The sequence below is a fragment of the Trichosurus vulpecula genome, chromosome 5, assembly GCF_011100635.1.
Source record: "Trichosurus vulpecula isolate mTriVul1 chromosome 5, mTriVul1.pri, whole genome shotgun sequence".
Lineage (NCBI taxonomy): Eukaryota > Metazoa > Chordata > Mammalia > Diprotodontia > Phalangeridae > Trichosurus > Trichosurus vulpecula.
In genome coordinates, this window is record NC_050577.1 from 251020584 (window position 1) to 251131958 (window position 111375).

At 39.3% G+C, this 111375-nt stretch overlaps 2 protein-coding genes across 4 annotated transcripts; both read right to left on the reverse strand.

The window, feature by feature from the left end:
* Positions 1-2114: 2114 nt before the first annotated feature.
* Positions 2115-15702, reverse strand: SLC35E3 (solute carrier family 35 member E3). The gene is made up of 5 exons (XM_036761615.1): positions 15051-15702; positions 14299-14409; positions 11375-11533; positions 8607-8689; positions 2115-5236 (listed from the first exon to the last, which is right to left on the reverse strand). The coding sequence occupies exons 1-5, from the start codon at positions 15450-15452 to the stop codon at positions 5050-5052; spliced, it is 942 nt and encodes a 313-aa protein (XP_036617510.1). The 5' UTR covers positions 15453-15702; the 3' UTR covers positions 2115-5049.
* A 13770-nt stretch (positions 15703-29472) lies between these two features.
* On the reverse strand, positions 29473-85720 carry NUP107 (nucleoporin 107). Of its 3 annotated transcripts, none has more exons than XM_036761128.1 (28): positions 85587-85720; positions 82735-82826; positions 79967-80053; positions 78952-79067; positions 67931-68075; positions 64633-64736; positions 60430-60557; positions 59231-59279; positions 57490-57561; positions 56908-56996; positions 48067-48145; positions 47537-47650; positions 47093-47183; positions 46882-46958; positions 44826-44885; positions 44060-44205; positions 43897-43945; positions 42583-42652; positions 42053-42171; positions 39686-39724; positions 39292-39442; positions 38824-38936; positions 36959-37061; positions 36022-36182; positions 35006-35131; positions 34461-34574; positions 30897-31064; positions 29473-30318 (listed from the first exon to the last, which is right to left on the reverse strand). In XM_036761128.1, the coding sequence occupies exons 1-28, from the start codon at positions 85595-85597 to the stop codon at positions 30211-30213; spliced, it is 2781 nt and encodes a 926-aa protein (XP_036617023.1). In that variant the 5' UTR covers positions 85598-85720; the 3' UTR covers positions 29473-30210. The 3 variants fall into 3 exon arrangements, with proteins under 3 accessions (XP_036617023.1, XP_036617022.1, XP_036617021.1); XM_036761127.1 differs by having other exon boundaries at positions 29855-30318; positions 30897-31070; XM_036761126.1 differs by having other exon boundaries at positions 29855-30318; positions 30897-31109.
* Positions 85721-111375: the final 25655 nt, after the last annotated feature.

Here is a 111375-nt window from a genome sequence, read left to right on the forward strand (position 1 = left end):
TAGATTCACTACTTTGGCTTGAGGAGTAAAGTTGCAGGAACATTTTTACAGTAATAATTACAGATAACCTTACCTAAATTGTTAACAGTGGCTAATAATGGCATTTATTACATGCTTACTAGACTGTCAACACTGCACTGGGGATACAGATGCAAGTAAGCCAGAGGGTTCCTGCCCTCAAGGAGTTTACATTCTAATGGGTACACAGAAAGGGGAGCTGGAAAAAGGGAGGGAGCACGAGACAGCCTGGCTTAGAGCTGGTGGCCAGGAAGTGACGCGGGGGCCTGGTTTTGGGCAAGAAAAAGCAAAAGATTGCCTATTAGAGCCCAGGATGTTTCCGGGGGTGGAGTAATAAGAATATCACATTTATATAGGGTTTTAAGTTTTGTAAAGATCTTTTCATACATCGTCTAATACAGAGCTGTCCAAAATGTGGCTCACAGTGTGATTTATGCGGCCCACCTACAAGCACAGAAATTTACATAAACACTTTAGTAATAGAAGCTGAGTTACCAAAGAGCTCTCACTAAAATGGCAAATAAAAATATACTGTCTCTTGTTTCAATAAAAACCTAAGGTTGGACAGCCCTGATCTAATAGGATCCTCCCAACCCGTGTGGTAGAGACTGTTATCTCCCACTTTACAGAGGAAGAAAATGAAGCTGGGCGATTGTGACTTGCCTAGAATTATCCAAATAAACTCTACGGTAAGGATTCAAATTGATGTCTTCCTGACTTCAAGTTAAGTACTGTATCAAGGACCAACCTGCCTCTACCTTGATGTTTTTTTTTGTTTGTTTGTTTTTGGAGAGAGGAAGCAAGGCAGTTGGGGTTAAGTGACTTGCCCAAGGTCACACAGCTAGTACGTGTTGAATTCAGTAAGAGGAGTCTTCCTGACTCCAGGCCCAACACTCTAACCACTTGACCGCCTATAACCAGGAGGAACGGCAGTCTTGATCACACCAATTTTAAAACTCAGGCCCTCTCACGGTTTCACCTAATTTCCAGCAATCAGACTACAATTAAAAAGAAAATCGCAAAACAAAGTCTTTTTCTTGAAAAGGGGAGTTCTCTTTTTATTCAAAGTTAAAATAACATTGCTGTTGTTCAAAATAATGCCATTAATAAAAATTGCCGTAACTTTGGGAAGAGACACAATGAGTCCAACAACAGCAACGCTGGATTGCCCGCCATGACACATACAGGAGGAAAGCTGTGCTTCCTTTAAAAAGTGACACAAGTTTGCTGACGTTAAGGTACCAAACTTTGGCAACTCAACAAAAATTTTCATGACTAGGAATACACTTTTTGGACAGATGAACATATTCTGTTTCCCTGAAATACTATTTAAATAGGAAGACAAGAATTGCATTCGACTAGACATATTTGGAACCTAGGCACACTATCATGCGATAGACACATGCATTTCCTTTTAGCCTTACAGAGGCTGTGAGAAGCTTGACACGTCTTGAGGATTATTTAATTTTTACAAATTAAATGCCTTAAGCTTTTCTTATCAAATAGAAAGACAGCTCTAGTCACTTACTGTAAGTAACCAAAAGTCCAATTTGTTTTCTTCAAAAAATTAGTTCACATTTGTATAAATCTCACCTGATCCTCACAACAACCCTGTAAGAAAGATGCAATCACCCCCATTTTCTAGGTGAGGGAGCTGAGGTTCAGAAAAGTTAAGTGATTTGCTTGGCGCCACACCCAGGGGGTTTCCGAAGCAAGATTTAAATGCAGATTTTCTTGTCTCTTAAGTTTAGAGCTCTATCCACTGTGTCTTCAAGCTTACGGCCTTTCTGACTTATCTTTAATCTTGGATTTCAAGTGCATTTTTCCATTTTCTTGCCATTTAGATTATCTTCTGTGCAGAAAACATTCTCATCTTCTGCTTCTTATAGATTACATTGTATGCTTCTAACATTATTTGTATATTTATAGATAGTATGTACCCCCCCCGCCCGCTCCTGCTGTTCCTTTGGCATCAGTCATATCTCCTAACCCTAAAAACGTCCCCCACTTTTATTTATGATAAAGAGTTTGTGCACGGCACAAATCAGTGCATACAGTGTAGAATTTACAGTTCATCATCATTGCTCTGAAAACACTTACCACCAGCTTATCTTTATTTTAACATAGCATATGTTAAAAATCAAATTTATGCAGAACATAGATCTATATAAATTGCTTTAGAATTCTTAATACAATTAAACAGTTCTACAAATTCGGGAGGACCAAAGAATGTTTCAAAAATACAAATACAAAAATAAACACCATAACAGATTTGCAGCTGAAATGCCATCAAAATAGATTTGAAGAAAGATCACACAGTTCAAATTGGTCCAACACAGACCATAACTTCAGTTACCCCTTGGTTCTACAAAGCTGCTGCAGCTCAAAATGTACAAATAATTTAAAAAAAAATTTCATCAGTGCAGAGAAGTCCTGGTATGCAATTTCATTCTTCAGAAGTAGAATCAGAATCCAAGCACTGCCTTGGGTACCAAGCAGTTGTGTGACCTGCCCAGGGTCCCCAGCTGGTATGCATCAGGATGTTTTAACAATCCGGCTGGCAGCTTCTGTGGGGGCGTAAGATTCCCCCCACAGCCAGCACCCAGGAGGCTGTTGGCATGCCGGGAAAGCACAGGTTCTTTTTATCTGCTTAAACAAGGAAAGCACGGTGAAGGGGTTGACCAGCTTACTTTAATCCAGCATTCAGTTAGCATACAGACAACATTCGTTTGGTTCAGGGGAAAAAACGCCAGCATTCAGTTAGTTCAGGTGGGCATACAGGCAAGCATCAAGAGACAGACCAAATACAGATTCATTCGCTTACTTCAGGGGAAAAAGCCAGCACCCTGAGGTTCAGAACGTTCATTTAGTTTGGGGGAAACGAACCAGCACCCCAAACTTCAAAACAAAATACAAACAAATTTCAAATATCAACAGACAGACCCAATACAATTCATAGTTACCAACATCTGGGCCCAGCCCGAGAGCAAAGGCTGGCCCAGAGTCACGCTTGCCACTGCTCCCGCGCCAACCGGAAAAGGAAGAGAAAGCTTCAAGCCGTCTTCTCCCCTCTTACAGAGTTTTTGACATCATCAAGCGCCGCCTGAATGACCAGGGACCATTGGTTCTTGAGTTGGCCCCTTCCCCTAGGTTAACACCCAATAGAGCATGGCTCTGGAGTCAACACCTCCCCTCAGCCAGCCCCATGACTCATCACACAGGAAGTTCTCTGCTCATAGGCATGGGTTTCTGGGCTTCCTGCCCCGGAAGAGGTCACACAGGAAGTTCTCTGCTCCCAGGCATGGCCCAGCAAGGGTCAATGAGATAAACTGAGTCACTCAAAGAAAACAAAGGCCACTCTGGCCACACAGGAGCAAGTTATCCAACCAGGTATTTTCTGTTTCCAAGGCAAGGCCCTCGATCCACAATGCCACACAGCCTCTCGCAATAACGATGCTTAACATGTAGAACCTGTATCAAATTGCTTGGCATCTTAGAGAGGGGAAGGGGAGGGAGAGAATTTGGAACTTGAAATTTAAAAAAATGAGTATTAAAAATTGTTTTTACATGTAACTGGAAAAAAACTAAAAAAAAGCAAACAAATAACAGTGCATAGGGAAATAATTCTTACAGAAGAAAACAACTATCCAGTTCCTTTTATCATGAGAGACTGTTATTATCATTAACCTACCTTATAAAAGGTGTTCTAAAAGTCTTAGTACTGTTTTAAGCTTCAATAGCTTAAAACACTCCACATAAGCTCCAACTTCAAGCAGTATAGATAATTAGCTATCCCAAGTACGTGGCACAGTATTTTCTCCCTTATTATATAACAATTGTTCTTTCAACTAGTCATTTTTCTTTCAGAAGACACAATTCTGTGTTTAAGCTTAAAAAAAAATCAATCACAAATTGTCAGTAGAAAAGAATTATAACACAAATTATTCTCCAGGTCAAATTACTCCCTTTCCAATCTTTCTTCCTCATTTTTCCCTGGATATTCCAGTTTCTGCCTCAACCCGCTGCTTTGGATTCTTTCTGTTACCTTTGTTAGGCTGGGCATAGTTCACACTGATCTTTGATGCCAAAGGGAGATGGGGGCATTCTTAGAGCCTAGGCAATCTCTATCTATTGCTTCAAGAGCTACAGCTCTGAAATGCTTGGTATTTTGCTTGCCAAGGAGGATGGGAAAACACTACAAATTCTGCCTGACAGCATTATAGTCATCATTATTATAGTTATTTCCATTACACATTTGGCCCATTTCCATTTAGAGCCCGGGTGGCACTTTTCTGTGAGTCTAAAAAGTATGTTTGTTTCACTGGACCAAGTGTATGATTAAGAAGGTCCAGAGCGAGACTCAATATAAGAAAGCTTCAATTTCTTAACAACTTACTTCCCTCTGCATTAATTTTTCCCCCCCAAAAATAATCTGGAACTTAAGTTCGTCTTAGTCTTCTTATCGATTTCACTCTGATTTCTCCAAATGAAATAATCCTGAAGTTTAACCAAATCCAGCAGAATTTCAAATTCTAATATTTTTCCCAGAGTGATACTATATATGCCACTTGATGAGAAATTACCAGTGATAATACATATGCTATATTAAATGAAAATGTACATTCTGGAAAATAGTCCTGTGCCATCAATATTTCTTAGTGCATGAATACAAACCCCCCCACCCCAAAAAAAAACCGTAATTGTGATATGGTACTGGCAAAAATCCCTTTAGCATTACTATAACAACTTTAATTTTAATGTACTTATTTGGATGAAGCCATCCTCTTTTATGGTTAAAAAGATGACTTCTAAAATTCCATGTGGGTCACCTGTGTTTTGAGAAAACAATCATTTAAAAATTCAAAATCAGTTTTAACATGTAAAAATATGCTTTATTTTTATATCCTGGTAGTAGAATTTATTGTGGTGGATTTTGAAATTAATTTTTTGCTTATTATAAAAAAATCAGTGCACATTTGGCAACACTTTTCAACTGCCTGAGGCAATTATATTATCTCTATGAAAACTCCCTTAAGGACGCTGTACCAATTTGCTCCTGGTGCCTTCCTGCTCACTAAGTTTAAAATGAGTATAGGTTAGAATGCCAAATAATGTGCATAAAATGCCAAGTCCCTGATTAATTGACAGTGGATCCTTAAATAAAACATATCCTCCAAATAAGGTAATACAGAATTTGAAGTGTCCAAACATGTTATACCTGTAGTTTTGGTTAAGGATGACATGAGAATTTCTGACATGCTTAAATGAATCCATTTATACAAAAAAAAAAAAAGGACTCAAATTGATTATACCAATTACTGAAATTTGCACAACCCATCATTTTTAAATGTTTATGGAGCCATAGGGACTCCTGAGTAAAATTGTCACAATCTACTTTAGGTTAAAGGTGAATTCTCATTGGTGATTTAACAAGTCATTTATTCATCCAATAAGCATTATTAATTAAGCACCCATCAGTCAGGCACTGGAGAAACAAAGACAAAAGCAGTGCCTTCCAGGTGTCTTGGGGCAAAAAACACATCCTCAGAGAAGTAACTACAAAGTATACAAGATGGAGACAATTTGGGGGTGGGGCAGGGGACAAGACAGGGTGTGTACTAGCAAGTGAAGAAATTGGGGCGGCCTTTTTATCAGAGGTGGATTTGATCTGAGCTTTAAAGAAAATTGGTGATTCTAATAAGTGGAAGTGAAGGAATGAATTCCAGACACAGGGAATAGATAGTTTCTGCAAAGGCATAGAGATTCAAGATGGAATATCTTGAACAGAGAATAGCAAGTAAAGCAGATTGGCTAGAACAAGGGGTTGCTAACTAGGGTCTGGGGACGTATCCCAGGGGCTCTGTGAACTTGGATGGGAAAAAATTATATATTTATTTCAATATAATTAGTTTCCTTTGTAACCCTACATATTTTATTTAAAAACACTCTAAAAAAGGGTCCATAGGCTTAACTATACTGCCAAAGGAGTCCCATGACATAAAAAGTTTAGGAATTTCTGGGCTATCAAAGAAATAGGAAAAGGACGTATACATATAAGAATATTTCTAGCAACTCTTTTTGTGGTGCCAAGGAACTAGAAACTAAGGGGGTGCCCACCAATTGGGGTATGGCTCTTATGGTATCTGAACATAATGGAATACTATTGTGCTGTAAGAAATCATGAAGGTGATAGTTTCAGGGAATCCTGGGAAGAGTTGTGTGAACTGATGCAGAGTGGAGTGAGTAAAACCAGGAGAACAATTTATTCAATAACATCATAAAGACAAATGACTTCGAAAGAATTGAGAATTCTGATCAATGCAAATGATTCCAGAGGACCCATGATAAAACATGCTACCCACCTCTTGACCAAGAAATGATGACCCAAGATGAGATTTTTTCTGGACATGGCTAATCTAGGAATTAGTTTTGCTTGAATATACATATTGGTTATAAGGATTTTTTTCTTTTCCTCTCCCAATGTGTGAGGAGTTAGAATGGTCAGAATATAAAAGTTCTGCTATTTGACGAAATATAAAATGGAAAAAACAAACAAACCACCTCTGGGACAGAACATGTGAAGGAGAGTAATGTGTGCTAACCCTTGGAAAGCAGGCTGGGGCCAGACTTTGAAGAGCTTCCAAAGCCAAACGGAGGAGTATGGAGTATTTTATCCTTATGGCAAGAGGGAACCAACAGAGTTTCCTGAGCAAAGAAGTGACATGGTTAGACTTGTGCTTCAGGAATATGAATTTGGCAACTGTGTGTGGGATGGATTGGAGAGGAGGGGACTGGAAGCAGCAAGATAAAGTAGGAGACTACCGCACCAGGCCACATAGGAGGTGATGAAGGCTCTGAACGAGGTCAGTGGCCATGAGAGGAGAGACAAGGGCATGGGTGTGAGCAGTACTTTGGAAATAGAATCATCTGACAACTGACCGGACATGAAGGATGAGTAAGACTGAGGAGATGAGGACGACTCGCAGGTGACCAACGTGGATAACTGGACAAACTGTGCCGCCCTTGACCGAAGAGGGGTAGATACGAGGGAAGAGATAAGCTGTGTCTGGGAATACGCTGACCTCGCCTCCTCCTAAAGTGGATGTGACCCAGGCAGGCACGGTTATTGCTCCCTTTTTCTGCCAGATACTAACAAGAACGGCGCAGAGTCTGTCAGGACTAGAACAATCATCATTCCCATTTATGGGCCGTAACGTGATGCTCTGCCTACTTCTTCCACGCACGTTTAAGCAATTAAGCAGGGGCGCTGGACTTATTCAGACTCTCCTTGTTGTTGACCACCAACAGATAAGCCATTGATGAGGTGCTGTAAAGCTCATTAACTGATTACTCTTCTTAATTTTAAAACCAGGCCATAGACCGGAAAGAGCGCTGGGCCTGGAGTCAGGAAGACTTAGTAGCCGGCCGTGTGACCCTGGGCCAGTCACTAAAGCTCTCGGTCTATTTCTTTAACCGCTAAATGGAAGTAATTGTAGCAACCACTTCCCAGGCTTGTGAGACTCAGATGACATAACACATGCGGAGAGCGCTGAAAACTCCGAAGGGCAATGTAACTGTTGGCTAGTGTTATCATTACTGATTCTTCAACAAATTCAACAAACACTTATTAATGCCCTCCCTCCATGCAAAAGACTAAGCTAAATGCTAGGACATCAAAGGTGTAAGGTCCCAGCCTTGTTTTAACACTTCAGGGTTCACTCTTATTTAATCTGCATGAAAATATATGTGCATGAGTATATATGCATATGTATGTGAGCCTCTATAGATATCTACGTATATGTATATATGTCTAGCTTAATTGTAGCCTTTTTTTTTTGCAGGGGGGAAGGCAGGGCAATTGGGGTTAAGTGACTTGCCCAAGGTCACACAGCTAGCAAGTGTGTCACGTGTCTGAGGCCGGATTTGAACTCAGGTCCTCCTGACTCCAGGGCCGGTACTCTACTCACTGTTCCACCTAGCTGCCCCCAATTGTAGCCTTCTTTAGGGTGGAGGTGGGGAGAGGAAGGATTAAAAAAATAAAGTAAAAAGTGCACAGCAGAGAACAAAAGAAAATCAACAAGAAAGCAAAGAAAAAATGGGCAGCTGTGAAAACAAAGTGCAATATTTATTACATAGGTTTTCTTGAAATGGAAATTTACTGTTTTATATGGAATCCTCTCTTATGGTCTGTGTACACAGCAATGGCTCCTCATCTTTAAAATGGGGATCATAACAGCCCCAACCTCATAAGGTTGTTGTGAGGATCAAATGCCTTAAAGGACTATAACAGATGCTGGTTATTATGATAATAATACCTCATCATGTATTTTATACTTATAATTACAATAATATTTATTATTATTATGAATCAGGAATCCCACCAACAACTTGGTATGTGCCCTTATACCACTTAACCTCTCAATGCTTCGGTTTCTCCATCTGTAAAGAGAGGGTAGTATTCCTACTCTTCCTAGTTCACCACATTCTAATGAGGAGCAAGTAAGATAATAAATATGAAACATGCTTTAAAAATACTACCATGCCATACAAACTTTAAAAATTATTACTATCATCACTGAAAAGGATACGTGACTGGCGAAGTATTTCCAATGATCCAGTATATGGATAAATTTACCATAAAGGCGATTACACCAGATAGCAGCACCATAAGCTAGAAAAACAAAGAGAACGTCATTGATAAGGTACAGTCATAGTGCTATTGCAAACATGTTTCACTCATCTTCTTGATTACTTTCAAATACAGCCCCAACACAAAACAGAAATTGAGTTCAGTTGGGACAGAGTTGAGTGATCACTAAGGGATAAAAAGGAAGAATGAACAAAGTCTATTATAATGTACTCCAATACTCTCCAAGATCCGTGATTTCTCTCATGGATTCTCTAATAGCCAAAATCACATCCCCAATACACCCTAGGAAATATTTTAAAAAGATGCTGTGGCCAACTTTCTGGTGATGATCTCCACAATCCTACCCCGCTGTCTGCCCTTGACTTAGCTAGGCAATCCTTGGACAACATACTCATAGCCTATTTACTGAGCCTACGTCAAAGCCTTTCCAGGTTGGAAGGACCTGGAAGAACTTCAGCTCCACTGGTACAGCATCTGAGAATCCATGGTCCCCCTCCATGCCTTTATGAAGCAATAAAGTGGAATTTTTTGTGGAAAATATCCTTATATATGGAAATCCAACTCTACTTACAAAGTTCAAATCAAAATGCTGAAATTAAATGAAAATTCTTATCAAAGGATCTAATTTTTCTCTTTAAATCAACAAATATTCATTGAGTACCAACTAAACCATTCAAGATAATATGGGGAGCAAAAATAATTATGACATAGTTCCTGCCCTCAAGAAAGTTACAATCTAGCTGGAAAGACATATAACTTAAAAACCCATAATGAGATTTAAATAAGTTAAAGAAAATGACAAAGGAGTTGTCACACAGTAGCACACAATATTAACAGTAAATGCTCGAGGAGTTCAGAGTGGGGAGAGCTCACTTCAGGCTCAGATAGGTAGGGAAAGCTTTTTGAAAAAGGTGGGCTTTGACCTGGCTTTTGAAGACTGGATAAAATTTAGATCAGCAAAGAGAAGAGAAAGGGCATTCCAGGCAGGGAAATCTGGGGGAGCAAAAGCACAAAGATGAGAAAGTACAAAGGGTATTTGGAAGATAATGAAAAATGGGCAGAGGTGGAAGCTCCCTAGAAGGAAACAGAGGAGAAACAGTTAGAAAGGTAAATTAACCAGGCTCCCCGCACTAAAAAAAAAAAAAATTCAGTCCAATTTCTTATCATACAAATTTGGTGTAATTATTTCAGGTTTTGAGACTAGTCAGTAAACAGCATTTATTACATACTGTGATAGTACAGACATTGTGTTTAAGTAGTAGGGGCACAAAAAAAGGACTATTTTATTAATTATTTAATTTTATTAATTATAGTGCTATTATCATCCCATTTTACAGAAAGCTGAGGCAGAGTGTGGTAAAGTGATGTGCTGAGGGTGAGCCAGCTATTAAGGGTCTGAGATGGGACTTAAACTCAAAAATAGTCCCTTTCCTCAAGGCATTTACATTCTAATGAGAGAAACAACATGGAAATGACTCAGTACATACAAGCTGCATACAGAGTAGATGGAGGGTAACCTTTGAAGGGCAGACTCTTTAGCTAGGGAGATGACAGGACTAGAATGAAAATACTAGCTATGGTTTATACCATTGAGAAATTAAGTTCCAAGGGACATAGCCCCACATGCAGATCATTTCTGTTTCGTGTAGGTTTACTCAGTTAATCTGATCATCATCTTCAAAGTCACACTGGGTTAATGAGAAAATGTTGGGTGAGTACGATATGCTTCCTACCCATGCTCTTGAGAATCAAAATCAAAGGTGTATCCTGTCTGGCCGAAACCTCAAGCCCTCAGCTTCATTCATTAGACTTGACTTAGGACAAAATAAAAAGCTAAACTACCACAACTCCTCTGACATTAAAAAGAAACAGAGCTTCAGCTGCTTCCTCCTTCTACCCAGCAGTCCCCTTTTCTCATTGGTGAACTCCTCCCGGAACCTCCATTTTGAGGAAGGGCCTATACCAGCCATCCCTTATACCCTGGATTTTCCCTTCCCACAACAAGCCCCCCGCTTTTCTGCTCCCTTTCATGTACTGTGTTCCCCTTCCTCAAGGGTAAGGATGATCTTTCTTTTTATCTGTGTTTCTATTCCCAGTACTGAGCATGGTACCTGGGTACCATGTATTTAACAAATTTAATTTAGTATTTAATAAAGACTTGTTGACTTTAACAGTCTCTCATTTTTATTATACCCTAAACAGTAACCTACTCTCAGTCCCAACCACTCCATTTCGTTGGTGACATCTCATTCATGTAGCATCACTGGGGAAATCATGAAATTACTAGATCACTAAAGTTTACCCCATATAAGCTTTTTTTTTCCCTTAAGCATTTTTTGATAGAAAGCTTTCTGAAATATGCTATAATCATCATTGGACTAGCACTGTTGTACCATTAGAACCATGCGCTAAACACGATCAAACAGACTCTGCATGAGGCCCTGAGGACTTCTCCCATGGAGACTGGGTACGCAACCCTCCGTGATAACCATTCTGTTTACTCGGAGATTGCATCTATATACTTTTACTTGCAGGCTACTTCAGGGAGCTAAGACTATCATAAATGGTCAATAAAAGTAGGGCTAAACTGCATTTCCTAATTAAAGATGCATTGTCAGTAAGGAAACAGACACGCTTTAAAATGTTCATAATTTGTTATTTTAGTTGTGAATATGAATATTACTCAAAAATAAACAAACAACCTACCAGGGCAGAAAACGACCAGGGTCCAAGGATTCCTCCTTTCCCAAATATGGGTTCAAAGAAGGGTACAACCATTAGTAACATGGCAGAGGACATCGGGGCTTGGTAGTATAGCAACTGCATGGAGTTCACCTGCAGCTCATGCTGTTTGGCTCCTACCCACTAAAAACAAGCAGATAAAATTAAATTTAACACGAAAATAAGACATCTCTCATTACTCGACATTGCAAAATGTGCTACCAAGATGGAAGCTGGCTACCATTTTACTTATATATATCATTATACCTTGTGACCTTATAAAACGACCAAGAAACATAAAATAAATGAAAGCACATTAAGCCTTTTGGAGGAAGGAACATGACTTATCTAATTTTTAGTTGGTAACGGTTAAAGAATACTTTTTTTTTTTTAAATATGCTTCTGGTTCAAATGTTGGTTTAGCTCCCTCATTTACTGAAAGAAAAAGTTGGGACAATGTTGGGACCAATGATCACTAGAGTTCATGGAAAGAGACACTGAGAAGATGGTAGGGCCATGACTCCCTTCATACCTCTCTAAGGATGGCATAGGACGGATGTGTGACAAAGAATTCGTTTCTCTTAGGTCTCCCAGTAGAGGCAATGATGGATTTCTCAATGCCTTGATTAGCTGCAGGAAATCAATATACAACAGAAACAATTTCCTTTTCTAGTGACTGCTACTGCCCCTGTCATTTCAATATGTAACTTCCTAAGACATCAGATGACGATAAATCAGACATTCGAGGTTACATGGCCAGTATCTAAGGCAGGATTTAAACTAAGGTCTTCCTGGCTCCAAGTCCAGAGCCCTATCCACTGAGCCACCCTGCTGCCTCATACATAAAGCTTATTATACTAGGCAGGTCCAGCCCAAGCTTGTGCATCACTGATACTGACTCTAGAGAAGCCAGTCACCTTCATGCCACAATGAGGCATCAGAGGAGAACCTGAGTGGAGGAAAAAAAAGTCTGCTATAATTATTTAAATAAATGATTCCCAAAGGCCATCAAGCTCTAATGTCTAATGATTCTACAATAAGATCTGACAAATGCTGGGAGTCTCCCAATTATTTTTTTTAAGAGGTGTATCCCCATTATAGGAATTGCTTATCTATAGAAATACACAATATAGAAATAAAAAGGTGGGAAACAAATCTGAAATAGGATCTCAAAAGATCTTAATTCCCCAACTGTTTGCCAATTACCACACAGAGATATGTCATAATCAACCTCCTGCTCCTTCCCCCAAGTCTGTAGCTCCACACTGATACCCGTATCTTCCATTCTACTCTCCTTTAATTGTTATCAACAGGACAAGTGGGAACACATCTCAGAAATCACAGTGGGATTCAAGAGGACTGCATGATCTGATCCACAGTAAACTCTGCAGGATCACAACTATTCTGTAAGAAAATGTCTTCACTGTGAGGCATTAACTTTTCCCCACTAAACTGCCCAAGGATTAGCCCTGTCTCAATGCCATCTCAAAGCTCCTAACCAGTGTTTTGGCTCCTGGGTCCCTGATAAGCAGGCTTCCCTACACAGACTACCTTTTATTGAATTTAAATGCGACCCATGGCAACTGAGTTACGTGAGCAAAATGATCGTTATCATTATGAGAATGACTTGTTAGAGAATTCTTGGAAGCCTGGACTGCATTTTCTATTGGAGTACAATGTACAATATGTACAATAATAAATTTCAATGTTTTTAGCAGACATTAGGAAACGTAATTTTTTTTAAAAAGATGAGGATTAAATTCCTAATTTATTTCACTTTACTAAAAGAACACAATTTCTTAGCACCACTCAATATCTCCAAAATATTACTGTTTTTAAATGATAAAACTAAGCACCTCGGGCCATTCTCTTTAGTAACTGATACTAGGATATAACCAATGTTATGTGTAAAGCACATGGGAGGCAATTAGCGGAAGTATGTACATTGATTGATACAACGAAATCTGCTCGTCCCCTATTTTTAAAATGCACTGGACTTTTGATTATATAGTATTAACAATGCCTCAGAAACTACAATCACCAAAAAGTGCATTATTTCGGGTTGATATAAATGAAGGCTTAACCATACAAAATGATAGGCTGAGGGCTGAACAGATGATTTCACTGCTGGTCTATAACTTCTCTGCCATGGAATTTTAGAGCTGTTTAGAGCACTGAGAAGTTAAGTGACTCACCCAAAGTCACAGCAAAAACTGTCAGAGAAGGGACTTGAACCCAAGTTATTTCACTACAAGGATGGCTCACTATCCACTACCACTGTGTTTCCTGCCTCTCACAAAACTGATAATGCTTTCATTTTAAATTTGTAGGTCTTTGTCAGAAGTAAGGCTTGAAACATTAATTTAAATGTTACAGATTTTGAATCTGATCCCTTAGGCTGGCACACTACTCAGAAATTCCACTGCCAGTTTTCAGTACAGAGAGACGTCTATTTCACAGGACACTCCCCTGCCCGAAATGTATCAAGTGATAATATTTACTGTGTGCTTACTACTCGGTATGCCATGCAGATAAAACAGTTAACGTTTTACTTACAGAGTTTTTATTACCACATGTTACCTAGATTATTTAGAAGGTGTAGTCGGTATATAGGTTGTAACAGCAACATGATTTGGCAATGTGGTTACTAATTTTAAGTTTCTTTACACTTCATGATACGTACAAAAGCATGCTTCTTCATAATAATGTTAGAGTTGAACCAGCATTTTTCTAGATATGGAACCTTTCCAGCCATGTTCCTCTGCCTCTTTTCTGTTTTTCACTTTGCGCCCAACAAAATTTAAAATCTGAATTTCTTTCCAATGGTCTAATCTGTATCCTATTCTTGACACTTATAGCTTCAAAAATTAGTCTGTGAAAGGACATAAAAGGAAAAAAAAAATACCAACCACTTGATAAAGGGACGTAACTACCACCCCGAGAGAAGCAAACACCATTCCAAGGAAATTAAACTTCACGTCGTAGTAAGAATTTAAGATGACACCTAAAGTTATGGGTATCTGCAAAGAAAAAGATGTAAGTATTAATTAGATAAAATCCAAGAGATTCAAGTTTAGTTTTTTTAACAGTCTTATGAGATTTTAAAAGCATGTATATTAATGCTCATACACAGAAAATTTAGTATCTCTTTAAATAATTGTTTTTTTAAATGGCCATATTGATCATCCCACTTCTTCAGATTAAAATATGCTACTCACATTTTTTTTAACATAAATTAGAAAGACAGGGTATTAGTGAAAACACTTTTTTAACAATGGTCAAAAGGAGGGTGGCCACACAGACAATTTTGCAAATTCTCAAAAGTCCAAGATGAATAAATATTTCACTCAGTCTCCTTGGATTCCAAGGTCCAGGGACCCTAATGGTCTGTCACCATGCAAAGAGGATGCTATGAGGTCCTGCACATCATAATTACACGCACTGATTCTTGTGAAGGGGGTGTTTCTTTGTTATCTGGGAAGCCCCAAACAGGCTCTTTCCCCAACTACCACTCAGTCTGGGGTCCTGGCACAGTGACGCAAGGTCACAACGTCAATTTCTCAGTTGCCAAGGAAGTCAATCTCAGGGGGTGGGATAATAAAGGCAGTGCGGCTGGAAGGGAGTCGCTCCAGCCACCAAAGCCCGAGCTGGAGCTACTCACCAGAGTGAGTTGGATTTTGACGGAGAAGGTTTTCTTGTAGAACAGGGTCTGGATGACTATGATCACGGGGGTGGTCATGGCCTTGGCCAACTGATAGGTGCCTATCGTGTTGTTTTGGAGAGAGAGGTTGGTGAAAACCACAAAGCCACAGAAGCTGAGGGCCAGGAACAGCACCTTGGAGGGCTGCAGACTTTTAGGGGCAAAAATGTTCAGTTTCTGACAGATGTACAAGCCCAGCCCGGTCACCACGAAGTGCACCAGGGTCAGGCTCATGTTGGGGAAGCCGTAGTGCACATAGATCCATTTGTTAAGGAAAACAATGCAGATGGAGGCCAGCAGGTTGAGCAGGAGTCCGGCGGCTATGCGCCCATTCTCCTGGACTGTGTGGACTAGAGATGCCATGATTCCCCGGCTTAGTTAGAAGAGACCGGCCCAAGGGCAGCGGCTGCACTCCGACCACCTCCCTCCCGCTTTCCTCCTGCTGCTGCCGCCGCTGCTCCTCCTCCTTCTCCTCGCAGCCGCTTTCCTCACCAGCCGGCACCCTGGCGTGCTACCGGGGAGAAGCCAGCGCCGTTCGCGGCTCCGGCAAAGCCCCGCAGCGCGCTTGTGCAGCCGCGGACGCCCATTCGGCGGATCCCAGGACGCCTCCCGTTCCGCCTCGGGCCCGCCCTCTGCCACGTTCCTGCTCCCGCCGCCACGTGACGCGGGCGCCGTCGCTTCCGCTCCTTGGGCCCGGACGGCCGGCGCCGCTGCGTGGCCGCCGCGCCCCGGGAGGGAGCGCGCCCCGGCGGGTCCTCTCCGCGGAGCCGAGGCTCTCTGCGGTCATTGGCCGCGGACGTTCTTTTCTTCCCTCCCAGTTAATAGTATTTTATTTTTTTATCTCCACTTTGTTTATCTATTTATCTGTTTAATTAATATTAATTAATTTGATATTTACACGCCAAGATGATTTCCAATATTCATTTTTTCATAAGATTTTGAGTTCCAAATTCTCCTTCCGTCCCCTCCCCCCTCCCCAGACGGCGCGCAGTCTGACCCAGGTTATACATGTACAGTCATGTTAAGCGTGTCACCGCATTAGTTGTGCTGTGAGAGAAGTATCAGAACCAAAGGGGAAAACCACGAGAAGGGGGGTGGGGGGGAAGGGAAAATAGCGTGCTTCGATCTGCGTGGAGACTCCACAGGGCGCAGCATTCTCCATCACGATCCTTTTGAATGGTCTTTGAACCTTGTATTGTACACTCTTAGCCAAGTGCTTTGATAACTGCGTTTCAGGATAATTGGGTTCCCTTGTAATAATTAACCTGTGCATTTTATTTATGAATTAAAAACTGTTCTTCAGAGAAGGTGTCCCGTAGTCTCTACCAGACTGACGCAGAGGACTGTTGATGAGGTTAAAGAAAAATGATGATGTTAAGGAAACGATAGGTTTTTAGGGGTGCAGGAGACCCCAATACCACCAGCATGCTGGGTCCTGCCAAATGAATTCGACTGAAGCCTTCTCAGCCAAGGAAAAAGACAAAGTTTATTAAGGATTCGCCATATTGGGTTGTATTAAAAAATCTCACCGTTTGTGACATTTGTTTTCACAAGTGGGCCAGATTCAATCTGGGCGCCTTCGTGGAGGAAAGATTGTGGAAGGTATTGAGGGGTGGTATTGAGTAGTCTGGGATGCCTAGAGGAGGAGTTTAGAGTGGACTTGGGTGAGGTCAGACTCCACGGTGGGAAACAGCTTGAAGGCTACCTGGAGATGAAAGACAAGGAAGGCTAGGGTAACGGAGCTAGGGTATAGATATTTGGATCAGGATCAAGGGTGGGAAGCAGCTGGACCGTAGAGGGCTAGGCTAGGTAGAGATTTGGGCCTAGATAATGAAAGGCTTATGGCCTTAGGGGAAGGCCAGATCTAGTGGGAAGATTCAAGGAGAGTTCAAGGGGGTTCCCAGAGACTGCATCCTCATCACTATGACACAAAATGCAACAAGAACTTAGACCTGTTTCAGCTTTCAAAGGCCAATCCGTTAACCAAACAAGCAGTTATTAAGCCCTTACTGTGCGACAGACACTGTGCCAGGTGCTGGGATACAAACACAAAACCAAAGCTGTTCCTGCCCTCCAGGTGGCGAGGGCCAACGTGCACATATATAAATGCATACAAAACGGATACAAGTTAACCCGGGCAGGAAGAAAGGCACTAGCAATGGGGGATGGGGAAGGGCTTCAAGTAGAAGTTGGTTCTCGACCATCTTGAATGAAATCAGGGATTCCAAGAGACCAAAGTAAGGAGTGCATTGTAGGCATGGGAGTTAGCCCATGAAAATCTGGGAGATGCAATGTCATGTGAAGAATGGCAGGAAAGCTAGTTTGTATAATGAGACAAAAAAGGCAGGATGGAGCCAGGTGGTAAAAAGCAGCAAATACCAACTAGAGGGGTTCATGTTTGATCCCAGAGGTAATAGGGAGTTCACTGACTAGGGAGATCCTATAGTCCGATGAGCACTTTAAGAATACCACTGGCAGTTGTATAGACTGAAGTGGATTGGCCACAGTATATGATCTGTGTTCAGATTTCATCATCCGTCTCCATCTCCTGAAGTGCAGTCTGGGTTCAGGGTCAGACTCAGTGAGCAGAGACACAGGGCTGGACAAAGGGTATGCCCAGCAGAGGGTCCCTGCCCTCAAGGAGCAGGTCTGAGAGCCGGGTAGAACAATGTGGCCAATGAGGACTACGTCCAGTGAGAGCCCCACATGGGTTTAGAGCTGGCAGAGACCTTGGAGACTGGCTAGGCCAACTCCCGTTCTTACAGATGACACTGAAGCCCAAAGAGGGGAAGGGATTTCTTGGAGGCATTATGTAACAGTCAGAATTTGACTCATTTCCTCTGCCTCTGAATACAACACATTTTCCACTACCTCACCCTGCTTCTCAGTGGGTGTGCTTTCTTGCCAGGGGACAGGAAAAATGGGGCTAAAGGAGCTAGAAGGAATGTCATTTTCCAGATGAAGAAACTGAGGCCAAGAGGGTCCACTGGTTTGCCCAACATCACCCAGCTAGTCATCTCAGCCTACCTCCCCCACGATCTCCTCACAGAGGCAGTCCTGGGCTCGTTAAACCATCCTGCCTCATACAGACGTGACGCATGAACATGCATTCTCAGTCTTGTGTATACGATTTTTCATCATGTAGCCCTGCAATGACCTGACCTTAATTCTGTGTTTTGTATGCCTGTCCAGAATGTTGTACAGTGGATTCAGTGTTAGTTTAATGGAATGGAATTTCTACCTTTTCCATTCAGTTGGGGAGGGATGTTAGACTAAGTAACCTCTAACTCATTCTTTTTAATATTTGCTGATTGACTAATTAATCTTCTCCCATTAATCTGCTGTGTGAGCCATTTGCTTCTAGCCAATAAGGCCTTCTTCCTCTTCCTCTTAAATTGCCAGGCTTATTTTCTTTATTTATTTTTAGTTTTCAACAATTACTTCCATAAGATTTTTCAGTTTTAAATTTTCTTCCCCTCCCTCCCCTCCCCCATCCCCAAGACAGCATACAATCTGATATAGGCTCTACGTATACATTCATATGAAACAGATTTTTTACCTTAGTCATATTGTAAAGAATATTTGGAACACATGGGAACAACCATGTGAAAGAAGAAACAAGACAACAACAAAAAAGAGAGCAAACAGCATGCTTCCATCTGCATTCAGACTCTAAAGTTCTTTCTCTGGATGTGAATAGCAGTTTCCATCATGAGTCTTTTGTACTTGTCTTAGATCCTTGCATTGCAGAATAGAACTAAGTCTATCAAAGTTGGTCATCCTAGTTCACTTATACTATCAGCAAATGCCAGGCTTATCACTGCCTCCAAAACTGCTCCCGGATTTAGAATTTCCTTCCCTATTTCATCTACCTATCCAAATCTTCTCTTCCAAGGTCCAGCAAAAGTTGCATCTTCTCCAGGAGTCTGTCTCCAACTGCCTTATCCAGGAGTATGCTGATAAAGATTTCATCTTTCTGGAAAGAAAAGAACATATGTGCAACACATGTAAAACTTTAATCTGCATTAGCATTTTCTCTGTCACTTTCTTAAGCCTTGGCAATTAATAAAACAATAAATTTAGCCCTCATCTGTAGCATTTGCCGTTTCTGAGGTGTAAATACGCTGAAAATTTTGCAACTGGTATCAGCTCACATTTGATCTCCTGTCTTCTGAACTCCTATAGCCTTTCCAGCCTATGTTACTCACTTGGCACTCAATCACATGACTGCTTTGTACTGGTATTTGGCAGTTTCATGTCTATATTTCCTGTCACCCCCATATAAAGAATATTTCATAGGTTATTAGAGCTACAAGGAACCCCCAAGGATCATCTATCTAGCCCAACCCCATCATTTTATTTTTTCTTTTAAACAGTATTTTATTTTTTTCCAATTACATGTCAAGACAATTTTTAACATTCATTTTTATATAAAATTTTGAGTTTCAAATTTTCTTCCTTCCTCCCCTGCCCCCTCCCTAAGTTGATATGCAATTTGATATAGGTTATATATGTGCAATCAAGTAAAATATATTTCCATATTAGTCATGTTGTGAAAGAAGAAACAGAACAAAAGGGGAAAAAAAACCATGAAACAAGCCTAAAGAATGTGAAAAATAGTATGCTTTCATCTGCATTCAGACTCCATCAGTTCTTTCTCTGGATGTGGATGGCATTTTGCATCATGAGTCTTTTGGACTTGTCTTAGATCACTGTATTGCTGAGAAGAACTAAGTCAGTCATAGTTGATCATCATACAATGCTGCTGTTACTGTGTACAATGCTCTGGTTCTGCTCATTTCACTTTGTATCAGTGCATGTAATCTTTTCCAGATTTTTCTGAAATCCACCTGCTCTTCATTTCTTACAGCACAATAGTATTCCATTACTTCATATACCACAGCTTGTTCAGCCATTCCCTGATTGATGGGCATTCCCTCAGTTTCCAATTCTTTGCCACCACAAAATTAGCTGCTATAAATATTTTTGTATACAACGGTCCTTTTCCCTTTTTATGATCTCTTTGGGATGTAGACCTAGTAGTCAACCCCATCATAGTAAAGGTTAGAAAATTCTAAGTACCTGAAGGTCAAAGACTTGCATATCATAGAACTCATACAAAAAAAGGAATCCCTGCTAATAACTAGCATCCCTACTCTAAGACCTCTGAGGAAGAGGAACCCACCACTGCAAGGCAGCCCATGCTACTTTTGAATAGTTCTGGTTCTTTGGAAGTCTACCTGACCTCAAGCCTAAATCTGTCATTTTGAAATGTCCATTCATTGTTCCTGTTTTTATCCTCTGAGGCCAAACAGAACAAATCTAATTTCTCCTCCAAATGCCAACTCTTCAAATATTTGAACAATCATACTCCCCTAAATCATCTTTTTCCTAAGGGCTAAATAGTCCCTTTAGAATAAGCATTTTTTTAAAAAGAAGAGTCTTAAAACATTTTTATTGATAAGACATATATTGTTCTTATTTGACCTTAATTTCCAAATATATTTCATTCCTACCCAGAGAATTGTTGTTTGTCCTTCATTCTTGAAGAGGACCAATAACATCATGAGAATGATGACGTAACTTTCAAGTGAATTGGATTTAAGTGAGGCAGAGCTGTGCAAAGTCATCAGCCTCACTATTTCCACCAGAGTCATTGGTGTCCAGTGGCAAGGCATAAATTGAGATGATTGGCAATGGCCCCACTCAGACAGCAAGAGTTGTAAGAAAGAGTAAAATAAAAATTCAGCAAAACTAACCAACAATGTCTGACAATGTCATCCATCATTCCCCACCACTGCAAAGAAGGGAGGTGGCATATCTTTCATATTGAATCTCTCAGTATACAACACAGTATTACAGATGTGGACTTTGAACCTTCTGACTAATTCTTCCTTTGACGCTTCATCATGGCATGGAGGTAATTGAGTTCTGAAAGATGTGTCTAGTTGCTCCAAACAGGAAGTAAGACAACAGACTCTACGGTCTGTCATTCAAAGACTGGCCTAGATAAATTTAGAGAATCATTGCCAAAGTACCCCTCAAAGGCAGTCTTAACAAGTGGTGGATGGATCAGGGTCTGAATGGTTGGAATACTGACATCAGTGAAATCACAAACCCTTGAAATAATGAAGTATTGTTGAATGAATCAATGAATGAGAAAACAGTACAAGAAGTATATAAAACTCTGACTTAAAATAGGCTGTGTTGTACTCCAAGTTTCTAAAATATGTCTTAGAAGAAAGATGTATAGGACCTAGAAATCACTCCTCAATGTGTTGGGTGGAATTTAGGATTCTTTTTCTCATTGAAACAAATATAAAATTTGGTTGTCCACAAAACCCTGTTTAGCAGTTAACATAAATGAAATTGAAATCCTAGTCCTGAGCCTCAAGCCCTCCTAAACCCTGAATCTCTTTGAGTCTTAAATCTTACTGAGCTCTGGAGAGAGGCAAGACGACTTTTAGCTGTACAGAGGCTGTCGAGGGGTGGAAATGAAAGGAGGTAGGAATTACGGGTCATGGATCTAGAGCTAGAAGGGATCTTAAGATTCGTCCAGTCCAACCCCATTTTCCTGATGAAGAAACTGAGGCTCAGAGACATGAAATGACTTGCCCTAAATCCCACAATTGTGGCAAGAAGCCTCCAGGGCCTGGGAAAGGGGAGTTAGACAGAGACTGTGGATTTGGCGATTCTGGTGATGATCTAGAGGGAGCTGGACAAGGCTGGTAGCAGTGGCAACAACAGGTTGGAATAGCCTGAAGGAAGGGCTCTGGCAACGGGGAAGAAAAGTATCCTTCTGTAGATCCATATCATCTGTGAATATGAGCCATTCCATACCCATCATCCCCCACCCAATAATGTTGTTGTTCAGTCATTTCAGTCATGACCCTCTTGGCCAAGATACTAGAGTGGTTTGTCATTGCCTTCTCCAGCTCATTTTACAGATGAGGAAACTGAGGCAAACAGGATGAAATGACTTGCCCAGAAGCCAGATTTGAACTCAGGAGGATGAGTCCTCCTGACTCTGGGCCTGGCACACTATCCACTGTGCCCTCAGCTGCCCCTCAACTTAATAATAGCTACCATTATCAGGGACTGTGCTAAGAACCTTACAATTGTTATCTCGTTTGATCATTACAACGCCCCTGGGAAGTAGGTATTATTATCCTTACTTTACAAATGAGGAAACTAAGGCAGAAGTTAAATGACTTGCCCAGGGTCACATAGTTAGTAAATGTTTGAGGCCACATATGAACTCAGGTCTTCCTGATTCCAGACCCTTGTGTTTTGTCCACCATAATACCTACCTGTACCTTTTCTCCAAAAGTGTCAGTCATCATATTTTGGGGTTTGCCTACGTAAAACCAAGTGGCAAAATGTATGGTGTAGACAGTAAATGTTATAAGTAGTCATGGGAGAGAAAGGCTTCCTTGTGGCAGGGTAGAGCACAGCAGAGCTTCTTAGAGAAGGTAGAATTCAAGATTGGGCCTTTCAAGATGAATGAGATTGGACAGACATTCCACCAGAGAAAAGAACATGCATACTCTGTCAGATTCTAAGTTCCATGAAAGCAGGAGCCCAGTTATCTTTGAATCCCCTCCAGGGCCTAGCAATAAAAATAACTGCTATCTACCAAGTGCCACAAAGTTTGCAAAGTATTTTATAGACATTATCCAATTTGATTCTCCCAGTAGCCCTGTGAGTCTGCACACAAACTCGGTGTGCAGCTGTGTACTGTGAGGTAACACAGGTATTTACCCACACCGTACAGAAGAAGAAATTGAGACTCACAAGTTACATGACTTGCCCATGGTAACACAGCTCCTAAGTGACAAAGTTGGTATTTTAACCAAGGACCTTTGACTCGAAATCTAGCACCCCTCACTATACCAGCCCTTTTGGTAATTATCTATTAATAGTAGCTGGGTGGTGTGGACCTGGAGTTAGGGAGACCTGAGTTCAAATGCAGCCACGGTCACTCACTATCTGTGTGACTCTGGACAAGTTGCTTAATCTCTATTTGCCTCAGTTTCCTCATGGGGTTAATAATAGGACCTACCTCCTAGGGTTGTCAGGAGGATCAAATGTGATAACTGTAAAGCGCTTAGTACAGTGTCTGGCCTATGGTAAGCACTATATAAGTGTTAGCAATGAATACTGTTAGATCAAGCCCAAGTTCATCCTAGCAGTCACAGCCTTCTTCAATTCAAATAAACTCAACACAAGGAGCATTCATTATGCTTCTCTTTGGCACTGATGGGTCTATTTACCTTCTCCAGTTGTAATCTCACATTACCCTCCAAAACACATTCTCCTGCTCCATCTAACTACCCCCAGCACTGCCCCTTGACTACATCACACTCACAATTCTCCCCGAACTGGTTTGTCCCCTTTCCAGTCTTTCCCTGTTGTGATATTGGTTTCCCCTTTCCCCGAACTCCTTTGTCATTATTTAACTAAGTAGAAAATGCAGAGACTCACACCTGGACCCATAAACAGACATCTCTCCTCTCTCTGCTAAGGTCTGACTCCCCCAGGGGCTTATAGGATCCCCCAAATTATTGCAAGGAAAAAGGGCTTGGCGTTGCTAGAAGAGTAGATTCCCTTCCCAGAACCTGGAGTCAACCCAACAGCCACTGTTAGTGAAGGGCGGGGGCCCACTTTCCCAGGACCCTGACCAAATGACACATTCTTGGTTCTGGAACTCACTTGATCCAAGAATTCTTCATCGCTTCTCTATGGCCACTTCTCTGCTGTCAACTCTCAGCTTGGCTCAGGTCACATGACTTCCCTGTAGCCCATTTGGGCGGAGGGGACCCTATGAATTCCTCAATTATTCTGGCTAACACTTACTTCTATCCCCTTCCTGATTCATGGTAGCACTTGGCACATTTCAGCCTTTGCATATGTTGTATTCTAATAACTCATGCTTATCTGGTGTTTTTATTGTTCTTTGTTTCCTGTGTGCTTTTTGTATCTCCAAGGTTATATAGAAAGAATTTCAAATTTCTATGCTGATCATTTCCTGCCCCCTTAGAAGTCAGTACCCCAAGCAAAGCTCTGGCAATCCTGCCCTAGTTATGAATGTGCTAGAACTCAACCTAGGACTCTGACTTCTGTTCTAGTACTCTCCATTATACCACATTCTAAAATATGGGGCTGCTAGGTGGAGCAGTGGATAGTGTGCAAGGTCTGAAGTCAGGAAGGCCTGAGTTCAAATCCAGCCTCAGACACTTACTAGCTGTGTGACTCTGGGCAAGTCACTTAACCCTGTTTGCCTCAGTTTCCTCATCTGTAAAATGAGCTGGAGGAAACAGCAAACTATTCCAGTAACTCTTCCAAGAAAACCCCAAATGGCGCCATGAAGAGCTGGACACACCTCAACAACAATACGAGTCCATTTCTCAGTTGTCAGCTGCTGTAGGGCAGGAATGAGGTCACACTTTTTTGGACACTTCACTGTGGTGGCTTACAAACGACACATCACTAAACATGTGCTGATAATTTACTCCACAGAGTAAAGCCATCTCATTCTTCCTTATTCTTCAGCTCAACAAACATTTGTCTACTAAATGCCCTCACATGAACTAGACTGTTCCAATGCTGCCTCTTTTAGCTTCTTCCTTTCAAGCCTGATGCACACTCCTCTTACCTGCCTTGCCCCTAGGACTTGAGGATGATCAGGCATTGCCATGTGCTACTTCACCTCAAGGACCCCTTGGCTTTGCTAGTTAGCCTGCCCCTTTACAACAAGGACCACAGGACCTTTCCATACACCCTGAAGCTGAAATCTCTTATATCTCTTATAATCTCCCCAGCTAGAATGTGAGTTCTTTAAGAGCAGGGACGCTCACCTGTTAATTTGTATTCCAAGCTGTTGTAGGAGCAATATCTAAGGCCCTACCCTACACAGGTAAGGCTAGTTTTTCCTTCAAAGGAAATTAGTTTGGGCCTTTAGTCCCCTACGCCAATTAAATCTTAAAGCTGGTTTTAATACCTTCGAAGGAAAAATCAGATTTGCCTTAGTGGGGCAGTGATTTACCCAGCAGCTTAAGTCAACCCATCAACCCATAGGAGTCAGGAACTCCTCTCTCTAACCAGCAGACCAGCATGGGCAGCATAGAGGTGAGGAAACTGTGCTATTGTCGCTGAATATCTTCTCCCTGCTACGGCTAAGCAAACTTCCTTTTATTAAATGTTACATCATTTCTGAATGTCTCTTCTCATCCTAGTCCTAAACCCCCTGTAGCAGACTGGTCTGAGTCAGGTCCAGTCTAAAGCATCAGCACTAGTGCTTGGCACACAGGATAGATAAGGGGCTAGATCTGTGGTTTCATGAGGCTAAATACGTCTGAGATGGGGAAATTCCCTTTAACGGGGAAACTCTTTCAAAGCAGCTTGTCATCTTCTATGTAACTTGCGGACTTGAGAGAGCTACAGAGAGCCCTAGAGGTCATCCAGTCTCACTCTACCTCTGTTCATCCCTTGCCAACCCCCTCTCCCCTAGTTATTCCCACAGTCCATTTCCTCTGCTCCTACTTACGTGCTGATGCATAGCTCCGGAGGAAGTTACAACTCTGTCCATAGGTTCCACTACAATTTTAAGCTATTAACCCACCACCAGTGTCTCATGTAAGTAGGATATCCTTCTACCACTTCCTAATGGATTCCCTCTCACTCCACACAGTTTTTTCAACCTTCTGTCTTCAAGTCTCCCACACCCCCACCTCCTTCCTGGACTCTCACCTGAAGACCTCACTTCCTTGTACTTTGTGGAAAAAATTGAGGCAATCGCTGTGAGACCCTTTGACCCTACCTCTCACTCTAGCCTCCTTTCCGACAGTTTCTGATTAAGGGGTTCTTTCTCTCTGACTTCCTACATATGTTCCTGAGCACCCCCCTCCTGCCTTCTCCAGCAGATTGTTCCTTCAACCACTCTCTTGCTCCAATATTCAGTCTCTTCCTATTTGCTGATTTCTTCTCTACTGTCTTCAAACATGTCTGAAAAACCTCCACTAGTCCCCACTATCCCTCTCCTCCCCTTCTCAGCCAAACTCCCAGAAAGAATGGCCCATACTCATTGCTTCCATTTCTGATCTTCTCTTCAACCTTTTGCAATGTGGCGCCTAGCCCCATTATTCAACTGAAAATACTTTTTCCAAGGTTACCAGTGGCTCTGTTAATTGTCTTTTTTTTTTTTTCAGTCCCCATCTCTACTGATGTTTCACTGTTTCATTTGACAGTTTATTACCCTTTCCCCTTGGTGGGGGGGAGAGGAGAGAGGGGGAGGTGGGGGGAGAGAGAGAGAGAGAGAAAGAGAGAGAGAGAGAGAGAGAGAGAGAGAGAGAGAGAGAGAGAGAGAGAGAGAGAATCTCCTTTGCTGGCCCATTGCCTGCATTTTACCCTTGGGTGTTCCCCAAGGTTGTGGGCTCTCTTCTACGTACTCTCAGTTACCTGGGATGGTGGATTTATTGTCTCTGTACAGAGTATAGTGATGACTTTGTTTAGCTGGATTTCTTAGCAAGCTTTCTGAAAACTGGTTGCACCCTTCACTGATTCTAATCAACCATTATCTTTCCTCACAAGATTTATAAGTGAGTTTATATGCACTGGTTTAGTGTTCCCTCTGGCTCTTATCTCTCTCTGGGAAGCTAAATGTTCCCCAACTAAAGGTGCTAAAATTTTTAGATCCGTTTGGTTTCCTTGTTATGGTACTTGATTTATATTGGTTGAACTTGTGTATAAAATTATTTGTCAGTACTGCCATTTTTGCTATAAGCTATTCTAAAAATCAATTACTTGTTTTAACAGTTCAGGACTGAGTGATTATTTCAATATCTGGACGTATCTTTTTCTCATAATCTTTTAGCTTTTTGCTAATGCTGGGTCTGGAATCAGGAAAACTCATCTCCCCAAGTTCAAATCTGATCCTAGGACATTTACTAGCTGTGTGACCTTGGGCAAGTCACTTCACCTTGTTTGCCTTAGTTCCTCATCTGTAAAATAAGCTAGAAAAGCAAATGGCAAACCACTCCAATATCTTTGCCAAGAAAAGCCCAAATGTGTTGTTATAATGGAAGGAAGAGGGGGAAGGTGAAAGGGAATGAGGAAACTTTACTCTTGTTGGATTTGACTTAAGGAGAAAATAACACACACACTCAATTGGGTATCTTACCCTACAGGAAAGTGGAGGGGGGAAGGGGATGAGGGGGGTGGATGATAGAAGGGAGGGCAGATTGGGGGAAGCGGTAGTTAAAAACATTTTTTTAAAGGGACAGGGTCAAAGGAGAAAATTGAATAAATGGGGGATGGGATAGGATGAAGGGAAATATAGTTAGTCTTTCACAACAAGACTATTATGGAAGTGTTTTGCATAATGATACACGTATAACCTATATTGAATTGCTTTCCTTATCAAAGAGAGTGGGTGGGGAGGAAAGGGAGAGAACTTGGAACTCAAAAGTTCTAAAAATAAATGTAAACAATTGTTTTTACATGCAACTGGGAAATAAAATATACAGGCAATGGGGTATAGAAATCTATCTTGTTCTACAAGAAAGCAAGGGGAAAGGGGATGGGGGGGGAGGAGTGAGGTGATAGAAGGGAAGGCAGACTGGGGAAAGAGACAATCAGAATACATGCCATCTTGGGGTGAGGGGGAGGGTAGAGATGGGGAGAAAGTTAGTAACTCAAAATCTTGTGAAAATGAATGTTGAAAACTAAAAATAAATTTTTTAAAAAAAGCCCAAATGAGACCATGAAGAGTCAACCACGAATGAAATGACTGAACAACAAATTCTGAACTTTACTTTAACAAACCAATGGCTTTCACTATACCCACCAACCTGATTCATAGATGACTCTCATATCAATAATCAATCTTTTCCTATCTGCTAAAATAGAATTTTGGGGAGTGAAGTGGGGATGTTAGTGTTAATTTCTCAAATAAGTATGACATAAAACTATGAGACTTCTATGCAGTCTGTAAGTTTTTGGCCTCATTCCTTCTTTCTGACCCTCGCTTTGCAAAATATTTCTCCTCACCTATTCCCACTGAATGTGAGGCTGAAGTCACCAAGTATCAAAGTGTACGTTGGCTTTGTGAAGGGAATTATGATTTTCATATTAGTCAATATGATGTGTAATGAATATACTAATAACTTGGAATTCTCAAGAATTGCCTTTTCTAGCTTGTGAGTCAGAATTAACAATGCAGCTTGAAATGATCAAACCCTTGGCAATGTTTTCACTCACTGCACTCTTGTGCCTGTGTGTACCTTAAGTGAAGAGAATCAAAGACTGTGGAACTCTTCCCATCCCAGAACTCTGGTCCTGTGACCCACCAAGTGATGACTCCCGAAGACTTGAGCAGTGTTGCTCCCACAGGACTCCAGAGCTGTTGTATTGTCTTCTACTTGTGGAACTGTCATGGGAAACCACTCAAGCCCTGGGAAACAATTGTTTGTAATCCACCTTCCCCCTTCCCTTCCCCATTGTGATTTATGTATATAATGTCTTCTCTTCAGCAAGGTGGAATTCTGATCAGGAGAATTCTCGATTTGCAAATCTGCTCCTCATAATGAAACTAATTAATTAAATGGCTGATTACTGGCACTTTGTCTCTGGCCTACTGTTTCATCATTTTCAAGTCAGAAACTGGCTCAGTAAAATCCTGTTAACAGCTTCTTTGGAGAGTTTTATCAAATTCTTCATAAGATTTCTCCAATTCTTTAACCAATATTGATGGATAAACTACAATTCCTTTCACAGTGACCTATTTGAAAATGCTTGCAATATGAAAAAACCAAACATCCTTTGAAATATTTACTGCCTTTGAGGATCTGATAAAAATCAACCCTTGTCAATGCCTCCGTTTGACTCTCCAAGAAATACGAAGCCATCCTTCTGTTTAGCCACAGCTTCCTTTCTTTTGGTTTTATTTACAATGAAAAAATCATGACTGATATCATTTAGCTCCTCCAGTAGGATACTGGTAATTGCTGACACGTAGAGAACAAACATCTGAGCTTGCAGGCTGTCTAACTATGGGCTTTTTAGTATTTGCTGTTTCCATTTCTTACAGTCCCACACTGTCACTGAAGAAGTAGAAAGGCTGGTAAACAGGAGCGAGCACCATTTTGCATGTTGTGTTTCATGGGTTGCCATGGCCAAATGTTATGTTTGTTTTTTTACCAAGTGACCTATTAGTGACCAGCCTTTTGAGAGCTTGACTAGGCTGGTCCTTGAAAGTAGCCTCAGTCTGTTGGCAGGGCAATACTTGAACCCCTTCTATCATAGTAGAGCTTACTCTCCTGGAAAAGCTTTCCAGCTTTAGGTCTGATCCCAAAACGTATTTAGGATAAGAAAATTAAAGTACTGCTTGAGAAAAGTTATCCCATATCCACTTTATTTTACAAAAACTGTCCTAAGCATTTACAACGAGGGGGAAAACATGACAGTTTTTAGTGATGTGCTTTTCCAGTCCCTTTGAACTTCAAAATGTGAACATTTTTATAGCTATAAAATAGTAGGAGAGAGAGGGAGAACCAATTAACATGAAGCTCATGTCTTCAATAAACAACAAAGAACAAGTCCTTCAAATTTACTTTCACTGTTTGTTGTTCAGTCGTTTCTGACTCTTTGCAACCCCATTTTGAGTTTCTCTTGGTAGATACTGGAGTAGTTTGTCATTTCCTTCTCTAGCTCATTTTACAGAGGCAAACAGGGTTAAAGTGACTTGCCCAGGGTCACACAGCTAGTAAGTGTCTGAGGTCAAAACTGAACTCAGGAAGATGAGCCTTCCTGACTCCAGGCCTGGCACTCTATCCACTGTGCTCCTAGCTGTCCTGATTTTCACTGGATGAATCTGAAGAAAAAATGTTAAACTAAGATACAACATTATTAACAAACATTATTCAAGAAATACTTTTCTATAATAACTTGCAAAGGACTCCTGTCATAATTTTTATTAAAAGTACAAAAAAAATCCAAATGTTAAATTTTACATCTTTTTCTAAAAATAACAACGACAAGAACAAAAAACCACAGATGTGCATATTTAGTGAAATCTGCATCATGGCGCCATTAGGAAATTAATGGAATTATACAAAATACAAAATTACGATTGACTCTCATATCCCAATGGATCAAGTCCCTGATCCAAAAGCATTAATGATGATTCCCTCAGCTTCTGTAACAACTTCCTTAGTTCTTCCTTAGAAAATACCTGATGAGAAACAGATATAAATTAGAGAATTAGTCTTAAAAAAATAGCCCACTCCAAATCACAAACTCGAAAGTTAACTAATGAATCTGACTGGCATATATTTTCTGAATTTAAACTTTAAAATAAAAAAAAGCTGGGGCAGCTAGGTGGCACAGTGAGTAGAGCACTGGCCCTGGAGTCAGGAGGACCTGAGTTCAAATCAGACCTCAGACACTTGACACTTTACTAGCTATGTGACCTTGGGCAAGTCACTTAGCCCCAACTGCCCTGCCCCCCCCCCCAAAAGCTATTTTGGAGTTTCTATTTTACAGAATTCAAGCTAGTTCTTTCTATAAACATCTAACCAGAGCACCGCTTTAACAGAGAGTCTAAATTTGGGTAAAGCATCCTCAGTTTCAAAGCTAGAACAATATTTTGTTAAAATCTACAAGTTCATTATGAAACAGAAAATTGTTTTTAAAGGAACTTGTTTTTAACAATCACAAAATAATATGACATTTTATATAAGATCCAGACAAAATGGAAAAATATTCAATGACCTTGTTCAGTTTCCCTTTGGTGTTTTTTTTCCGACTCACCGTGTAAAGCTTGTGGCGCTGTGAAGAAACCATATCAGCAAGCTGTAGGCACTCCTGGTACTGGCCTGTACTGTGCAAAATTGTGTGAAGCAGGAAGCACAACATTGGCAGGCAAAGCCTCCTCAGCAAAACCATCTGATGGGCTCTTTCATGGTCTTCTTCAGCATCCTCCACCCACAAAATGAAAGCAGGGATCAACTTAAAGACGGGGAACTACTGGGGAGGAGAAGGGCTCAGTGTGCTCCATTAGTGAAATGGAGATGTCCCACTGGGATGGGCAGGGCTCAGCTCGGGGCCCTGCCTCTGCTATCCTGGGTGAGCTCAGGAAACCACTTAAGTCTTTAGACAGCTCCATTTCTTCCTCTGTAAAATGAGTCAGGTCTGATTTCCAAATTTTTTTCCAATAGTTCCCAATAATTGAACCACCTCTCAAATTTAAAGAGGCTTCTGGGAATGAGACTAGGAAGGCTTCAAACCTGGTTATCTTTGATACTTCCTCTTTGACCCCACTCTCCAAGCAGTTGCCAGGTCCTGCAATTCCCTAAGTTCTATCCCATCTCCCCATTCTCACTTCTCCCATCCTAGTCTAGATCATTATAAACTGGTTTCAGTCCCTTCCTCCTCTGCTTTACCCTACACACTGCTGTTACTATTCCTAAAGTACTCCTTTGATCATATCACCGCTTGGCTCAGAAAACATAGCTTGCTACTCCTTTTGAAAATGAATACAAATTCTTCAGCTCAACTCTTCATAGTCCATACTCTGGTCTGAAAATTAAGACCCTTCGCAATCTGATTCTGTCCTTTCTAGCCTTGTCTCCTCTGACCTTCTCTGCACAGAGCCTGTACCTGGGCTGCACTGGACCACCTGCTGCTCCTCCACCTTGTCAATCGTCTGTCCTCTCCTGACCTCCCCATCTTCCACCTTACTTTACTCCCACCCCCCTGTTCTGGTGTGGCTCAAATGTTATCTCTTGATAAGGAAACCTACCTTGAGCCTCTCTGTAGTGTGTGTGGGGAGAGAGGACACTGTAAATGGGGAGGAATCTTGTAGCTGCTGTTGGATGTGGCTGCTGGACAGGCTGGTTTTGTTTAAATGTGTTGAATACTAGGATGGGTTCAGTGGTCAGGGCAGTGAAGAGGAAAGTGAGGGAAGATATCACCAGAGAATTAAAAAAAAAGTCCTTCTTTTCCATTAGCAAAGTACCGTGTATTCACTATAATCTCTATGAGGTGAGAGACTGTGTCACCTTTGTACCCCTCCCAGCACAAAGTAGGAGGCACTTGAGGCCTATTTCTTGGACAGGGTTCAGCTCTTACGCACTCATAGGAAAAGTCTTCTAGGTTGTTGCCTCCATTTCTTTGCCTGCCTCTTTCAATGTAGATTCCCATTCCCATCACTCTACTGAAACTCCTCTCCTCACCATCACCAATGAGCTCTGAATGGCTCAATCCAGTGGGTTTTTTTCAGTCTTTCTCTTCCCTTGACTTTTTGGTAGCTTCTGACACTGCTGCCCACTCCTTCCTCCTGTCCAATTCTTGTGTCTCTCTCCATTTTTGTGAGCTTATTCCTGGTTCTCCTACCTGTCTGACTCTTCTTTCTCAGGCGTCTCTGCTGGATTTTCAACCAAGTCCTACCCATTAAGCATGGGTGTCCCTCAAAGTCCCATTGTGGGCTCCCCTCCTCTCTAGACACTGTCAGTGGTCTCAGCCAACCACAGGCAGATGACTCAAACTGTTCTCTCCAGTCAGCATCTCCAACTGCCCGTGAGCCTAATTATTCCAGCTGGACATCCTTCTGGAACCTCAGATTCACCATACCCAAGGTGAAACTCAGCACCTTCCCCCCAAATCTGATCCTTCCTTCCAACTTCCCTACTGCTGTGATAGCATTAGCTTCCATCTGAGCAGCCAGGCTAAAAACTTTGGAATCAGCTTTCACCACTTCCTCTCCCTTGCATTCAGACAACTGGCGAGTCCTATTGACTTTACCTCTACAACACTCTTGGCAGGCATGCCCTTTTCTTTACTCATAGAGCCATGAGCCTGGTTCGGGTCTTTTTCTTGACAACTGTGATAACTGGTTTCCTTTTGTCTGGTTCAGTCTTTACAGAGCTTTTAAAAATAAATTTCTCACTCTATATATGTCATGCTCAAAAATCTTCGGTAGGTCTTACTAGCTTATAAGATAAAGCATAAATTACTTGTACTTGGCATTTAAGATTCCTGAAAATCTGACTTTAACCTACTTTCCCAGCCTTATTTCCTATTATTTTCCACACACTCTACACTGCCAGCTCTTAGCTGAACTCAACCTGCTACCTCTGCCTATCTCTATTTGTGCTGGGTATGCTCTGGGCCTGGAGTACACACCTCCTTTCTTCTCTGTTTATCAAACTTGTTTAGGCCTCAGCTTGGGGGCCACCTCTTCCACAAAGGCTTCTCTTATAGCTGAAAAGGTTCTCTCCTTCCTGTAGTACTGTTAGAATCTCTCCTTTACCTCACTACATTTTCTTTTTCTTATTTGTGTGTATTTTATCACCCCAATAAAATTTAAGCTCCATGGAATATGAAAGGACGCTGCATATAGTAGGTGCTTGGTAAATGTTGGCTGGACTGAACTGAGTTCCCCCTTGGATGACCAAAGCTCTTTGGAAAAGCCTGTTTCTGTATGCACTGCATTAATGCTTAGGTCTAGATGCTGGACAGAAGTCATCTTTTGTTTAGTTCCCCAAATAAGCACACAAAATACGTCTTAAAGTACAGTTTATAGTCCACAGAACCTTGGAGATGGAGGGAGCTCAGAGGCCATCTACTTGAACTCCCTGAAGCATGAGGTCCTCTAACACCAGCAGCAAGGAATCACTTGGCCTCTCCTTGAGCTTCTCCTCTGGTGCTCACTACCTCAGGAAAAGTTACCTGTCCTACCTTGGGAGAGCTTTAATTAGGGAACCCCTCTTTACACTAAGTAAAAAAACCTGCCTCTCTGTTAACTGATACTCACAGGTGCTTTTTTATAGGATTATAAAATTTTAGAGTTGGAAGGGATGTTAAGAGATTGCTTTACAGATTAAAGAAATGAGACCCAGAGAGGGGAAATGTATTGTGTGCACAAAGATCCCTCCTGGCTGAGAACACAGATCAAACTCTTCAGATAATACTATGATGGACTCAAAGAAACTCAGCCGTGGAAGGCTCTGCACATGAGGCTCCTAGTCCAACCTCTCCCTCAGGGCAGGACGCCTGCCTCCCAGCTCACTGACAGGGTCATCTGGCCTCTGCTTGGACACGTTTAGGGATAGGGTGCTAACAATGTATATGAGGGCAGCTATTCCATGTGCCAGTTTTTCCTCACACTGAGCCCAAAATCTGCCCTTCTGTAAACCTCCCATTTTTTCCCGTACGGTTAAGAACTCTAACCCTATCAGTTAACTGGCTCATATTTTCAGTTTAAGGTCACAGAATGGGATTTACTGATTTGAGAATAATCAGGCTATGGAAGATCTTCCTGCCAAGAGACAGAAATGTTTGTAGTCTTGCTTATGAACAATCTACACAACTTACCTCTCTGACGTCTACCATCCACCCTCCATCAACAAACAGTAAGACATTGTACATTTTCTCTTTTACTTCGGCAGTCAGGGCATCCAAGTGACCCTTCCATATGCCATAGTCCATCTGCAGAAGAAACATGGCATGTGCTTAAAATCAAGGCATGAAATATTCCTGGAGTACAGAGCAAGGTGTGGTTTGGGAGACAACAATTCTAAAAAGCATATAACCCAACCATTGACTGTGAAAAGTCAATACCAACAACTAGAAGATTAAATAAATTCTTCAAATTCTAACTTTGTTAAAGAATACTACCAGCTGAAGAGTTTTTCCTCTTCTGCAATTAAAAAGAATCTCAATAATTAAATTGGGAAAAAAGTTAAACAGATGGCAGGACAATTGATAAAAAGATCAGAGTATTTTTATTAACCTGTTTCAATGGGCGCATACCTGTCAAAAATATAACCTTTTAAAAAAAAGTATGTAATTAAATTTAATCAGAAAATTCTACTTCATAAAAAGAAAAAAACACAAGCCCACACCCGCATTTAACTTACTTCATATTTCTTTTCTTTGTGCTCATGAGCTACTTTCTCTGTGAAGGAAGCTTGAGGTATCAAAATAGGTTTAAGTGGAGCTGAATTCATATGCTTGAACCACTCATTAAAGGTTTCATGAGCTTCCTAAAAATCAAGAAAAGGCTTTCAGAAACTTTTATTGTCATTGGTTTTGAGGGTTAGCAATTTTGGCATATTCTTGCAGGGCCCAAGTCAAAAAATGGCTCAGTATTTGTAATTACTAAGGAATTGCTTTGACAAATGTGTTGGCAATAATTATCATCAAAATATTTAGGTAGTGTTTTCTGGATGCTATCATTTTTCTAGACACACCAAATACTGAAAACCTGAAATGTATTGCTACTCAATTTATCTGGCCAAAAACACAAACATTAAGCTAAGAAATTAGAAGCTAAGAAAATCATGCAGCCTTCTTAACACTCTAAGCTCCTTTTTAACCCAAATATGGGACTTAGTTTCTATTTCAGAGAAATGAACCTTAAGTAAAGACTAGAATGATTACACCCTTCTTGTTTATCATTCGGTCCTTTGTATCTTTCATACATTCATTACATTCTATGCTGTATGAATTATTTGTGTGTGTCATATCCTCCAACTAGATTATAACTCCATGAGAATAAGGACTGTGTTTCATCTAATCTTTCAGTCTCCCAGAAAATGGAGCACAGTGCTCTGCACACAGTAATCAGTTAATAAATGTTTTCTGAGTCGTAATGGATACCAAGTTCTGGTTTTTCACCACACCATCTAAGATGGAATCATGTTGATTAGGTCATGGTCATGGGGTCAATCCCTAGGTGGGCTGGATCCATGGCCAGAGGCTGCACCCCTAATTCTAGTTACAGAAACACTGGGTTGGTCACAAGGGAAAATGGGCAAGAAAACATGACTCTACCATCACTACCACCACTCCTGGAAAATTTCTGAGGGTGAGTCAGTAGTGTCACGCCTAGGAAGGACAGGACATTTGTGGGTTTTTTCCTTCAAATTCTCACCAAATAAGCTCTAATGCATAAATGTTCTCTGATAGCATTGTCATCTTCGGCCGGAAGTGGACTTTCCATCCCTTGTTCTTCCCACTGATTGTAAATTTCTGCTATTGAATCCTGGGGAATTTTTACAAACACTTCTTTGGCAGCTTCATGTTTCTTAGATGCTATACATAGAACAAAAGTACAGAGCATTTCAATATTTATCCGGTCTTTTCAGTACAAAAGTTTACTAATAAGTTAAGGCTGCAAGAATCAGTTCATTAGCAGGTAACATTTTTTTTTTCCTGATGGGGAAAAAATGAAATCTGCTTTTGTTTTAGGACCCAGAAAATGTATATTAAAGTCCTGGTGAACTCTTAAAGTTTTGTTTTCAAACATGACTGTCACTTCCCAATGGTTCTCTTGCCCCCATTCAACACATCTTTGTAATGAATAAGTAGTCAAACAAAAAAAACACAGTTGTCATGTTTGAAAACGAATGTCTTGCTCTTTAACTACAGTCTACTACCTGACCAGCTGACATCACCACTGATGACTTGTTTTTCTTAAGAGACGAAGTATAAAATCCAGTCAAGTCATTAAGTGCAGTTAACATTAAACACTGAGCAACAATGTGGCTAGTGGCCTGCATAGAAAATCCTAAGCTTTAAAAGCAATTATAAGTCAGTTACTGATGGAAACAATCAGCTAAATAGTGTTTTCAAAAGCAGTTCATGAAAGTCTAATAATTTTCAGACTGCACTCAATATAAAATTATAATAAATTACTAAGGAAACATTTCCAGAGCTCTTGGTTTAGATGGTGGCTTAGTATATAAAGAGATACGCTTAGTTTTCTTTTTAGTTCAGGGAACATTATCTTGAAAAGAAGCTTAGAGATAGATGATCCATCAGTCTGAAGTACAAAAAACAACAAAACCTTAAAAGAGAATATACTGTACCCAAGAACTTTCTCATGATAGCATTGCCTTGCTTTAGTGCCTCAGCCCTTTGTGCAGGATCAAATACCAACCAGTCAATCACATCAATCTTTAAGCGGTCCTCCTTAAAAAGAAAGACAAAGGCAGTGATTCAGCCTAAAGTTCAAGTTCTTCCAAAAAGGTAATGCATTCCATGTTTTGGGTCATATACTCAAAGTATATGTTAAAAGTCTGGAAATTAGCCTCAGGTTGTATTTATTTCATATCTTCAATAACTGCCTCTCCCCTCCCTGCCAAGCTGGCCAGGTTCCTGTCTTCCTTCTAGATTCAACAGCTCTCTATTAAACTAGAAATCTGGGAACACAGATTCTTTTTAGAGTTCTGCCATCTGATATCTATGTGGCCCCTCCTTTCTAAGTCAGTTTGGTGGTAATACCATGGCTTTGTTAGTTGTTTTCTAAATATGAGAATGATGCTTCCTAGTTTCATTATAAAATAAAGGACAATTATAAAGAACAAGAATTCATTATTTTTTAGTGATTGTAACGACCTGAGTAAGAAGGATCACCAGTATTTAAGAATCAATTCATCAGGACAATGCTATACATCTTTTAAGACAAGCTTTGGCACGTCTGCTATTTCATGGCCAAGGGTGGTAGACGACCAAAACTGTATTTGTTTAGCCAACAGCTATTTGTAAATTACTTTTTCCACTGGGATGGCCTACTAGCACTACTGTTCAACATGTGCAAAACAGCTCATCACCTTCCTCCCAAGCCTCCTCCTCCCCGCAACTTCCCCACTCAGGTGCCCAGGTTCAAAATCTTGGAATCATCTTTGATTGTTCACTATCTCTTCGATCAATTCCTGTTGAACCTACCTCTACAAACTGCATATATAGATCCCTTTCTCTCCACTCACACAGCAAACTACTCTAGCCCAGGTTCTCATTACTTTGTGGAACTTCGGTGGTTTCTCTAGTCTATCCTCCATACAGCTGTCAAAGCAAATTTCCCAACAGAGATGGTCAAACCTCTCTGCTCAAAAATCAAACTTGAGCGGAGCTTCAAAGGAAACCAGGGGATTTTAAGAGGTGAAGGGCATTCATTCTGGGCATGGGGGTAACTGGCACAAAAGCAGACATAGGAGGAGTGTCACGTGTCAGGAACAGCAAGGTCGCTTTGGCTGGATTGACAAGTGGATGAAGGGGAGCAATATATGAGAATGGAAAGGTTGGTTTTAGCCAGGATGTGAAATGCCAACTAAAGTTTAGATTTGGGACCAACTTCAGGGGCTTTTAGCTGCCTAGAGAAGAAAGTATAAATTCCATAGGTTAGCATTCAAGGTCCTTGGCAATTGGTCCAACTACCTTTCTAGCCTTATTTTTATTATTCCCCAAACACTGTCTATTCCAGACTATCACCTATTAGTTGAACTCAGTCTGCCATATAAAAGATTCTGGCTAATTCACTGAAACTAGGGCCATAAAGTAGTATCACAGAGGACTTATGTGCCAAAAAAGTTCTGACATATGGGTCACACAAGTTACTGCAAGGTTTCTGCAAATCCATATGTGCACCAAGTATTGTCCTCTGTTTTTTATATAGCTGAATAACAAAATGTACAGTGTGAATGTTTTTTTCAAATGTTGTTACTGATATCAATAATAAAAATCATTTATAAGTGCTACAGAATTCATATTACCTTTTGGTTATATTATGTATTTCTTCAATCAATAGATACTAGAATTAGAATGTTAATCACATTCGAGAAAAGGCCTGAAAATTCATTAAAGTTTTCAATATTAAAAAAGGGGCTCACATATTTGAAAAGGTTGGGGAAAACGGTCTGTGTAGTATTTCCCTGGTTTTTATACCTATAGTTACCTCTGTAGTGACAGTATCTAGGGAAGGTGCCATATCATGATGACTAAAGTCGCCAGTATCTTTCTTTCGAATGTTCTCAACTACGGTTTTTGTTATTGTTGCAACATCCAGACCTAGAGAATGAAAAAAAAAATGCTTATGGTCAACTCAGGATCAGAGGAAGATTTTATGGAATTTACATATTGCCATCTTGAATAAGATGAAAACAAATCCCCACCAGCACCAATCACTGGCAGGCCCCAGGAGCACCTGTCACAGCACTACTTAGCAACTCACTGGTTCAGAGGTGATGAAAGTAAATGGCAGACTCTAACAATGTCTTAAAACAGACACCTGCAGAACAGATAAAAGTTTCTCTCAAAAGGAACACTTTGTAAATTTTGTCACTAGTGAGACAGATGTTACGATGAAGCAGGGCACTAAATTACCTACTGGTTACTTCTGAGAAAAATGGGCAACCTTCCTCACCTGCTTCTTTAGCCAGCTCCAAACAGTGATGACGCTGCTCAAATTCTGTAACACCTTCCAAAAATGCTGCATATTGAGCAACAGCTAGATCTTGAGGCAAATGGCAAGTATAAAATGCTATGAGGCTGATATGTTTCTCGCTTATTAACAGCTGCAAAATAGAAAAATGCTCAACATATACCATAGAAATAAACAGAGTAAACCAAACAGACAACAAAATGCTAAATAGTCACTGGGCTCTGAACTTTAAAATGTATTTAATTGATAATTAAATGATCTCCCCTGGCCCGTGGATTACTTTGGTGACTTTTTCTACCTAAAATATAAGCTAAATATTACTTTTAATTTGATTTTCATCGAATCAAGTTTCAAATGTGAGATTCTTGCCATTTACCTGAATGTAGACCTTTAAAACTTCCACAGACACTTCTTCCTTTATGAGGAAAAATAAACATACATATTCAGTGATAAACACACAGAACAGTTCATATATCCCAGTAATATAATAGAAATTCTATTAGGAAACAAGGATCCTGAGATTCTTACACGGATGCTAACATATAAATTAAAGCAAATATGAAATACAATTTAAGTACCATACATTAGCTATTTAAGTCATTGGGTTTTACTAATCTAATCATTGTAATGAATTCAAATTTACTCGGGTCAAGATTAGGACTTGGGAGCTTACTCTCTCTTCTGGCTAAAGGTCATTCAACTCCACAGGTGTCATAAGAATGACTCTGCAAAAATGTGCAGGTACCCTTTGTAAACCTGTCATTACTGACAGCTAAATCTCAAAGCATGTCCTCCTGATGCCCTACTGCAAGCACCATGATAACTGTTTCTCTCCCCTTGCCTCCAAGCACTCCTGAGGGCAGATGCCAGAGCCTTCCGACTTCACTGAAATGACCCGGGCCATTTGTCGGGTGCGAGCTCCCTCAAGTCCCCTTGTCCATTTCTCTGAACTTCCCAAAATCACTCTCCCCACTTGGTTCACAAAAGCCAGACTCAGGTCTAATCCCTCAACTTGTCTCCTTTACCCACTCCCTCTCATTTCCTACAGAACCGCACTGATCATGCATCTCTCGTTCCAATGACTTTTTGCTACCTAACTACAAATAAGCTCAGGCCTCCCCAATTTTAAAAAAAGTTTTCAACACTTCAACTCTATTCGGCAATCGTCAGATATTTGGCATTCCTGCCACTCGTTGGCCAGCTTCCTGCCTGAACTTCCTGATTACCCACTCTTTCCTCTTCCCCCACTGCAAAACAATTTTACCCTAGTCCTTGTTCCTTAAAGGCCAATGACATTCTAGCTGCTAAACCAGGGCTCAGCCTCCTTGAACCATGTTCAGCATTTGATACCGCTGACCGCTCCTTTTCACTCGGTAACTCCATTTCACTTCAAGACATTACTACACTTTCTTGGTGCTCATTCTAAATGTCTAAAGCATTTCTCTGGCTCCTCATTTTCCTCCTGATCCTGCAACATAGACATTCCCTAAAATTGCTCTTGGCCCTCTTCTTTTATTTATCACCATCTGGTTCTGTAGCTTAATTGACCGCCTGCAAGATACGTCACATCTGAATCTCTACATTCAGTCCAGAACACTTTTCTGACCTCCAGTCTCTGAGCTTCAACCACACAACAGACATCTCGGCCTGCATGTCCCACTGGCTCCTCACACTCAACATGTTCAAACACCCAATTTACCAAGTGTGGTAGAAAGAGCACTGAACCTGGGCACTAGTCATGGGACCTGAATTTGATACCTAGCTCTGCCACTTACCAGTGAGCAAATGACTGGGCCACTCTGGGCCTCAGTTTCCTCATCTGTAGAATGGAAGGATTAGCATGACCTTTAAAGGTGACCTTTAAGGTCCAGATACAGATCTAAAATCCTTCACCCTCCTAAAAGTACTTCTTTGTAATTATTTCTGTCAGCGGCCCCACCCTTCCTTGTTTCATGTCTGACTTTCCTCCAAACCTCACCTGGCAAAGCCTACCTTTGCCGGCTCTCCAGCACTCATCCCTTCTCTATTTCCACCTTTGTATAGGGTCCCCCTACCATAAACCTAGAGCGCTGCAGTCATCTTTGGCTAGGTCTTCCCACCCTAATCTGTCCTCACGTCATAGCTGCCAAGGTGTCCTACTCACAGACATGGTCCTGTGACTCCTCTGCTCAGTCACCAATAGCTTCTGCCTGAGTTCAGTTCACACTCCTCGGCCTGGCAGGTACAGGCCTTGTTGACTGGGGACCCTCCCACCTTTTCCAGCCTCTTCTCCTGTTACTTTTCCCACTCTTGTTAAACAGGGTTGTCTACTCTCTGATCATGCCTTCTATTCTCCCAGTTCTGTGCCCTTGCTTAGGCTGGTCCTTATGCCTGAAATGTCATCTCTCTCTTCCACACTTTGACTAGCAAATTCTTACCCATATTTTAGATGCCCCCTCAAATGAGGCTTCTTTCCTGGAACTTCATGTAAAGCACTGCCCATCACTATTATTAGCTTCCCCCCTGACACAGACGCACAGAGCTGTTTTTTTTTAACTTCTGTAAAGCAGCTTATTATGCAATATTCCATATTTTATCTATGCCTGTGTCTAATCTCCTAGCACAAAAAGCTCCATGAAGGCAGGGACTGTTTCTTAGTTAACTTTGTACCTCCTCTAGTGCCCAGCACACTGCTCTATACTCAGTAAACACAATACATATTTGTTGAATGAATATGAAAGACAGACTAGCCATTTTTATTTACTTTGGTCTGTATTCCCAGAGTGCGAAAAAACAAAATGAGATGGGTCATGAAGCGGAGAAGGTGTCCTGGTAGAATGCTCCTTCCTCTGGAAAGCCATTTATTAAATTCATCCATCAAACCTATAACAAATTAACCAAATATTCAACATTAGTGATAAAACCAAGAGAAAAGACATAGTCACCACAAGAAATATTTGGTGCTGTCTCTCTTCTGATTGCTTCAATAATTTGCTGGTACAATTAATACCTTGTTAATCTTCTGAAATCTTGCTACACATATGTCTTAACTCTGTAAACTCGAATTCCACATAGCTGTATATTTTTCTGTAGCCTTTGGGATACAGAAGTGTTGACGAACAGAACATAAGTGTTGAAGAATCAAACACTGGGAACCAACTGGGTTGATTTTACAAAGTTTAAATAATTTGTTGAGAGTCATCCATACATTTTTCCACTCACTCTTAATAAAGAACATTATGAAAAACACAATGAGAAAATCACTCAAACAAAATAAAACTTAAAAAAGCTTACCATCAATGTCACCCAAGATAAGGAATTTTTGAATTATATGGTAGTGTTCTTGATTCTCTTCTAAAACTCTCTGAAAAATAATTCACATTTTCCATAAACCATTCACTCATCTTGAATGTCTAGTCAGCAGTGTTATATTCATTGACTTCTGAAAGAACTTAGAAAGCTGAATGCCAAGGTTCATCAGATGACTTAAAAAATGAAAATCAGAGAAGTATTAAACTTGCAACACACAAAGTTCATAAATTCAGTTAAAAAAAAAAAACAACAACACATCAGGGCAGCTAGATGGCACAGTGAGCAGAGCACCGGCCCTGGAGTCAGGAGGACCTGAGTTCAAATCAGGCCTCAGACACTTGACACACTTACTAGCTATGTGACCTCGGGCAAGTCACTTAACCCCAATTGCCCTGCCTTCCCCTCTCCAAAAACAAAACAAAACAAAAAAACCACACAACGGACCCACCACAAATCTTAAAAATAGATTTCTAGAACTGCCATTTGAATTAAACTATATAGCTTTCTCTGTGGCAACTAGATGGTGGTACAGCGGACAGAATGCTAACTTGAGAGTCAGAAAGATCAGAGTTCAAATTGTGTCTCAGACTCTCAATGGATGACCCTGGGCAAATTACCTAACTTTTCAGCCTCAGTTTCCTGTAAAACAGGAAATCAAATGAAACTGTATTTATTTTTTTTTTAATTTTTTATTTTTGCAGCAGGGAAGGCAGGGCAATTGGGGTTAAGTGACTTGCCCGAGGTCACAAAGCTAGTAAGTGTGTCAAATGTCTGAGGCCGGATTTGAACTCAGTTTCTCTAACTCTAGGGCCAGTGCTCTGCTCACTGCGCCACTTAGCTGCCCCAAAACTGTATTTATATAAAGGACTTCTTCAAACTTTAAAATACAGTATAAATACTAGTGATTATTACTATTTTAGGACCTATGTAAACAAAGATTCTTTTCAAGGACTTCCTATTATTTATCCTGGGAGTTCAATGGGAACAACTGGGTTATTACATCCAAAACATCTTTTGGGGTGTGAACTATGTTCAATAAAGGAACAGGATAAAGATTAATTAAATCTCCACTAAATCTAGACTGGAGACTGGGGCCAGTCAGGCATGAAGCAAGAAGTGAAAGAGATTGGACAGCTGTTAAATGCCCTTGTTTTTGAAAGTGGTGACATGCAAATGAGGATGGGACAAAAACTGAGCTTCTAATTTCTGTCCTTCACCAAAGCATCTATCAGCTTTAGTTTTTATTTGTTTTTTATCTCAAAGAACAGCTTAAGAATATCCAATTTAAATATTTACCTTTTTATCTGTAGCTTGGAGCTCTTCAAAAACCTTTTCTAAAGTCCAACTTTGAAAGAAAGAAAAATAGAGACAGGGAGAAAATATTAATAATCTCGATAATAAAAAGTAAGACATACTTTATAAAGGGAACAAAATTTACTGTGGCCGTGCAAAGACTCACTTTGCTTCCAAATATTCTCGAGGCAGTTCTTCAGTTTCATCTAATGTTACAACTGAGGTCCGAACTTCCTGTTCCACCAAACTGTCCACCATCACCCTAAAGTAGGCCCACACGGTATCTTCCCACGTTTCACAGACTGGGAGAAGCTTTTCCCCGACACAAAAAGAAAACAATTACAAATACACAAAAGGTCATCTGGAATATAATTTGCCTAAAAGCAAAACTATCACCAAAGAATATGATTTTTATCCGATGCCATGGAAAATCTAGTTTTTCCTATTATAACCATCATCTTTTAAAGGCTTTGCAATGCTAAGAAATCCTCCATACTTATTTCACAACAGAATGTCCTTTACATCTTATTCCAAATAGCTAATTTAACACCCTCCAAGATAGGAAAAAAATCCCATAAAAATCTAGTTTAAACAGGCACCATGCAATTATTTTTTCTGAATATAAACTGGAATATTATGTATGGTTAAAAAATGTTTATTAGTAATACTAATAAAATTTGGTATTAATCTTCGCTAATAAATTCAAAGAGGGGAACTGTTTATTACATGTCTGTGATAAGATAACCAGTAAGACTTTGGAGTATTCTATTTCCTTATTATTCTATTCCTTAATATCCCTTGTTTTTCTATTCACTTATAATATGGCATAAGTTTGTTAAGATGAATAATGTACAGATTACTGGAGAATCTTATGTACCCAACTTTGATCAATGGAAATACATCGCAAATTAATATAAAAAAGGCTTACATACTTGCTTGAGATTTCCACTTAAGGCAGCATAGATTGCTCTCTCATATTTATTAAACAGCTCCTAAAACAAAATGGGCAAAAACAAATTTAAATGATTCAATTTCTCCTAATTTGTTCCCTTAAGACCAAACTGGAATTTTATACATTTTCCTACACTGATCTTTATTTATTTAATAGTTTCTAAACAGCGCATCTACCAAATTAATTGTCTGGTAGAAAAACCAACACTGGAAATTCAAGTAAACATAATATCTAAACTTGAAAGGCAGTGATTTGTGAAAAAGTGAGTGATATGACCATTTATTTAGATTCTATAGAAATTTATTAAATACAACCTCAATACTGAGCTGTATTTTTATGAAACATGAAATGAGGATACCATATTAAAGACCTCCTACCTTGTACCTAATTTCATGTGCCAGAAAGCTAACGTGTTCTTTCCCCCAACCCCCAACCTTTGTCCCAACTTGCCCATTCCTAAGAGAGGAAGCATCCTTCTCCTAGTCAGCGAGACTTGAAAAATGTCCTATTTGACTCCTTAGGCAATTACTAAAGTCCTGTGGATCCTTCCTTACCAAAGTCTCTATTATCTTATCAAAGTCCTTTCAGCCTCCTCTTAACTACTTCTCATCTTTTCCCCTCAATGTATTTGTTATACTGTTCTCAGATTAATCTTCTTAAAATACTCAAGTTCCAGTCCCCCTCCCCAATGAAACCCAGATACCCAAGACAGTATATGCAGCCCATTTTCAGGCACTCCAACCTTTACAGACTCCTTCCCTAACACACACAGAAGCTTCTTCTTCAGCCAACCCATGCTTTGCACTCTCCTGCTTCCCTGTATGTTTCTATGCTCCTCCTGTCTGGAATGCCTTCCTTGCTCCTCTTGGATGATCCAAATCCTATTAAGACCCAGCTCAAACCCCTTCTTCTTTAAAAGGTCTTCCCAGCACACTCAATATAACAATATCCTCTCCTTCCTCTAAATTCATGGCAGATTTATTTTTCACCCCATTCATTTAGGAATTCGTCATGTACTACTTTGTGACATCTGCTAGACTGTAAACTCCATTAAGGCAAGGAACATGTTTTATTTTTTCTGTATTTCCCACAGTACTGAACACAGTACCTTGCACATAACGGAACCTTAAAATTACCAAAATTATCTTTTGTACAGTGTCTTTCTATTGAGTTTTAACTTTCTGGATATTTCATACTTTGTCTCCATTCTACCCCTATACCACCCTCCACCTGCTGGGAATTAGGGAAAACTTCATGGAGAAGGTGGCATTTGAGCTGGGCTTTAGAGAATGAACAAGAATTCAACAGATGAAGAAGGGAGGAGAGGACATTAGAAGCACAGGGAATAACAAACAAAAACAAAGAATGAGGTGCAAACTGGGTAGTTTTCTAGCACTTCTAATGCACTGAATACACAGAGGGGAAAAACATGAAATAACGTTGGAAAAAGAGAGGAATGCTGGATTTTTGAGGGCCTTGGACACCAGGCAAAGGAGCCTGAACTTGCCTCTATGGGCAATAAGGAACCCTCAAGATTTCTGAGTAGAGTTATATAGTAAAAACACTATTTGTATTTATCATTAATATTTATTACTCATAGTAAAAACACTATTCTAGCAATGGCATAATGGAATATTTGGAGGAAGCAGATTGGAGGCCAGAAGTTTGATGATGAGTTGTTGCAATGTCTAGGTAAGTGATGAGGGCCTGTTCTGCAGGGGTGGCAATGGGACTAGTGAAAGGACAAATATGAAAAATGTTGTAGAAAGGATACTTCTAGAACTTGGAAACCAACTGAATATGAGAAATGAAGAGCTAGACATACTTCAAGTTCTAAAACATGGGAGCCTACACATATAGTGGTGACACAGAAAGAGTGAAGACATAATACTTGTGTACAGTAGGCATTCAATAAACATCTGCTTGATTAAATTTCTAACACCTTTGAAAAGAACTACTTAATCAGCAACACGTCAGTAGAAGCAGTGCTCCGTATTTAACAAGTCCCCATTACTACGGTTGGTTGATTGTCTTACATCTTCTGCCATTCTCCAACAGCTTATTTTCCAAATGCACCTATATGGATTCCCTTCCACTGGTTCTATTTCTGTTCCTAGAATAAAAACAGTAAGGGAAGACAATTGGAATATAATCCAGAATACTAAATCCTTCCCTCAGACACTGCCAGAGGCTTGAACAAAAGCTACATCTCTTAGATGCAGACACTGGTGAAATCCCCTGCAGTACCTCCATCAAGGTTAGGATCATGGTATAATTTCCACCCTTCAAGTGTTGCAGCTCTCCAGGCTTGCCCACAACGTTTACAGAGGCGCTGAGCCTATGACAACAAGAAAGGACAGTTAGTCAATAAAAAGAAAAGGATTCTTTTTCTTTAAGTGTTTAAAAAAGGAGTAAAAAAAAGTTAGCAATAATCAGTATATGATGTTACAGAACATGTCACAATTCCATGTAGCTATTCAAAAAGCACAACAAAGGGGAAACTGCAAAGCAAGGGCTATGACCACAGCCGAAGCTCCTAGACTCGACTCCCCCTCGCCCCGCCCCTACTGGAAGAGCCACCAGCATAACCAGCCACCATATCCTATGTAAAAAATCTTAAATAACACAAGGAAGAGTGTAAGAAAAGGGGGGTAGGCAACAGTGGCAAGTGAGGGGCTTTCTTTGAGTCACCTCTTCTGTCATCCCAGAACGGATAAGTGTGAAAAGGTATTTGAGTAATCTGTTGTCATCTTCTCGATCCAAATCATCAAGTGGCATTTTCTGTCTTATAGGTGCATCGGGGTCCTGTAACAAAGCTTTAGCTATTGAAAATTCATCACAGTCAATTCACCTTTATCACAATGGTGCCCAAAGCTATTCTAGAAGCCTCTACGTAATAACAAAACCTTTCAAAATACTGTTTGAAAAGAGAGGTGAGGGAAGGGAAGAAGTGTATCAATAGCCTAGCTGCCACATCCTTCACAAATAACTTTTCTCACAACAACCCTGAGGTAGATCACGAAAGAACTGTTATTTCTATTTTATGACTGGAAGGTCAAATACTGAAGCTGAAGCTTAAATACTTTGAAATTATTTTTTACTATGCTCAAATTTAGAAAGAAACTAAATATAAGGAACCTACAGAAGATAAACGTTCTCAATCCCAAAAACATATATCAAATTTTTTTTTTATAGCAGTCTTTCCTTCAGGCAACCCTTACCAATTCGGTAACGAGAGGACGAACACTTCCGACATGGGATATTAATTGCCGCTGTTTCAAGGTATGCAGAGTGTTTTCCCTGAAAATAAACACATGTCATACTTTAAATATTTTTTTTAGATACCTAATTTTTTGTGATGTTAAAAAAAATTTAGCCAATCACATTGGGAGTACAAAGACACTAACAACTTTCAAAAACCCTGAACTCAAAAAGGTTATTTTACCTTTTTTAAAATAAATAATTATTGAGAATATGAATATTCTTAATATCTGTAAATCATGATCATTATCTTTCCCAACTATTCCATGTTAATTCTCTACATAAAAATAATGTAGAATTAGGGGGTGACACAAAAAGTGCTCCATAAAAGTTCAACTCCAATGTATTATCACATTGTGGAGATGACCCGGGCTTTTCAAAGGCTATGCTGGTTTTAATCCATGCTAGATGGGCTTGTTGCACGGTCCTGGCAACAGATTGTTTCTGCTGTCTGAGAACCACCCTAGCTAAGTATGGAGAAGTTGACCACCAATAGGACAGCCACCTGTTTATCAATTTTTTGGCCGAAAAAAAAATACAAAACGGGCTTCCGTACTGTGCAGCACCCTTCCACTGTCTGTGGATATGGTGGCAGATAGTAGAAATGGGAGAAGGTAGAAAAGAGAGCATGGGGTGCTAAGAGCCACAGATTTTAGACAGTCTATAAGCTGTTGGTACTGTATGTACCAACTTTGCAATTACCAACAAGTGGTCATTCTATTAGGACAAGTGAATTATACCAATCTTGAAATTCTTGTTATAAATTAAATCAGAAATTGCAGCTAAGTTGAAGGATGGCTTACTCTCCCTGGAGCAGCAAATAAAAAGAGTTAGCAAAACTTGTTTCACCATGTACCCAAAAACAACAAGAAATATTTCATGGAACACTCAGTTATGTTCCCATGCATGATAAGCATAAAGCAAAAAGACCAACACAAACTGCAGCTTAAATGTGTCAATATCTATTGCAGAGAATGAAGAGGGAGAGAAATTCTACAAAAAACTTGATAAAATCCTCTGGTCAGAATCAACATAAAATTTAATACTCAGTGACATCAATGTCAAGGTGAGTATGAGGAAAATGGGAAGTAAATAAATATTTTACATAGCTTTTACTATATGCCAGGCACAGCGCTAAGCACTTTTTACAAATATGTTGGAAAATATGGTTCAGTGTTAAACAAGCGATCAAAGACTTATAGTCTACACATAAGCCCCATGCCTGTATATCATGAATATTTTCTTCAAGTAATGAGTACAGAGGTGATGAGCACGTTGAGCACTGAATACCATCAGAAAAAAAATTAAACTATGTGTAGAATAGAATATGGCTAGCTATTGATGCAAGAGATATTTCCAAACTAGCTATATATAGTCATACCATTAACTTACTAAAGCAAAAATACTAAATCAGAACAGAAAAAGATAAGATGTGGCAAGTAAGTATAACAGCTTTAACCCAAACTATTCAAATGAACTTCACCAACATGGGCTACTTCTACAGAAACTTATCCATTGCCAAGCAACACTCAAAACAAGGGGGCCAAAAGAGCTCCAAAACTGCCTTTGCCCCCAAACTCTGATCTCTTTACTAAGCATAAAAATGGCAGCCAATAGCATGATGGGCTTAGAATACAAAATCATCTGTAAAGCCTTATGGGGTAGGATAAGCAAAGATTACAAGCAGAATCATCTCATCAAAAGACAAAAACAAAAATAGCTTAGGAGAAAATCAATTTGCAAAAAGGTAGGTGTAAGATCTAATTGCGTCAGATCATCTAACCCTAACTCTAAATTCATCTCTGACTCTACCCTAACCCTCCAACTCTGACTCAGTCTGTCTCTAACCCTCCCTCTCCCTGAAATTTTAACCCTAACCCTCAGAATTCTAACCCTAAATTTATCCCAAAAGCATTAAAAAAATGAGACTGGAAGGAAAACAAACAGAAAAAGGAAAAGGTTTGCCAAGACTTCTATAAAGAATTGTTTTCTCTATTAATGACAGTGGAGCCATCCCTTATGAACTATAACATCAATCCCCATTGGGCTGTACAAGGAAGCAGAAATAGCAAGTAAATAAAGGTGGAAAAAGCAATTGGATCCTGAACTAAGCAGATACAGAGGAGATTCATGCTGTAGATTACAAAATTTGAAGTTGCAAAGGGATCCATTCTCAAGCTATCTGAAAGAGGAAAAGATACTCAACAAATGGAAAAAAAGTCACACACATCAATCACCTCTAGTCTAGGTCTGCACAACATACGACCCACCAGAGGATTTTGGGTGGCCTGTGAAAAATGTAGAAGTTGTAAATACAGGCTTACACAAGACATAGGTTCCCAAAGTGGGTGATACCGCCCTCGGGGGGGAGGGGGAGGCGCGGGCTGGAATGATCTGGGGGGCAGTAGTAGCCTCGGGTGCAACTGGGGGACATGGAATAAAAATAAAGGGGTAATGGAAGCATAAGGAAAGAGAAGAAAATCTTGAAAAGCCATTTGTACATGTTTCATCTACTGTGTAACAGAGTTCCAAGTCATAATGATGACACTATTTTCCAAATAGAAACACAAAATGCAAATTATAACCTATCAGTGATCAAGTCTGCTGACAGGTCTTAACAAGCAAGTGTTTGCAGGCAAGCTTGTGGCACACTGTTGGGAAGTCCAGCATGCACTGGCAGGAATATGTGTGTGTAATGACCTGTTTATAATATGATACCATAAGGTTACATGATGCAATGTTGAATCATCAACATTTCAATGCAAGAAAAAACCCACAAATTTACAATAAATTATTAAATTTAAGATGTGTCATTTAAAAAAAAATTATATTATTTTGAAATCATGCGAATTTCAAAAATACCACTAAAGGGTTAAAGAAAGTAGATTTTCAGGGGAGGACTGAGGACAGAAGGAAGATGATTAAGAAGATATCAATAACTACTGCTCTATATGCCAAATTTCTCATCTCTATAACAATTAAGACTGATGAAAATGAAAAAAGGTAGGCTTTCACAAATAGCATTCTACTGTAATCCACATCTTCAGCCATATATGGTTTGAAATGTACAAATATGATGCTCTTTTGTTGATAAAATTGATTACGCTAAAAAAAAAGTAAGTAAAAAAAATAAGTCAACAAAAGAGAGTTAACAAAACAATGGTCAAACACGATGGTTGATGGTGGCACTTTACTGTCAAAGTTAAAGGACATATCCCCCTTTTCTGTAAAAAACAAAATGCAACAATTGATGAGGGAATGTACCTTATAAGGAGGTTTGTTTGGAATGGTCTGTTGTGTCAAAACAAAATGATAATTTGTTTTAAAGCCGCATCTAATTTGGTAGAATATGTTTCCCACTTACAAATTAAAATCATCTAAGATTTCTTGATAGATACAACAGAGATTACTTTGTTTAATAATCCTCTGATTATCAGTACCAAATGAGGCATAATAGAGAGATGTATGCTTGACAAGGTTACTTAGCTGTGATAAGATTAGCAGGGTCAAACTCAAATAGAAGCGGGAACCACTAAAGATTCCTGCAAGACATATATTGACTTAGTAGTTTTTAAATGTGATGTTACCTATGTTTTGCTATGTTTTAATTAATTTTGTTAAATTTTCTCAATTACATTTTAATCTGGTTTATGCTGCACTCAGGAGTGTTGTGGGCCATATGCAGCCCTCTGGTCATATGTACATATACCTCTGTTGTACAGGATACTCAGTGCAAAGTCTAAATGGAAAAGAGATTCCTTACAATGAGTTAAGACAAAATTCAACAGGAAGAATACAATTTGGAAAAATGCGCAGTGCTCGTTATTCCTTAAAACAATCATCTTGTTAACACCAAAATTCTGCCAGTGATACTGAAGGATTGTGAATCATGGAAAATTTTAATATTGGAATAAATGAAAAAAATATTTATTAACACTTAACATGTACTTCACGTTGTGTTAAGTTCTGAGGATACAAACACAGTTCCAGTGCTCAAGTTTACTTGCTAGAGAGATAATTCACAAAAATGTGGTGATCAGAAAGGGCTATTTTGGTGGCAAAGTTACAAGTATGGTGAGTGGGTCCACAGGAGAAGAGATGACATAATACATCCAGGAACAAATGGCAAAACTGATCTCATCATGGTTCAAAGTTCAAGAATTCTGTAAGAGAAGGAATGCTGGAGGGAAAGGCATGGCCAAAGTGGGGAAAAGCAATTGGAAAAATTAAAATTACAAATAACTTAAGGGGAAAAAGAAAGACACATGGCAGGCCCTAGTAAGAGCCTGATATAGGTGACCATAAACAGGAAAATGTATGGTTGGCATAAGTAGGCCACAGCACGTTTCCAACATGGCCTTGAATACAAGATGTGGCATAGATATCTAATCCAGAAGATGTAGTAAGAGTGAGGGATAATAAATGGACAAGCTAGTACTATATTGGTATCCCCAAGTCCTAGAGGAAGACCTCGACTGCAAAGAACAGACCTTCATGAGGATTTCAAGGAAGACACAAGTAAGAATCAAACTGGGTAAGCAAGGGTGATGGGTTATCATATGGACTGCATCAATAGGATGACAGATTCATTGAAGTGTTCAGTACTAAGGATGTGACATGGCAAATAAAGACATTTGTGTAAGAAAACAACTTCTCTAGTACTGAGACTAACTCCAGAAAAGCAATGCTGCTCTTACCTGTCACAGCAGCTGACACCTACTACCATGAACTTAATGATACTACCAGACTGACATTTACCTGGAGGGTTTTCCCCCCATAGGCAAATATATGACATGTGTTCCTTAGGCTGGCATTATAATTCAAACAGCTATTTCCCTCCTACTTTCTTCCTTCTTTTTTTTGGGGGGGGGCGGGGAAGGCAGGGCAATTGGGGTTAAGGGATTTGCCCAGGGTCACACAGCTAGTGTGTCAAGTGTCTGGGGCCGCATTTGAACTCAGGTCCTCCTAACTCCAGGGCCAGTGCTCTACTTACTGTGCCACCTAGCTGCCCTGCCCTCTTACTTTCTAGGGATATTTTATATTTATTAGAACCTTTTCTCTAAAACTGCAAAGCACATTAGAACTCCCCCACTTTTTCATTTAAAGAGTACTTAAGTCTCAACTCGCATAGCACTTTTAACAGTAAAATCCTGATAGATTCAATTAACCCAGAATACAGAAGTAATACAATATCCCAACACTAACATTATAAAGGGAATTTTGCTGAATTTTATTTTCCAGTGGACATTACTTTTCTCATTTTGCAAATAGGGAGCTTAAAAGCCCAATACAGTTTGATGCGGAAGTACTCAGAACATAAGCTGGTTCCCTTGAGACAAAGTATCTCCAGCCAACAAGGCTGCTTTCTGGTAGTAATAAGAAATTTGACCATTTCACTAAAATCAAAGTGCATAGGCCAGTATTTATTAAAGAGATGCTCATTAGTGTGATCTAATCTAACCTCATTTATAAGTCACATAAAGAATGTAAATTCCTAGAGTATCCTAATTACGAATAGATCAGACATAATATAGCCAAGCTGCAGACTTTATTTTTGGTGAATGAACTCTTAAAAAAAAAAAAGCAACCACTAAACCAACCTGAGTTCTATGAAAATCAAAGCAATCTGAGCTTTAAACATTTTTTTTTTTAATCAAGCCATCTTTTGTCCAAGAGTATTCCTTGGCTTACAGTTACTGGCAGGTGTAAGGGAGTAGGAATGTGAGAAAAAGTAGTCAAAAGTAACATGTCACTGGAGATGTGCTGGAGGGACTTTTCTGGAAAGAATTGCAGCTATTCACATCCAGAGAAAGAACTATGGAGTCTGAAGGCAGAATGAAGCATACTATTTTCTTTTTTTTTTGTTTCTTTTTTCTTGTGGTTTTTCCCTTTGGTTCTAATTCTTCTTTACAACATGACTAATGTGGAAATGTGTTTAGTATGATTGTACATGTACAGCCTATATCAGATTGCACACCGTCTTGGGGAAGGGGTAGGAGAAGGAGAGAAAATTCAGAACTTAAAATCTTCTAGAAGGGAATGTTGAAAACTAAAAATAAATAAATTTATATATAAAAAAAGAAGAGCAAAGGAAGAAGACCATTTGATAGCATATTGTATTTGCTGTCCTCAAGAAAGTGGTTACTCCTATTATATTAAAAATAGTTGGATGATGAAGAATAACCCCCACCTCCTGACTAAACAGGCAGAATGAGCCATTTTTGGACATAGGCAATGTAGGAATTTGTCTTGCTTGACTATGCATATTTGTTGCAAGGGTTTTCACTCCAATCTCCACCTCCATTGTAGGGGATGGGAAGAAGAAAATGTTTAGTTGAAAAAAAAATTTAATTAAAAAAGGTGGCCTTCATTCTAAGAGGTTATTTCAATTACAAAGTTTATAAGGGTAAAAAATACCCAGAAAAAAACTTTAGCAGTTATTAACTGGACTTTTATGGAGTCCAACATAGAACTTAAGATTTTCAGATATTTATGGTACACAAACAGTCTTTTCAAAAGTATATAAAAATATCATGGTTCTAGACTCTTGGGCAATGGCTATGCCAAATAACATCTCAAAGTAGAAATTATTAAGTTCTTAGTAACAATAATGCTAAAAATCTTTCTTTTTCTACAACAGCTTTGTTCTGATGCTTCACCAAGACACAGGGTCCTCGAAGATCACACCAGCAGATTGTAAGCTCTGGCAAGTCCTATAAAGCTGAAAAGGCTTCAACTACAGGCCTGATGACAGAGATTTGCTCTGGAGGACAGCCAGGTAAATCTGAAGAGGCTCATCAAAAAATGTTGGCCAGAATGTCTCTTTCCTTCTCTCTCTTTAAAGAGAATTAGACAAAACTTTATTTTGAATTTTATTCACCTCTGGAAAAAAGGGACTACATGTGAAGGTAATTTGCTAAGCAAAGCAGTTCTGCATCCTTCTTGAATAATTCAAGGATCTCTGGTTTCTTCTGTCTGGGTACTCCATCCACTAAAGCAGACCTCAACTTCTCAGCAGGAGGTCTTCAAGCATTGTTCTTGACAAATCAGTTATTCTGTAGCAAAAGTGCTAGTGAGCTTCTCTAAACTCAGCTGCGCTAGTCCCAATTTTAATTACCACCCTAAGCTAGCTTGCTAGTTTTCTTAGAGATGCAGGCTGATGATCCTGATGCATTATTCTTTTATCAGACACCCTATGAAGAGTTTTCACATGATTTTACAGCTTGTCTCCAAGGATGAATAAATGAATAAAGCATTTATTAAGCATTTCCTATGTGCAAAGCACTCTGCTGAGCTCTGGGGATACAAACAGAAGAGCCAGACAGTCTCTGTACTCAAGTAGCTCACATTCTAATAGAGGAGACAACACTAAGGGACTGTTTCAGCTGCAAGTCAGGTAGAAAGGACCGAGGGCCCTTAGAGTGCAGCAGCAAAACAGACTGTGATGCCTCTTCTTTAATCTCTTTTCCACTGACAGAATCATATCAGGTTCTGATTTTGATCCATTTGATGATGCCAAGGGCTTTGCTGCCAAAACTGTCCTTCTCTAGGACTTTGGTAGCTGTGACTGTACGAGCTACCAGGCAACCTCTCCACAAGGGCTACCCTCCAGGATGATGGCAGAGGGCATTAGGCTGAAAGCACATTCCTAAGGCTCTTGGGTTTGGTATTCTAGACTATCACCACTGGGATCTGAAGGGAGATGGTAGAGGGGTGGTCGGGGTGGCTTGACTTGCCTGGCACAAGCTGCCTCCTATTTCTCCCTTAGGGTGCTCTGCTGCAAGGTTGCCTTGCCTGCCCTCCTGAGGGTGGTAGTTGGTTGAGGAGCTGGCTCCTCCACAGGAGATGAATATATACCATATAGTAAGGGACAGAGTAGTAATGAGTCACAGTGGTGGAAGCAGCACCCACGCTAAAGAAACTATGGCCCTCTGGAGTGCTTAAGTTATCTTCTATGTCATGTCCCTCACTGACTAAAAACCCTGCAATGGCTTCCCCTATCAAACAAAATTCAAACTCCTTAGCCAGGCATTTGTGGCCCTCTAGATCAGAAGCCAACCCTAATTTTCCACTTTTATCACCACCATGTCCTCTAAACTCCAATCAAACAGAACTACTTGCCATCCCCTGTACACTCCCTGAGATTTCCTGCCTCTATACCATTGCTTACCATTTTCTCTAGCCCTAAAAGACTGACAACTCTCTATCTATAGATTCTCTACATTCCTTAAAGGTTACATTAAATGGTCTTGTTTCAAAGATATTTTTTCAATTCTCCTAATCAAGAATTCAATCAATAAAATCAATAATTACAACCCCCCCCCCTCCATTTTACACAGCACCTTCCTTAGATTCTTACGGTTTCTTTATGATTTTAAATTATAAGTATTTATGTATATGTGCTATCACCATGGGGCAGCTAGGTGGCATAGTGGATAGAGTACCAGCACTAGAATCAGGAAGACTCAACTTCCCAAGTTCAAATCTGTCCTCAGACACTTACTAGCTGTGTGACCCTGGGTAAGTCATGTAACCCAGTTTGCTTAGTTCCTCACCTGTAAAATGAGCTGGAGAAGGAGATGGCAAATCACTCTAGTATCTCTGACAACAAAACCCCCAAAAAGGGGTCATGAAGAGTCAGACACAAATGAAATGCCTGAACCACAATAGCTATCACCCTACTGGATGGTAAAGCTCCATGAGGGCTCTAACTAAACTTCGTATTTCCTCCATCACCCTGCATGATAGTCCATCCATAGTGGGCACTTAATGAATGTTGAGTTGAATGTTCAGCGACTTACCAATAAACTGATTTTGCATAAAACTCGATGTTATCCGAGAAATCTTCAATGTCATCCTTGGCAATACTCTCTAACCAATCTACCACCAGCTGGAAAAGTAAATAATTCTATTAACCACAATTTTAAGATCTATGCTTCTTTGAGGTAGGCTAACGACTTGGTAAAAACATTTTAATTTCCTTCCAATTCATCGAGGCATGACAAACGATCATGGGTGATTTTTTCCCCACTATGTGCCTTTGGCTTAATCAGTACTGAGGCAGCAGAAAGGCACACGCTCTTCAGCAGTAAATCCCATAATGGGCCGGCTTCTCAATGTCTGCTTCTACAGGGACTTCTGGAAAAAACAATGCTTTTCATCTCTACCACATGAAGAAACCTGAGAGATCATGTTATGAACAAGGAGCAAGTCATATTATTTCTCTTAACCTCAATAAAATCTAAATTTATCCTGATAAAAATATAGTGTAAAAACTTTAATCTTACACATGTTGTTTGTGTTTCTGTAACATAATTTTTAAGAATTAGTTTTTTCCTATATTTAAAAAAAAATTTAAAAAAAATTAAAGTCCCATCTCATACCTGGCTTTGTCGAATAAGTGAATCGCGTTGAAATAGTGTATCCACAACTGTCTTTTCACTGGCATTTAGAGACTGTTTAAGAACAAACATTTCCATTATAATGAAAACCCTGTCATTATAATATTATTACAACAAAACAGTATAAGAGAAAATTTGACAGTAGGGAGGAAGTAACTTCGATAAGTTACTCTACAGGGGGACCTAAACATTTTATAAAGTGACAAATTCATGTTTGTATTTTCTTCTTGTAAAAACTCCTTCTCATAAAAATTTCTTACTTACAAAAATGTTAGGAATACATCTTACTATTAAATCCATTTGTACCTATTTAATATTTATTAAATGCCTACTATGTGTTGCTAGGCATTGCATATAAAAAAGTAAAAAATGAAATAGATCCTGGCCTCAAGGAGCTTACATTTTAACAAAGGAGCTTACATATGCCAAATATGTATATGCAAAATATCTAAATTCAAGGTAATGGGAAGGGGGGTACTAGAAGCTGGGGGAAGGTGATGGGGATCAGGAGGTGCTTCGTGTAGAAGGTGACATGCAGCAGTGAAGAGGAAATGTATTCTAAGCGTGGAGGACTGTCAGTGCAAAGAAATGAAGATAAGAGACGGAGTATTGTATTTGAAGAAAAACACTGTAAGGTCGATCTGGCTGGACTGCAGAACATGGAAAGGACAGTGATGTTTAGGTAGGTTGGAGCCAAGTTGTGAAGAGCTTTAAAAGTCATACAGAGGAGCTCATTTGACTCTAAAGGTCATAGGCAGCCACTGGTTACGAGTAGAGAAGTGACAAGGTCGGACCTGCTCTTTTGGAAAATTATGTTAGCAGCTTTATTAAGGAATCGAGAGACTTGAGAAGGAAACGAATAGAAGCTATTGCAATAGTCCAGGAGAGAAGTGACTGGGATTTGAACTAGGATAATGGTTGTATGAGCAGAAAGAGGATGAGTGGGAGAGACGTGGAGGTAGAAACGGCAAGATTTCACAATCGACTGAATACATGGGATAAGGGAGAATGAGCAGAAAACAAAACAAAGTTGTGAATGCAAGTCATGAGAAGAATGATAGGGCCTTTGACAAAAACAGATTCAGAAAATGGATGAATATGGGAAGAAAGATGACTGTTTTGGACATGTTAAATGAAATTCCGATGGGACACCCGATGTGAAATGTCCAATAAAATGTACAAATAGAGCTCAGGAAGAGAACTTAGGATTCTCTCATAGAAAGGAACAGAAAGACAGAATAGAACACATATTAATAGATATGAAAAATATAGATAGGAGAATCATCTATAAAGATGATAATTAAACAAATGTCAGATATCAGGGACAGGCTGAATTTTCCTTGAATTATATTCCTATTTTTAAAACTTCATTTTCCCCAGACTTTTCAATTTTTTAAGATCATAGAGCCGGACAGAACCTCAGAGTCCAATCCCCTCCTTTTACAAATGAGAGAACCAAAGCCCAGGGTGGCTAAATGATGAGCCCAAAGCCATGTAAGTCGCCATGATTAGAGGTAGGATTAGAATCCAGGTCTCAAACTCCAAAGTCAGTGATGGCTCCTTCAACCATATGCAAAAAAAAAAAGTTTAAATCCCTTCATCACTGAGAAACCCTTTCCCCCATTCTGAAGGTATGCATGAAAGAAAGGAAATCTTCATCAAAAAAATTATCACCACCATTCATTACTTAACACCAATCATAATACTTTAACTTAAGACTTACGGCAATTTCAAACGCATTTTCTTCTTCTAGTACAGACTGTATTCTGTCCCTACAGAAAAAAGCATAAAAAGAAAAAAAGTTTATAATTCATACTTACATGATTATTGAAACATGGCATGGAAACTCTGTAATGCTTGTTTATTAGATCATAGAAGTTCAAACAATACATGGGTATGTTAAATACATCAGATACTTAAATAGTGAATATCTAATCTGACCTGATACGCACTGATGCCTAAGAGCAAGATAACTGACGTTTTATTAAGAACACAAACGCGTATGTTTTAACTGCTAACAAGATGCACTTGATTAGATATTATTTTACCTCATAATTTCTAAAAGGGGATACACCTTAGTGTGCTACAAAAGACGCACACTCATAGCTGAGCCATTCATGGTCCTGAGCTTTTGCTTGGCAGGGGAAAAGGCAGAGGGATCCTAAGGCCTAGGTAATATGTCTGGAGGCTCAACAGACCAGGAACCCTTCTTTGTTGCCAACCTAAACATTTAGTGTGCTGTGATTTCTTCATGGCAAGTATTGTGCTATGAGCAAAAAAAATTTAAAAATCAAGGACGAATACTTTAATGTATACTTTCACGTGAAAAAACTACACTTACGTAGGCAGATCTTTCAAGATTCACTCATCACAACAGACAAGCCATAGTGTAATTGTGGTACGTGAATGTAAGAAATGACAAAATAGATAAATACAGAGGAGCACGGAAAGACTTACATGAACTCATGCAAAGTGAAGCAGAGCCAGAATAGCAACATAAGCAATGATTATAACTACGCAAATAATGACTGAGTAGTTCAGTACTATAGAAGAGAGCTTCCCTTTGCAAGGGAAGTGGGAGGTGTTTCACAGGTGTTAAACACTGTATATAGTTAATTTTTTTGATGTGTTGAATGATTTTCCTGAAATTATTCTCTATCTTTCTCTTAAAAAAAAATCAAAAACTTTGTTAGAAGAGATAGCTTTCTGGGAAGAGTAAGGTGGGGGGATCCAGTGGTAAATCTAGCAGACATAAAAACAAAAGATATCAATAAAAATATTTTAAAAATAATAAATGATTCCAAAATAAAAACTGATAGCAAAGCCTTTCACAAACTACTACTCATTTTAAACCCAAATATGTATTTTGTTCATGATCTGTCATTTATCCTGACCTTGTCTATGATTTCCGCAGAACTTTACCTGTAAAGAGAGGACAGCAGTCTCCACGTAACCATCTCCTGCTGAAGAAGCCACAGCACACTGGCTGTCTTTGAAAACTTCTGGAGTCCAGGTGTTGCTCTGCTCACTATTTTACCTAATATATTTACCTGAGAGAAGAAATAGTTGCATACCAAGATGACATCACTTTCTGCCATCATATCCTCTAAGAATTTTCTATTAATTCAAGAGCACACAGGTATTATTAGATTACTAATTGTTCTAATTACACAAAGCGTAGGTTTTAACATTTACCTCAAGCTTATTCTGTGTTGTACTCAAATGTACTGTATAAGTTAAAACTGGGCTGACACTTACATATTGGTCTGGGACATACACTTGCTTTTCCTGATGCACATCTAACAATATAGGTACAATATACATAAAGGTCTGATATATTTTTCATTTTTTAAAAATTGTATATTGTTTTTAATGAGTAAAAATGTGCCTTCTCTTCCTCCTATCCCAACCAAGAATGAAAAAAAAATAAAACTCCTGTTACAAACGTACAGTCAAGCAAACAAATGCCTGCATGGTCCATGTCCAAAAGACAAATATGTGTGTGTGTGTGTGTGTGTGTGTGTCTCATTTTGTACCTCCGTGTTACCTCTCAATCAGAAGGCAAGTAGCATGTTTCATTCTTAGTCCTCTGAAATCAAGGCTGATCTAAATTATTACTCTGATCAGAGTTCCTAGTCTTTTGTGTTTATCTTTACGATATTGTTGTCACTGTATAAATTGTTCTCCTGGTTCTACTCACTCTACAGCAGTTCATACAAGTCTCCCTAGATTTCTCAGAAACCGCCCCCTTCTTCATTTCTTACAGCACACAAGATATCTATACACTACAACCTGTTCAGCCACTCCCCAACTGATTAGAGCCACCTCAGATTCCAATTACTGTGTATATGTACTCTTCCTTCCTTTAACCAGTTCAGATGAGGCTGAATTCAAGTATCTGCTGCTCCCCCCTACCCACTTTGCAGAGATGTCAACTTTTACATCCTGATTATGTGAGATAATTTCCCCTGACCTTAGACTTAGGCTCTAATATTTCTGGAAATTTTCATTTTGGCGTTTCTTTCAGGAGTTAACAGTGTATTCTATTTCCACTTTGCGCTCTGGTTTTAAGAGATCTGGGCAGTTTTCTTTTAAGATTTTTTTTCTGAAATATGATGTGCAGGCTTTTTGATCATGGTACTTAGGTAGTCCTCGATTCTTAAGTTTTTCTCCTTGCTATGTTTTCTGAGTAAGTCGTTTTTGCTGAGATACTTTACATTTGCTTTGATTTTTTTTTTAGTCTTGTGACTTTAATATTTCTTTTGGTTGCAAGAAGTCTTCATTTTGGTCCATTATAATTATTGGGAGTTTATTGCTTAGGCCATGTTTTGTACCTCTTGGGCCAACCTATTAATTACATTTCTAATTCTATCTTCTATAGTTCTCATTTCTTTTTTTTCCTTTTTCCTCGAATGCCCTCATTGATTAAATTTTTTAAAAAACTTTATTAAAACAACAACAACAAAACTTTTGCTTCACCTGCAGCCAGGAATTCTAGTTGAATTTGTGCCCAAGTTCTGGTTTTTTTTTTGAGGTTCTGCTTATAGATATTTTGGAGTCATATTCTTCTGCAACTGAGTCTTGAGTGCCCCTGTCATCACAACAGTGGGATTCTTTTTTGTTTGTTCATTCTTCCAACCAACTTTCTGACTTCAAACTTGATGTCAGGGTCAGCCTCTGCACGTGTCTGAAGGGAAGGTCTGAACTGGTTCTGCTACTGCTTTTTAGGGGTATTGAGTGTCGTATTATTCCAGCATCTCAGGGATGGCTTAGACTGGGAATCTGCAAGCTTTCAATACTCCCAAAGTGGGCAAGTTATAACAGATGGCCCTCCCCAGTTTTAGTTCTATAAGTTCCTGACCTGGGTTTAGATGTGAGTGACAACTATTAGATTCCTCTACTATCAACTACCCAGCAAGCTCTGCTGATTCCAAGTAAAAAAACTGCAGGCTCCCCTTTGGTCTGGGATTCCTACCATGTTTATTCCTCTGAGGGCTTTAGGCTGCACTAGAAGTTGGAACTGAGATCTTCCTTTGCTCCTGGGGTCTGAGTTACACTGCTGCTTGCTTCTAAACTTGCTCCTCTGTTAATACACAGTCCAGGGCCTGCAACCACTCCTTATTACTGAATACAGGTCCCCTTCCTCAGTCTGCCATGGATCTCTGACCTGGAGCTGGGTAATAAAGCAAAGAAACTACCATTTGGCATCCTTCATTGCAGTCTTGAGCCTTCAATGCCCTGATATGGACCTGGGACCTCCTCTTGCATTGGTGCACAGCCTTTCCCTGAGCATTAGGATGCTGCACATGGTGTACTCATGGCCAGATCCTGCCCTCTGTTTCTGTAGATCTGTCTGTCCTCCTGTGCCTACCTGAGCTAGACAAATAACTCCCTTAGACTTTGTCTTTGATTTCTCCAACAGGATTTGGCATAGTGTGCTTCAAAGATCTGTTTGGAAGAGTGTTGGGTTTATTTGTTTTGGAGGTAGTGGGTTCTTCTTGTTTCCCCAACATCTTGGCCCCACCTCCATAAAGATCCTACTTAAACAAGGCCTGAAATCTAATCTAATATCTTAGCATAATACCTGGTACACACTAAGTGCTTAATAAATGTTGTATCTTATTGAATATCAATGGATATCCATAAGTTCTTTTTAAGGTTCTCTCAGGACAGGCAACTATCACTATAAAAACATAAATTACTGAGCAACTGAGAGGAAAAGGAAAATTTAGATTATTTTTTGAATAATGTTTTTAAAAGAAAAAATATGATTTTAGTTACTTAATAATCAAAAAAGGTGGGATAGAATCAATACATTTCAAAAGACGGGGCAGGGGTGTGTGTGTGGCAATACTGGCCTTTTCTGGAAAGAGTACAGACTGGACTTGTAAAGCATATTTAAGAATACAAACCAAGTTCAATAAATGGAAATTTTATGATTCATTTAAAACAAGAAAGTCTGAATACTTCCCCTTCCCACCCCCCTTTTTGGGGGGGGGGAAGGGAGGAGGGAAGAGTTTCTAGACCAGTGACTTCATCAATAGGAGAAACTCCCTTCAACCAAGTACAGACATAAATTGTTCTGCAACTTAAGTCTTACAAAGATCCTTGAGGCACTGGGAGGTCAGATGATCAAAAACCTAGAGTTGGAAGAGAACTCAGAAGCCATACAGTTTAAATCTTTTAATTTCAAAGATTAGGAAACTGAAAGGCCGAAGGAGATTAAGTGACCAGCCTAACACTGCACAGGTAGAAAGCATTACAAGTGGGATCTGGGTTAAATGATTTGCCGATTGTCACAAAGCTAGTGTGTGCTGGCAGCAGGTCTTAAACCCAGGACTCCTTGACTCTGGGGCAGTCTACCACACTGCCTCTCTCTATACATTCTAAAAAGTTAGCTCTGGAAAATTCTCTTCTCTAAAATGACCAATTTGACCAGCCCGAACTTCTCCTTTGAATATATTATGAATAGGGTCCTCCTACCTAATCAGTGTTTTTTTCTAACTCAGAAATATTCATGTCATTACACAGATAAAGTGTAAAGTCCTTAAGGACACAGCCTATGTTTTAGTAATTTTTGTAACTCCTACAAGGGAAACAAAGCTTCTCACACAGAAGAGCTTAATGAATGTGTTCAACTGAATTGGTGAAACTAAATTTTCCTTCGGCAAATCTTCCTTTGATAGCATTCTTAAGCTTAAAAATTCATTTTTATCTGTTCCTTTCATACTTAGCCACAAAAAAGATTGTGAGGGCAAAGCTTTAGCTGTTTCAGATATGAATCTAAGTGAATCCTCAAAGTAACCACTTTATAAATTTGCTTAAAAAAAAAAAACAGCAGTTAATTTGGTTCTTATTAGCTCTTAGTCTTGACTTAGAAGTCAACATCCAACAAGTAACTTTACCTCAATTTTTAAGGCTTTCCTAAATTTCACATCTAACTCTTTCAATGACTTACCCAGATGACTGGGGAGAGAGGGGGGTAATTACCTTCCTTATCTAATGAAAAGGTGATTGCATGATTATTTTCTTCATAAGGTGCTTCCAGGATTAACTGAAATATTACTCTAACATTTTAATAACAAAAGTATTGGGCTTAGGCAAAATAAGTATAAAACAGCTTACCTGGCTATCACAAATATTCTCATATTCTTCTACAAGTTCAAAAACTGTAGTTGAAGCATGCTTAAGAAAAGTGTGCAGGAAGTCAGAATACATACTCATTGTTGCTAAAATATATCAAAAAGAAAAGGAAGAAAATAGCACCGAGTATTATGTAGCCAGGTGATTTAATAACAAGAAAGCTTTATCTTAACAATTAATTATCTACCCTGGTATAACATTAAGTAACCTGATATTTTTCTTCTCTTCCTGACACTGATGTCAAGAAAACATCGGGCTAAATTTCAAAAATCTGAATTATGCTCTATTTCAACCTTTCCAAATTAGAAATATTTAAAATATTTGAGAAAACTCTATGTCTTTTTAGAATACACAGGCATAGTGAAATATCACGTGAATAGATAGGATAGCTAAATTCAGCTGTTCTCAGGGAAAATGGACAATACAAAAACGCAGAGAGTATTTACATATCTGTCACCGGTTCGTGATAAAATGAGACTTTTTTATAAAGATTTTGGGTAGTAAGTATGTGAAGAGGAAAACCAATAATTCATCAAAACATAAACAGTAAGGATAAGTTTACTTCCATCTAAGGAAAATGACAGTTAATTTAGACCAACAGGTTAATTTAGACCAGCATGATACAACCACAAATGTCTAGTGTGGAGTCAGAAGACAGATTCTAGCCCTAGCTCTGCTGTGTGATTTCAGCTTCTTCAGCCATAAAATGAGGCCTAAATGATCTCCAAAACCTCTTCCTGCTCTAAGTTTAGGATTCTAAATTAATTTATGACATAGAATATAAACTAAAAAAAGAACAAGAAAGCCACTACTAGGACAACTTCTCATGCAAAGAAGATTTTTACAACAATATATTACAGAACATAAACTGGGAAATTGAGTAACTTTCAAAATACATAGAAATTAGTTTCCAAGAAATGGCAGCTAGGTGGCACAGTGGATGAGAGTACTGAGCCTGGAGACAGGAAGACTCATCTTCCTGTGTTCAAATGAAGCCCCAGACATTTATTAGCAGTGTGACCTTGGGCAAGTCACTTCACTCTGCCTCAGTTTCCTCTTCTGTAAAACCAACTGGAGAAGGAAATGGCAAACCATTCTAGTAACTTTGCCAAGAAAACCCCAAATGGGGTCACAAAGAATCGGACATGACTGAAAGACTGAACAAAAGTTTCTAAGATGCATCATTCTCCTTCTCTACCTCTCTCCCAGAGAGCCACCTTTTATAATAAAAAATGAAAGGGAAGGATAAAAAAAAGTCCAGCAAAATCAGTCAAAGTATAAAAAAGATATGACATTATATCAGTGTTCCACATCCATCATCTCCCACTTCTAAACAGAAATGGGGGAAAGTGTCTTTCATGTCTTTTGGGGGGCTGAGCAGATTCATTATAACTCTGAAGTATTAATTTTTTAATGTTCTCTTGCCGTTGTCCTTTTCATTTACGTGATTGTCGTATTCATGTTACATTCATGTACCGCAATCTGTCTAACTATTCCCCAACTCTGCAGCCTAATCAAGGGGCATCTACTTTATTTCTACTTCTTTGCTCACACAAAATACTGTTATAAACATCTTCATGTATATGAAGGCTTTGTGTCGCTGACCCCTGGGCTACATAGTCAGCAATGAAGCTTCAGGCCAGAGCGTATGGATGTCTAAATCCCTCTCCATATAACTCCAAACTTCTTTCTAGATTGGCTGGAGCAATTCATGGCTCTCTCAACAACGCACTGATGTGCCCATCGTTCTACAACATCCCCTGCATTACCGTCTTTGAAATCTGCTAGCTGTGAGCAAACCTCTTGAGTTGTTTTGATTTGCATTTGTCTTCATTATTAAGTAGGTTATGACTGGAATTAATGATTTCATATGGTTGTTAGTAATTTGCAATTCCTTTGAAAACTGTTGGCTCATATCTTCTATCATTCTACTGAGGACACAATTTTCTAAAAAAATGAATACAAATGATTTCTCCTATTTACATCAAAAGACAAATCCATTAAGGCATGTATGAAGGACTCCAGAAGAAACAGAAAGGTGCCACCTGAATTAAGCTCACGTAAAACAAAATTTTCGACCTTTCTCATTTTAGCTTTCTTTAGTAGTTTTCTACTTCCTCATACAGTATGTTTAGGACTGCAGGAGGAGGAGTCCAAAAGTGGTGCCTCCAATGGCATCAACAGGAAAAGTCTTCGCAGACCCACCTACACGTTTCTTGCTTCCTGTCCTCCCTACTTCTTCATTTAATGTCCCTAGGCTGATCTTAATTGAGTGAGTGTCTCACTTTCTATTACCGTGTTTTTCTCTCTACTGCTGCTTAATGTTTTACAAGGATATAGCGTTCAGAGTGATTTATCTTCCTTTACAAGAAGAGAAAACCCAGGGCAGAGCTCCAACAGAAGTCAGATTTGCTGTAAGTGCCATGCATGGCCTTCTAGGTGGTCCTATCTATGGATGACATTGTGCTATTGTGCTGGCTGCCTCAAGCTTTTGAGACATTGTAGAACCTCCTAAATAAGAGTTGTACCTAAGTAGTCACAGAATTTAAACAAAATGGATGCACAAGATCTGTTGGCCAGACCTGGATATGTCGTGACATGGAGCCAGTCCATGAGTACATATATCTCACGCATAAGCTACATGGACACCCAAAAGGCAATCAAGAGAAACATGCTGCAGATGAGCAGGTAGAAAATATTACAGGTAACTGCTCAGAACGTGCCGGGCATGCAGCAAGGAGAGAGAACTGACAGACAGACTTTGCGCTCCACAGGCTCCATACGATCTGCAGCAAACTTCGAGCATGTTGACTGAACCCCCCCGCCCCCGTGGAGAATTTAAGGGAACGCAAGGGCAAAAGCTGCACAGGATGGGCAGGTGTAGATGGTTTACAATCTGCATTTTTGGAAGCAACAGCCATCTGGATGGGATCACAGATCTATCACAGTATGAAGCTTGCATAACCATCTTCCATCAAGGCAGAAATCAGGAATAAGGTCCATGACCAAAACCCTCATTAGCTTAATCAATGAAACATTACCATGAAGTTTTACCATACCCACTCCTGCCTTAAGCTCCCTGAAAGCACAGGGTGTCTCTTTTACCTAAACTCAGTATTTTCTTCAATACTTGTCATACTGCTCTGCACAAAATAGGTGCTTAAAAAATGTTTGTTGGAGGACTAAAATTTGGGGAATATGAAATGAGTACTTCATGAATTACTCCTAAGAAAACCAGATCAACACCATCATCACAAATGAAAAATCAAAGCCATCTTACCAGCTTCTCCTGGATCATCCTCACGTAGCATAGCAGCACTAAAAGTGACATCTTCTGTCACATTAGAGGGATCTACATTTGTGAAGAGCGCTGAGCGCTGTGGGGAGAATGCTGCTGTCCAGTTATTCTCATCTAGATTAGATACCTTAAAAAAAATGAGAAAACAATTTAAAATGACATAGTTGAGTGACTAGAGAATTACAAACTCAGATCTACAAATTACTTGTAATGAACTTTGGGATTTTATTTCCCACTTTCAAAACTTTCATTTGACACAGTATTGGAAACACAAATTAGAAATGAAAGGACAGCAGGAGAGATGAGTATTGGAAATGAAGAGTCCAAAATATTTGCTGATGACACGATAGTGCACCTTTGTCAACCAAAAACATGTCTGATTAGTGATTAATTCACAAAAATCATCTGCACTCTCATTTTCCAACAAGAGAGATAAAAGCAACTTTAACAAAAAGTTATTTTAAAAACTATCAGATGGGGGTGTGGAGCCAAGATAGCACTGTGAAAGGAAGGAACTACTGGAGCTCTCTCACAAATTGTCAGATATGTCTAAAAAAGTGAATCTGAGCAGATTTGAGAGAGTTAGAAACCATTAGCAGACTGAGAGGGGTAAGAGCACTAGACCAAACCAACCAGAAACAACAGAGGAATCCAGCCAGCATGCTGGTCTGGGAGGGTGCTGGGTGACCCAAATGCCGGAGCAGGAGCAGGTCCAGGGCGGGAGTCTGTCAGAGATACGGGAGACAGCAGTGCAGAGCCTGTGGCTGCGGGAGCAGCTAGCCCAAAGGCCTCCAAACCACAGTCTAAAGGTTTGAAACTCGCCTTCTTGAACTTCTGGGAGCCATGATGGCCAGGTAAAATGGTTCTCATCCCTCCCTTGAATAAACCCAGAGAATACTACCTCAGGAGAAACAGAGGAGCCAGAAGTGGGGCTTCAGTAGTGAGAGAAGTTCAGGAAAGGGCCCTTCTTGAGGTGGCAGAAGGAGACTAGCGCAGAAAGAGAGGCGTCCCAGCAGCCCCCACCTCAGCAGAACAATAAGAGTAACTGAGCCCCAGGGGGTGTAGCTAAGCCAGGACCCCAGATGTAGCTTTGCACAGCCAGGGGAAGTGGCAGACACCAGCACAGACAACAGCTGAGACTACCCGGACTGTAGAGCAGTCCTGGGGAAGAGGAGACTCCCAGCAGCCAGACCACCCCTCCCCCACACCTCATGAAACCAGAGGCCATAGCACACAAAGCTAGATCCCAACACAAGTAATGTGGGACGGAGCCCCCTGAGCCCCAGAAGCAGAGATCCACTTTAGAAATCAAGATGAAAAAAAAAATCACAATGGAAAAACACTAAGACGCTTTCAAAGACCATTGATGTGTATTATGGAGACAGGGAAGATCAAAATACCAATTCAGAAGAGGACACCATGGACATTATACCCACATCTGAAACCTCAAAAGGGAAAATGAACTGGTCTCCAGACCAAAAAGCATTCCTGGAAGAACTCAAGGAGGACTTTAAAAGCCAAATTAGGGAGGTAAAAGAAAAAAATGGAAAAAAATCACTGATGAAAACAAATCTTTAAAAAGTAAAATTGGCGAAATGGTTAAGGAGAATCAGAATATAAATGGAGAGAATGTCTCATTGAAAAGTAAAATCAGACAAATGGAAAAGGAGATAGAAAAGCTAAAGGAAGAAAACAATACATTAAAAATTAGAATTGGGCAAGTAGAAGCTAATGACTCCATGAGACATGAAGAATCAGTCAAACAAAATCTAAAGAATGAAAAGATAGAAGAAAACATGAAATATATGATTGGAAAAACAACTGACCTGGAGAATAGATCCAGGAGAGACAATGTAAGAATTATTGATCTACCTGAAAGCCATGATGAAAAAACGAGCCTGGACAGTATCTTCCAAGAAATCGTTAAGGAAAATTCCCCCGAGGTTCTAGAACCAGAGGGTAAAATCATCATCGAAAGAATCCACTGATCACCCCCGAAAGAGATCCCAAATTGAAAACTTCAAGAAATATAGCAAAATTCCAGAACTACCAGGTCAAGGAGAAAATACTGCAAGCAGCTAGAAAGAAACAATTCAAATATGACGAAACTACTGTCAGGATCATGCAGGATCTTTCAGCTTCTACATTAAAAGACAGGAGAAATTGGAATAAGATATTCCAAAAGGCAAAGGAGCTTGAACTACAACCGAGGATCAACTACTCAGCAAAATTGAGCATAATTTTCCAGGCAAGGAGATGGACATTCAATGAAATAAGGGAATTCCAGACCTTCCTGATGAAAAGGTCCCAGCTCAATGGAAAATTTGATCTTCAAATACAAAACTCAAGAGAGACATAAAAAGGCAAACAGGGAAAAAAAAACCCCAGTTAATCAGTAAGGCAAATTAGTTACATCTCTACATAGGATAACTTTCTTTTATACATGTTTTACACATATATCAATCTTGAGAAGAGTATACTTATGACAACTGAAAGGGATATACATAGACTGTGGGTGTCAGTATAAAATAACTGATATAATGATAAAAAATATAATTAAAAGATATAAAGGGATGATTCTGGGAGAAGAGGTAAGGAGGTAGTAGAAAAGAGTAAAATATATCACACAAAGAGGCACAAAAATATATTATAGTAGAGGGAAAGAAGGGAGGGAGAAGGGCAGTATTTGAGCTTCACTCTCATCGGATTTGGTTCAAGAAGTGAATAACACATGGTGATAAGTATAGAAATCAAACTTGTCCTACAGGCAGTAGGAGTGGAAAGGGGAAAGAAAAGGGAGGGGGGTGGTCAGAAGGGAGGGAAGTAGCAGCAAGGGAAAAAGGTAAGATAAGGGAGGGGAATCAAAATGGAGGGTAAACTGAGGAAGGTGGTGGTCAAAAGCAAAACTCTGTCGAGGAGTGGAAGGGAGAAAGAAAAGCATAAAGAGGGGGGAAACAGGATGGAGCAAAAGACACAGATAGTAATCATAACTGTGAATGGGATGAACTTTCCCATAAAACAGAAGCAGATAGCAGAATGGATTAAAAACCATAATCCTACAATACGCTGTTTACAAGAAACACATTTGAAACAGGAGGATACACACACGGTAAAGGTAAAAGACTGGAATAGAATATATTGTGTTTCAGCTAAAGTAAAAAAAGCAGGGGTAGCAGTCCTAATCTCAGACAAAGGAAAAGCAAAGATAGATGTAATTAAAAGAGATGAGGAAGAACACTACATCCTGCTAAAAGGCACTATAAACAATGAAGCAATATCATTATTTAACATATATGCACCAAGCGGTATAGCTTGCAATTTCTTAGAGGAGAGGTTAAGGGAGTTACAGGAAGAAACAGACAGCAAAACTATAATAGTGTGGGATCTCAATGTCCCCCTCTCTGAACTTGGTAAATCTAACCTCAAAATAAACAAGAAAGAAGGTAAGGAGGTGAATAGAATTTTAGAAAAGGCAGATATGATAGACCTCTGAGAAAACTGAATGGAGACAAAAAGGAACATACTTTTTTCTAATGGTACATGGCACATACTCAAAAATTGACCATGTACTAGGGCATAAAAACCTCACAGTCCAGTGCAGAAAGGCAGAAGTAGTCAAAGCATCCTTTTCAGATCATGATGCAATAAAAATTATTTATAATAAAGAACCATGGAAAAATAAACTAAAAATTAATTGGAAACTAAACGATCCAATTCTAAAGAACAAGGGGGCCAAAGAACAAATCATAGAAATAATTAATAACTTCATTCAAGAGAATGACAATAATAGAGACAACATTCCAAAACTTATGGGATGCAGCAAAAGCAGTTCTTAGGGAAAGTATTATATCTCTAAATGCTTACATGAATGAAATAGAGAAAAAGGAGATCAATGAATTGGGCATGCAACTGAAAAAGCTAGAAAAAGAACAAATTGAAAATCCCCAATTAAATACCAAATTAGAAATACTGAAAATCTAAAGAGAGATTAATAAAACTGAAATCAAGAAAACTATTGAATTAATAAATAAAACCAAGAGCTAGTTTTACAAAAAAAAAAAAAACAAAACAAAAAAAAAACAGTAAAATTGATAAACCTTTGACCAAATGACCAGTATCAAAAATGAAAAGGGTGAATTCACCTCCAATGAAGAGGAAAGTAAAACAATTAGGAATTATTTTGCCCAATTGTATGCCCACAAATTTGACAACCTTAGGGAAATGGATGAATATTTACAAAAATATAAATTGCCCAGGTTAACAGAAGAGGAGGCAAAACACTTAAATAAGCCCTTCTCAGAAAAAGAAATTGAGCAAGTATCAACGCACTCCTTAGGAAAAAATCTCCAGGGCCAGATGGTTTTACATGTGAATTCTATCAAACACTTAAAGAACAATTAATTCCTATACTTTATAGACTCTTTGGGAAAACAGGTGAAGAAGGAGTCCTGCCAAATTCTTTCTATGACACAAATATGGTACTAATACTTAAACCAGGAAGAGTCAAAACAGAGAAAGAAAATTGTAGACCAATTTCCCTAATAAATATTGATGCAAAATTTTTAAATAAAATATTAGCAAAAAAATTGTAGCAACTTATCAGGAGAATAATACACTACGACCAGGTAGGATTTATTCCAAATGCAAGGCTGGTTCAACATTAGGAAAGCTATCAGCATGATTGGTCACATCAACAACAAAACTAGCAGAAACCTTATGATCATCTCAATAGATGCAGAAAAAGCCTTTGACAAATTACACACCCATTCCTATTAAAAACACCAAAAGGCATAGGAATAAATGAAGCCTTCCTTAAAATGATAAATAGCATCTACCTAAAACCATCAACAAGCATTATTTATAATGGGGATAAGCTAGATACATATCCTATAAGATCATTATCACCCCTATTATTCAATTTGGTACTAGAAATGTTAGCTGTAGCAATAAGAGAAGAAAAAGAAATTGAAGGAATTAGAATAGGCAAAGAAGAAACTAAATTATCACTTTTTGCAGACAATATGATGATATACTTAGAGAATCCTTGAGAATCAAGTAAAAAACCACTTGAAATAATAAACAACTTTAGCAAAGTTGCAGGATATAAAATAAACCCACAAAACTCCTCAGCATTCCTATATATTACTAACAAAGCCCAACAGCAAGAGATAGAAAGAGAAATTCCATTTAAAGTTACTGTAGCCACTATAAAATATTTGGGAATCTATCTGCCAAGACAAACCCACATAATTATAAAACACTTCTCACACAAAGTCAGATCTAAATAAATGGAAAAACATCAGTTGCTCATGGTTAGGCTGACCTAATATAATAAAAATGACAATTTTACCTAAATTAATTTATTTATTCAGTACCATAACAATCAAACTACCAAAAAATTATTTTACAGAGCTGGATAAAATAACAACAAAATTCATCTGGAAGAACAAGAGGTCCAGAATATCTAGGGAATTAATGAAAAGAAATGCTAGGGAAGGTAGCCTAGCCATACAAGACATTAAACTACTATAAAGCAGCAGTCATCAGAACTACTTGGTACTGGCTAAGAAACGGAGTGGTAGATCAGTGGAATAGGTTAGGTACACAAGATGCAGCAGTCAACGACTATAGTGATCTACTCTTTGATAAACCCAAAGAATCCAGCTTCTGGGCTAAGAATTCACTATTTCGTAAAAACTGCTGGAAAATTGGAAAATGGGAGAGCAGAAACTGGGAATAGACCAATATCTTACACCATATACCAAAATAAAGTCAAAATGGGTTCAAGATTTAGGAATAAAGGCTGATGCTAAAAGCAATTTAGGAGAGCAAGGAATAGTTTACCTATCAGATTTATTGGAAAGCAAAGAATTCATGACCCAACAAGAGATAAGAGAGCATTACAAAATGCAAAATGGATAATTTTGATTATGTTAAATTGAAAAGTGTTTGTATAAACAAAGCCAATGCAACAAAGATTAGGAGGGAAGCAGAAAATTGGGAGAAAATCTTTACAACTAGTGTCTCTGATAACGGCTTCATCTCTAAAATATACAGGGAACTGAGCCAAATTTATAGGAAATACAAGTCATTCCACAATTGAGAAATGGTCAAAGGATATGAACAGGCAGTTTTCAGAGGAAGAAATTAAAGATATCTATAGGCATATGAAAAAATGCTCAAAATCACTACTGATTAAAGAAATGCAAATCAAAACAACTCTTAGGTGCCACATCTCTCCTGTCAGATTGGCTAACATAACAAAACCAGAAAATGATAAATGCTGGAGAGGATGTGGGAAAATTGGAACATTAATACATTGTTGGTGGAGTTGTGAACAGATCCATTCATTTTGGAGAGCAATTTGGAACTATGCCCAAAGGGTTATAAAAATGTGCATACCCTTTGACCCAGCAATACCACTTCTAGGGCTATATCCCAAAGAGATCACACAAGTGGGAAAGGGACCTGTATGTACAAAAATATTTATAGCTGCTCTTTTTGTGGTGGCAAAGAATTGGAAATCAAGAAGTTGCCCATCAATTGGGGAATGTCTGAACAAGTTGTGGTATATGAATGTAATGGAATATTATTGTGCTATAAGAAATGGGGAAGATACAGACTTCATAATAACCTGGAAAGACCTACATGATCTGATGCTGAGTGAGAGGAGCAGAACCAGGAGAACATTATACACAACCACAGACAGACTGATTCTGTGATGACTAACTTTGATAGACTTGGCTCTTCTCTGCAAAACAAGGCTCAAAGACAGCTCCAAAGGACTCATGATGGAAAAAGGTAGCTACATCCAGAGAAAGAACTGTGGAATCTGAATGCAGACTGAGGCAAACTATTTGCTCTCTTTTTTTGGTTTTGTTTCTTCTCTCTCATGAGCCATTCCATTGATCATAAATTTTCTTTGCAACTTGACTATTGTGTAAATAAGTTTAATGCGAAGGTTTATGTAGAATCTATATCAGACCGCATGCCGTCTTGGGGGGGAGGAGAGGGAAGGGAAGAAAATTTGAAACTCAAGAACATGTAAAACTAAGTGTTGTAAACTAAAAATAAAAAAATCTAATTTAAAAAAAAATGAGGTGGAGGGACATTCACAAATAGTAATTGTAACTTTGAACACGAATGGGATGTTTATAGCAGATCTCTCTGTGGCGGCAAAGAACCAGAAACTGCAGGAAACCCCATCAATTGGGGAATGGCTGAACCAAGTTGTGGTATATGGTTGTGATGGAATACTACTGTGCTATAAGAAATGATGAGTTCAATGATCTTAGAAAGCCATGGAAAGACTCGCACAAAATGGTAAAGAGTGAAGTGAACAGAACTAAGAGAATGCTGTATACAATAAAAATAATATTGTTTTAAGAACTTTCAGTGACTAAGTCATTTTGACTATTTTAAATACACAAATTAAAAATAAAGGATGTATCAAAAAAGATGCTATTTACATCCAAAGAACTAATAAATAGAAGTATGTATAGAATAATTTTATATCTTATAGCTATTTGTATCTAAAGGTAGCCATCTCAAGGGAGAGGAGGAGGGGAGGGAAGAAAAGAAGGAAAAAAAAATCACATAACTTTCTTGTCTATTTGGATGGAATAGCAAGTTGTACATGAGATTTGTAGTTTCATATGCAATCATCTTTTTTATTGTATTGTGTTATGGAAATGCTTGTTTTGTTCTGTGAATTGAAAATAAATTTTTTTAAAAAATCACTATTTGATATTCAGTCAAGGAGTACTGTTCTTCTAAATTGTCCTTAATACTTTAGTTTTAATAGAAAAACAGGCACAATCAGTATTAAAAATTCCATATTCACATTATAGTAAGATTCAAAATATTAAACAGTGATTAGCTCCACTAGAATTTCTGACTTTTTAGACCAACATTTTTATCATCTGAACAATGCCATAAATCTATTTTAAATCAATGAAATAGTATTGGTATTTCAAGTTATATGAGGCATGAAAATGATAAAGATATACCTACATACTCCAGCCTGCTGAGGACCAGCTTAGCTATGTCTGGAGAGGCTCATCAATTTTTGGCTATAAGGAGTGGAGTCTATATGGCAAATTATGAAACTAAACGGAAAATTACTTGTCTATTAATGAAGGTTAGGCTCTACAGCGGTCTGGCAACACTCATTAAGAATATACTTCTAAAATGATCTTTCAATGGAAGTACAAAAGTATAATGGAAACAACAAGAAAAATATTTTTGCCCATTTATGAACGACCATAAGAATAATTATCAGGTATATCTACTGAATGAATTTTTCATACACTCAACTAAAAGAGCCAATCAAAAGAGCAGCTGTCACACTTCTCAGAGTGGAATTTGACAGGTCTTGCCAAAACAGAACAATTTCACGAACACTCTAAGATTATTCCGAAGATAGAAAATGACCGCGATGGCTGACATTCACATAGTATTCCAGGTTTGCAAATCACTTCATGTACATTATTTCCTTTGATTGGACAAAAAAACCCTGTGAGCAAGTCATTCCAACTACTACTATCTCCATTTCACTGACTAGGAGATTGGGGCTCAGAGAGGGCAAGGAAGTGACTTGCCAAGGCCACACAACTAGTTAGTATCAGAGGAAGGATTTGCACCCAGGTCTTTCCTGACTCTAAGTCAAGGCCTCTTACCACTATATTGCTTCTAGAACATATTCAGATATTAGGTTTTAAAAAAACATTTATTTGTTTTTTAGTTTTACAGTCAACATTTTTCATAAGCTTAAAAATCATCAAAACCATCCTTTAGGAAATATAAAAGCCTCTGCCAGTTGAACTTGTTCAAAAGTCTTTGTTTTTTCCACAAATAAAGAGCCTGAAATAGAGGCATCCTCTGATCTTTTCTCTGAGAACCATTTGTATGCAACACAGTCTATGTTCTGTAATTTATCAATGGACAGAGGATAAAGTTATTCAATAACTGTATTGGACTGAGAACTACTAAAAAAGTCTTAGCAACTGTCCTTTACCGTTTGGGATGTGACATATTGAACTATTATGCCAAAACTTTCTTGTTTTGTCTCTTTTCCTTAAAACAAAATTTTATTGATATCTCATTTTTTTTCCACTGCCTAGATTTCTCCCAGTATCACTTTCCCTCCCTAACCAAAATCAATCCCATATAATTTTTTAAGGAAAAAAAAAAGAGGCAAGAGAAAAAAAAATCAGCAAAACCAATTAAAATATCCAAAAAACCTGACAACATATGCCATGTTTCACACCAAAGGACCATGCCCTCTCCTCTTCCTACATCTCTTAATTGGGACTGAGCTTGTTCTTTGTAATTCTGCAGTACCCATTTCCAATTGTTTTGTGGCTGATGATGTTTCCATTTACATTGCTCTAGTCATTGCGTATGATTTAAAAAAACATGTTTTTCTGGCTCTGCTTACTTCGCTTTTTTTTTTTTGCAGGGGGGAAGGCAGGGCAATTGGGGTTAAGTGACTTGCCCAAGGTCACACAGCTAGTAATTGTGTCAAGTGTCTGAGACCAAATTTGAACTCAGGTCCTCCTGACTCCAGGGTCAGTGCTCTACTCACTGCGACACCTAGCTGCCCCCCCTTACTTCACTTTTTATCAGTTCAGGCCTTTTTTTGGTTCAATATTCTTACACCTTTTTCAAAGCATTAAAAAAGTTAACAAAAATGCCTCAAGTACCACATCACACTTGTCAGATTGGCTAACATGACAAAACAGGAAAATGATAAATGTTGGAGAAGATATGGGAAAATTGGAACACTAACGCATTGTTAGTGGGGTGGTGAATTGATCCAACCATTCTGGAGAACAATCTGGAACTATGCCCAAAGGGCTATAAAACTGTGCATACCCTTTGATCCAGCAATACCACTACTAGTTCTATATACCAAAGAGATCATAAAAAAGGGAAAAGGACCCACATGTACAAAAATATTGATAGCAGCTCTTTTTGTAGTGGCCAAGGATTGGAAATTGGAGGAATCCTGCCCATCAATTGGGGAATGGCTTGTGGTATATGAATGTAAGGGAATACTATTGTCCTATAAGAAATAGTGAGCAGGTGGACTTCAGAAAAACCTGGAAAGCCTGGCATGAACTGCTGCTGAGTGAAGTTGAGTAGAACCAAGAGAACATCGTACACAGTAACAGCAACGTTGTTTGATGCCCAACTTTGTTAGACTCAACTCTTCTGAGCTGGATGGAAAATGCTATACACATCTAGAGAAAGAACTATGGAGTCTGAGTGCAAATTGAAGCATACGATTTTCTCTTTTGTTGTTGTTTCTTTGTGTTTTCTTTTTCATGCTTTTTCCCTTTGGTTCCGATTCTTCTTTACAACATGACTAATGAGGAAATATGTTTAACATGATCATATGTGTATGATCTATATCAGATGGTATGCTGTCTTGGGGAGAGGGGAAATTCAGAACTCAAAATCTTATAAAAGTGAATGTTAAAGATGAAAAATAAATTTTTTTAAAAGCCTCAAAAGTTTTTTCTTTTATTATGTGAAATTTAGAAGCTTAAGAAATACAGCATGGGCTTATTCTATTTTGTACCAAGGTGAGTGGACAAAGCACTTTGCTCTCCCTTTTGTCTATTTAGTCTAGCTCCTTCCCAACTTAGGTTCTCTCTCTGGTGCACCCCATTTCCTCTTCTTGTTCCTCTTCAATGATACTCTAGTTCTACTCTCAGCTTCCATGCTCTACAGGGGAGAGGTCAGAATTTAATGTCACCATCAGTATATTTTCTTCTGGTCAACAAAATAAGGGGTTATAGTGATTCTTTGACTTGGTGTCTGGCCATTAATGGCTCTCTCCAACTTTCTACCTGTGACTTCTGAGTTTTCCAAAGTATTCAATGCCTGATTCTGGACAAATGAGGTATTCTAATATACATATCATAGCGTTATTCAGAAATGACATTACTTTCACAGGTGAAGATGTCAACATTAACCAGCCCTTGCCTTTTACGTACCATGGATAGATTTCCCAATAAGGTTGACGAATGAGCAATCCGAGGAGACTTTATTCCTGTTGCAAGAATGGTAGAAACATCTGGCTGCCTTAATAAACTTCGATTAAGTGAAGTAACTGAAGAGAAAAGGAAAGTGGTAAGAAAATTTAAAGTTTCTGTTCATTTCAGTTTTTTGTGATTAGAATATAAAGTTTGATTTTTTCCCCCCAACTATTTGAGGACTGAAGAAATTAAGATTGATTCTACCCTATTTGCAATTGATTTTTTTTCCTGCAACTGCTGAAGTCATGACTCTTTGTCTATGAACTTAATTAGAATTCAGCTGGCCTGTACTGGGTTAATTTTAGAAATCCAGTTTTCCTGCTAATCACTGATCTATCCTTGCCACAAGGAATTTTGCTAACTTTGGGAATGTGTGTGAACAGAAAAGGAATTGAGCCCAATGTCTTTAGTCCACCAAGCTAGCCTTCAAGGATGTGTGGTTTGCTGTCCAAAAGTCTGGGCCACTATCTCACACACGCACTCAGACAATGAGCACTTCTTAGTCTCATAAGAAGTGGGGAGTTGTTGACAGCCCCGATTATCAAACTTCTAATCAATCCTGTTGTTCCCTGAGCCCCAGCTTTGTACACAATTATGATGCCCTCAATCCCATGATGTCATCTACCCTGTTCTGTTCTTTACTCCCTAAAACCCACAAAAGGGGAATGTCCTTTTGCTCAGGGTGTTTGACATAAACAGAAGAAAGCCACCGATCTAATTACTGAGAGGTTATCTTGCGCAGAGATCTGCCTCAGTTTACCCTTTTGTTAAATCTCAATCATGACAGGACTGAGCAGATTTATTTGCCTAAGGGCTAAAGGGTTTCCTATATTAATCAATCCACCAGGAAGAGGCCTATTACATATAGAAGCTTGTTTATGGAATAGAAAAAGTAAGAATGATGCAAGAGTTAATGTGTTCTTACTTAGCACCTATATGATTAGAAAATTATTTTTAAAAACAAAAATCTTACAGCTTTGGCGCGATGAGCTAGGAGTTCGTGGAATTATTTGGCTTCTTGGTGTACTATTTGCCAAAGTATCTTCATGGGGAGTCAAGACTGATAGGTTAGTCAAGAAAAGCCATTCATTTGGATGGAAGAAATTATTCAAGTTACAGTTAAGTATGTTTATACTATATAAAAATATATATATTTTTAAAAAGGACAAGTGATTCTTCTATGTCAAGAAACAAACAAAAACAAAAATGTAAAGCACCATGTACCATGCACAGAATACTGTCCAAGACCCTGAGTGAGCCAAAAGAAAGTAAGAGTTGGTCTGCATATTTACTGAGTTTACAAGTGCAGACAACTGTAACGTACAAGAGAATAAAACAACGGCATCCTACAACTCAATGTCTCAGAAGGAAAGCCGTTATTGACAGCAAGGCCGTCAGGAAAGGCTTCATGAAGAAAATGACCTTTAGCTGGCATTTGGCAAGACGGGCAATTCAGCAGATGCAGTGGGAAAGAAAGGACATTTCAGGCACGTGCACATGTAGGGAGGTTTAAAAGTATAATCTGAGTTCAGGAGGCAGGGAGTAGTTTGTTTAGGTGTAGCACAGACCACAGACTAGAGCTGGAAGGGACCTCGGAGGCCATTTAGTTCAATCCCCTCACTTTTTACAAATACAGAAACTGAGGCCCAAGGTGGTTAAGTGATTAGAGTGTAATAATAGGTAAGAGTGGCAAAATAAAGTGGCTCAACATTGTAAGGAGCTTAGCAAGTCAAGCAAAGAAATGCAGATTTTATTCAATAGGCAATAGCCATTGAAATGCTTTGAGTAGTCATGCAACATGACTGGCTCTGGATATGAAGATGATTTTGGCAGCGGTACAAAGGAAGGATTGGAAGAGGGAAAGAACGGCAGCAGGAAGACATGTAAGAGTACTACAGTATTATACAGGAGGAAATCAGGGCCTGTACTAAGACAGTAGCAGCAGGAGGAGTTGGGAAGAGATGCTGTAGAAGAACTGATAGGATTTAGATATAAGAGGTAAGGAAGAAGGAAGAGTCAAGGTTTTAGACATGGGAAATTAAATGAATGGGGTACCAAAAGTCAGAAGGAGAAACAGGTTTGAAAATGTATATTGGCTAAGATAATAAACTGGGGTGGTTCTAGAGCACAAGGCAGAAAAAGATCAGTTCCAGAGAAGACAGGCCTGGAGCAATATCCAGGAAATGCAGGCCTGCCCCAGCATCTAGGCAGCTGCAAACCAACCCTGAGGAAGCCTGGGCCTGAACCAGAGAAGGAGTCAAGGTCAGATATTTCCCGCAAAAGGTAGGGGGCCCTCCTCTTAGACACTGCACTCATGACCAAGCGGACTTACTCACGTCATCTAGCTCAACAGAAATGGAGTCTGACCCAACGCAAGTCCCCAACTGAGAAACTGAGGCTGAGGCTGTTGACAGAGTGAACAGAAGAAAATGCTGAACACAATGAATACTCTGCACCAAGAGAAATCAAAGGGGTTAACTTAGTAGAAGAGAATAATTTCGCAAATCCAAGAAGAATCTTAGAGAAAAAAATATTCAGGTCGTAAGGACTAAATGACTTTGAAGAAATAAAACAAGAAAGATAAAATGGAAAAGCTACAGAGGAAAGAACACCAAGAAAGTTAATACCTTACCCAAAAACTGAATGCCCTAGAAATGAGAATGTACCAAAAAGGAATCACTCAATGAGACAACAAACATTAAAATAAAATCAAACAACTAAAAAAAACAGAAAGACTAAAATATCAGAAACAACTCACTGGAAAACAAGTCAAAAAAATTATACAAGAATTACTGGACTGCCTGAAAATCATAATCTACATCCTCTCATCAAAAAAAAAAAAAAAAAAAAACTTAGATCATAAATGAATCATAAATGAAAACTGCCCAGATCTCTTAGAACCAGGGAGCAAAGTGAAAAGAGAAATAATCCACCAGTCCCCTCCTGAAAGAAAGCCTAAAGTGAAAACTCCCACGAATGCTAGAGCCAAAATCCACAGCTTCCAGATCAAAGTCAGGTAATAAGTTGATTTTGGACACACTGAGTTTGAGGTCTTGGTGGGACATCAGGCCCCTGAGGTGTGAGTCTTGAGCAAAGGAGAAAAGTCAAAGTTGAAGATACAGATGTGAGAATCCCCTACAGTTCTTAAACTTTTGCGTGTCATAGAGCCCTTTGGAACGCTAGTGAAGTCTATGGTCCCTTTCATCATATGCATTTTATATGCATTATATAATGCATAATAAAAATATAAAACATTACATTTTTTACATTATATATCTAAAAGGATTACAAAGGAAACTAATCATATTAGTTATCAGAATGTTAAAAAAATTGATGAACACTATTCTACACAAAGGTTTTAGTTGAAGCCTTGAGACTGAAGATTGCAAAGAAAGATGATACAGAGAAAGATAAAGGAACCAATGGTGGAACCTTTGGGAAGACTCACTTCTAAGAGGCCAGGAAGAAGATAAACAGTCAAAAGGAGACAGAAGAGGCAGGAAAACCAGCCAAATATGATGTCTCTAAAGATAAGGAAGGAGAAAATTCAAAGAAGAAGGGGATGGTCAACAGTACTAAGACCTTCAGAGCAATCAAAGATGAGAACTGAGAGGGGGAAAATAAGGCCAGGACTCGGTGATTCGGAAATGAATGGTGACCTTTGAGAAAACAGCTAATTATAGCTCTGAGTAAACATACAAATTATTATTTCTGTAATAACACTTAAAGTTGAAAGGATACTAGACACTCTTCTGTGTGCACTTTGTCTTCGAGCTGTCCGTGTCACCTCCACATCTCGGACAACAGGAGAAGGCATCTCCCCAAAGTCGTTCCTGAAACAGTATGATTAAGAGAATGTGAATATTAAGACAAAAAAGTGCTCATCAAACTTTGTTTCAGGGGAGTATTCAAACCAGAGTAATCTTTTTCAGTGTCTAAGGATGTGGACTCATTTCCTGATCTATAATATTCAAAAGGAACTCCTCTTGGTCCCCTTGACCGCTTTCCCCCCTCCAGAGTCTAATTAGTCTTTAAAGCCCAACTCAAAACTCCTCCATCTCTGGAAACTTCATTGACAACTTCAATACTCACTGATCTCCCTCTCATATCATAGGAACTCAACAAACGTTGGTTGAGTGCCTGCTGCACGAAAGACATAGTGTCAGACGATTCAGCACTTAGCACCCTTCAGTCTGTGGCACGATTTGGCACTCCCATATTGTCCTGGAATCCTAAAACACCTTCAAAGTTCAGATCTAACACTGAGCCCTAGAAAAGGCCTTTCCTGATTTATCCTCAAAGCACCAGTGATTTTCCCTTCTCCGAAATTACTTTATTATTTCCATCACACCTCCATGGGAACCATGGATCCTGGGCTCTAATAAGTCTTCTTCACTTCATCTTGCTTGGAACTAGGCATGACACCACCCAGATATCACCACACCATGTCTTTTACCCCATGGAGCTTAGCACATAGGAGGTGAGAGGTAAAGACAGGTGTAACAACTGGGAGATGTAAGTAGGATCTCCGAAAGAATGGAAGATTAAAGAAATATGGTGAAATAGAACACACATTTGTTTTACTCCTTGAGCAGAGAGGTGTTGTTGGGCAACTGCTTCTGCAGGTTCTACAAGCCACAACTACTGAGGACCCAGGAAGAAAGGTTCTTGCCCCCAAAGTCCTTGGCATTGCCAAGCTCTTCAAACTGATGTGATTTTAGCAGTAGAAATGACATTAAAGGCTGCACCCTAAGGAGCATGGGACTTTTCCAATCAACTCACAACTGACACCTTCCTATGTGTCGTCTCACTGCTAAAATAAATGATTCATTCATTCACTGGGTAAAAGATGACAATCACAACTGTGTTTTGGGAATACCAGTTGTTGAACCACTGAAATCTTACCCATCTCTACCAAAGCTCCCATCAAAAGGCCTCCTCTAACATCCACAGCTTCTTGAACTTTTTCCACTCCTGACCCCTTCAGTACTTCTGAAACTGGATTGCGACCCCATATGGGGTCATGACCCACAGTTTCAGACACGCTGAGCCCTGTGCACAGTAACAGCGATATTGTATCATGATTTACTATGAACGATTTAGCTCTTCTCGGCAATACCACAACGAACCAAGACAATTCCAAAAGACTCATGGTAAAAAAATGCTATCCACATCTAGAGAAAGAACTGATGGAATCTGAATAAAAATCAAAGCACACTATTTTTCACTTTCTTATTTCAATAATTTTATTCATGAATTTTTTGGGGGGGAAAATCTGTGTTTTTTTCACAATATGACTAATATAGAAATGTTTTACATGACTGCACATGTATAATCTATATCAAATTGCTTACTCTCTCAGGGAGAGACCATTTGACACAGCTATATAAATACGTAGACGTACACGTAAAACCATTCTCTGAATACGTCTATTTATCAGTTTTTTCCCTGGAAGCAGACAGCAGCTTCCTTTGTAGGTCCTTTGTAGTTTATTTGAATGTTTATAATACTCAGCATAGCTCAGCTATTTTTCAAATATTGCTGTTACTGCACCCAAAATTCTCTTGGTTCCGCTCAATTCACTCTTATTTCATGTCTTTCCATGTTTTTTTTTTTCCCCTAAAACCAACCGGCTCATCACTTCCTTAGAGCACAGGAGTAATCCCATCACAATCATATTCTACAGCTGGTTTAGCCACTCCCCGATTGATGGGCATCCCTTCAATTTCCAGTTCTCCGCCACCACAAAGAAAGCTGCTATAAATATTTTAGAAAACATAGGTTCTTTTTCCTTTTCCCCTAATGATCACTTTGAAACATATACCTAACAGTGCTACTGCTGGGCCAAAAGGCACGCACGGTTTGATAACTCTTTGGGCATAAGTCCAAATTCCTCTCCCAAACGGTGGCACCAACAGTTCCACCAACAGTCCCCACTTTTTCCCATCCCCTCCAACATTTATCATTTTCCCCTTCTATCATTTTTAGCAAATCTGATAGGTACGAGACAGCCCAAAGTTATTTTAATTTATATTTTTCTAGTCAGTAATGATTCAGAACATTTTTTTCCACATATGACTATAATAATATAGCTTTATTTCTTCATCCAAAAACTGCCTGTTCATGAATCCTTTGACCGTTTTATCAATTAGGGAATGATTCTTATTCTTCTAAATTTCACAAACTTATCTACATATTTGAAATGAGACCTTTATCTGAGAAACGGTCTAAAATTTTTTCCCCCAATTTTCTGCCTTCCTTCTAATCTTGGCCGCAAGATTAATAAACGTCTGATTCGTTTAATCAGTTGTTTAATTAAATTAATTTACGCCAGCGTGAATGAGAGTGGGGGCGCAGCGGGGACGGAACGCTGGACCCGGGACTCGGTTTCCACGGCTGCTGAGTGCCGGCCTGAGTGAGACCAGGTCAGAAACTCTGCGGGCCTCAGTTTCTTTCTCTGTAAAATGAGCAGCAGGACTAGACCTCTAAATCTATGAGCCTTTGGGCCCAGACTCTACGCCAGTTCTCTCCCGACAGGTCACCAACCCAAGAGGGGAACATCCCAGTGCCCCTCCCCAAACACCCGCACTCACGTATTCTCCATGGTTGCGCAGATACCGCAAGCCTACGCTTCAGGTAAGGGCTTCAGCATCCGCGAGTCGCGTTCCAAGCCTCCCGCCTTCCGGAAGTGTATCCTCCGACCCGGAACTGCTTCCCCCCTAGTGTCAGAAAAGGCTGCAACCGGGAAGTTCAACAAGCGGAATGAGCGCGCACGCGCAAACGCACAGGCCGCCCTTCCCCCCACCCCCTCCAACTTTATATGCGCAGCTACTAGGAGGATTACTGGGATTTCAAGCTGCGCTTGCGCAACGGGGCCGAGCAGCGGACGCGAGTGACGCGGAGGAATCGTGGGTGAGTGTTGCGCTCAGTAGCTAGCGCTTGGCCGCGATTGGTCGGAGGAGGTGGTGCTGCATGGGGTGACCAGACTTTTCCCAGGGAGAAAAGAGTCCCGCTTCCACAGCGGGGAGCCGAGTTTTTGCGGAAAGACCTGAAGTGTGCATAAATTCTACCAATACACTCGGTTGGTGGAAAGATGGGACTAATTAATTTAATTTAATTATGGGTGTGGGTGTTTTGTTTGTTTTTCTGGGAGAGGGGTTCTTGGGATCGCTTATAGTACCTCCCTTTAAGAAACCTAATGTATGAAGGTCCAAGTTTTTTAAAAGTGGAAAAATTAGGCTGGGGTTGTTCCCTGACAGGAGGCGGGGAGATCTGGATTTGAATTCTGCCTCAGATACTTCCCCTGCTGTGTGTCCCTGGGAGGTCACCTGACTCCGACTCATTTTAACTGATGGAAAGTAGGGATATTAGCACCTCCCCCACAGAGCTGTTATGAGGATCTGTTATCTATTACTATTACATATATAAAGATAATAGTGCGTATATTACACATAAACACATACATAACGTGTGTATTACATGTATGTAACATATACACGGAAGATGTGTATGATATACATATATGTAAAATATGTGTGACACATGTGCAAGCTATGTGTAACGTACATATGTGCAAGCTGTGTGTAATACATATGTGCAAGCTGTGTGTAATGTACATATGTGCAAGCTACGTGTAATATACATATGTGCAAGCTGTGTGTAATGTACATATGTGCAAGCTACGTGTAATATACATATGTGCAAGCTGTGTGTAATGTACATATGTGCAAGCTACGTGTAATATACATATGTGCAAGCTGTGTGTAATATACATATGTGCAAGCTGTGTGTAATGTATATATGTGCAAGCTACGTGTAATGTACATATGTGCAAGCTGTGTGTAATGTACATATGTGCAAGCTGTGTGTAATGTACATATGTGCAAGCTATGTGTAACGTGCATATGTGCAAGCTGTGTGTAATGTACATATGTGCGAGATGTGTGTAATACTAGGTCGTTTATAATCTATTGTCCGTTATTACATTTCCAGGGACCCCTTAACAGTCTTTAACTTAAATACACATAAAATGACGTATGGTCTACATACATGTGTAATAATAGGTTATATGTCCAAAATCTATTTTTAGACACGTACATACATTATGTCTCGAGCCTCCTAAGAGCCAGTGAGGTAGGTGCTAATATCCCTATTTTCCATTTAAGTTAAATGAGGCTGAGAGCAGTTAAGAGACTTGCCCAGGGCCACACAGCAGAATTCTGTCTGAGGCAGAATTCAAACCCAGGTCTCCCCTACTCTTCTCAGGGAATAATCACACCCTAATTCTTCTACTTAAAAAAAAAAACTCGGACCTTCCTATGTGTATGTGGGTGTGGGTGGATATGTATCCCTCAGCAAACTTTAAAGCACTATGCAAATGTCAGCTATCATTACAAAATGCTTAGGCTGCCGGGGCTCCCCAAATATCCCTTGGCGCATTGAAAATGATTTGCTATATTAAAAATATAATTTGCACCTGATTTATTAGGTGTGCGGCTAATACATTTCTGTAGCGCCGCTGTGCTTATTGGTAGGAGTAAGAAAGGAAAGGCCCGGATTAGAGTCGTATAAGAGGAAAAAGTCAGAGAGATAGTTTATTTTTGATGACAGGGATGAAATCTATGGGAATCTTTTAAAGTGTCAAAGTAGGGCTAGCTAGGTGCCAGCAGTGGATAGAGCATGGGCCCTGGAGTCCGGAGGACCTGAGTTCAAATACAACCTCAGACACTGTGTGACCCTGGGTGAGCCACTTAACCCTCATTGTCTTGCCAATAAATAAATAATAAAGTGTCAAAGTAAGGTGAAAATGTGAGTGCTATCCTGATTGATGGTTCTCCGGATCTTTTGAATGAATAAGTGAAGGAAGAAATTAGTGAACCAAAAAAAAAAAAAAAAAAAAAAAAAAAAGCATTTACCGTATTTCCCCATGTATAAGGTGTACCCTTTCCCAAACAATTTGGGGGTGTCTTATGCAGTAGTTGTAGATTTTTTTGCCTGCATTTCCCACTTTTTCACGCTTGTTTTTGTGCTCATTGTTGTAGTTTTTTTACTTGCATTTCCTGCTTTTTCGCACTTGTTGTCTTTGTGCTCATTGTTTCATATTTATTACTGGTATATTAGGTTACGTTTTGCCACGTTCTGCCCAGAAATTGCTCAGAAAAGATTTTCATACAGTACTGAGTTCAAGTTAAAAGTGATCTATTTGCAAAAGTGAATGGAAATCGTGCTGCTGAACGTAAGTTTGGTCCTCCTCCAACTGAGAAAAAAAATCAGAGACTGGCTATGGGAAGAAGAAACCCTACAGAAAACTCCACGGCAGAAGAAGGCCATGAGAGGCAAGTCGGCAAAATGGCCTGATTTGGAGAGGGAATTGAAGATATGGATTGAAGAGCAAAGGGCAATTGGAATTCCTGAGTCCACAAAGATGGTCGGCATGAGGCAAGAAGAATGGCTGATGAAAAAGAAGTTACTGGTTTCAAAGGAGGACACAATTGGTGCTTCAGGTTCATGAAATGGAATGGACTAAGCATGCGTACATGCACCGGACTTGCCCAAAAGATGCCTGAAAGCTATGAGCAGATGAATAAAACTTAAGTTCAATAGCTTAATGTAATACATTTTTTTTTTCAAATTTCAGGCCCCAAAATTAAGGTGCATCTTATACATGGGGAAATATGGTATTTTTGGACTTGCTTACTCTGAGTCAACCACTTTTATAAGTGCTGGGGATGCAAATAAAATCGAGGCCAGTCCCTGCTCTCAAAGGACTTACATTCCAACATGAGAGAGGGGTTATTTTGGTTTGGAAAGTTATAGGTAAAATGAGTCCGACTACAAAGGTGTAGATTAACACACAATTTCCAAGGATAACAACATTTGTTCAGTCATATCAGTTGTGTCCGACTATTTGTGAGCTAATTTGGGGTTTTCTTGGCAAAGATACTGGAGTGGTTTACCATTTCCTTTGCCAGCTCATTTTAAAGACAAGGAAACTGAGGCAAATAGGGTTAAGGTGACTTTCTCGGGGTCACACAGTTAAGAAGTATCTGAGGCTGTATTTGAACTCAGGAAGATGAATCTTCCTAACTCAAGGCCTGGCACTCTCTCCACTACACCACCTAGCTGCCCAATAACAATATAGTTAATCTGATTATAAGTTACAGACACGGAAAGCAGGGATGGGGGGTGAGGTGGGAGTAGTTGCTGTTACACTGAAGCCTCTTTAAGCCTTGTCTTTAAACCTGGGTTAAGCTTCTTTAAGCACACAGCCACCCTTAGCAAGGTACTTCTAATATATTACGCTCGTTTTTCACAAAATTTATCAGCATAGCTCAAAACAGCCGCAAATAAGGTCTTTGCCTTTCCTATCTCTCCTAAGCAAGAGAGAGCAGTAAAGGGTGGCCCAGACACCCCTGAAAGGTTCCCTTCCTTCAGGCTGTAGATGATGCTGAAGGGGCAATAGGACCAGACAACTAACGCAGAAGCAGGATTACCAGTCCCCTCCAGTGAACTTCCAGCAGTAACTCATCCTCTGGCTTCAGTCGGCTCTCTCAGCCTTTCTCCAGCTGATCAGCTGTCGGGCCAGGAATACCTTCCCTTCTAACCAGCAGAGTCTGTCCCATGCCCAGTGTTTCAGTTTCCAATGCCTGAAAGCAGTCCTTCTTCATAACTAGTTACCTGTCTCTAGTGACACAAAACCTCAGAAACGGCACCTTTCTGTCATGTTTGATCCAATTCCAGACAGTCCTTACATAATATTCCCATAATCCCCAAACAGTTATTTGCTTATATAATTTCTTATCTGTGGCCTTCAAAATGCTGAGAATTCTCAAGTAAATGAGCAGATGAACCATGCTGCCTTTCATCCATCTTCAATTCTGCCTGAAGATACAGGACCTCTCAACACATTTATCTGGGGGCCACTTTTCTCTTAGGTCCTTGGAATAGTCTTGTCCAACTCCTCAAGCATCTTTACATCAGGCATTACGTTTCTTCTCAAGCTGATTTTTTCAGTGTTCTTTCATCTAACATTCTTTTCCTGTCCTTTTCAGCAATCAAAACATCCACAGAACAAAAAGGCATAGTACCTTACATCCTGCCCAACATTTGCCATCTTCTGCAAATTAAAATCAGGGTGGAAGGTTTGATGTCTGCAAACAACACATAACCCCTCCATGTGTCAAAAATGGACATGATTAGCATATTTTACTTGTCAAATAGGGGTAATAATTTGTGAGTCATTATAATGATCAAATGGGCAAGTGTATGAATGTACTTTTTTTTAAAAAAAGATTACTTTTAGTATTCCTTTCTTTTTAAGTTTTGAATTCCAAATTCTCTCCCAACTCCTCCCTCGCCCACTGAGATATCAATTATACGTGCGAAATCATGCAAAACATTTATGTATGTACTTTTCAACCATAAATGAAATAACTGAAGCTCAGGTCTTATGCATCTCTGCTATTGTCCACTTCCTGTGTAGCTCAGCTTAGTCCTATCACTTATCAGTAGACGGATGCCATCAACTTTCCCAGAGGACCAACTTTTTGGTGGTTGGGTCTATGGAAAGGCCACTTTGGAGTCTCGGTGTTTACACTTCAAAAAACACATCTGGTTCAGAGGATCACCATCCTTTTTAAACTGTCTTTTGTTCACTGAGAGTCTCGCAGTTTTCATTCTCACTCATGCAAAAGGTCTCTTGTAGATCGATGATAATGTTACTTTTTTGCACTGCTTAGATGACTGGATGGTCTCCTATTCTTGTCAGAACTTCACATTGAGCCTTGGAATTCAGAAGGGCCATTCACATTTTCTCCCCCACTGCCTTTCAATTCTCCTCCTTTCTCTGGATCAGCTGGACTGAGTGATTCAAATTACCGACAGGCTGCTTCCCAACATAGCCACAAAAGAGGAAAGAGGAGTATAACCTGCCCAACCTCACAGGCACCTACCCTGGGAGAGAAAGACATTTCTCTTCCTTGTTACAGCTATATATCTGCAATACTCCCTTGGGGATGCATGAAGGGGATGGCCCTCCGCATACCCATTTCAGATCAGGCTTAACTATTTCCTATCAGCCATGATAGCTGCTAGGTGGCTTAGTGGATAAAGTGCCAGGCCTGGAGTCTTCCTGAGTTCAAATCCGACCTTAGATACTTACTAGCTGTGTGACCCTGGGTGAGTCACTTAGCCCTGTTTGCCTCAGTTTCCTCATCTGTAAAATGAGCTGGAGAAGGAAATGGCAAACTTCTCCAGTATCTTTGCCAAGAAAATCCCAAATGGACTCACAAGGAGTCAGACATGACTGAAAAATGAGTGAACAACAAATGAGCCATGGTGACACTTTTAATTGTCTGTTGGGTCAGAACTCCATGGGTATACTAAAGAGGGAATTCCTTCCTATTGTGCTATAAGAAATGATGAGCAAGAAAACCTGGGAAGACTTATATGAAATGATGTAAAATGAGGTGAGCAGAACCAGGAGAACGTTACTCACAGTAATAGCGATATTCTAATGATGAGCAACTGTGAGAGACTTAGCTACTCTGATTGAGAAAATGATCCAAGACAGTTCCAAAGTACTCACAATGACAAATTCTATCCATCTCCAGAGAGAGAACTGATGAACTCTGAGTGCAGATTAAAGCATAATTTTTTTCACTTTCTTTATCTCTCTTGTTTTTTTTTTGTTTGTGTTTTCTTTTGCAACATGATTAATATGGAAATTTTTTTTGCATGACATAAAATCAATATATTGCTGCTTTCTCAAGGGCCAAGATGACTGAGGGGTAAGAGAGAGGGAGAGAATTTGGAATTCAATTTTTAAAAATAAATGTTAAAATTTTTAAAAAATATAATTGGAAATATTTAACAAAATAAAAATACATTTTAAAAACTACTTAAAAACTCAAGAAGAGAAAGGCAACTCCTTCCCTTAAAGCCTTTTCTTCCTATCAGCTTTGAGGTATAAGGAAGAGGCTCTGAGCTGCTAAGGGGCTGGAAAGGGGAGCAGCAAATTCATGGCTTCCTAAACCTGTTTCTGGGATGGGGCCACCTTCAGCTTATGTCTTCTTTTCTTTAATAAGGGCTTCAGGGTGTTCTTATTTAATGTGGCAGAAGCAGCTGAGAGGGAAAGGGATGTTTGTTCCATACCTGATTCAAGTTTGTACTCTGGGTACCTTTTTACAACCCCTTCTGCTCCCTGAGGACCCTTTAAATTAGAGCCCAAAATAGAATTGTTCCTCAGGAATTTAAGGTGTGAGTGGAATTGGAGCATTAGGGAGCCTAGAGCCCATAGAGAAAGAGCCCATTGAGTATTGATCAGGCTGTAGTCATTGGAGATGAAATGTGAAATAAATAGCTGCTCTTGTAAAGAAGTTGTTTGCAAATATTAAATAGTTAGTAAGCGGGGCAGCTAGGAGGCACAGTGAGTAGAGCACCGGCCCTGGAGTTAGGAGGACCTGAGTTCAAATATGACTTCAGACACTTGACACGTACTAGCTGTGTGACCTTGGGCAAGACACTTAACCCCAATTGCTCTGCCTTCCCCCCTCAAAAAAAAGGGGGGGGGAAAGGAAGAAATAGTAAGCAACTCTGATGAAGGAGCTGTTTGCAAATATCCCTACAAGACTTATATATTGGCTTCTTGACTTGTCATAATCGTTTAATGATCCTTTATTGCTCAGAATTCCCTTCTGTGCGTGAGAATAAAACTATCTGTTGTAAACCTGATTCATGTTTTTACTCTAGGCACATTTTTACTCTCCTCTCTTACACTAGAGCCAAAATTAGAATTGTGCCTCCAGATTCTGACGTTGGGATGGAACTGGAGCATAGGGGAGTAGGAACTCTGGTTTCCCTACTGAGGAGGAGGCGGCAATCTCAGAGTAATGAACCAAGAGCAAAACCTGAAGGCAGGAACTGGCAAAGGTTGCCAGCCCCTGTGGCCTCAACCTATGGGTGGTTAGTCACTATGATAGATGTTTTCATTCCTACAAAGGCAATTGTTTTCTTTGGCAAAGTAGAAAAGCCAAAGGGAGATCATGATGGCTGTCCTCAAGTGTTTTCCAGGCTGTCGAATGAAAGAGAAATTGGTTTATTATGCTTGGCTTCAGGAGGAGGAACCAAATTTCACAGAGGCAGATTTAGACTGCTTGTCAGGAAAAACCTTTTAACAATTAGAGCAACCCAAAAGCAGAACAGAACAGGTTGTCTCAGGAGGTAGCAGGTTTCCTAACACTGGATGTCATGTAAAGACAGATGACCATGGACCAGGAAAGTGGCACAGGCCATTTGGGCATCGGTTGAAATAGATGGTGGGTGAACCCCGTTCTGATTCTGCGTTTCTGTGACTGATTTTGTGATCCTATGGTAGTCCTTGGTGCCCTATTATTAAACAGCTTAATCCCATTTCACAAGGGGAAGAATACAAGTCTAGGTACACTGCTCATAATTTCCTTCAAACATTTCATCTCCCAAATGTATTATTTAATGAAACTATTTTGTTTTCTTGGGATAGAGGCTGGGAGAAGGGAAGGGAACAAACATTTATTAACTGCCTTTACAAATTCCTGAGAATCCCCCAAAGCGGTCTCATTATTGAAATTCATACTGCATATTTCCAACATTAATATTTTACATAACTAGAACTTTGAATAGCATGGATTAAAATACATGCTACCACGTCAGGGGATTCATTGTTTTGACTAATTGGGACAATATCTTTATTATCTCATTTGACCCTCCTAACAACTCTGGGAGGTAAGTGCCCTTTTTACAGTTGAGGAAACTGAGTCAGCCAGCAATTAAGTGACTTACCCAGACAGCTAGCAAGTGTCTGAAGCTAGTTTTGAACTCAGGTCTTCCTGACTCCAGCCCCAGCAATCTATCCACTGTGTTACCTAGCTGCCCAGGAACAATAGGGCTGAACACTTGTTCCAGGTGTACATGAATTGATTCCTAATCATATAAATAAAAAGACACAATGGTTAAAAAAGCGTGTTTCTTTTATTTTCTGAAAAAGAAGTCAAGTTGGTCAGGAAGGCTATTCAGAATCCCATGAGGGAGGAAAATGGTGGCTCTCTCTTTCTTTGGGGCAGCAAGGTGACCTAGGTATGGATACAGCATTGGTCATGAAACCTTGAAGACTGGCGATTCAGATCCTATCTCAGACATTTACTAACGCTATGACCCTGGCCGAGTCATTTAACCACTGTCTGACTCAGTTTCCACATCTGTAAAATGGGGATAGTAATAATTATTGTGGTAGACTCCTAAAATAATGTATACGTAAAGTGTTCTGAAAACCTTAAAGCACTCTGTAAATGTTAGATATTATTATTCTGTCATATTTTGCTAGTAAACGCTTTATCAGTGCTGCCCACAAAATTTTCAGGATGCATCCATTCTATTTTTTAAAAAAATACTTTAATAGTATTAAGTTGGTATGAACTCCTTAGGTCTATAAGAAAATATTCCCCACACCTGGAATGCTCTCCCCCCTCATCTCCACAGTCACCTGGCTTCCTTCAGGTCTCTGCTAAAACCCTACCTTCTACAGGAAGACTTAGTGAATCCCTCTAAAGTCTAGTGCTTTCCCTTTGTTGATGTTTTTTTTTCTATTTATCTGGTATACAGCTTGATTCTATATATTGCTCCCGTTAGAGCAAGCATAGAGCTATCTTTTGCCTTTCTTTGTATTCCTAGCTTTTAGTATAGTGCCTGGCAGACAGTAGATGTTTAATAAATGCTTATTCACTTACCTACCAGAAGATCCCTGTCCTGGAGTGTGCTAAATAAACAATAGGATCTCCAGAAGACAGAACAAAAAAGCTTCCCTTACTACCCCTGTCCCTATGCCATAGGTCTCCGAAGTAGCTGTTGCATACCTCAAAGAGGCTCTTGAATGACCCCAGGAGGTGCTGAACCAACCAATTAGAGAGTGATAAGATGTATATCTGTGCTACTGTGTATATATGTATATATCTATGTATATATCTCTATCTATCTATCTATCTATCTATCTATCTATCTATCTATCTATCTGCTACTGTGATGGTACCACTAACTTTTCGTTTCTTATAAACAGCAAAGAAAGGGGTAGCATATGGACCACAGATACCATATTATCCAGTAGGCTAAAAATTGAGTTAATTGTTGTAACAGGATGTGGTTGGTTACATTTCCAAGGATTAGGGGAATAGGGGGAAAGGGTGGAGAGTAGAGAAAAGCTCACACCCTAAACCACCCCACCCAGGGATGTTATAGGGAAGGCCCGGAATGGCACCCATCCTGCAGGGAAGAGGAAGCAGGACCGGTGGCCAAATGTACTTTCCATAACAACACTCATGCCTATTCAGTGCTTCAGGTGGGACATATGAAACATTACAGGCAATGCAGTACAGTGGAAAGAACACGGGCTTTGGAATTAAAGGAGCTGGGTTCAAAGTCACATTTGCCAAATGACCCTGGGAAAATGCATTCATCTGTTCATTCATTTCAATAAACATTTATTAAATTAAACTGTGCCAGGCATAGTGCTAAGTGTTGGAGATACAACAAGACTGTCCCTGCCTTCAAGCCAGCCTATTGGGGGAGGTAACATGCAAGCAAATGTTATGCAAAGCTATGTACAGAATAAACAGCAAATAATTCAAAGAAGGAAAGAACCGGAATTAAGAGGTTGGGAAAGACTTTTTGTAGAAGGTGGGATTTAAAGACTGGGATTTAGGAGGTCATTTAATCTGTTTGGGCTTCTGTTTTATCAACTTTATCATCAGGACCATGGACTAGATGGCCTAGGAGGTTTCTTTTAGCTCTAATTCTGTGTTTAAGATGAGTTTGCAACCATCCCCTTGATAATACAACTTCCATTTATTACTATCTTTACATTACAAGCTTCTACTGCTTTATCTATTGTTATTCAACACTCTTCCCTTCTACCTTCTCCCTCCACCAAAAAAAGGAAAGAAAATGAACATTTAGAAATTTTTCCATTGTTATGTGATTTTTTTTTGTCCAAATGACTTGTCTATAAAACTCTTAAATTTGTACGCTTAAACTTGGAAACAATTTTCTAATCTGTTAAAAGACTTTCTAATTGAACATTCCACTGGGTTTTGAACCTACTTGTTAAAAATGTAAGGGAGTATGAAAATCTACTGGGTGAATTTCATCAAAAACCTTTGCATAATTAGTGACTGGAATTGAAAAATGAGTATCATGATTAATAAGCGCAGTGATACTCTCCTTCCATTTAGAGCTATCTTTTTTCAGCCAAGACAGCTTTTAAAACCAAATAGCTAAGTAAAATGAACTTAGAACCATCTGCAGGTACGTGTTAAATAAATAAATATAAATATATTCAGGGTGTATGTTCAAAATTGTTTCCTGATCAGGTTGTACAATCAAAAAAGAAGCCATTGCCTCATACACTAATGACATAACAGATCCAAACTAAAAGGAAAAAATGCATAAGATGCTGTGCTAAGTTCTAAAACATGATATAAGAAAATCCCTGTCCTCAAGAAGTTTACATTTTACTGGTCACAGAAATAAAGCTACAAAAAATTAACACAGAGTAGGGAGGCATCTCAGCATAATCATTTCCGGTTCTAATAAGAATTTGGGGGTGAGAAGTTAATAAGAAAAAAAAAGAGGTGTAGCTTTTGGTTTCATGGGTCTTACATAATTTTCAGGAAATTCAATCAGCTGTACAGAGCAGGGTTTGGTTCCTCTCAGGACAAAATAGCCTTGATTGAAGAACTCAATTTACTCTTAAATTAATGGGAAAGAATTGGTAACAAAGCAGAGATTATCTGAGATAAGAATGTTACACATGATACAGCCCCAAATGGTTAAGAAGTCCCAAGCTTTCCTTTCCACATTTTTTTCCACAAATCTGTATGGTCATATAATCAGTCAACTGCATCCATCACATGCCTTAATCATGTGATTTTTTTACTCAACTCTATGATCTAAGGTTAGAGATCCTGGTTATCTAAACCTTTAAAGTCTAGAAAAGGTAATAATGCCATGTTCAGGAAACCGGAGATAATGGCGTTTTTTCATAGATGAATAGATAGGACACATTCACATGCACAGAAAACTGACTCACCAGCACCATACGTAAATTATTCATTTAGAACAGAGTGTGTATGTTCCAACATAGAGACACTTGGCAGGTGCCAGAAGCATTAATATTAACTTTTTATCTAGTGCTTTTGAAGCAGCAACATGTGATAGGGAGCATTTCTTAAAAAAAAAAAAAAGCAACCAACAACAAACCCCAGTAAAACCATGGATGAGGAAGAACAGAATTTAAAATTTGTCTTCATGGTATTTAGGGATTTCTTTGAATACTCATGAAAAAAAGATCTTTGAACAATTAACTCTCAAATATCTACCTCTATGATCTAAGATATCCCTAGTTAAAAAAAAATAGGGCAGCTAGGCAGCCCAGTGGATAGAGTGCTGGCCCTGGAGAAAGGGGACCTGAGTTTAAAGACACTTGCTAGCTGTGTGACCCTGGGTAAATCACTTAACCCTGTTTGCCTCAGTTTCCTCATGTGTAAAATAAGCTGGAGAAGAAAATGGCAAAACCACTCCAGTATTTCTGACAAGAAAACCCCAAATGGAGTCACAAAGAGGAGACACAACTAAATCAGCATAACAACCACAGCTAAGAATTAAATTTAAAGAAAAATAGAAGTATAATACACCACCCAGTTATTATTCTTGTTATTCAAAAGCACCTCAGTGTCTCTCTCTGAGGTTACCAGAACCAAGCTCATCCAACCTGTTCAGTCACTTAAATTCAAAGATGACTTGGGCTGGAGAGAATGCTTCTATTCCAAAGGGGCCTTCTTTTCTCCTTTCTACACCTTCTTACTCACCTCACATTGGTTCAGTTATCATCTCTTCATAAATGGCTCCCAGATCTAGTAACTCTAATTTCCATCACTTACTGCCTCCTGGATGTATCTACCTGTATACTTGAAGGTACCTAAAATTCAAGATTTCCAAAATGGAAATTCTTACTTACCATCATCCCCCTTTCCTCCCCAACCCTGGCCCTCCTACAGACTTCCCTATTTATATGGTGGCTACCACCATCTTTTCAATCATGCAGGTTCTCAACTTTGAAGTCATCCTTAACTCTTCTTTTGCACTCACTCCCCTATTGATGGCCAAATATTATAAATTCGATCACCATGACATCTCTTTCTCCTATTTCCTTCTTATTATTCACTTAGCCATCTTAGCCTAGCCACTCATCATTTCTCACTTGGACTATTGCAAGAGAATCCTGATTGGTCTTCTTGTCTTTTGAAGCCAATATATTCTCTACACAGCTGCCAAAACAACCTTCCTAAAACAAAGGTCTAACCACATTACTCCTCTTCTCAATGGTGATCAACAGATCCCTCTTCCTTCTAGGATAAAATACAGACTTCTTAGCTTGTCATTTAAAGGCTTTCACAGTCTTTCTCTAGCTAGACTTCCTTTCCAGACTCATTTCACTTAAATCTTCTTTATACATTCTATGTTCCAGCCAAACTGGCTCACCTCATGTTCCTTGAATTCAACATTCTATCTTCCACCTTTTGTGTGCCTGGAATGTATGTCTTCCTCATTTCCACCTATTAGAATCATTAGCTTTCTCCAAGGCATAACTCAGATGTCATTTCCCACAAGAAGCCTATCCTGATTGTCCCCTAGTTGTTAATGCTCTCTCTTTTCAAATTATCTAGTATTTATCTGAGTAAATGGTGTTATCCCCCCCTAGAAGAATATAATCTCTTTATGGGGAGGGATTGTTTTTCATTGTAAATGTTGATCCAGATCCTCTCCAAGACTGTGCTCACATAATCCAGGTCTAAACCTACAAGTTTCCTAAAAATGTCATTTTCTCTTTTTGATTCATTATGTTCCCACCTAGAATTTACTCTGGGAAAATTTCTAAACATAGCTTAGTGATAGTTGATGTAGTGGTAGGCACTGCACATGGTAATTACTGGTCAGCATTGCAAAGAATGACATTCACTACATTTTAGCATTCAGGAAAAGACTTATTATGGGTGTAGGGTTATCCAGAGTCAGCTGTCTGTGCACATAGAAATGTCAGAGCTAAGATCAGAATTTGTAATAAACAGCAAGAAAGAACAGTAATGAGAAAAAGATATGGTATATAATTAAGAAGATCTAACCCTGAATTGTTTAAAAAAGCTATTGAAATTTTTAAAAAAGAGAAATGGACATGAGCAATGACATTAACACCAACTGCAATAACTTCATCCTGAAGTTAAAACAGTATAAATCAATTGCTACAGCAAGGAGACTAAAAAAGCCCAGAAAGCACCTTAGTCAGCAAACATTTGCCTTACTTGCCACACACAGAGGTGGCTGCCAAGGCAATACCGGTTTAAAATATTATTATGGGAGAAATATTTCCTTTTTGAGTTCGTGTGATGGGTAATAGTTGCCAAAATAAATCTACTACAATACAGAAGTTATAGAGATAAAAACCTATGTTTTTATGCTTGAGGACAGGTTCAGATAGGTAGAAAAATAACTCCTGAACAATTATTGGGATTCTGGTAAGGAATCTTATAGACAAAATTACATCAAAGTGACAGCAAAAAAATTATTTTACTTATTGTAATCTTGTACATTCTTTTAGGCTGTAAAAATTTTGTTTTTAAAGACAGATTCATAATCTCATGCTTCCTTTAATGTCTTAAAAAATGAACAAACTGGGCAGCTAGTTGGCACAGTGAGTAGACCACCGGCCCTGGAGTCAGGAGAACCTGAGTTCAAATCCAACATCAGACACTTGACACATGTACTAGCTGTGTGACCTTGGGCAAATCACTTAACCCCAATTGCCCTGCCAAAACAAAAACAAACAAACAAAATGAACAAACGTAGGTGATTATAGTCATAATCTCATACATCCCTTAAGGGAACAAACCTAGTTAAACAGATTCTGTAAACTAAGTCAGGTCAGATCAGATCAAACTGAATTTAGGGGTTCACAATAAGCTGATTGAGGGAGATTTACATGTCACCAAGATAACCAAGAAAACTAAACATCAGGGAAATCTTTATTCCTTATATGGTTAGCTGGGGGAGGTAACAAATAACTATATCATTCTGGGGAGTTCAAACCCTCCTTTGGCTTCTGTCTAATGAATGTCAAACAGTCTTCCCATAACACTATTATTACATGAGTCAGATTTTGGTCAGAAGACAGGGTTTCAGTTAATTAAAAGTTGCTGAAGGAATGGCCTTGAGCCCCAAATAATAAAAATCAATAAAAGGAAGTAAAAATTCCCATAACAATATAAACTAATTTATAACATTTTATAAAGAAGGATGATGGATGATTATGGGCAGTATCATCTCATGTATCAGAGGGAAGCAGTGGAGGGTAAAAACAATCTAAAGACAGCCTATGCCCTACGCATACATATGTACATACATACATATATTCATATATATCACACACACAGAGCAATATGTACAACTAAGCAAAGTCATTTCAAGGGCATTTGAGAATGAAAATGGGCAAAGAACTACAAACAGAAGAAAAATGGAAAAATACCTTCAAAAATTATTACAACAGATCTCCCCTCCCCCCCAGGATACTGAAACCAGCAGAATTTAACCCTAATATTACAGCCCTTGAGGTGCTTACAGAGGAAGTTGAAATGACACTGAAGAGAAGACAGGAAAGGAAGCCAGATTAGATTAAGTCTATATAAATGAGATCCATGCTGGAGACAATACAGTTCTGAGAGCATAAAGGACTGACACACAAAGTCTCTAAAAGAAGAGAAGATACCAAGATATGGAAAACATCTCGTACCTTACTGATTCAAAAAATGTGAGAGAACATCAACATCTACAAACCTATCTATGCAAATATATCTATCTCTATATATGTATATCAACCAATCTATCTATCTATCTATAGTAGAGCTATCTACTCTCCCATCCATACAAAATCTTTATAAGGACCATCAAGACATAAACTGAGGGCATCCTTGATGAGGGTATTAGTAATGAATAAGCAGGCTTTTGCAAATGAAATTAAATAATAGACCACATTTTTACCATACCAAATTGACTGAAAAATACAGAGAATATAAGGTCACATTGTGGTTATTGTTTGAGGGTATAAAAAAAGAACTTTCAACAATGTAGACCAAAATAGCACCTCCTAGGCTCTTTTAAAACAAAGTCTCCTATCCATTTCTTCAAGGTCATTCAAGATTCCATGGGATATGCAACAACAGAAATAACCCTGTTCAATGACCCCTAATAATAAATATCAAGCAAGGCACAGGATGAATGCTTACCAAAAGTATTTACCATGACAATAGAAAAGATCCAGAACTGAGTCTAAGTTGAGAAAAGATTCACTATGCAGGGGTGGGGAACCTGAAGCCTCGAGTCCACATGTGGCCTTCTAGGTCCTTGGGTGCCACCTTTTGACTGAGTCCAAGTTTTACAGAACAAATCCTTTTATTAAAGGGATTTGTTTTGTGAAATTCTGATTCGGTCAAAGGGCCACACTTGAGGAACTAGAGGACCATATATGACCTTGAGGCCACAGGTTCCCCACTCCTACTGGAATCTAAATTCCATTAGATTGTGCACTCCTTGAGGTCAAGGACTGTCTTTTGCCTTTCTTTGTATTCCCAGTGCTTAGCATAGTGCCTGGCACATCGTAAGCACTTAAATAATATTTATTGGCTGACTGACTATAATTGGTTGAGGTCCTTCAGATGCCCCATTTGCATTTGTATTGGCTGCATCGAGCCCCAAGATATTGCAGAGGTTCCTGGAAGAGATCTGTGATGGGTGAGGTAGGTGAGGATCAAACAAAAGGGTAATTGTAAAAGAGCCTAGCACAGTGCCTGGCACGTAGTAAGCACTATATAAATGTTAACTATCATCATTGTTATCATTTTGAATGTATTATGCATTCTTTACCTGTTTAGGGGGTCCTGTAAATTCTTTCCATCTTCCACATTTTCCCTCCCTCTCACCATATGAAAAGCCCATCTTCTCTTTTTGTCGCATAATTCTTTGATGCCATTAATGCATGTCACAGATGAAAGAGATACATAGCTCAAAATGGAGCAATGAACTGACTGCACTTATTAAATCATGATACTCATTTTTCAATCCTATCCAACAAATATGCAAAGGTTTTTAATGTAGTTCCACTAGTAAGTTTTCATCTTCCCTTAAATTTAAAACAAATTTGGATCTAAACACACTGATTTTTAAAATTATTTAATTTTTTTCAGTGAAAAAAATTATTTTCTCTCCCTACTCCTGAAAAAGAAAATACTAAACCCTTGTAACCAATATGCTTAGTTAAGTAAAATAATAATGATGACAATAGCTAGTATATACATAGCACCTTAAGGTTTGTAAAATACTTTAGAAATATAAACTTAATTTATCCTTACAACTCGGGGGATGTTGTTATTAATATATCATCATTTTACAAATGAGGAAACTGAGGTAGAAAAAGGTTAAGTGACTTGCCAGCATCATATAGCTTGTAAATGTGCGAAGCTGGATTTGAATTCAAGTCTTCCCAACTCCAAGTCCAGTGTTCCATCCATTATGCCACCTAGTTGCAAAACAAAGTACCACGTTGGCCATGTCTGAAATCTCTATATCTATCTATCTATCTATCTATCTATCTATCTATCTATCTATCTACTTTATCAGTCTGTACCCTGAATCCATTTTTTCTCTGTCAGGAGGTTGGTAGCATGCTTCATCATAGATCCTCTGGAATTGTGGTTGACCGTTGTGTTAGGAAGAATTCTTGTCTTTTAAGTTTCTTGTTTTCACAATCTTGTTATTATGTCTTTTCCTGTTTCTACTCACTTCACTCTGCATCAGTTGATACAAGTCTTCCTAGGTTTCTCTGAAAAGTGTCCATCTCATCATTTCTTACAGCATAATATAATTCCATTACATTCACATGCTATAATTTGTTCAACCATTTTTCAATGGATAGGCAACTCTTCGGTTTCCAGCAATATTAGCTGTTATAATTACACAGCATTTTGGGGTTTTTTTCCATTTATATTCCAACATCTTCATTTTACAAATGAGGAAACTGAGGTCCATAAAAGGTAGGTAATTTACCTAAGATACCTGTGGATTCAAATCTGGGCTATCTGATTCCAAACGCAATACTCATTCCCCCTATACTGCACTACCTCCAATATCATCCAACTGACATTTATAGAAAGTTTTAAATATTATTCACTAAGAATTGCTGTGAGTCAGGTCCTGACAGATGCTGAACATGTGAATCTGATATGTCTCTTTCTGAAAAACAGGTGAATCTATTTTGAATGAAGCATCAGGGTGTGTATGGTCTTACACCAAACTAGAAACAAGTAAAATTGCCTTAGGGTCTGACCACATTGGGTAGATTTATGATAAGGCTGTATATTTAGAGAGCCAACTTTTTTTCCCTGATTAACTCAAAGTACTTTACAAACATTTCCTCAATAACTTCATAGCTTTTTTGTATCATGGAGAAACCTAAGTGTAGAAAGATTAATTGATATACTCTAAACCAGGGACTTGAACTGAGTTTAACTGAATTATGAATCATATCAGATGAAAACTATGCTAATTTGATGATCAGGAGGATTCAATTTTTTTAAAACCAAAATATCAATCAAAATTTCTGTTTTAAAGAACTAATTTTGGTTCTGTTTGACGTATTATGTTATAGTATAGCATATCCCATATGATATGCTTGCAAGTCACAGTGAAGGGAACCTTCATGACTGATGCACTTTTACAAATAGCAAGGCAAGCATGGTGGCATATGCGTGTAATTCTAGCTACCAGAGAAGCTGAGACTGATGGAGCCCTTAACCTCAAGAGTTCTGAGCTGCAATGAGTTAAGCAAATCAGGTGTCTACACTAACTTCAGCATTAATATGGTGAGACCCTGGGAGTGTGGGTGTGTGGGGTGTCTACCAGGTTGTCCAAGAGAAATATACTGGCCAAGGCTGGGAATGCATCCAGTTAAAGCTTCCAAGCCAGAGTGGGATTGGGCTCATGCGTAGCCATTGTACTTCTAGGCTGGGCAAGATAGGGAGACAAAGTCTAAACAACAATAATGATAAATAGGGAGGGAATTAAAATAGTTTCTATTGTTTCTTTTGACTATTCTAACTCTGAAGCAATAACCTAGGTGTCATTTGCGTATACCTATGTCAATACCTGAAAATAATTTTTTTAAAGATTAATTTATTTATTTTTAGTTTTCAACATTCATTTCCACAAGATTTTGAGTTACAAAGTTTCTCTCCATCTCTCTCCTCCCCTCCCCCCAAGATGGCATGTATTCTGATTGTCCCTTTCCCCAGTCTGCCCTCCCTTCTGTCACCCCCTCCCCCCATCTGCTTTCCCCTTACTTTCTTGTAGGACAAAATAGATTTCTATATCCCATTGCCTATATCTCTTATTTCCCAATTGCTTGAAAAAAAAGTTTTTAACATTTGGTTTTAGAACTTTGAGCTACAAATTCTCTCCCTTCTTCCCTCCCTACCCCCTCCTTGAGAAGGCAAGCAATTCAATGTTGCACAAAACCTGAAAATAATTTTTTTTTAAAAAGGGGTTTTTTAGGGATGGCTTTTGTTTTCACATTAGCATCTTCTCCCCAGAATTTAACTTTCCCTTGCGACAAATAGGAAAGACAACTAGTACAGTAACTAGTACAAATAATCATATGTACAACCTCCTAACCGTGTAGTCTTCCACCTTTCTGCCTAGGGAAAGGAGATATGTTCTGCTGTCTATTGTCTGAGACTAAGACTAAGCATTAGAATTACTAAGAATTAGCCTCTTTTTAGGGTTCTTTTCCTTTGCATTATTGTAGACATCCTCTATTTTCTGTTCCTGCTAACATCACTTTGAATAGCATGATTCATTCTTTTTTATAAAAATTTTCGGCAATCAATGATTAATGAAATGATAATTTTTGTTTTGACATCTCAGTCATTTCTAGATATGCTTTTCCCCAGCATTCCTTCCTGCCCCTAAACCACATCTGAGTAAAGATTGCCTTGTAATGAAGGAAAACAGTTAAGCAAAATTAACTTAGAGAGCAGCCCAGCCTGACAGTGTAAGCAATATTTTTTACATCCCTCTTCTCCATTGAAAAGACAGAGGTAGATGTTTTCATATCCTTTCCAGGGCCAAATTACAGTTCTTACACACAGAGTTTGACTTCATTTGAGCGCTCTTTTCATTTATATTGTTATTGTCACTGAATCTCTTTTATCCCTAGTCCTGCTTTACCCTGTATCAGTTCACACGTCTTCCCCCAAATAATTCATTTTTTATAGAAATACATGGAAGCATAGTCATAAATCCTCCTGTAACTCAACAAGAAAAAATATTTTGTTATAAATATGTAATATATAATAAAAATATTGTGTTATTATTGTCTTGAAAAGAAATGGGCTATTTGGACACGTCGTCTGGGTTTTTTCCTTTTATTTATTTATTTTTAAAATCCCTGGCCCTCAGCATAGTACTTGATAGTAGTAAGCCTTTAATAGTAAGCCTGTAGTAACAGAGTAAGTCTTTAATAAATGTTTATTGACTGCCTGACTATATGAGTTCTCTGTCACTAGAGATCCTCTGTTGTTGTTTGTCCTTCATTCTCGAAAAGGACCGATGACATCAGGAGAGTGATGTCTGGACTTGCAAGTGGATTGAATTTAAGTGATTCTCTGGACTGTGGGAAGTCATCATCTTCACCCTCTCCTCTAGAGTCTTCAGAGTCCACTGGCAAGACATAGCTCCAAATGACTGGAGATAGATAGACCAGGATGCAGTGGGAGACCTCGGCCTTTTTAAGCTAAGGTCTCAGTTTGTCTGAGGCAATGCCCATTCAGTAATTAAATGCTGGGTAAGAAATGAGGTAATAGATGTCCTAGTTTGCCTTCACAAAAGAATCAGTCTGGGAGGGGAGGACCCTCAGAGTTTCCGGCTAGCACAGAAACAGTTGCTATTTACACTCACTCTAAGCCATCAAAACCCAAACAATAAGCAAACAAAGATTGGGTTGGGACCTTTATTGGCCAATCAGTGAAAGCCAGAGTGACTTGGGTTTAAAGGCATAATCAAGTACCTCATTTGAATCACAAAGGGCTTTATCAAAGTCTGGTTTTCAAGAAATTATAAATGAAAACTACATGAGACTAAAGAATTAAATCGTCCAAGTTTTTAAAAAAAAATGATAGAATAAATAGAGAAGAAAGAAAAAAAAATCTAGCCCCCAACCCTGATACCTTGTGATCAAAATTTATATTCCTTTGGACAGAGCACCCACTTGGACAGAGGGAGATCTTCTAGCAGAAAGAGGGATAGACTACCTGTCAGGCATGTTGCCAGAGGAATTATTTTGTTTGTTGGTTCTTTTTTTGAGGGGGGAAGGCAGGGCAATTGGGGTTAAGTGACTTGCCCGAGGTCACACAGATAGCAAGTATGTCCAGTGTCTGAGGCTGGATTTGAACTCAGGTCCTCCTGACTCCAGGGCCTGTGCTCTACTCACTGTGCCACCTAGCTGCCCCTTGCCAGACGAATTATTGTTCAGGTAGGGGCTGGACTAGATGGCTTCTGAGCTACTTTGTCCTGTGAGATTCTATATATCAAACATGGCATACTTTACTCTGGAGAATCAGAGCATTCTTTGATAGAAAAAAATCATTTATTAAGTGCTAGGCACTATGCAAACATTATCTCATTTGTTCTTCAAAACAACCTGGGGAGGTAGGCAGTGTTAATGTCCCCATTTTACAGCCGAAGAAACTAAGGCAGACTAAGTTAAGTGACTCACCCAGGGACATGCAGCTAGTCAGAGTCTGAAGCTGTATTTGAACCCAGATCTTCACTGAATCCACTGCACCACCTAGCTGCCTGGGGTATAGAGTGTGTTCAGGTTCTGGTGTGATGGCTGGTTATTCTCATGCTGATGATTAATCTGAAGTGAGAAGGCATTAATAGCAGTAGGGACTGGCTTCCTACTGAAGGTAGCATTTGGGCTGAGTTTTGAAGGAAGTAGGATAACTAGAGTTGGACATGAGACAGATGGCTGGTATAAGGGTGCAGAGATGGGAGATGGAGCGTTATGTTTGAGGAACTGTCCATAGACTAGAGTAGCTGGATTGTAGAGCTCATGGAGGTAAGTAAGGTGTAAGAAGACTGGAAAGGTAGGAAGAAGCCAGTTTGTGAAGGGCTTTACCCCTTGGAGATTTTTCTCTCATCTCCCAGCCCTCATGAGTCCCTTCTTCTCTAGGCCATGATATTCCTCCACAGGGCAAAAACTGCTAGTTAGGGCTCTGCTCTTCACATATTATCCGGCCAGATTGTACAGCTCACCATTAATCAGAATTGTTCCACCCTATGGCAGAAACAACATCTACTAAGGTCCTTGCCATGTAGCCTTGGCTAGTTTTGCTTTAAAAGGTAATGAAATAGCCCTTAGGACCTAATTGGTCCAGGCGACTAAGGCTCAAACTCAAGGTTGATCCCTGGCTGCTTAGATACAAAAGCCCAGCAAACAGGAATAGGGATGGCGTGTGGCCAAAAGTAGTAATGGGGACAGTGTGATGGTAGGATGACAGTGCAGAGGATAGTCCAACTTTGGGAACAGCTGCACTGGGAAAGGGGGTGGTGGTCTTTCCACCAGAGAGATATACCTATATTTCTATGAAGATAGAGGAAGGGAAATTGAGTCCTTGAGAGAGGTCTCCTACCCCCTCCCCAACCTTGGCAAAAACTGGGGGGAGTGGGGTCATGTTTGAAATTGCAGGTAGCAAAGGAGAGGGGAGGAAATGAGTTAGAAGTTGGCAGCCTGTTACAATGCCCGAGCGTTGTGTGTGTGTGTGTGTGTGTGTGTGCGTGTGTATGTGTGTGTGTGTGAGAGAGAGAGAGAGAGAGAGAAAGAGAAAGAGAGAGAGAGATTCTGAGAGGTCATTAAATCAGGCTTTTGATGATATATGGATAGATGTTTGTGCAGGTAATATGCTTTAGGAGAGATTTGAAAGATATCTGCTCGGTCCAGGTAATACAAAATAAAATGCACACAATCATAACAAAGAAAGGATTCATGAGTCAGGGAATGCAAGAGTGCATCTGACTCTGGGGAGTAAATTGTGCACACGTTGGATATTAGAATGAGTTATTTGAACTTGATGTGGGTACAAAAGGAGAAGGGAAAGACTCAGTGAAATCAGTGATGTGGTTGTTTTGAAGAATGCAGTGACAGACCCAGGAAAGGAAGATATTGATCGTGTGCGTTACAGAATTGACTTTGTCTCCTTGGCTGTGAGTCTGGACTGCTTGGTTTGAGGAGAAATGCTTCACTGCTGAGTCAGATGAGCCCAGATTTTCAAAAGGGGACTCAGGGGGTGACTGACACACAATCGCCTGCCTTCTACTCATCTAAATGTGTTCAGTAATGAATTTAGTTCATCAGTGCATTATCTAGCAACAGGTAACACGGCGTCCACATTTTTGTGAACGCTCATTAATGTACACCATCTATCAAATCCATCTTGCAGCTATTACTGATGCTCAGGCATTTCCCTTCTCCTCCTTAGATGCCCATCTCTGCTGGGCACAGAAATCCTCAAACTCTAGCATGGCTGATTTATTAGGCTAGTTAGGAGAGTTTTATACTATTTATTTCTAACTCATCCCTCCTCAAAATTTAATCATCTCAGATTATTAGTTTATATTTTCCTTTTAAACTTGATAAAGGGAGGATCCGTGGTTTTGTCAGTATAGGCAACACAGATCCAGGAAATTCCCACCACTAATGTAGACTGCAAATTGTCTATGATTTAGAATATTGCAGAATTATGGATTTAGATCTGGAAGGGGCCTCACGGTCCATCTGCTCCCTCCTCCTCACTTTACAGATGAAGAAACCGAAGCCCGGCTTGCTAAAGATCAGACAAGCAGCAAGTAATGGAGACAGGATTCAAATCCAGGCCTTCCTCTCTGCCACCTGTTTCCCTGGCTTCCTCCCAGGCCAACCATCTATAGGAAGCCTTTCTCAGTCCTTCTTCATCTTCCCTCTGAGATTATCTCCAGTTTATCTTGTCTTCATCTTGTTTGTACATAGCTGTGTCCAGGTTGCCTCCCTCATTACAATATCATACAATAAACATTAATTGAGCACCTACTATGTGTTGGGTATTGTGCCAAGTGTTGGGGATACAATTAAAAAAAAAGTTTCTGTTCTCAGGGAGCTTACAATCTAATGGAGGAAGCCAGTACACAAAAGGAAGTTGAAAAGGGGGTGGGGCACCAGAGGGTATCTGGTACAAAGGCATGATGAAGATGATACAATAAAAATGTATTAAGCACCTACTATGTATCAGGCATTGTGTCAAGTGCTGGGGATACAAATTAAAAAAAAAACAAACAAACCACACAGGGGCATGATGAAGATGATGGTGAAGTCAAAACCAAGCAGAATGACTGGGGACAAATTAAGAGATGGTGGGGTTTTGGAGCCTCTGTGGGGGAAGGTTTGGGAAGTTTTGTGCTCTGAACTGCAGCCCTCCAGAGGGTCAGAAACAACTGAGGGTAACATGAGGCGTGAATGCCAAAGATGAAGCAATCTTTTTGATGATGATGAGTTTCCAGATGATGAGCTCTTCCTAAGGGTTAAGGTGTTGGGAGTGGGGGATGGCTTGGAGGCCCATGATGATGTTGAAGTTGGAGTTGAAAGGAAGTGGAGCATCTGGTGGCAAATTAGATGGCTCTTTGAGAGGAGTGTACCTTTTTTCCCCCCTTTCTCAATGCCTGGCATATAGTAAGTGCTTAACAAATGCTAACTGACTGACTCCAAATCCAGTATTCTTTCCAGTCAGTCTATAAATATTTATTAAGTGCCCTACTATGTTCCAGGCACTGGAGAATGACTTGATGAGCACAGAGGTCAAGTTACTTATCTAGGTCCAGGTCCAGGATCACCAAACTAGTTAGTATCTCAGGTGAGATTGGAAGCTAATCCTGATTCTGGATCCCACTCTCTATCCTCTACAATACATTGGCTCTAAAATTTAATGAGGCCTAAAAAAATGAGAGTCCCTGTGGTGTAGTGAATACAAGGGCTGGCCTTGGATCAAGGCCCACTTCTGACATGCTAGCTGTGTGACCACTAGCCAGCAAGTGACTTCACCTTTTGGTATCCTAGGCAACTCTCTGAGCTGGTAATTTATTGATGAGCTGTCGGTCTGCATTGGGGGAGGGGGTTTCCACACTGGGAATGTCCCCGTACCAGTAAAACCACAGTCGGGGCAGCGGAAACTATAGTAAATAATTTATATTTTGAATCTGTACCTCACATGAATATAAAATTCTTAATTTTAAATGAATACAGATATCTACAGAATGTCTAATGAAAAAGCATTGTCAAAATAGGCCTGTGATATACTCTACCCTAATTTTAAAAAACTCCCAGGTTTAAAAAATTAGTTGACTTAAAATTCAGCAGATTTAGATTAGGAGTTGCCTGAGGAGGGAATATTCTAAAATATCTTAAGTCCTTTTAGGGACTTCAAATATGTATGAAAAAAAATATGTGAAAAATATGTATATGAATATATATCAGAGAAAATGCTGCAGGTTCTAGATGCAGGAATGTACTTCACATCAACACAATAAAATATTTAAAATATAATATAAATATAAATATACAATATATATAAATATATAAAATATAAAAATATATAAAATATAATATAAATATAAAATATCTAATATAGTATTCTAAGGTTTGCAAAACACTTTATCATCTACATTATGTCATTTGATTCCCACAATAACTCTGGAAGGTAGCTGCTATTACAATACCCATTTTACAAATGAGAAAGAGGCAAAGAGTGTTGAAGAACAAGTTGAGACTTGTCTATCAATACTGCTGAGGCAAAGCAAAAGTTAAAATTTCCAGAGGGCTGAATTTAATAAGCTTGAGTTTGTGCCCATTATTGGTTCTGCAAGACACAGTAAACTCTACAGCAGTGTATTAGCAATGTAAATAATTAACTTTTAATCTTTAGGCCTCGGCTACCACCTCAGCAATGCTCCTTTCCGCGTTCACCAGAACTGAGACCAACAGAGATTTCTAGCTCAATATTTTTTATGCTCATCTTTTCCTTAAAAAGATTATTTTTAACATTCTTTTAAAAAAAATTTGAGTTCCAAATTGTCTCCTTCCTTCCCATCCCTCCTCCACTTACAGAAAAGGCAAGCAATATGATATCAATTATGCATGTGAAATTATGCAAAACATATTTCCATATT

What these genes read in the sequence shown, in the direction of transcription:
- SLC35E3 (XM_036761615.1), bottom strand. Translation starts at nt 15,452, where the DNA reads ATGGCATCTCTAGTCCACACAGTCCAGGAGAATGGGCGCATAGCCGCC. An exon ending in TCAAAATCCAACTCACTCTG is followed by an intron (nt 14,410 to 15,050) that starts GTGAGTAGCTCC and finishes TTTTCTTTGCAG; the next exon opens with ATACCCATAACTTTAGGTGT. An exon ending in TTACGTCCCTTTATCAAGTG is followed by an intron (nt 11,534 to 14,298) that starts GTTGGTATTTTT and finishes GCTTGTTTTTAG; the next exon opens with TGGGTAGGAGCCAAACAGCA.
- NUP107 (XM_036761126.1), bottom strand. An exon ending in TGATCCTAACCTTGATGGAG is followed by an intron (nt 46,959 to 47,092) that starts GTACTGCAGGGG and finishes TTTTTATTCTAG; the next exon opens with GAACAGAAATAGAACCAGTG. An exon ending in TCCAAGCTACAGATAAAAAG is followed by an intron (nt 42,653 to 43,896) that starts GTAAATATTTAA and finishes ATTATTTTTCAG; the next exon opens with AGAGTTTTAGAAGAGAATCA.